The sequence below is a fragment of the Eucyclogobius newberryi genome, unplaced genomic scaffold (genome assembly GCF_026437365.1).
Source record: "Eucyclogobius newberryi isolate DKJ021-1_F unplaced genomic scaffold, fEucNew1.0.hap1 SCAF_7, whole genome shotgun sequence".
Classification (NCBI taxonomy): Eukaryota; Metazoa; Chordata; class Actinopteri; order Gobiiformes; family Gobiidae; genus Eucyclogobius; species Eucyclogobius newberryi.
The window spans coordinates 1,973,310-2,117,488 of NW_027316389.1; the positions used below are offsets into that span (position 1 = coordinate 1,973,310).

Sequence of the window (144,179 nt, forward strand, 5' to 3'; positions counted from 1 at the left end):
CTAAAACAGAGAAATGAAGCACGTTGAACAGAGGGTTAGATCTTCTGAAGCACAAAAGCATCAGGACTTTTCCAGTTCATCTCAACTGTGGAAGAAAAAACAACTTAGACCCAGTTTGGTCCTGGTCCTGTTCTAGTCCTGTTCTGTCAGAAGAACCGTGTCAGAAGAACGTGTCAGAAGAACCGTGTCAGAAGAACGTGTCAGAAGAACCGTGTTAGAAGAACGTGTCAGAAGAACGTGTCAGAAGAACGTGTCAGAAGAACCGTGTCAGAAGAACGTGTCAGAAGAACCGTGTCAGAAGAACCGTGTCACAAGAACCGTGTCACAAGAACCGTGTCACAAGAACCGTGTCAGAAGAACGTGTCAGAAGAACCGTGTCAGAAGAACGTGTCAGAAGAACCGTGTCAGAAGAACGTGTCAGAAGAACAGTGTCAGAAGAACCGTGTCAGAAGAACCGTGTCAGAAGAACGTGTCAGAAGAACCGTGTCACAAGAACCGTGTCACAAGAACCGTGTCACAAGAACCGTGTCAGAAGAACCGTGTCAGAAGACCCGTGTCAGAAGAACCGTGTCAGAAGAACCGTGTCAGAAGAACCGTGTCAGAAGAACCGTGTCAGAAGAACCGTGTCAGAAGAACCGTGTCAGAAGAACCGTGTACTGCTCAGGTCTGGACACAACAGTTAACAGTAAGCTCCGCTCCTAAGCTGCCATCGGGATCGAATTTGACGTCTGAACACTGAGGAGCGTCTGCTGAGGAGCGTCTGCTGAGGAGCATCTGCTGAGGAGTCTGCTGAGGAGCGTCTGCTGAGGAGCGTCTGCTGAGGAGCATCTGCTGAGGAGTCTGCTGAGGAGCGTCTGCTGAGGAGCGTCTGCTGAGGAGCGTCTGCTGAGGAGCGTCTGCTGAGGAGCATCTGCTGAGGAGCGTCTGCTGAGGAGCATCTGCTGAGGAGCATCTGCTGAGGAGCGTCTGCTGAGGAGCGTCTGCTGAGGAGCGTCTGCTGAGGAGCGTCTGCTGAGGAGCGTCTGCTGAGGAGCATCTGCTGAGGAGCGTCTGCTGAGGAGCATCTGCTGAGGAGTCTGCTGAGGAGCGTCTGCTGAGGAGCGTCTGCTGAGGAGCATCTGCTGAGGAGCGTCTGCTGAGGAGCATCTGCTGAGGAGTCTGCTGAGGAGCGTCTGCTGAGGAGCGTCTGCTGAGGAGCGTCTGCTGAGGAGCGTCTGCTGAGGAGCGTCTGCTGAGGAGCGTCTGCTGAGGAGCGTCTGCTGAGGAGTCTGCTGAGGAGCATCTGCTGAGGAGCGTCTGCTGAGGAGCGTCTGCTGAGGAGCGTCTGCTGAGGAGCATCTGCTGAGGAGCATCTGCTGAGGAGCATCTGCTGAGGAGCATCTGCTGAGGAGCATCTGCTGAGGAGTCTGCTGAGGAGCGTCTGCTGAGGAGCGTCTGCTGAGGAGCGTCTGCTGAGGAGCATCTGCTGAGGAGCGTCTGCTGAGGAGCATCTGCTGAGGAGCATCTGCTGAGGAGCATCTGCTGAGGAGCATCTGCTGAGGAGCATCTGCTGAGGAGTCTGCTGAGGAGCGTCTGCTGAGGAGCGTCTGCTGAGGAGCGTCTGCTGAGGAGCATCTGCTGAGGAGTCTGCTGAGGAGCGTCTGCTGAGGCACACGTTGTTCCCACCACCAACAGCAAATATCACCAATCCCAAAGCTGAAGAGTTCTAGTCCAGGTCCGGCTCAGACTCGGGCTCAGACTCGGGCTCAGACTCGGGCTCAGACTCGGGCTCAGACTCGGGCTCAGACTCGGGCTCAGACTCGTTTTGTGTCCGGTCAGCTCGTTTTACCCGCGTGTACTGGACGTCAGAGCGCAGAGGGTCTGAGCGGCAGGAGAGGAGGCGAGACGAGAAGAGCTGCTCCATCTCCTCCAGCTGCAGACCACGAGTCTCCGGAAGACAAACCAGGACGAAGACCAGGCCCAGGACCACCAGCCCCGCGTACATGAAGAAGGCTCCTGTGGGACGGGCATATGGACAGTTAAATGTCTCTGGGTCAGTCGTTGGAGGATTCTCTGCTCTGGATCCCGCTCAGGATCGCGGTCCTGCCGGAGCTGGAGCAGGTTCTTACCGTAGTATGTGAGGTACTCGGCCACGTGGAGGAAGGTCAGAGACACCAGGACGTTGAAGGTCCAGTTGACTCCAGCCGAGCAGGCGTTTCCAGTGCTGCGAGCCCAAAGAGGGAAGATCTCAGAGTTCACCGTCCACGGCATCGGACCCATGCCTACAGAAGAAAATCAGGTTTACAGAAGAACATCAGGTCCATGTCTACAGAAGAACATCAGGTTTAAACAGACCCATGTCTACAGAGGAACATCAGGTTTACAGAAGAACATCAGGTCCATGCCTACAGAAGAACATCAGGTTCAAACAGACCCATGTCAACAGAAGAACATCAGGTTCAAACAGACCCATGTCTACAGAAGAACATCAGGTTCAAACAGACCCATGTCAACAGAAGAACATCAGGTCCATGTCTACAGAAGACCATCATGTCTACAGAAGAACATCAGGTTTACAGAAGAACATCATGTCCACAGAAGAACATCACGTCTACAGAAGAACATCACGTCTACAGAAGAACATCATGTCTACAGAAGAACATCATGTCTACAGAAGAACATCATGTCCACAGAAGAACATCACGTCTACAGAAGAACATCATGTCCACAGAAGAACATCACGTCTACAGAAGAACATCACGTCTACAGAAGAACATCATGTCCACAGAAGAACATCATGTCTACAGAAGAACATCATGTCTACAGAAGAACATCATGTCTACAGAAGAACATCAGGTTTACAGAAGAACATCATGTCCACAGAAGAACATCACGTCTACAGAAGAACATCATGTCTACAGAAGAACATCATGTCTACAGAAGAACATCATGTCTACAGAAGAACATCATGTCTACAGAAGAACATCATGTCCACAGAAGAACATCATGTCTACAGAAGAACATCATGTCTACAGAAGAACATCATGTCTACAGAAGAACATCAGGTTTACAGAAGAACATCATGTCCACAGAAGAACATCACGTCTACAGAAGAACATCATGTCCACAGAAGAACATCATGTCTACAGAAGAACATCAATTCCACAGAAGAACATTATGTCTCATCATGTCCACAGAAGAACATCATGTCCACAGAAGAACATCATGTCTACAGAAGAACATCAATTCCACAGAAGAACATCATGTGAGTACTTTTACGGACTACGACAGAGTCTGAGGAATAAAGTCTGGCGGTAATGCAACACTTGGATGCCAACCGCCATAAAACAACAACAACAACAACAACAACAACAACATCATGTCCACAGAAGAACATCATGTCTACAGAAGAACATCAGGTTTACAGAAGAACATCATGTCCACAGAAGAACATCACGTCTACAGAAGAACATCACGTCTACAGAAGAACATCATGTCCACAGAAGAACATCATGTCTACAGAAGAACATCATGTCCACAGAAGAACATCATGTCTACAGAAGAACATCATGTCTACAGAAGAACATCATGTCTACAGAAGAACATCAATTCCACAGAAGAACATCATGTCTCATCATGTCCACAGAAGAACATCATGTCCACAGAAGAACATCATGTCTACAGAAGAACATCAATTCCACAGAAGAACATCATGTGAGTACTTTTACGGACTACGACAGAGTCTGAGGAATAAAGTCTGGCGGTAATGCAACACTTGGATGCCAACCGCCATAAAACAACAACAACAACAACAACAACAACATCATGTCCACAGAAGAACATCATGTCTACAGAAGAACATCATGTCTACAGAAGAACATCATGTCCACAGAAGAACATCATGTCTACAGAAGAACATCATGTCCACAGAAGAACATCATGTCCACAGAAGAACATCATGTCTACAGAAGAACATCATGTCCACAGAAGAACATCATGTCCACAGAAGAACATCATGTCTACAGAAGAACATCATGTCCACAGAAGAACATCATGTCCACAGAAGAACATCATGTCTACAGAAGAACATCATGTCCACAGAAGAACATCATGTCTACAGAAGAACATCATGTCTACAGAAGAACATCAGGGTTAAACGAGAGGGTCTGACCTGGAGCGAAGGCGGCGAGGTAAAGCACGAGCCCGAGGACGATGATCCAGGAGAAGGACGAGGGGCAGAAGTTATAGGCCCAGACCAGACCAGGGTCCAGGGTCCGGTTCACACAGCTGACCACAAACACAAACCACGAATGATGTCATTTTGATGGAATAATGTGGCCAATAGCAGACTAAAGAGGCGGAGCTTTATGTATAAATCTGTTTGTGCAGAAGTTTCATGTCCTCTCACCGTCCGTGTGCTGCGAGGTCTGTGGACTCAGGGCTCACGGCGACGCACGACGAGTTCAACGACGACCAGTTCAACGATGACGAGCTCCAGTTGTCTTGGTAACAGAAGCCACAGACTGGGTCCAACATGCAGCCTTCACACAAACTACACACAACACACAACAGGACGCACACGTTTACAGTCGTTTCTCCGGTGAAAAGACAAAGGAAAATCACTAAATGTTTTGTAGAGACCAAAAGGGCTGAATTTAACACATATTTTGGCAAACCTTATAAACATAAAGATAAGATAATCCTTTATTGTCCCACATGGGAAATGATAACTTACTGATATTACATACTTAGTAGTAAATATACTAAAATATATTCTAAGCAGAACAAAAGGCAAAACTTTGTTCAAAAAAGAAGAATCATCTTTAAATAGAAACGATGGTTTAAGTCGTTTAACAGTGTCTTGAAACCCTGGAGAGGTCGACGCCCAGAGCGTTCTGATGTCATCAGTCACACAGGAGGAGAGAGAGTGAGAGGGACAATAGGAGGCTGATGGCCCAGTAAAGGACTGATAGGAAACAAAGAGGGTTAGTTTCTGGTGAAACCAAAAACACCCTTTATCAGGAGGTCCCACCCGGTGGGCAGTCTAAACCCGGTCCAAACCCGGTCCAAACCCGGTCTAAACCCGGTCTAAACCCGGTCTAAACCCGGTCCAAACCCGGTCCAAACCCGGTCTAAACCCGGTCTAAACCCGGTCCAAACCCGGTCTAAACCCGGTCTAAACCCGGTCCAAACCCGGTCCAAACCCGGTCTAAACCCGGTCTAAACCCGGTCTAAACCCGGTCCAAACCCGGTCTAAACCCAGTCTAAACCCGGTCCAAACCCGGTCTAAACCTGGGTCTAAACCCGGTCTAAACCAAGTCTAAATTCGGCCTAAACCCAGTCTTAATCCGGTCTAAACCTGGGTCTAAACCCGGTCTAAACCCAGTTTTAATCCGGTCTAAACCCGGTCTAAACCTGGTCTCTCACCTGTACTTGCTGCAGGTGGAGTTGTCAGTGAAGTGTCGAGTGACCGGAGGAGAGTTCTGAGCCGAGAGGAGGAACCCCAGTGCCAGGACCAGCAGACTCACACACGTGCCTGAGAAGGACAAACAGAACTTTAGAACTTTAGAACTCGACAGAACAACAGACAAACTAAAGTGAGTAAGTTACACAGCTCCAGGTTTGGGGAAATATGTGTTTTCTGAACCCGATGAGCCACGACGCAGCCGTCTTTTACTCTTGTTTGTTACCGATGAGACTGGCGATGGTGAGGCTCCTCCTCCCGACACGGTCCACAAGCCACACCCCCACCAGCGTAAACAGGAAGTTAGTGAACGAGGTCACGGTCGAGAGCCAGATCGCCGACTGAACGTCTCGCACTCCCGACATCTGCAGGATGGTGGCGCTGTAGTACCTGCAGTGAGCGAGAGTTAGACTGACCCAGGACCAAACCTAAGGACCAAACCCAAGGATCAAACCCAAGAACCAAACCCAAAGACCAATCCCAAGAACTAAACCCAAGGACTAAACCCAAGAACCAAACCAAAGGACCTAACCCAAGAACCAACCCCAAAGACCAAACCCAAGAACCAAACCCAAAGACCAAATCCAAGAACCAAACCAAAGGACCTAACCCAAGAACCAACCCCAAAGACCAAACCCAAGAACCAAACCCAAAGACCAAATCCAAGAACCAAAACCAAGGACCAAACCCCAGGACCAAACCCAAGAACTAAACCCAAGAACTAAACCAAAGAACTAAACCCAAGAACCAAACCCAAAGATCAAACCCAAGAACCAAACCCAAAGACCAAACCCAAGAACCAAACCCAAGAACCAAACCCAAAGACCAAACCCAAGAACCAAACCCAAAGACCAAACCCACGAACCAAAGGCAAAGACCAAACCCAAGAACCAAACCCAAGGACTAAACCCCAGGACCAAACCCAAGAACCAAACCCAAGGACCAACCCCAAGAACCAAACCCAAGGACCAAACCCCAGGACCAAACCCAAGGACCTCACCCAAGAACTAAACCCAAGGACTAAACCCAAGAACCAAACCAAAGGACCTAACCCAAGAACCAAAACCAAGGACCAAACCCCAGGACCTAACCCAAGAACTAAACCCAAGAACTAAACCAAAGAACTAAACCCAAGAACCGAACCCAAGAACCAAACCCAAGAACTAAACCAAAGGACTAAACCCAAGAACCAAACCAAAGGACCTAACCCAAGAACCAAACCCAAAGACCAAACGCAAGAACCAAACCCAAAGACCAAACCCAAGAACCAAACCCAAGAACCAAACCCAAGAACTAAACCAAAGGACCAAACCCAAGAACTAAACCCAAGGACCTAACCCAACAGCTAAACCCAAGGACTAAACCCAAGAACCAAACCAAAGGATCTAACCCAAGAACCAAACCCAAAGACCAAACCCAAGAACCAAACCCAAAGACCGAACCAAACCCAAGAACCAAACCCAAGGACCTAACCCAAGAACCAAACCCAAAGACCAAACCCAAGAACCAAACCCAAGAACCAAACCCAAAGACCAAACCCAAGAACCAAACCCAAGAACAAAACCCAGGACCAAACCAAAGGACCTGACCCAAGAACCAAACCCAAAGACCAAACCCAAGAACCAAACCCAAAGACCAAACCCAAGAACCAAACCCAAGAACCAAACCCAAGAACTAGACCAAAGGACCAAACCCAAGAACCAAACCCAAGGACCTAACCCAACAACTAAACCCAAGGACTAAACCCAAGAACCAAACCAAAGGACCTAACCCAAGAACCAAACCCAAAGACCAAACCTAAGAACTAAACCAAAGGACCAAACCCAAGAACCAAACCCAAGGACCAAACCCAAGGACCTAACCCCAAGGACTAAACCCAAAGACCAAACCAAAGGACCTAACCCAAGAACCAAACCCAAAGACCAAACCCAAGAACCAAACCCAAGAACCAAACCCAAGGACCAAACCCAAGGACCAAACCCCAGGACCAAACCCAAGAACCAAACCCAAGAACTAGACCAAAGGACCTAACCCAAGAACCAAACCCAAAGACCAAACCCAAGAACCAAACCCAAGAACCAAACCCAAAGACCAAACCCAAGAACCAAACCCAAGGACAAAACCCAGGACCAAACCCAAGAACTAAACCCAAGAACTAAACCAAAGAACTAAACCAAAGAACCAAACCCAAGAACTAAACCCAAAGACCAAACCCAAGAACCAAACCAAAGGACCAAACCCAAGAACCAAACCCAAAGACCAAACCCAAGAACCAAACCCAAAGACCAAACCCAAGAACCAAACCCAAGGACCAAACCCCAGGACCAAACCCAAGAACTAAACCCAAGAACTAAACCAAAGAACTAAACCCAAGAACAAAACCCAAGAACTAAACCAAAGGACCAAACCCAAGAACTAAACCAAAGGACCAAACCCAAGAACCAAACCAAAGGACCAAACCCAAGGACCAAACCCAAGAACGTAACCCAAGAACTAGACCAAAGGACCTAACCCAAGAACCAAACCCAAAGACCAAACCCAAGAACCAAACCCAAGAACCAAACTTAAAGACCAAACCCAAGAACCAAACCCAGGACCAAACCCAAGAACTAAACCCAAGAACTAAACCAAAGAACTAAACCAAAGAACCAAACCCAAGAACCAAACCCAAAGACCAAACCCAAGAACCAAACCCAAAGACCAAACCCAAGAACCAAACCCAAGGACCAAACCCCAGGACCAAACCCAAGAACTAAACCCAAGAACTAAACCAAAGAACTAAACCCAAGAACCAAACCCAAGAACTAAACCAAAGGACAAAACCCAGGACCAAACCCAGGACCAAACCCAAGAACAAAACCAAAGAACTAAACCAAAGAACCAAACCCGAGAACTAAACCCAAAGACCAAACCCAAGAACCAAACCCAAAGACCAAACCCAAGAACCAAACCCAAGGACCAAACCCCAGGACCAAACCCAAGAACTAAACCAAAGAACTAAACCCAAGAACCAAACCCAAGAACTAAACCAAAGGACCAAACCCAAGAACCAAACCAAAGGACCAAACCCAAGGACCAAACCCAAGGACCAAACCCAAGGACCAAACCCAAGGACCTAACCCAACAACTAAACCCAAGGACTAAACCCAAGAACCAAACCCAAAGACCAAACCCAAGAACCAAACCCAAGGACCAAACCCCAGGACCAAACCCAAGAACTAAACCCAAGAACTAAACCCAAGAACTAAACCAAAGAACTAAACCCAAGAACCAAACCCAAGAACCAAACTAAAGGACCAAACCCAAGAACCAAACCAAAGGACCAAACCCAAGGACCAAACCCAAGGACCTAACCCAACAACTAAACCCAAGGACTAAACCCAAGAACCAAACCCAAGAACCAAACCCAAGAACCAAACCCAAGAACCAAACCCAAGAACCAAACCCAAGGACCTAACCCAAGGACCTAACCCAAGGACTTAACCCAAGAACTACCCAAGGACTAATCCCAAGAACCAAACCAAAGGACCAAACCCAAGAACCAAACCCAAGAACTAAACCCAAGAACCAAACCCAAGAACCAAACCCAAGAACCAAACCCAAGGACCTAACCCAAGGACCTAACCCAAGAACTAAACCCAAGGACTAATCCCAAGAACCAAACCAAAGGACCAAACCCAAGAACCTAACCCAAGAACCAAACCCAAGAACCAAACCCAAGAACCAAACCGAAGCCTAATCCAGGTCTACACGAGGACTTACATGACCGTGTTGATGCCGGACAGTTGCTGGAACATCTGGAGTCCACATCCCACGATCAGAGCGCGTCGAGTCGGAGCGTGACGCAGGATTCTGAAGAACACTACTCCCCCTGCAGGACACAACAAGGAACTGTGTGGAATTAAAACAGCATTAGGACCGTGCGGTGACGTCACTTTGGAGCAGAGGATTCACCGTCTCCTGTCCCGCGGCGCTCGTCCTGGATGCTGCTCCGGATTGACTGGAACTCCTCGTCCACGTCTGGAGCTCCTCTGATCCTCTGGAGAACACCAAGAGCCTCGGGGCCGCGCTCCTTCTGCAGGAGCCACCTCGGACTCTCCGGAAGGAACAAGAACCCCACGAACTGGAGCAGAGCCGGGACCACGGACAGACCCAGCATGAACCTGAGGAGAAAGACCAGAGGGAAGACCAGAAGAAAGACCAGAAGAAAGGCCAGAGGGAAAACAAGAGGGAAGACCAGAGGGAAGAGCAGAGGAAAGACAGGAAGAAAGACCAGAAGGAAGACCAGAGGGAAGACCAGAGGGAAGACCAGAGTGAAGACCAGAGGGAAGACCAGAGGGAAGAACAAAGGAAAGACCAGAGGGAAGACCAGAGGGAAGACCAGAGGGAAGACCAGAGAGAAGACCAGAGGGAAGACCAGAGGGAAGACCAGAGGGAAGACCAGAGGAAAGACCAGAGGGAAGACCAGAGGGAAGACCAGAGGGAAGACCAGAGGGAAGACCAGAGGGAAGACCAGAGGGAAGACCAGAGGGAAGACCAGAGGGAAGACCAGAGGAAAGACCAGAGTGAAGACCAGAGGGAAGACAAGAGGGAAGACCAGAGGAAAGACCAGAGAGAAGACCAGAGGGAAGACCAGAGGAAAGACCAGAGAGAAGACCAGAGGGAAGACCAGAGGAAAGACCAGAGTGAAGACCAGAGGGAAGACAAGAGGGAAGACAAGAAAAAAGACCAGAAGAAAGACCAGAGGGAAGAACAGAGGAGACCGTGTCAGGACCAGGGCTAAAGCAGGACTAAAGCTGGACTAAAGCAGGACTAAAGCAGGACTAAAGCAGGTATTAAAGCAGGAGTAAAAATAGGACTAAAACAGAATGTTTTTATTCACAAACTAAACCCTGTTGTAGAAAAAGGCAGTGATCTGGACCATCAAACACAGAAGGCACTAGGATTCTGGTTCACAGTCGGAGTGCATCTTCGGCGACGGGTCGCTCCAGACGAACGAAGGATCACACTGACCTTTTAAACCTTGATCGTTCTCTCTGTGCTGTATCTTATCCAGCCACACCTCCTGCGGGGCATCTGGCTTACCTCCAGCCGCCCTGGACGTAGCTGAAGGCTCCATCAATGACGGAGGCGACAAACTGCCCTCCAGTGATGAAGAGCGTGTTGACGGTGACGAGCTGCCCCCGGAGGAGCGGAGGAGACACTTCAGCGATGTAAACCGGGACCGTCATGGAGGCCACGCCTACACAGAACCACGCCTCATTTACCCGACTGAACAAAACACACACCTCCATAAACATCTCGCTGAGCACAAGGTCTCACCGATGCCCAGCCCAACGATGACCCTTCCAAGGAGCAGCACCTCTTTGTCGGGCGCGAAGCTCATCACGAAACCGCCGGCGCTGAAGGTGAAACTGGCCAAGAGAATGCACCGCCTCCTTCCCATCCTGTCGTTCAGCGCCGCGCCGAGCAGCGCCGACACCGCCGCCGCGCCCACCGTGCTCGACACCAGCAGCTCCTGCCACAGCGCGCTCAGGTTCATCTCCCGCTTGAGCAGCAGCATGGCCCCGCTCACCACGCCCGTGTCGTAACCGAAGAGGAAGCCGCCCAGAGCAGAGAAGAAGGAGAGAGTGAAGACGAAGGAATAGCGGGACGAAGAGGAGCAGACGGGAGAAGAGGAGCAGACGGGATCGGGAGAAGAGGAGCAGACGGGATCGGGAGAAGAGGAGCAGACGGGATCGGGAGAAGAGGAGCAGACGGGATTGGGAGAAGAGGACCAGACGGGATCAAGAGAAGAGGAGCAGACGGGAGCAGAGTTGGAGGAAGATGGCGTAATGAGACTCCGCCCTCCATCGTGAGGGCTGGGCGGTCGTCGCAGGTCACTCATCTGAGGCTGAGGTCATCGCTGAAGGATAAGAAACCAGATCAGGCTCTTTGGAAACGCTGCTGGTCCAGACGGCGTTTCCCCCTCCACCCTGAGACACTGTGCAGGCGAGCTGACTCCTGTCGTCGCTGAACACCTCCTGGAGTCATGCCCCACCCTGCTTCAAGTGAGTCTCACTCTTAGTTTTTTTGTTTTGCCAATAACAATATTATGAAAAGAGAAATGTAAAAACAAATGTGAAACGTCTGTCACAAAAGCACCTTAAACCTTAAAGTTACAGTGTCACTTTTTGATCAGTTGTATTTGTAGCATGTTGTGTATGTGAGATTATATATATATATATATCTCACGTACACAACATGCTACAAATACAACTGATCAAAAAGTGACACTGTAACTTTCATTCAATCAGGGTTCAGAATAAGCGGTATCGCATCGCAAAATGCGACGCAATTTCTCTCAAATGCGATGCATTCGTCAGAAAAAAGTGCTTTTGAATCGCAGCTTTTGCGATACAAAAATGTGTGTTCAATTGTATAACCAAAGCGCCTAAAATTTACTGATCACTCGTCAATCGATCGTCAATAACGGCAGGACACATGTAGGACGCTGTGTTGATATGACGAGTCCCGCTGCTGTCACAGAGCACGAGTCTGAAAGTGGGAGGAGCCACGTCCGAGCCACATCAGATGCGTATTTTGGGCGCAGCAAATTACACTGATCCGAATGTGCAGCAGGAGCCGAGACGAGTGCTTAGGGACCGTCATCAAATGTGCAGCGGGAGCGGTGACGAGAGTACTTAGGGACCATCATCAAGTAGAAAAACGAAAAATTGACTGGAACGTCAAATAGAGCGGTACAATTTGAATAACATATAAAATACACCATGATGGAAACACCACAGCAACATTTATTGTTCCGAGTGTAATGACAATTAATATGTAAATGAGACTCCTGCAAATAGTCATCTGATGATGATGATGATATGAAGAAAGTTGTAAATACGGCCATCTGACTTTGCTTTGATTCATTTGTTCAACAATTAATTTTATTTGCAAGTTTTATTTAAAGAAAAAATGTTTCAAAAGTGTTATTAAAGTTAATTTGTTAAGAGTTTTCTTTAATAGAATGTTTACAAATATAAATAAATGATCGTGTTATATCAATGGAACATATTGATTGTTAGTCACTTTCGTGTTTTGCTATGCAATTATGAAATTGCTATACCAATTTCGAAAAATTAACGGATTGTTTAGCAGCTGCTGCACAAGTGAAAATCCTTCATCTGAGCCCTGTGTATATATATATATATATATATATATATATATACATATATATATATATATATATATATATATATACATATATATATATATAAACTCTATATAATATACTTGATATTCAAGTGTTGTAAATCTTCAAAACAACATTCATGATTCGATATATAGAAAACTTCTAATTTATACTGAGTAAAAATGACAATTTTAAACTAAACTGGGACTAAAACAGGATTAAACCAGGACAAAACCAGGACTAAACTGGGACTAAACTGGACTAAAGAAGGACTAAACTGGGACTAAACTGGACTAAACTGGGACTAAAGCAGGACTAAACTGGGATTAAACTGGACTAAACTGGGACTAAACTGGACTAAAGCAGGACTAAACTGGGACTAAACTGGACTAAAGCAGGACTAAACTGGTACTAAACTGGACTAAAGCAGGACTAAACTGGACTAAAGCAGGACTAAACTGGACTAAAGCAGGACTAAACTGGACTAAAGCAGGACTAAACTGGACTAAAGCAGGACTAAACTGGTACTAAACTGGACTAAAGCAGGACTAAACTGAGATTAAACTGGGACTAAAGCAGGACTAAACTGGTACTAAAGCAGGACTAAACTGGACTAAAGCAGGACTAAACTGGACTAAAGCAGGACTAAACTGGGACTAAAGCAGGACTAAACTGGTACTAAACTGGACTAAAGCAGGACTAAACTGGTACTAAACTGGACTAAAGCAGGACTAAACTGGGACTAAACTGGGACTAAAGCAGGACTAAAGTGGGACTAAACGGGGACTGAAACAGGACTAAACTGGGTTTAAAACATGACTAGACCAGGACAAAACTGGGACTAAAACAGGACTAAACTGGGACTAAACTGGACTAAACTGGACTAAAGCAGGACTAAACTGGACTAAAGCAGGACTAAAGCAGGACTAAACTGGACTAAAGCAGGACTAAACTGGTACTAAACTGGGACTAAAGCAGGACTAAACTGGACTAAAGCAGGACTAAAGCAGGACTAAAGCAGGACTAAACTGGACTAAAGCAGGACTAAACTGGGACTAAACTGGGACTAAAGCAGGACTAAACTGGACTAAAGCAGGACTAAACTGGACTAAAGCAGGACTAAAGCAGGACTAAAGCAGGACTAAACTGGACTAAAGCAGGACTAAACTGGGACTAAACTGGGACTAAAGCAGGACTAAACTGGACTAAAGCAGGACTAAACTGGGACTAAAGCAGGACTAAAGTGGGACTAAACGGGGACTGAAACAGGACTAAACTGGGACTAAACTGGGTTTAAAATATGACTAAACCAGGACAAAACTGGGACTAAAACAGGACTAAACTGGGACTAAAGCAGGACTAAACTGGGACTAAATTGAGCTCTAATCTTTACATTTTAATGTTAATCCCGTACAAAAGAACAGCGCAGTTGATGCTTGATCTAAAAACGCATTTTAAGCCTTCAAACGCGTTTGTTTTGGACGCGCGTCGCCATTTTGTGTATGACGTCACCACCAGAGGCCTGACGTCACCACCAGAGGCCTGACGTGGACGTTTCGTTTAAACAGAAACACTTACGGTAGATTTATTATAATATACATTTTCACAGTTACTATTTTACGTGCGAGTATTTACACTGCATCACGTGTTTCCACGTGATGCATTAAAATCCTTCATTTAAAAAATACTTTTCTTTCAAAATGTTTATTAGTTACTGACTTATTACTAATCGTGACAAGTCGACAACAACTGGACATTTTAACTGTGGCATATTTTGTGACATTAAACATAAAGAATGTATTATTATTTACTTGACTAATAAAGGCTTTATATTTGAAACTGTTGTTGTCATGGTGATTCGGCCTCTTCATAATCAAAAGACCATTCTCAATATTTCAAGCCTATTTTGACTTTAGCGTCGTTTGGTCTGAAAAGTAAGAAGCAAAAACTGCACATCAGCAACAATCACGTGCTTTGTCCTCAAACTCAGAGTTTTAGAGCTTTAGAGTCTGGACTGTAGAGCTTTGTGCGTCTCACTCTTTTTATTCTACAAACTCTAGAAGGAATAAAAGAGATAAAACAGAGAAACGCGTGTTCACAGCCGTGTTTTACAGTGTACCTGATCCGCAGCAGCAGCAGCAGAACCGGAAAAGCGTGGTCACGTGACGAGGCCCGCGCGCACACACGTGCTCAAACTCTGCTGTCACTCACACTCTCCTGTCACTCACACTCTTCTGATCATTCTTGGTAAAATGTCCATAAATCATAATTCTTTCAGAGGAAACGTCTCTTCATTTTTATTAAGGAAATAAACCCCATCTGCTGAAATAATAAATCAAATAAAATGACAAGTGTAGACCCGCCCACAACAAGAATTCATTTTTTTATTTCATTTTATTTCATTTTATTTCATTTTATTTCATTTTATTTCATTTTATTTCATTAGGGTTTGTGGGGGTTTTTTGCCCAAACTTTCAAGTGCAAAATAAAACAAAAGAGAATCTTATACATGTGACACAATAAAACACACTCTGCGTCCTCCAGGGGGCGTATCACATGAGAGCGTCCTCCAGGGGGCGTGTCACATGAGAAAGCGTCCTCCAGGGGGCGTGTCACATGAGAGCGTCCTCCAGGGGGCGTGTCACATGAGAGAGCATCCTCCAGGGGGCGTGTCACATGAGAGAGCGTCCTCCAGGGGGCGTATCACATGAGAGCGTCCTCCAGGGGGCGTGTCACATGAGAGAGCGTCCTCCAGGGGGCGTGTCACATGAGAGAGCGTCCTCCAGGGGGCGTGTCACATGAGAGCGTCCTCCAGGGGGCGTGTCACATGAGAGAGCGTCCTCCAGGGGGCGTGTCACATGAGAGAGCGTCCTCCAGGGGGCGTGTCACATGAGAGCGTCCTCCAGGGGGCGTGTCACATGAAAGAGCGTCCTCCAGGGGGCGTGTCACATGAAAGAGCGTCCTCCAGGGGGCGTGTCACATGAGAGAGCGTCCTCCAGGGGGCGTGTCACATGAGAGAGCGTCCTCCAGGGGGCGTGTCACATGAGAGCGTCCTCCAGGGGGCGTGTCACATGAGAGAGCGTCCTCCAGGGGGCGTGTCACATGAAAGAGCGTCCTCCAGGGGGCGTGTCACATGAGAGAGCGTCCTCCAGGGGGCGTGTCACATGAGAGAGCGTCCTCCAGGGGGCGTGTCACATGTGAGAGTGTCCTCCAGGGGGCGTGTCACATGAGAGAGCGTCCTCCAGGGGGCGTGTCTCATGAGAGTGTCCTCCAGGGGGCGTGTCACATGAGAGTGTCCTCCAGGGGGCGTGTCACATGAGAGTGTCCTCCAGGGGGCGTGTCACATGAGAGCGTCCTCCAGGGGGCGTGTCACATGTGAGAGCGTCCTCCAGGGGGCGTGTCACATGAGAGAGCGTCCAGGGGGCGTGTCACATGAGAGCGTCCTCCAGGGGGCGTGTCACATGTGAGAGCGTCCTCCAGGGGGCGTGTCACATGAAAGAGCGTCCTCCAGGGGGCGTGTCACATGAGAGAGCGTCCTCCAGGGGGCGTGTCACATGAGAGCGTCCTCCAGGGGGCGTGTCACATGAGAGTGTCCTCCAGGGGGCGTGTCACATGAGAGTGTCCTCCAGGGGGCGTGTCACATGAGAGTGTCCTCCAGGGGGCGTGTCACATGAGAGCGTCCTCCAGGGGGCGTGTCTCATAAGAGTGTCCTCCAGGGGGCGTGTCACATGAGAGCGTCCTCCAGGGGGCGTGTCACATGAGAGTGTCCTCCAGGGGGCGTGTCACATGAGAGTGTCCTCCAGGGGGCGTGTCACATGAGAGTGTCCTCCAGGGGGCGTGTCACATGAGAGCGTCCTCCAGGGGGCGTGTCTCATAAGAGTGTCCTCCAGGGGGCGTGTCACATGAGAGCGTCCTCCAGGGGGCGTGTCACATGTGAGAGCATCCTCCAGGGGGCGTGTCACATGAGAGCGTCCTCCAGGGGGCGTGTCACATGAGAGCGTCCTCCAGGGGGCGTGTCACATGTGAGAGCGTCCTCCAGGGGGCGTGTCACATGTGAGAGTGTCCTCCAGGGGGCGTGTCACATGAGAGTGTCCTCCAGGGGGCGTGTCACATGAGAGCGTCCTCCAGGGGGCGTGTCACATGTGAGAGCGTCCTCCAGGGGGCGTGTCACATGAGAGAGCGTCCAGGGGGCGTGTCACATGAGAGCGTCCTCCAGGGGGCGTGTCACATGTGAGAGCGTCCAGGGGGCGTGTCACATGAAAGAGCGTCCTCCAGGGGGCGTGTCACATGAGAGAGCGTCCTCCAGGGGGCGTGTCACATGAGAGAGCGTCCTCCAGGGGGCGTGTCACATGAGAGAGCGTCCTCCAGGGGGCGTGTCTCATGAGAGTGTCCTCCAGGGGGCGTGTCACATGAGAGTGTCCTCCAGGGGGCGTGTCACATGAGAGCGTCCTCCAGGGGGCGTGTCTCATAAGAGTGTCCTCCAGGGGGCGTGTCACATGAGAGCGTCCTCCAGGGGGCGTGTAACATGAGGGAACGTCCTCCAGGGGGCGTGTCACATGTGAGAGCGTCCTCCAGGGGGCGTGTCACATGAGAGAGTGTCCTCCAGGGGGCGTGTCACATGAGAGAGCGTCCTCCAGGGGGCGTGTCACATGAGAGCATCCTCCAGGGGGCGTGTCACATGTGAGAGCGTCCTCCAGGGGGCGTGTCACATGTGAGAGCGTCCTCCAGGGGGCGTGTCACATGAGAGCGTCCTCCAGGGGTGTGTCACACGAGAGCGTCCTCCAGGGGGCGTGTCACACGAGAGCGTCCTCCAGGGGGCGTGTCACATGTGAGAGCGTCCTCCAGGGGGCGTGTCACATGAGAGAGCGTCCTCCAGGGGGCGTGTCACATGTGAGAGCGTCCTCCAGGGGGCGTGTCACATGAGAGCGTCCTCCAGGAGGCGTGTCACATGTGAGAGCGTCCTCCGGGGGGCGTGTCACATGAGAGCGTCCTCCAGGGGGCGTGTCACATGTGAGAGCGTCCTCCAGGGGGCGTGTCACATGTGAGAGCGTCCTCCAGGGGGCGTGTCACATGAGAGAGCGTCCTCCAGGGGGCGTGTCACATGAGAGCGTCCTCCAGGGGGCGTGTCACATGAGAGCGTCCTCCAGGGGGCGTGTCACATGTGAGAGCGTCCTCCAGGGGGCGTGTCACATGAGAGAGTGTCCTCCAGGGGGCGTGTCACATGAGAGCGTCCTCCAGGGGGCGTGTCACATGTGAGAACGTCCTCCAGGGGGCGTGTCACATGAGAAAGCGTCCTCCAGGGGGCGCGTCACATGAGAGAGCGTCCTCCAGGGGGCGCGTCACATGAGAGAGTGTCCTCCAGGGGGCGTGTCACATGAGAGAGCGTCCTCCAGGGGGCGTGTCACATGAGAGAGCGTCCTCCAGGGGGCGTGTCACATGAGAGAGTGTCCTCCAGGGGGCGTGTCACATGAGAGAGCGTCCTCCAGGGGGCGTGTCACATGAGAGAGCTTCCTTCAGGGGGCGTGTCACATGAGAGAGCGTCCTCCAGGGGGCGTGTCACATGAGAGCGTCCTCCAGGGGGCGTGTCACATGAGAGAGCGTCCTCCAGGGGGCGTGTCACATGAGAGCGTCCTCCAGGGGGCGTGTCACATGAGAGCGTCCTCCAGGGGGCGTGTCACATGAGAGCGTCCTCCAGGGGGCGTGTCACTTAATTATACATATTTTACTCTTCTTTGACGACTAAAACTAAATAAAAAGTAAAGTAAATGAAAGGAAAGAACAGATCCATGTTTTGTATTTGTTGTTTATTTGATCATAAACTCCAGTCCCGGTAGTTTGCTGTTCTGTGAAGAAAAAGGGTTTATAATGACTCAAATTTTGCATAATTTTGGCTCCAATTTAGTCCATATTCAACCTGGTTTAGTCCTGGTTTAGTCCTGGTTTAGTCCTGGTTTAGACCTGGTTTAGTCTAGTGGGGTCAGAGTTTAGATTATACCTGATTGAGTCCTGGTTTTAGCACAGTTTAGTCCTTGGCCTTTCCTTGGTCTTTCCTTGGACTTTCCTTAATCTTTCCTTGGTCTTTCCTTGGACTTTCCTTGATCTTTCCTTGGTCTTTCCTTGGCCTTTCTTTGGCCTTGTCCTAGTCTGTCCCTGGCCTGTCCTTGGCCTTTCCTTGGCTTTTCTTTGGCCTTTCCTCAGTCTTTCCCGCCTGGTCAGTCCTGGTTAAGACCTCGGTGCTGGTCTTTTCCCTGGTCTTTCCTTGGCCTTTCCTTGGCCTTTCTTTGGTCTTTCCTCGGTCTTTTCCCTGTTCCTCTTTGCTGGTCTCTCACCGGTCCTTATCCCCGTCCATCCCGGTCCAGATCTGGGTCCAGGTCTAGCACTTGAAGAGGCGGCTGACCCTCAGGATGTCGTTCTGGCTCATCTGTGTGGCTCGGCCGAAGTCCACGTTTGCGTTTGGAATGGGCTGCATGGTCGGCTGGTTGTTCCCACTGAATGCGTATCTAAAACGACAAAACATCTGTGACACTCGCATTAGCAGAGCACGCTTTGGGGCGGAACATCTGTGACACTCGCAGCAGCAGAGCACGCTTTGGGGCGGAACATCTGTGACACTCGCATTAGCAGAGCACGCTTTGGGGCGGAACATCTGTGACACTCGCAGCAGCAGAGCACGCTTTGGGGCGGAACATCTGTGACACTCGCAGCAGCAGAGCACGCTTTGGGGCGGAACATCTGTGACACTCGCATTAGCAGAGCACGCTTTGGGGCGGAACATCTGTGACACTCGCAGCAGCAGAGCACGCTTTGGGGCAGAACATCTGTGACACTCGCAGCAGCAGAGCACGCTTTGGGGCAGAACATCTGTGACACTCGCATTAGCAGAGCACGCTTTGGGGCGGAACATCTGTGACACTCGCAGCAGCAGAGCACGCTTTGGGGCGGAACATCTGTGACACTCGCAGCAGCAGAGCACGCTTTGGGGCGGAACATCTGTGACACTCGCATTAGCAGAGCACGCTTTGGGGCGGAACATCTGTGACACTCGCATTAGCAGAGCACGCTTTGGGGCGGAACATCTGTGACACTCGCAGCAGCAGAGCACGCTTTGGGGCGGAACATCTGTGACACTCGCATTAGCAGAGCACGCTTTGGGGCGGAACATCTGTGACACTCGCAGCAGCAGAGCACGCTTTGGGGCGGAACATCTGTGACACTCGCATTAGCAGAGCACGCTTTGGGGCGGAACATCTGTGACACTCGCATTAGCAGAGCACGCTTTGGGGCGGAACATCTGTGACACTCGCAGCAGCAGAGCACGCTTTGGGGCAGAACATCTGTGATGGTGATATTTTACTAGAGACACATGTCGTACTTCAAGATGTTCTATCGTGACACATGGTCCGTTTAAAATAAAATAATAATAATTTAGTAACAATCTCATACTTACAAACCTTTGGCAGTCTAACTATATGATCTCTGGATTGTGACTTAATGATGATCTAGATTTGTCACTAAAGTAAAAGTACTCACTTGTGATACTGCATGACGGAGTTGTAATCGTACGGCGTGTTCTGGTTCAGAGTTTGGATCTTATCGAACGCGTACGCCAAGCCTGAGAAATGAATGACAGGTTTAGACCTGGTTTAGACCTGGTTTAGACCTGGTTTAGACCTGGTTTAGTCCTGGTTTAGTCCTGGTTTAGTCCTGGTTTAGTCCTGGTTTAGTCCTGGGTGTTTTTTTACCTGACTGGGTGTGGTTTGTGTAGGTTTTACCTGGCTGGGTGTGGTTTTTACCTGAACTGGTGTGGTTTTGACCTGACTGGGTGTGGTTTTGACCTGACCTGGTGTGGTTTTGACCTGACTGGGTGTGGTTTATGTGGTTTTGACCTGACTGGGTGTGGTTTATGTGGTTTTTACCTGGCTGGGTGTGTTTTTTATCTGACTGGGTGTGGTTTATGTGGTTTTTACCTGGCTGGGTGTGGTTTTGACCTGACTGGGTGTGGTTTTGACCTGACTGGGTGTGGTTTATGTGGTTTTGACCTGACTGGGTGTGGTTTATGTGTTTTTTACCTGACTGGGTGTGGTTTATGTGGTTTTTACCTGGCTGGGTGTGTTTTTTTATCTGACTGGGTGTGGTTTATGTGGTTTTGACCTGACTGGGTGTGGTTTTGACCTGACCTGGTGTGGTTTTGACCTGACTGGGTGTGGTTTTTACCTGACCTGGTGTGGTTTTGACCTGGCTGGGTGTGGTTTTTAAGATAAGATAAGATATTCCTTTATTGTCCCACATGGGGAAATTTCATTGGTGCAACGCAGGTAGATCCAGAGGTAGATACAGAAGAACAGATCACTTATAGGAAGTCTGAAAAACACTCTCAGTAGAAGATCTCCTATAAATAAATAAAAACTCCCATAGACAAATAAATACATAAATAAATACCATTGCATGTGATCCCGACAGTAATTGCACATGAATATGTGTCACGACGGCACATAGATTGCACATGAATTTCACAGCAATTGCACATGAATTGCACATGAATTCCAACAGCAATTGCACATATGACAGAATTGCACATCAGTATTAGGTTAGGTCAGTATTGTGAGTGTTCAGAACTAACAGCAGGAAGGAAAGACCTACAGAACCTTTCCTTCACACAGCGAGGGTGGATCAGTCTCTCACTGAAGCTGCTCTCCAGAGCGGACAGAGTGTCCTGCAGGGGGCGACACTCATGGTCCAGCATAGATGTGAATCTAGCCAGGACCCTCGTGTCCCCCACCTCCTGCACCGAGTCCAGAGCACAGCCCAGGACGGAGCTGGACTTCTTGATGACTCTGTCCAGCCTCTCCCTCTCCCTCTCTGTGATGCTGCTGCTCCAGCAGGCCACACCATACAGGAGGGCCGATGCCACCACAGAGTCGTAGAAGGTCTTCAGGAGTGGCCCTGTCACTCCAAAAGACCTGAGTCTCCTCAGGAGGTAGAGCCGACTCTGGCTCTTCCTGTACAGTCTGTGTTATGAGTCCAGTCCAGTTTGTGGTTCAGATGAACACCAGGTACTTGTATGAGTCCACTCTCTCAATGTCCCGTCCCTGGATGTTCACTGGTGAGGGGGCAGTGGGGTGGCGTCTGCGGAAATCCACCACCATCTCCTTGGTCTTCCCCCGCGTTGATGAGGAGGTGGTTCCGCTGACACCAGTCCACAAAGTCCTGCGCCAGTCCTCTGTACTCCGCGTCATCGTCGTCCGTGATGAGTCCGATGATGGCAGAGTCGTCAGAGAACTTCTGCAGGACACAGCTGTCCGTGTCATGTCTGAAGTCTGCAGTGTAAAGGGTGAAGAGAAAGGGCGCGAGGACAGTGCCCTGGGGCGCCCCCACACTGCAGGTCCGAGTGTCAGACACACAGTTCCGGGCTCTCAGAAACTGGGGTCGGTCTGTGAGGTAGTCCAGGATCCACTCTGCCAGGTCATACTCCACACCAGCAGTCTCCAGCTTGTCCCTCAGGAGCTGATGGTGTTGAAGGCGCTGGAAAGATCGAAGAACAGAATCCTCACAGAGCTGCCAGGCTTTTCCAGGTGAGAGAGAGAGCGGTGCAGCAGGGAGATGACGGCGTCCTCCACTCCGATGCCAGACCGATATGCAAACTGCAGCTGAGCTCACGGTGGAGTGGAGGTGGTCCAGGACTAGCCGCTCCAGTGTCTTCATCAGGTGGGACGTGAGAGCCACTGGCCTGAAGCTGTTGAGGTCTTTGGGGCGCGGTGTCTTAGGCACAGGTACCAGACAGGAGGTCTTCCAGACCTGTGGTACCACCCTCAGCTTCAGGCTCATGTTGAAGACATGCTCCATAACTCCACACAGTTCATCTGCGCAGGACTTAAGGAGCCTGGGGCTGATGCCATCAGGTCCTGCTGCCTTCCTCACTTTAATCCTCTTCAGCTCACTCCTCACCTGTGCTGCTGTGACAGTCAGTGGTTGGCAGGGGGACCGTGTGCTGGGGGGATGGGTGAGTCCAGGCGAAGTGGGGAGCTGATGGTCCGGGGCAGATAAGCGAAGAGGAACAGATGCAGGGCATTGTCCAGCTGTGGAAGAGGGAGCATGCAGCTGTGTAGGGGGAGGGGCGGGTGACCGATCAAACCTCAAGAAGTGAGCATTTAAATCAATCACCCACTGTAGATCCCCCTCTGTCTGGGCAGGGGGGATTTTGAAGCCCGAGATGGTTTTCAGGCTCCTCCACACTCCCTGAATGTTCTTTTGCTGCAGCTGCTCCTCCATCCTCCTCTTGTAGCCGGCCTCAGCCTGCCTGATCTTCCTCCTCAGCTCCTTCTGCACAGTCCTCAGCTCCTCCTTGTTCCCTGACCTGAAGGCTCTCTTCTTCTCCTTCAGCAGAGCCTTCAGTTCACGGTTAATCCATGGCTTGTTGTTTGGAAAACACCGCACCGTCCGGGAGGGAACAATGTTCTCAAAACAGAAGTTGATGTAGTCCATGATGCACTCTGTGATGGTGTTGATGTCCTCCCCATGTGGGTCATAAAGCTCAGTCCAGACAGTGATGCTGAAGCAGTCCCTCAGAGCGTCCTCGCTCTCAGCAGACCACATCCTCACCTCACGGGACACCACAGGCTGCCTGCGCACGATGGGTTCATACACAGGCCTCAGATGTACAAGGTTGTGGTCCGAGCTGCCCAGGGGAGGGAGGGGGGAAGAAGAATAAGCCTCCTTGGTGTTGGCAAAAAACAAGTCCAATGTTCTATTCTCTCTGGTGGGGCAGGTAACATACTGGGTGTATGTTGGTAGAACAGAAGAGGGAGAAGTGTGGTTAAAGTCACCAGAGATGAGGAAGAGAGCCTGTGGATGCTGTGTTTGCAGCCTACAAGTGCAGGAAAGCAGTGCTTCACAAGCATCTTCAGCATTGGCAGACGGGGCCACATAGACTGCGATCAAAATCACATGTGAGAACTCCCGGGGCAGATAATATGGCCTCATGCCAATAGCCAATAGTTCAATATCCTTGTTACATAGCTGCTCCCTCACTGTGCAGTGTTCGGGTTTGGACCAGCTCGTGTTCACATACACCGCCAGACCTCCACCTCTTTTCTTCAAGCATTCTCTCGTTCTGTCCACCCGCAGCAGATGAAAATTGTCCAAACCTACAATAGCGTCTGGCATTTCTGCTGTTAACCAGGTCTCTGTGAAAATCAAGACGCTGCTGTCCCTATAAATCCTCTGGGACCGCATGAGGCTCGCTATTTCCGTCATTTTATTTTGAAGGGACCTCACGTTACCCATGACTACGGCGGGAACCGACTTCCAGTTTGTCCCTCTCTTCTCTCGGAGTTTACGTCCAGCCCGTCTGCTTCGTTGCGTTTTCCTTAGGATATCCGCCGGGATAACGTGACGATCTCCGGGTAAGACGACTGTTCTCCGCAGTTTCATGAGTTCCTCCTTTGTGTAAACGCGGTACGGCGCCGGCCGGGGGGCGGGGCCGGAGCCGGGGGACTCAGAGCCAAGACACATCGCAACGACACGACGAAAACACTCAATCCAGCCGAATAAAGTTAAAACAAGTTAATTTAAAGCGATTCCAGTGCGTGTCCCGATCGTTGGTGAAGTTCCTCTTTCATATAAACGTGTATATAAACGTGTATATAAACGTGTACCGACGACACGCCGTACTTTAGCGCGGCCGGAGGGCGCGGGGGGGGCTGGTGGGCTTGCTCAGAGCTAGCTCACGTCACAACAACACAACGAACGCAACGAAAAACGCTCAAATCCAGCCGAAAAAAGTCAAAAACAGTTGAATTAAAAAACTATTCCAGCGCGTGTCCCTATCGTACAGTAAAATAGAAAAAATATACTAACTATATTTACAAAATATAGGAGATAAAGCACAATAAGTGTGAGAAAGAAGAGAGAGCGTTTACACCGGGCTGCCAGCTGTACCAGCGCCTTATGACGTATGACCTTACCTGACTGGGTGTGGTTTTTACCTGACTGGGTGTGGTTTATGTGGTTTTTACCTGGCAGGGTATGGTTTTGACCTGACTGGGTGTGGTTTTGACCTGACTGGGTGTGGTTTTGACCTGACTGGGTGTGGTTTTGACCTGACTGGGTGTGGTTTTGACCTGACCTGGTGTGGTTTTGACCTGACTGGGTGTGGTTTTGACCTGACTGGGTGTGGTTTTGACCTGACCTGGTGTGGTTTTGACCTGACTGGGTGTGGTTTTGACCTGACCTGGTGTGGTTTTGACATGACCTGGTGTGGTTTTGACCTGACTGGGTGTGTTTTTTACCTGACTGGGTGTGGTTTATGTGTTTTTTACCTGGCAGGGTGTGGTTTTGACCTGACTGGGTGTGGTTTTGACCTGACTGGGTGTGGTTTTGACCTGACCTGGTGTGGTTTTGACCTGACTGGGTGTGGTTTTGACCTGACTGGGTGTGGTTTTGACCTGACTGGGTGTGGTTTTGACCTGACCTGGTGTGGTTTTGACCTGACCTGGTGTGGTTTTTACCTGACTGGATGTTGTGCCACAGGACCTTGATGTACTGGTCTCGGTCGGACCGGCACTGCTCGTGGTTGAAGCCGAGCGCGTGGAGCAGCTCGTGTTGGACTGTGCTGTGGTAGAGACAGCCCTGTTTGTCTAGAGAGACCGTCTGACCGTTACCACGGCGACCCACGTACGAGTAACATCTGTGAAGGAGAAGGAGCCGAGAGAGGGACCCGTTTTACATAATGAAGCATAATCTGTTTTGCTTTGTTTACAACGGAAATGGTTCTTGATTGTTTATTTTGAACATGATTAATATGTCATTTCCAATTTTAATTATTATCTATTTTACACCCAGCTATTTTATTTCGCCAAGAGTATCATATATTCATGTGTCTATTTTTCCATGATTGAGTTGTTTTGATCATAAATTATGATATGAATCATTTGGGCCCAATACCGACCCCTGGGGGACACCACCTGCTTCAATAAACCGTTTCCTGTCAGGATCTATAGACTAATCTTTAGTCCTGGTTTAGTCCTCGTTTAGTCCTGGTTTAGTCCTAGTTTAGTCCTGGTTTAGTCCTAGTTTAGACCTGGTTTAGTCCTAGTTTAGACCTGGTTTAGACCTGGTTTAGTCCTGGTTTAGACCTGGTTTAGTCCTGGTTTAGACCTGGTTTAGACCTGGTTTAGTCCTGGTTTAGTTCTGGTTTAGTCCTGGTTTAGTCCTGGTTTAGTCCTGGTTTAGACCTGATTTAGACCTGGTTTAGTCCTGGTTTAGACCTGGTTTAGACCTGGTTTAGTCCTGGTTTAGACCTGGTTTAGACCTGGTTTAGTCCTGGTTTAGACCTGGTTTAGTCCTGGTTTAGACCTGGTTTAGACCTGGTTTAGTCCTGGTTTAGACCTGGTTTAGTCCTGGTTTAGTCCTGGTTTAGTCCTGGTTTAGTCCTGGTTTAGACCTGGTTTAGTCCTGGTTTAGTCCTGGTTTAGACCTGGTTTAGTCCTGGTTTAGTCCTGGTTTAGTCCTGGTTTACCCGCTGTCAGACTGGATGCTGATGTAGTCTGGTTGGCTGCTTCTCGGGATGAAGCGGACACAGGTGGAGTCGGAGAAGGAGCTCAGGCCGCGCTCGATTAAAGAGCGCTCCCTGGAGGCTGCAGCAGGAACAGCATCAAACATGGACATGAGATGAAGGAAGGGTCCAACTGTGAAGAACATGGGAGCAGGAAGTAGAGCAGGAAGTGGAGCAGGGAGTGGAGCAGGAAGTGGAGCAGGGAGTGGAGCAGGGAGTGGAGCAGGAAGTGGAGCAGGAAGTGGAGCAGGAAATGAAGCAGGAAGTGGAGCAGAACATTTGCACTTATGAAGATTATGGAAAGCAGAAGATTTCAAATGTGACACACAAAGCGAGCACGTCTGCCAGAAGGTGCAGAAGCAACACAAACCTCTTCTTTTACTGAAAGGATCTACGTATACTCAGTCAAAACAGACACTGGAGGCACAAAAGCTGCCGCTGAAGAACCTGGCGACGCTGGAGCAAGTACAGCCTCTACATGTGACCGCACCCACCAATCAAAGCCAGAGCCAGAGCAAAACGAAGCGAGCGCCAACGCCAAAGATGAAAGAGCTTGAAGCAAACTGAAGCATTTGAGTGGGAAGAGCAGGTCAGGGTCTGAAGAGCAGGTCAAAGCGGACTGACTGTAGTGTCCGGCGATGGTGTAGGCCACGTAGACCCTCCTGTCCGCAGACTTGGGCCACATGCAGCCCCGGGACGTGCAGGCGTCCGCGTTCCTCTCAGAGTCGGGGTCGAAGGCGATGTCGTCGATCACCAGCGGCTCGCTCGCCGTACGCACTGGACACACAACTCTGACCGTCAGATCAAGAGTAGGAAGTGGAGCAGGAAGTGGAGCAGGAAGGGAGCAGGAAGTGAAGCAGGGCGTGGAGGAAGTGGAGCAGGAAGTGGAGCTAATTATTAGTTTAACTGATTGTTGTGGCGATCAGAGTTTGATGCTCGGTGTAAATGTACGCACACATATATGTTCAGTGTAAATGTACGCACACACATATATGTTCAGTGTAAATGTACGCACACACATATATGTTCAGTGTAAATGTACGCACACATATATGTTCAGTGTAAATGTACGCACACATATATGTTCAGTGTAAATGTACGCACACATATATGTTCAGTGTAAATGTACACACACACATATATGTTCAGTGTAAATGTATGCACACATATATGTTCAGTGTAAATGTATGCACACACATATATGTTCAGTGTAAATGTATGCACACACATATATGTTCAGTGTAAATGTACACACACACATATATGTTCAGTGTAAATGTACACACACTTATATGTTCAGTGTAAATGTATGCACACACATATATGTTCAGTGTAAATGTACACACACACATATATGTTGAGTGTAAATGTACACACACTTATATGTTCAGTGTAAATGTACACACACACATATATGTTCAGTGTAAATGTACACACACTTATATGTTCAGTGTAAATGTATGCACACACATATATGTTCAGTGTAAATGTATGCACACTTATATGTTCAGTGTAAATGTATGCACACACATATATGTTGAGTGTAAATGTACACACACTTATATGTTCAGTGTAAATGTACGCACACACATGTATGTTCAGTGTAAATGTATGCACACATATATGTTCAGTGTAAATGTACGCACACACATGTATGTTCAGTGTAAATGTACGCACACATGTATGTTCAGTGTAAATGTACGCACACATGTATGTTCAGTGTAAATGTACACACACACATATATGTTCAGTGTAAATGTATGCACACACATATGTTCAGTGTAAATGTATGCACACACATGTATGTTCAGTGTAAATGTACACACACACATATATGTTCAGTGTAAATGTATGCACACACATGTATGTTCAGTGTAAATGTACACACACATATATGTTCAGTGTAAATGTCTCACCCACGTCTTTGTTGGCCTTCCACAGCAGCTCAGACACCGACAGCTCCTGAAACCAGAAACAAGTCAGAGGTGAATCAACCTTAAAACACCAGTGTGTTCAGGTGTGTTCAGGGTGTGTTCAGGTGTGTTCAGGGAGTGTTCAGGTGTGTTCAGGGAGTGTTCAGGTGTGTTCAGTGTGTGTTCTGGTGTGTTCAAGGAGTGTTCAGGTGTGTTCAGGGTGTGTTCAGGGTGTGTTCAGGGTGTGTTCAGGGTGTGTTCAGTGTGTGTTCTGGTGTGTTCAAGGAGTTTTCAGGTGTGTTCAGGGTGTGCTCAGGTGTGTTCAGGGTGTGTTCAGGGAGTGTTCAGGGTGTGTTCAGGGTGTGTTCAGGTGTGTTCAGGGTGTGTTCAGCTGTGTTCAGGGACTCACCTGCTCGTCCTCGGCCCAGCAGCTCACGGCGAGCAGCAGCAGCACACACACACACCGGAGGGCAGACATTTTGGATCCAGTTTCCCAGATCTGCCTCTTCTCTTTATAAACTGTCTGATCTGGCCTTGGAAACATCCGGACTGTTCCCACCACAAACTCAACAAACTCAACAAACTCAACAAACTCAACAAACTGTGATAAAATGTGAATATATGATTATATTTCTGTCATGTATTTTATCTGCATAATAGTGATATTTTATCTGCATCATTAGTCTAAGAGAAGAACGAGGGTGTGACAAACTGCATTTGTGAAGGGGTCGTAAAGATGGGCCAAAGGATGTTTACCCTAGGGGGGGTGACAGCCCAGAGGAGTTTGGGTAATGTTTACCCAAGGCTTGATCTCTACGGAAAAATACCAAGTGCCTTGATGTAAAGCTGACCAATGAGAAATGTGACCCGCCTATTCCAGAATATCTAATAAAACCAACCAGCATGGGAAAAAACGGAGTGAGACGCAGGAGGATCACGCAGGCTGCGTACCACAGCTTGTGTGATCAGTCCCCGCGTTTTCTCCCATGCAGCCATACAAATGTCTTATATTTCTGTGTCGTTTCATATTCTAAGTTGAATTGTGTTCTCGATGTGTTAAGGAATAGCATCTGGTGTTAGTCTGATTCCATGACATTTTCTGGTCCTTCGAGCCGGACGACAAGCAGCCCCTTCGTGGAGATTGACGGGTGAATCGGTGAAGTCTGTGCACAGCTGAAAGAAGTCCACTTTTCCCCGTGGCCGCCCATCGCACCTCATTCTCCGCGAGGAGAGCACGTCGTTTCGAAGCAGCAGGAGAACACAGGCGACAAAGAAGGTCAGACAAAACTTTGTGTGTGAAAGAGTTAGCCATGAAACGTTTTATGCATAGGCTTTATGCAGGAGTTTAGTTACTCGCATAAAGAGGAGTTTAATATTTCTCAGTCAAAAAATACAGGAGTTTAATATTTATTCATTAAAAAAAATACAGGCTTTATGTAAGAGATAAGTTTCTCATATAAAGAGGAGTTTAATTACTCACAAGTTTAGTTACTCACAGGAATGAAAGTTAATGTATGCCTTATGTAAGAGTTGTTACTGACATAAAGATGAGTGAATGTAAGCGCTGTGCACGAGCGAAGTAAGTAAGAGAGAAGTGTGAATGTGTGAATGAGGATTAATAAGTGATTAACTAACAAGTGTGAATCACAATTAATCATACAAGGGTCATAAGGCGTTATTCTGAGAGATCTAAAATTTGCAGTCACGGGTGAATCATTAAACACCACGTTTATGTCCGGAGGAAAATCAATAAGGAATTTCACAAGAAGATTGGGATATGACGCGTCTGGAAAGCAAGTAGCATTTCTCTCAGACGACCGAGACCACATAATGCCAGAATTATAACCCCAAACTGTAAAAGGAAAAGTCATAGAGGATTTTGGAGGGAGACTTCCAGTGTGCTCAGATGACGTGGCAGAGAGGGGGACATAAGGGGGGTCAACAAGACAGGAGAATGAGGAGAAAGCAGCTCAGAGGACGCTCTGGGTGAATTAATTAATTAGGAACTAAACCCAGCTGGTTTTAATTTTAGTATTTTAACAAATTTAAGGGTTTTGTTTGATTGACAACAATCAATTATAAAGATTGTATTAAACTTGATAAGAGATAAAGATGAATTCAAATTTTTATAGATGGCCAATATTTTGGGGAATGTGATCACAGACAGGACACTTCCTGTCCCCGACATAGAATACAAAAGTTGTGTTTTTACGGTATCGTGTTTTTTGAGTGCACAGAACAAACCTACGTTTTGTTTTGTTTTATTTTTGGACTTGACGAAAATTATCTTCTTGGACTTATTATGTAACCTTAATGCATGACTAGATGAAATTACAGGACGAAAAGACAGAAATGTTTTTAAATTTAGAATCAAATACAGGCACAGGCCTGGGGAGTGATAATATGGGTAAATTAGTGACGACTGATGTTTTTGGACATAGGAGTAGATTGGGCAGTAAGTAAAGTAATAGTAAACGTTATATCAGTAACTTATTTATTTGTATTATCATGAGGAAACCTCGTATTGCATGTAGACGTAAGTGAGGGAATAAGTTAAATGGTGACGTCCAATGCCCTCCCAGGAAAGACATGAATGGGTCATTAACTAAGGCAATTGACGCAGAAGTGGGGGGACATGGGACATACATGTGTTTTATTAACTAAAGACAACAGGACACCAAGTCATAAAAGATAGTCAGAGATAAGGGGCTATTGACTGGCAAAAAATCTAGAGGACTCAGGATGGAAGAGATGTTGTTATCTTTGAGTATCAACGGCAACACCTCAGGGAGGGTTGAATGATGAGTAATAGGAAAAGTTAACATTAACAGGGAAAGAATTTGACATTCTAAAGGAATTACCTGAAGGATTGTTGAGATTCAATCAAGAATTGAATAGATTTAAATAAGACAATATCATCTAAATTTAGACGTTATAGAAGTTATGAAAACCAGTGATAACAGGACTTAAACATTATAGGACTCAGGTTGGAGGCAAGAGGGGTTAGAGTACAGGAAGGGCCTGGGGGGAGTAGAATAAATTTTACGAGACCCGCAGATTACCTGAAGATAGTGAAAACTATAACCAGGGGAAGGTTTAGAATCATTTTGATTGTTATACACATATAGACTTGTTAGAACAAACTAATACACAATGTTTGTAAAGCACCACATGAGCAGGTGAGAGATTGAGTTTCAAACTCACCTGAAGCACATATAGAAGATTAACACATATTACATTAGATGTGTGACTTTATTCAGGCCACACCCACAGAAGAGATGTGAAATTATTAATTATGTGAAGAATTCTAAGTTGTGAACTGACCCTTATGGCCAGCTCAACGGGGGAATTATTGAGATAATTATAATTGTTTGATGTATTTGACGCACCCACACACACACACACACACACACAGATACATACATACATACGCGCGCACACGTGGATTGAAACATTTGGAGTTTGAAACAAATGGTGGTAAAACGTTGTAAACTATCTGGATTATTGAATTTTGTTTAAATGTAGAAGTTTGAGAAATGGGCAAGGCCATATCTCAAAAAGGAGGGATATGTACTAGTAAACAAATATTCCGAATCAATAATTACAAAAAAAAAAAAAATTGTAAACAAGAAAACTGTTTGAAATACATTGAATTGTCGAAAAGACTTTGTTTATCACCGCAGCAAAACGTGTTGGAGATGTGGTGTTTACAGAAACGAGCCAAGTGGACGAGCAAAGTGGACGGAGCCACACCGTGTCGTCCTCACACCGACCATTGGAGGGACGAGATCATGGGTGCTCTCATGGGAAAGTGAGAGAAATGTCTGGACAACACAGCGGCAGATCCATAACATCGCAGACGCAGGACTTCGTTTGTATGAGTTTTGTCCGGAGTCTACGGTAGAGTACGATACTTTGCTACAATGGATGAGGAGACAGATTCTACAGTACGCAAAGTGATTATACTCTGCTACGATGAACGAGAGCCAGAGGCTACGGTGCGCAGAGTACCATACTCTGTGTGAAAAGAATCAACAGTTCTCATCATCACAGCGATGACGATAATATGGGTGCTGAACACCTGTATTATGCGCCGGACGATCGGGACAATTGGGACAATCGGGACAATTGATCAACATACAATGGTGTACACAACTGTGTATACCGGGAAATGAAACATACACAGACATGGAAAATAGAGGGAAGAAAATAAGTGATCAACATGAAAGGTTATGAAATGTATAATGTATAATATACAATGTATAATTGACATGACAGAGGCTGAAGAAACACAATGGCATATTATACAGCCGCAGTTGTTTGCACTAACTAAGAGAGTTTTTTTTTATCTGCTACAACATAACTACATGCAATGTTAATGAGATTATGAATTGAGATGGGAAATGTACCAGTTCATATGTGTCAAAGGTGTGACCGAAGCGAGCAGCGGAAGAAGGTCTCTGAAGAAACCAAGCGAGGACGTATGGTGGTGTGGGCACATAGTGCTGAGGGCACTTGGAAACAAAGGGACTAGGACGTTGTGCCTATGTGTCTCTTTTGTGATCAGCCATGGTCATAACAAAGACCAGCATCACCCAGAACTGTACCGCAGGGTCAAGGTTGAGAGGTTAGTGGACAATCTGGTCCCAGTAGCACCTGATACAACGTATTTGATGTTATTGGGGTGTCCAGAGAGGTCCCTGACGAGTCAAACTGACTGACCAGAGAGCAGCGGGTTTAAGGGCTTTCCGCTTGTACTTCTATAATTCCCATCACACCGCACAAAATATAGACAAGACAAATTGTCTGTCTGTCAAATTTCAGAGATTGACCAATCTGACTCAAAATTTAGGACAGTAATGCTGTAGACATGTTGTGGGCCGAGAGAAAAGGAGTGTGTTCAATGTTTGAGAACTGTGCATCACATCTGTCATTTTAACACCTATATGAAAGACATGTTGAAAACTGAAAAGAGTAATGTGTTTGGCATATGAGACAGTGACTAATGCTTTGATAAACAGGAGGGAAATGTGATAAAATGTGAATATATGATTATATTTCTGTCATGTATTTTATCTGCATAATAGTGATATTTAATCTGCATCATTAGTCTAAGAGAAGAACGAGGGTGTGACAAACTGCATTTGTGAAGGGGTTGTAAAGATGGGCCAAATAATGTTTACCCTAGGGGGGGGGTAACACCCCAGAGGAGTTTGGGTAATGTTTACCCAAGGCTTGATCTCTACGGAAAAATACCAAGTGCCTTGATGTAAAGCTGACCAATGAGAAATGTGACCCGCCTATTCCAGAATATCTAATAAAACCAACCAGCATGAGAAAAAACAGAGTGAGACGCAGGAGGATCACAGGCTGCTTACAACAGCTTGTGTGATCAGTCCCCGCGTTTTCTCCCATGCAGCCACACAAATGTCTTATATTTCTGTGTCGTTTCATATTCTAAGTTGAATTGTGTTCTCGATGTGTTAAGGAATAGCATCTGGTGTTAGTCTGATTCCATGACACAAACTCAACACCATCAGCACAATCCTGAACACGCTGACGGAGCAGAACATCCGACCTGAGAACCAGGACAGGTGTTTCACAAATACTGCTTATTTCAGGTCTTCAACAACATACTCATGGACCCGTGCCCGGGATCCGTGTTCCCCCGGGACCCGTGTTCCCCGGAACCCGTGTTCCCGGGACCCGTGTTCCCCCGGGACCCGTGTTCCCCGGAACCCGTGTTCCCGGGACCCGTGTTCCCCCTGGGACCCGTGTTCCCCCGGGACCCGTGTTCCCCCGGGACCCGTGTTCCCCGGAACCCGTGTTCCCGGGACCCGTGTTCCCCCTGGGACCCGTGTTCCCCCGGGACCCGTGTTCCCCGGGACCCGTGTTCCCGGAACCCATGTTCCCAGGACCCGTGTTTCCCTGGGACCCGTGTTCCCCCGGGACCCGTGTTTCCCTGGGACCCGTGTTCCCCCGGGACCCGTGTTCCCCGGGACCCGTGAAAAGGTGAAAAGGGCCCACGCTGAAAAGGGCCCATGGTGAAAAGGGCCCATGATGAAGAGGGCCCATGATGAAGAGGGCCCATGGTGTAAAGGGCCCAAAAGGAAAAGGGCCCATGGTGAACAGGGCCCATGCTGAAGAGGGCCCATGGTGAAAAGGGCCCATGCTGAAAAGGGCCCATGATGAAGAGGGCCCATGGTGTAAAGGGCCCAAAGGGAAAAGGGCCCATGGTGAACAGGGCCCATGGTGAACAGGGCCCAATGGGAAAAGGGCCCATGGTGAATTCTTTAGGCTTTATTCTGCAGACTTACCCTTGCATCAAACTTTAGACTTTATTCTTTAGTAGTGTGTCCACACGTCCATATTCATCCGGGACAGTCCCTGTGTCCCATGTCCCAGCAGATACGTCCAAAACAATGAATTTCTCCCACTTTTATACAAACTCTGTCCCATTTGTCCCGCTTTGAGCTCCACCAACAGTAAAAGAGGGGAATACATTATTGTTTCTTTGTCCAAAATAGAGAAAATATAGATTTATCATAACCAGAACTGCATAAACATGTCCCCCCCCCCCCAAAAGCTCACCCCAGCGCGCGCGCCTCTATGCACGCACGCCGTGACGTCACCACGCACTCGCACGGACGACAAGATGGCGGCGGCGCTGGAGCGGAGCTTCATCGAGATCTGCGGCTTTGAGAGAGAAACGCAGCGTCGCTTCAAGGACGTGACGGTGAACCTCGGTACGCGACGCGCTCCTTGGCGCTCGGACCGTCCAGCCGCGCCGGGAGCGGTCAGACAGGCGCGGGAACGAGGCGGTTAAGAGGCCGGAGTCGGTTTTGGCGGCTAACCGGGAGCTAACACGCTTTAGCCTCGCTCACTGTAAACTCTGAAGTGTCACTCAAAGCACGGCGTAAACAGAAGTATAAATACTGCTGAGTATTAGACTTCACACTGCTAATGTCGCGTCCTGTTAAGTACAGAAGTGCGTGAGTGTGAAAGTGCACGTTTAGCCTTAACCTTAATCATGCTTATTCAAATGGCTAAGTTCAAATTATAATGTAAACTAACTTCTAACCAGTGACGCGGCCTGAACTGTACATTCTCTATTATATTGTTGACACACATTTGCATTAAGTGTGTCATTTGCATAAAGTGTGCAAGAAAAGACAACAGTGCAGTATTTTTCAGCAGAATTCAGCATAATAATAAACTTGAAACTTGACCAGGATCTGTTGTCCCCCAGAGTCCCCATAACTGAGCTGTCATGTTTCATATCAGGGGCCCATGTTACCCGCCTTGTCCAGCGCCTCAAAAGTCTGTGATTATTAATGTACAGGACAAAACCGCCCTAAAGTCTGTGTTTGAGAGAGAGAAGGTGTTTTAAATGTGCAGAGTTATTGTGACGTTTGTGTGGAGCTTTTGAGTCTTTTGTCTTTGTCCAGGTCTGAACTCGCTTCCTGGAGGAAAGTTTCCAGACGGCGCCGGAGCTTTTCACTACGAAGAGAGCAGGAAACTGCTGTCGGTCACGAGCAACAGGTTCATCCACTGGTGAGCGGCTTCCACCTGCGTCTGCGCCGAAAACAGAGGCTCAGAATGAAACCTATGAACCATAAACTGCACTAAACGTCACAATCAAAATGGCAGTTTGAGTTTGCAGAGTTCTCAAAAGGAAAAGGCTGCAGTGAGTGAGATGAACTCTGGGTAGTTTGGACCAGAACGTTTGTAGAGAGCGATCTTCTGTCGAATACTAAAGCTCCTCCAGTTGTTTGAATTAATCCTACTTTTTAAACATTGCAATTCTAATAATAATACTAATAACAATATCATATTAGTCCTGGTTTAGACTTGGTTTAGTCTAATGCGGTAAGAGTTTAGATTAGACCTGATCAAGTCCTGGTTTTGGCACAGTTAAGTCCTTGGTCTTTCCTTGGCTTTTCCTTGGCCTTTCCTTGGTCTTGATTGTTGTAGATCATTCCAACATCTGTTCAAATGTAATCCCTGGCCCGGCCTTTGATCAAACGTGAGCGTGTTTGTCGTACCTGACTCCGCCCCCTCCGCAGGTCGACATGTGGCGACAGCGTCCAGTTCGTGGAGCTCTCTCTGGACATGAACCTGCTGAACAACGCGGTCAAGCTGAAGTTCAGTCAGTGCTCCGTGCTCCCAGGAGGCGTCGCCGTCCAGGAGACGCTCAACAACATCATCATCCTGGTCTGCACCAATCAGAGCGTCCACAGGCTGGTCCTGCCACACCCCACGCGCATGTACCGCAGCGTGAGTCCAGCTCTGCACGTGTACTAAACGTGTAGATGATGTTCTCACGACACTTGTGCTTCAGGAGCTGGTGACGGAGCTCCACATGCAGTCCATCTTCACTGACGTGGGGAAGCTCAGCCTGCAGGAAGGACCCCACAGCGCCCCCATCCCCAACGCAGGGAACTACACCTCCAGCCACAACAGCGCCACCTGCTGGATCAGCCACACGGGAGAGGCTCACTACGCCCTGGCCTCGCCACCGGGGGGCATCACAGTGGTCACTCTGCCACCGCACGACACGCAAGGTAACTCCTCCCCAGAGCGTGTGTCCTGTGTGTGTCCTGTAGGTTCTTTGTGTGTGTCCTGTAGGTTCTGTGTGTGTGTCCTGTAGGTTCTGTGTGTGTGTGTCCTGTAGGTTCTGTGTGTGTGTCCTGTAGATTCTGCGTGTGTGTCCTGTAGGTTCTGTGTGTGTGTGTCCTGTAGGTTCTGTGTGTGTGTCCTGTAGATTCTGCGTGTGTGTCCTGTAGGTTCTGCGTGTGTGTCCTGTAGGTTCTCTGCGTGTGTGTCCTGTAGGTTCTCTGCGTGTGTGTCCTGTAGGTTCTGCGTGTGTGTCCTGTAGGTTCTCTGCGTGTGTGTCCTGTAGGTTCTCTGCGTGTGTGTCCTGTAGGTTCTCTGCGTGTGTGTCCTGTAGGTTCTGTGTGTGTGTCCTGTAGGTTCTGCGTGTGTGTCCTGTAGGTTCTGCGTGTGTGTCCTGTAGGTTCTGCGTGTGTGTCCTGTAGGTTCTGTGTGTGTGTCCTGTAGGTTCTGTGTGTGTGTGTCCTGTAGGTTCTGTGTGTGTGTCCTGTAGATTCTGCGTGTGTGTCCTGTAGGTTCTGCGTGTGTGTCCTGTAGGTTCTGCGTGTGTGTCCTGTAGGTTCTCTGCGTGTGTCCTGTAGGTTCTCTGCGTGTGTGTCCTGTAGGTTCTCTGCGTGTGTGTCCTGTAGGTTCTGTGTGTGTGTCCTGTAGGTTCTGCGTGTGTGTCCTGTAGGTTCTGCGTGTGTGTCCTGTAGGTTCTGCGTGTGTGTCCTGTAGGTTCTGTGTGTGTGTGTCCTGTAGGTTCTGTGTGTGTGTCCTGTAGATTCTGCGTGTGTGTCCTGTAGGTTCTGCGTGTGTGTCCTGTAGGTTCTTTGTGTGTGTCCTGTAGGTTCTGCGTGTGTGTCCTGTAGGTTCTGCGTGTGTGTCCTGTAGGTTCTCTGCGTGTGTGTCCTGTAGGTTCTGTGTGTGTGTCCTGTAGGTTCTGCGTGTGTGTCCTGTAGGTTCTGCGTGTGTGTCCTGTAGGTTCTGCGTGTGTGTCCTGTAGGTTCTCTGCGTGTGTGTCCTGTAGGTTCTTTGTCTGTGTCCTGTAGGTTCTGCGTGTGTGTCCTGTAGGTTCTGCGTGTGTGTCCTGTAGGTTCTGCGTGTGTGTCCTGTAGGTTCTGCGTGTGTGTCCTGTAGGTTCTGCGTGTGTGTCCTGTAGGTTCTCTGCGTGTGTGTCCTGTAGGTTCTCTGCGTGTGTGTCCTGTAGGTTCTTTGTCTGTGTCCTGTAGGTTCTTTGTCTGTGTCCTGTAGGTTCTTTGTCTGTGTCCTGTAGGTTCTGCGTGTGTGTCCTGTAGGTTCTCTGCGTGTGTGTCCTGTAGGTTCTCTGCGTGTGTGTCCTGTAGGTTCTCTGCGTGTGTGTCCTGTAGGTTCTTTGTCTGTGTCCTGTAGGTTCTTTGTGTGTGTCCTGTAGGTTCTTTGTGTGTGTGTGTGTCCTATAGGTTTTCTGTCCGTGTCCTGTAGGTTCTCTGTCCGTGGTGCTGAACTGACCTCTGCGTGTGTCCTGTAGGTTCTCTGTCCGTGGTGCTGAACTGACCTCTGCGTGTGTCCTGTAGGTTCTCTGTCCGTGGTGCTGAACTGACCTCTGCGTGTGTCCTGTAGGTTCTCTGTCCGTGGTGGAGTTGAAGCGCTCGTCCATGATGCGTAGGATCTCCGGCTGGATGCCTACAGCGATCAGAGGAGAGCAGACGTCGGACCTGGTGCTGAGTTTGGCCGTGCGCGAGCTCGAGGACGACACCTTCATCTTCGCTCTGTGTCAGGACCATAAGCTGCGCATGTGGTCCTTCAGGGTGAGGAGACGCTTCTTCTGTAGGACGGGCTGTTGGAGGAGCTGTAGGGCGGGCTGTAGGGCGGGCTGTAGGGCGGGCTTGGAAAAGTGTTATGAGAAGGTGGACGAGGATAAAAGGGTCGCAAGTCATGAGAACGGTCAGACTGTCACTGATTTAGGCATTTTCTTTTGTCTGAGTTGTGTTGGTCAGGTTTCTAAACCAACTCTAAACCAACTCTACTCCAATTTTAATACAACTCTAAACCAACTCAACCTTCAGATGATCTTCAGTTTGGTCCCATGTCCAGGCTCGTTTATCGCTTCACATTGTCTCCGTTTGACCCGTGTCCCTCGTCTCCAGGACCAGCTGTGTCTTCTGGAGGCCGACATGTTGGAGTTCGTGCCGGCGCACAGAGGAGTGAGGCGTGTGTCGGGTCAAGGGCACAAGGTCAGGCTCGTGTTCTGCCCCAACGCCGGCCTCTGTCTCTGCGTTTACCTGGCCTTTCCCCAGAGCGCACAGTTCACCGTCCTGCAGCTGGTTGCCACTGACAACCACCGATACAGCCTGGAGCACCTCTCCAACGTGTTCTCAACGCAGGTAAACCCCCTGACACGGTCTCGAGCTCCTCTCCTCCCCAACGTGTTCTCCGCTCAGGTCTGGTGTGTAAATGTGGAGCTGCTTTTTAATGACAAATATCTTGCTTTTCAGGAGACTCTGGTGGACTTCACTCTGACCTCGACAGAAATCTGGGGTTTGTGGGTGGACGACACCAACTCCATCGTCATCAAATACATCCAGTTTGAACAGTGAGTGAGCGAGAAGGGCGTCGTCACGGGCGTCGCCAAGTGCGTCGTGAAGGTCAAACGCTCCTAACGCCGGCTCTTTTGTGTGGTGCGCAGGAACGTGTCGGGACAGTGGAACCAGGTCTTCACTCAGCCGCCTCCTGAGGACGAGGTCCACATCGGGATCGACCAGGACCCGAGGGTAAAGAGCACGAGACATCAGGCAGTCACATTCACACACTAACTCTAATCTGACTCTAAACGTGTGAGAAAAGCAGGGTTCTCACACGTCCTGGGAAATCTAGACATAGAAAAACGGAAAGAAAAGACGCCGTGATTACAAAACTTAAAGTGTGTCAGTGGCAATATTCACAGGGAAATGTTTTGTTAAAACATCTTTGGGGCTTTAATTTAATCCGAACTCGTAATGAAATGTTAAAGACGAGGTTCAAACGCAGTGGCAGGTTTAAAGTTACATTCTGGTGTTAAACCCTGAAAGAATCACACTTCCCTTTGACCCAAAACCTGTTTATGAAGTCAAAATGAGAGAGAATCGTGAGACGAGACGTGGACGATATCGCGACTGTTGCTTTAAGATGCGCAACGTTTAAATTGGAGCATAAGTGATATTTCAGAAACTTTTTTTTTGATGATTAAACCTCAACACAATTTCCCAGTTCATTTCCAGATCTCCATCAAACTCGCTCCATTCTCTCCATTCATCCTTTACAAATAAAAGTGCAGTTGGTCCTTGATGAGTTGCCACGTGCTCAGCGCCCGCAGCTGTCGTCTTCTGCTCTTCTGGACGTGAAATGCTCTTGTCTTCCTCAGGAGACGTACCTGGACGTGCTGTTTTCCCCGCTGTGTTTCACCGCCGACGCCATCGTCAAAGCGCTGCAGGTGAACGCCAATTACCCAGTCACGTCTGTGGATTCTGTGACCGTTCGCACAGGACCAGAAATGTCCGTGATTAGTGCGTTTTTACGGACTTGATTCTGGGAAAGGGCCGACTGTTTAACACGTTTTAAAAGTGACGAGAACAAGCTAAGCCACTCGCCCTGCGCTAAGCCACTCCCCCTGTGCTAAGCCACTCCCCCTGCGCTAAGCCACTCCCCCTGCGCTAAGACACACCCCCTGCGCTAAGACACACCCCCTGCGCTAAGACACTCCCCCTGCTCCTGCTTAACGAGCTTGTCTGAGACCCCAGTGCAGTCGTTTGATTGACGGCTAATTGTTTTGTACAGGAAGTGGGCGGGCCATCAGTGGAGAAAACGCTGTAATGAGAAAGTGAATACTGTATTTTCCGGACTATAAAACACACCTTTTTTCATCGTTTTGGCCGAGATGCGACTTATACTTATATTAATACTTTTATACTGTGATATTGTTTGTCATTTTCACACCGCAGCTTGTGAAGACATCTGTGGACGTCTGTGTTTCAGGTCTTCAGACGAGGCTCGGAGAGGATCACAGACCTGAGCTGGGCGTCTCTGAAGAAAGAAGTGACCGTCGCCGTGGAGACAGAGGTGGGCATCTCTTCTGTGACGGTCCTGTAGCTCCGCAGAAGGCCACACGCTGCAGAACAGGGAAGATCTTACACTGTGTTACCTTCTGGCAGCTCCAGAGCAGTGTGACGGAGTTCGAGTTCTACCAGGAGGAGTATCGGCAGCTGCAGGTGGAGTTCTGGTCCAAGTTCTACGCGTGTGTCCTGCAGTATCAGGAGGTGCTGTCCATGCCTCTGGCCCTGAGCGTGGACTCTCACACCGGGATGGCCTGTCTGCTCAAGAAGGTGCCTCCACTGTCACAAACACACTTGACTTTCATGACACGTTCGATACGGCTCCTGTTTGCTGTGAGTTAAACTGATTCGTTTTGTTTCAGGGGTTTGTGTCGTTCCTCTTGCCCTGTTTCGCCGTGGACCATCTGCACCTGTCCTACGATAAGTACTTGTCCGTGGAGGATGAGACGCCCATCGCTGACGGTGAGACGATCGAGCGGTGTTTGTCTCTAAGGAGAATGAGCCCCGGTCAAACGTGTGTGTCCCTCCTCAGACCCCGACGTGGCGCGGGACGTCCTCTCCATCGCTCAGTGCCTGCGCTTGGTCAGCGACATCGTTTCGGGGGAAATGTCGTACGAGATGGAGAAGGCTCTGGACCAGCTGGAGTCTCCAGAGCGAGCGGCCGAGCAGGTTCTGGACAACATGCTCTCCGAGGACAGGTGAGACCGGGACCAGACAGGGTTTAGATTCAGGTGCAGTCTGTAGAGCTTTTCCATCCCGCAGAGTTCTGGTTCAGAGGTTTAGTCTCTGTGTTCTAAACCTCAGAGTGTTTGTCTTCAGGGACGATGTGATCGGGGACATCCTGAACAAACTGCAGGACGTGAGGAGCCCAGTGTCCGCCATGAATGTGTTACTGCGAGAGATGGACCTGGAGACGGACGCCGAGACTCCAGAGCCTCACGGCACAAGTACTGCCCACGCTTATCACGCTTAGACCCACTGGACACGCTTAGACCCACTGGACACGCTTCTTAGACCCACTGGACACGCTTCTTAGACCCACTGGACACGCTTCTTAGACCCACTGGACACGCTTCTTAGACCCACTGGACACGCTTCTTAGACCCACTGGACACGCTTCGACCCACTGGACACGCTTAGACCCACTGGACACGCTTCTTAGACCCACTGGACACGCTTCTTAGACCCACTGGACACGCTTCGACCCACTGGACACGCTTAGACCCACTGGACACGCTTCTTAGACCCACTGGACACGCTTCTTAGACCCACTGGACACGCTTCTTAGACCCACTGGACACGCTTCGACCCACTGGACACGCTTAGACCCACTGGACACGCTTAGACCCACTGGACACGCTTAGACCCACTGGACACGCTTCTTAGACCCACTGGACACGCTTCTTAGACCCACTGGACACGCTTAAACCCACTGGACACGCTTAGACCCACTGGACACGCTTAGACCCACTGGACACGCTTAGACCCACTGGACACGCTTAGACCCACTGGACACGCTTAGACCCACTGCACACGCTTAGACCCACTGCACACGCTTAGACCCACTAAACACGCTTAGACCCACTGCACACGCTTAGACCCACTGCACACGCTTAGACCCACTAAACACGCTTAGACCCACTGGACACGCTTCTTAGACCCACTGGACACGCTTCTTAGACCCACTGGACACGCTTCTTAGACCCACTGGACACGCTTCTTAGACCCACTGGACACGCTTCTTAGACCCACTGGACACGCTTCTTAGACCCACTGGACACGCTTCTTAGACCCACTGGACACGCTTCTTAGACCCACTGGACACGCTTCTTAGACCCACTGGACACGCTTCGACCCACTGGACACGCTTAGACCCACTGGACACGCTTCTTAGACCCACTGGACACGCTTCTTAGACCCACTGGACACGCTTCGACCCACTGGACACGCTTAGACCCACTGGACACGCTTCTTAGACCCACTGGACACGCTTCTTAGACCCACTGGACACGCTTCTTAGACCCACTGGACACGCTTCGACCCACTGGACACGCTTAGACCCACTGGACACGCTTAGACCCACTGGACACGCTTAGACCCACTGGACACGCTTCTTAGACCCACTGGACACGCTTCTTAGACCCACTGGACACGCTTCTTAGACCCACTGGACACGCTTAAACCCACTGGACACGCTTAGACCCACTGGACACGCTTAGACCCACTGGACACGCTTAGACCCACTGGACACGCTTAGACCCACTGGACACGCTTAGACCCACTGCACACGCTTAGACCCACTGCACACGCTTAGACCCACTAAACACGCTTAGACCCACTGCACACGCTTAGACCCACTGCACACGCTTAGACCCACTAAACACGCTTAGACCCACTGGACACGCTTCTTAGACCCACTGGACACGCTTCTTAGACCCACTGGACACGCTTCTTAGACCCACTGGACACGCTTCTTAGACCCACTGGACACGCTTCTTAGACCCACTGGACACGCTTCTTAGACCCACTGGACACGCTTCTTAGACCCACTGGACACGCTTCGACCCACTGGACACGCTTCTTAGACCCACTGGACACGCTTCTTAGACCCACTGGACACGCTTCTTAGACCCACTGGACACGCTTCGACCCACTGGACACGCTTCTTAGACCCACTGGACACGCTTCTTAGACCCACTGGACACGCTTCTTAGACCCACTGGACACGCTTCTTAGACCCACTGGACACGCTTCTTAGACCCACTGGACACGCTTCTTAGACCCACTGGACACGCTTAGACCCACTGGACACGCTTAGACCCACTGGACACGCTTAGACCCACTGGACACGCTTCTTAGACCCACTGGACACGCTTCTTAGACCCACTGGACACGCTTAAACCCACTGGACACGCTTAGACCCACTGGACACGCTTAGACCCACTGGACACGCTTAGACCCACTGCACACGCTTAGACCCACTGCACACGCTTAGACCCACTAAACACGCTTAGACCCACTGCACACGCTTAGACCCACTGCACACGCTTAGACCCACTGCACACGCTTAGACCCACTGGACACGCTTAGACCCACTGCACACGCTTAGACCCACTGCACACGCTTAGACCCACTAGACACGCTTAGACCCACTGGACACGCTTAGACCCACTGGACACGCTTAGACCCACTGGACACGCTTAGACCCACTGGACACGCTTAGACCCACTGGACACGCTTAAACCCACTGGACACGCTTAGACCCACTAAACACGCTTAGACCCACTGCACACGCTTAGACCCACTGCACACGCTTAGACCCACTAGACACGCTTAGACCCACTGGACACGCTTAGACCCACTGGACACGCTTAGACCCACTGGACACGCTTAGACCCACTGGACACGCTTAGACCCACTGGACACGCTTAGACCCACTAAACACGCTTAGACCCACTGGACACGCTTAGACCCACTGGACACGCTTAGACCCACTGGACACGCTTAAACCCACTGGACACGCTTAGACCCACTAAACACGCTTAGACCCACTGGACACGCTTAGACCCACTGGACACGCTTATCACGCTCATGGCCGTTCCACACCGCCGCGGCCGAAGCGTCCAGTTTACATTCAAAGTCTACGGTAAACGCGTCGAGCACGTAGTGTGTTATCCGCGGCGCGATTTCTTCGTTTTTGCGGCACGATTGGTGCGTTTTTTTACGCTCGACGCTTTGAGCGAGCGTATGAGCCGGCCGAGGCCACAAAAGCGGCTTACGCGATGCGTTCAGATATGTTGAGGTCTCTGCAGCTGAAGCGTAGCAGCCGCCGCAGCAGCCAATCAGAGCTGACGCTCCAGTGACGTACGTATTGCCCCTCGCATTTCCGGTATTCCCCGTGGAATTCCCTTGCTCGTCAACAGTCCGCCATTTTACACAATGAAAGGCCACACCGTCATCAACTCCACTGCTCATGCGTCAACACCTCTACTGCGCATGTGCGCAGAGAGCTCAAGCGCGCCGTGTACAGTGGCTGGGGCGTCCAGAGCGTGCGTCCGGTGCGTAAACCTTTTAAATGTACACACGCTCACATTCTGCGTCGGTCGCGATTAGGCCGCGGCGGTCTGTTCGTAGCTTTAGACCCACTGGACACGCTTAGACCCACTGCACTTAGACCCACTGCACTTAGACCCACTGCACTTAGACCCACTGCACTTAGACCCACTGCACTTAGACCCACTGCACTTAGACCCACTGCACTTAGACCCACTGCACTTAGACCCACTGCACTTAGACCCACTGCACTTAGACCCACTGCACTTAGACCCACTGCACTTAGACCCACTGCACTTAGACCCACTGCACTTAGACCCACTGCACTTAGACCCACTGCACTTAGACCCACTGCACTTAGACCCACTGCACTTAGACCCACTGCACTTAGACCCACTGCACTTAGACCCACTGCACTTAGACCCACTGCACTTAGACCCACTGCACTTAGACCCACTGCACTTAGACCCACTGCACTTAGACCCACTGCACTTAGACCCACTGCACTTAGACCCACTGCACTTAGACCCGGGGCTAGGACCCGGTCTTACAGGTGTTAGAATAGGGTGAATGACTGTCTTCTTCTCCATGGCTCCAGCTCAGTCCCTTCAGACTCGCCTCAGCCTCTCGCAGCTTTTCGGCAGCTCCACAGCCGTTGCCATGGTTTCCCAGGCCCTGGTGACGGTCGCTATGACGAGGGCTCAGTTCTGTCGGGACCTGCTCATCCTCCAGAAGCTTTACCTGCGCTTCGGAGACAACGTGAGTAGAACTCGACCCAGATGGGGTTTTCAGAGGAAAGCTGATGGTCTGACTGACAGGTGTTTGGCCTTTCTCCTCCCCCTCTCTCTCTCCTCCCTCTCTCCTCCCCCTCTCTCTCCTCCCTCTCTCCTCCCCTTCCCTCTCTCCTCCCCCCCTCTCTCTCCTCCCTCTCTCCTCCCTGTCCTACCGCTCTCCTCCCCCTCTCTCTCTCCTCCCCTTCCCTCTCTCCTCCCCCCTCTCTCTCCTCCCTGTCCTATCTCTCCTCCCCCTCTCAGGTGCTCCTCGGAGGCGGAGCTTGGTTGTTGCAGTTGCAACAGGACTTGATTCCACGCAGTTCTCATCTGCTGTCCTCATATCACCTTCTGAAGAACATCTCCCAGACTCTGGCCTCCTCCGTCCCCCTCGACACCATGTACGTACTTTATTATCCCTGTTGAACACACAGATCCTGCTCTCACGTGTCGTGCAGTAACAGTTAAAAGGATCGCATGTAAAATTACTTCAAGGACAGTATTTTTACTTTTGTGCTTCGTTACTCTCACCTCTGGAAATGAGGGCGCTGCTTTTGTGGCGACTTGAGCAGAACCTGGGCTCGTTAGTGGATCGTCTCGATGTGAAGTCTGTTTGTTTGTTTGTTTGTTTCCTCAGCGATGCAAACCTGCAGCACCTCACTGTCCTGGAGCTGTCCGACTCCACCACGCTCTCCAACAGAACAGGTCTGAGCTCATCCTAACGCGCTCCTCATCCTAACGCGCGCCCCATCCTAACGCGCGCCTCATCCTAACGCGCGCCTCATCCTAACGCGCGCCTCATCCTAACGCGCGCCTCATCCTAACGCGCGCCTCATCCTAACGCGCTCCTCATCCTAACGCGCGCCTCATCCTAACGCGCGCTGCTTCATCCTAACGCGCGCCTCATCCTAACGCGCGCCTCATCCTAACGCGCGCCTCATCCTAACGCGCGCCTCATCCTAACGCGCTCCTCATCCTAACGCGCGCCTCATCCTAACGCGCGCCTCATCCTAACGCGCGCTGCTTCATCCTAACGCGCGCCTCATCCTAACGCGCGCCTCATCCTAACGCGCGCCTCATCCTAACGCGCGCCCCATCCTAACGCGCGCTGCTTCATCCTAACGCGCGCTGCTTCATCCTATCGCGCGCTGCTTCATCCTAACGCGCGCTGCTTCATCCTAACGCGCGCTGCTTCATCCTAACGCGCGCTGCTTCATCCTAACGCGCGCTGCTTCATCCTAACGCGCGCTGCTTCATCCTAACGCGCGCTTCATGCTTCATCCTAACGCGCGCTTCATGCTTCATCCTAACGCGCGCTTCATGCTTCATCCTAACGCGCGCTTCATGCTTCATCCTAACGCGCGCTTCATGCTTCATCCTAACGCGCGCTTCATGCTTCATCCTAACGCGCGCTGCTTCATCCTAACGCGCGCTTCATGCTTCATCCTAACGCGCGCTTCATGCTTCATCCTAACGCGCGCTTCATGCTTCATCCTAACGCGCGCTTCATGCTTCATCCTAACGCGCGCTTCATGCTTCATCCTAACGCGCGCTTCATGCTTCATCCTAACGCGCGCTTCATGCTTCATCCTAACGCGCGCTTCATGCTTCATCCTAACGCGCGCTTCATGCTTCATCCTAACGCGCGCTTCATGCTTCATCCTAACGCGCGCTTCATGCTTCATCCTAACGCGCGCTTCATGCTTCATCCTAACGCGCGCTTCATGCTTCATCCTAACGCGCGCTTCATGCTTCATCCTAACGCGCGCTGCTTCATCCTAACGCGCGCTTCATGCTTCATCCTAACACCCTAACGCGCTTCACGCTTCATCCTAACGCGCGCTTCATCCTAACACCCTTAACGCGCTTCACGCTTCATCCTAACGCGCGCTTCATCCTAACACCCTTAACGCGCTTCACGCTTCATCCTAACGCGCGCTTCATCCTAACACCCTTAACGCGCTTCACGCTTCATCCTAACGCGCGCTTCATCCTAACACCCTTAACGCGCTTCACGCTTCATTCTAACGCGCGCTTCATCCTAACACCCTTAACGCGCTTCACGCTTCATCCTAACGCGCGCTTCATCCTAACACCCTTAACGCGCTTCACGCTTCATCCTAACGCGCTTCATCCTAACACCCTAACGCGCTTCACCCTAACGCGCTTCATCCTAACGCGCTTCGCGCTTCACCCTAACGCGCTTCATCCTAACGCGCTTCATCCTAACACCCTAACACGCTTCACCCTAACGCGCTTCACCCTAACGCGCTTCACCCTAACGCGCTTCACCCTAACGCGCTTCACCCTAACGCGCTTCATCCTAACGCGCTTCGCGCTTCACCCTAACGCGCTTCATCCTAACGCGCTTCGCGCTTCATCCTAACGCGCTTCGCGCTTCATCCTAACGCGCTTCAACCTTAAATGATCTGTAGCTTTATCAGACCACATGGAAACATGAGGAAAGTGTTAGTGTTTTTAGTTTGAGAATGACCGTACTGTGTAAAGAAAGAGTTATCAAAGTGTGAACTCTAAAAATGTTTCTCCTCGTGTCCTCGATAGTGAAATGACTTTGTCCTCCAGTGCTGAGTCCTCAGACGGTGGTGGAGCTCTTCTATCAGACCGTGGCTCGTAAAACCATCATCGCTCAGATCTATTCTCAGAGGAACAGTGAAGCCGAGCTGCTGCAGTGGAGTCACATGGTCTCCAGCGTCGTGCTCCTGCTCGGACAGAGTCTGTATCCTTCAGAAAGTACACAAAGTACACAGTGTTTAGTCTGCATCCTTCAGAAAGTACACCGTGTTTAGTCTGCATCCTTCAGAAAGTACACCGTGTTTAGTCTGCATCCTTCATAAAGTACACCGTGTTTAGTCTGCATCCTTCATAAAGTACACCGTGTTTAGTCTGCATCCTTCATAAAGTACACACTGTTTAGTCTGCATCCTTCATAAAGTACACCATGTTTAATCTGCATCCTTCATAAAGTACACACTGTTTAGTCTGCATCCTTCATTAAGTACACACTGTTTAGTCTGCATCCTTCATTAAGTACACACTGTTTAGTCTGCATCCTTCATTAAGTACACACTGTTTAGTCTGCATCCTTCATTAAGTACACACTGTTTAGTCTGCATCCTTTAAGTACACACTGTTTAGTCTGCATCCTTCATTAAGTACACACTGTTTAGTCTGCATCCTTCATTAAGTACACACTGTTTAGTCTGCATCCTTCATTAAGTACACACTGTTTAGTCTGCATCCTTCATTAAGTACACACTGTTTAGTCTGCATCCTTTAAGTACACACTGTTTAGTCTGCATCCTTCATTAAGTACACACTGTTTAGTCTGCATCCTTCATTAAGTACACACTGTTTAGTCTGCATCCTTCATTAAGTACACACTGTTTAGTCTGCATCCTTTAAGTACACACTGTTTAGTCTGTATCCTTCATTAAGTACACACTGTTTAGTCTGCATCCTTCATAAAGTACACACTGTTTAGTCTGCATCCTTCATAAAGTACACCATGTTTAATCTGCATCCTTCATAAAGTACACCATGTTTAATCTGCATCCTTCATAAAGTACACACTGTTTAGTCTGCATCCTTCATTAAGTACACACTGTTTAGTCTGCATCCTTCATTAAGTACACACGGTTTAGTCTGCATCCTTCATTAAGTACACACTGTTTAGTCTGCATCCTTCATTAAGTACACACTGTTTAGTCTGCATCCTTTAAGTACACACTGTTTAGTCTGCATCCTTCATTAAGTACACACTGTTTAGTCTGCATCCTTCATTAAGTACACACTGTTTAGTCTGCATCCTTCATTAAGTACACACTGTTTAGTCTGCATCCTTTAAGTACACACTGTTTAGTCTGCATCCTTCATTAAGTACACACTGTTTAGTCTGCATCCTTCATTAAGTACACACTGTTTAGTCTGCATCCTTCATTAAGTACACACTGTTTAGTCCGCATCCTTTAAGTACACACTGTTTAGTCTGCATCCTTCATTAAGTACACACTGTTTAGTCTGCATCCTTCATAAAGTACACACTGTTTAGTCTGCATCCTTCATAAAGTACACACTGTTTAATCTGCATCCTTCATAAAGTACACACTGTTTAGTCTGCATCCTTCATTAAGTACACACTGTTTAGTCTGCATCCTTCATTAAGTACACACTGTTTAGTCTGCATCCTTCATTAAGTACACACTGTTTAGTCTGCATCCTTCATTAAGTACACACTGTTTAGTCTGCATCCTTCATAAAGTACACGTTTCACTTTTGGTCCGTGACGTTTCACATTTGGTCCGTGACGTTTCACATTTGGTCCGTGACGTTTCACATTTGGTCCGTGACGTTTCACATTTGGTCCGTGACGTTTCACATGTTTCTTGGAGAACTGTTCTTCCTTAACCCAGTTTCACAGTTGGCCCAGTAATCCTGGGTTCCAGTTCCCTGAGTGTCTGATGGCCAACTGTCAATACACTCAGCTGCAGGTGAGGCCTCTGCTCTTCACCCGCTTCATACAGGTTCATCTTGTACGGAGATGTCCCTGTTCTTCTGACCAGTCCCAGGGTGAAATGGTCTCGTTCTCAGATGTTCCTCCTCGTTCTCAGATGTTCCTCCTCGTTCTCAGATGTTCCTCCTTGTTCTCAGATGTTCCTCCTCGTTCTCAGATGTTCCTCCTTGTTCTCAGATGTTCCTCCTTGTTCTCAGATGTTCCTCCTCGTTCTCAGATGTTCCTCCTCGTTCTCAGATGTTCCTCCTCGTTCTCAGATGTTCCTCCTCGTTCTCAGATGTTCCTCCTCGTTCTCAGATGTTTCTCCTCGTTCTCAGATGTTCCTCCTCGTTCTCAGATGTTCCTCCTTGTTCTCAGATGTTCCTCCTTGTTCTCAGATGTTCCTCCTCGTTCTCAGATGTTCCTCCTCGTTCTCAGATGTTCCTCCTTGTTCTCAGATGTTCCTCCTTGTTCTCATCAGATGTTCCTCCTTGTTCTCAGATGTTCCTCCTTGTTCTCAGATGTTCCTCCTTGTTCTCATCAGATGTTCCTCCTTGTTCTCAGATGTTCCTCCTTGTTCTCAGATGTTCCTCCTTGTTCTCAGATGTTCCTCCTTGTTCTCAGATGTTCCTCCTCGTTCTCAGATGTTCCTCCTCGTTCTCAGATGTTCCTCCTCGTTCTCAGATGTTCCTCCTCGTTCTCAGATGTTCCTCCTCGTTCTCAGATGTTCCTCCTTGTTCTCATCAGATGTTCCTCCTTGTTCTCAGATGTTTCTCCTCGTTCTCAGATGTTCCTCCTTGTTCTCAGATGTTCCTCCTTGTTCTCATCAGATGTTCCTCCTTGTTCTCAGATGTTCCTCCTTGTTCTCAGATGTTCCTCCTTGTTCTCAGATGTTCCTCCTTGTTCTCAGATGTTCCTCCTTGTTCACAGGAGTACGTGCGTCTGGTTGGACCTTGGTGTCAGGTGAACATCGGCTCCTGCAGGTTCATGCTGGGACAGTGCTACCTCGCCACCGGAGAAGGACAGAAGGTACGGGAGGGCATCTGACACACACCCGGTGGACCACACCAAAGGGTCAGGACTCGACGCCAAAGGCAGAGATTTGGGTTGGGACCACCAGAAGGCTCTACCTCCTACTGTGCTTTTAGAGACTCTTGGAACCACCAGAAGGCTCTACCTCCTACTGTGCTTTTAGAGACTCTTGGAACCACCAGAAGGCTCTACCTCCTACTGTGCTTTTAGAGACTCTTGGCACCACCAGAAGGCTCTACCTCCTACTGTGCTTTTAGAGACTCTTGGGACCACCAGAAGGCTACACATCCTACTGTGCTTTTAGAGACTCTTGGGACCACCAGAAGGCCAGCATTTAGAGAGTGAAGAGCTCTGATTGGATGAGATGGTTCTATAGCATCTTTGAGGTGGGAGGGGCCATGTCATTTATGGCTTTGTAAGTCAGGAGGAGGAGTTTAAATGTGATTCTTAACTGGACAGGGGCCAGTGAAGAGACTCCAGCACCGGCGTAATGTGCTCTCTTCTTTTAGTTCCTCTGAGTAAACTTGCTGTTGCAGTCTAAGTTTATTTATGTGGATGGCACAGCATGTTGGGAGGGCATCTGACACGTTTCTCTGTTGCAGGCTCTGCGGTGTTTCCAGGAAGCGGCAAATGAAGCGGAGAAAGAGGAGTTTCTGATGAAGCTCACGGGAGCCGAGGACGAAGAGGCGGCTCCTACTGCCAGACTGCAGTACTACAACAAGGTATGAGTACTACTACTGCAGTACCAGAGGTGGCAGTACTCAACTATTTCAAGAATTTGTACTTGGGGCCTCAGCAGGGTTCAGAGTCTCTACAGTTCCACCGGGTGTAAGGTGACTGATTGTCTGTCTGGTGCAGGTGCTGCGTTTGCTGGAGGACGTCGGTCTCCCTGAACTTGTGATTCAGCTCTCGACTTTGGCCATCACTGAAGCGGCCGGCGACGCCTCCTCTCAGGTCCTAACATCTAATCACTGTTCTCACTTTGCTCTCGATCGTGGTAAACACTCTGATATGAAGACGTTCTGCAGCCTCTGCTCTGCTGTGCTCTCGTCATTTGTTTCCACCAACGAAAGTCTCTCTCGGCCAAACGCCTAATCTGCCCTAGTAGTAGTTCACGCGTGTTCCTGGCTGTAGTCCGCTCGTGTTCTGACTAGTCCGCTCGTGTTCTGACTGTAGTCTGCGCGTGTTCTGACTGTAGTCCGCTCGTGTTCTGACTAGTCCGCGCGTGTTCTGACTGTAGTCCGCGCGTGTTCTGACTGTAGTCCGCTCGTGTTCTGACTGTAGTCCGCTCGTGTTCTGACTGTAGTCCGCTCGTGTTCTGACTGTAGTCCGCTCGTGTTCTGACTGTAGTCCGCTCGTGTTGTGACTGTAGTCCGCGCGTGTTGTGACTGTAGTCCGCGCGTGTTGTGACTGTAGTCCGCGCGTGTTGTGACTGTAGTCCGCGCGTGTTGTGACTGTAGTCCGCGCGTGTTGTGACTGTAGTCCGCGCGTGTTCCTGACTGTAGTCCGCGCGTGTTCCTGACTGTAGTCCGCGCGTGTTCCTGACTGTAGTCCGCGCGTGTTCCTGACTGTAGTCCGCGCGTGTTCCTGACTGTAGTCCGCGCGTGTTCCTGACTGTAGTCCGCGCGTGTTCCTGACTGTAGTTCATGTGTGTTCCTGCAGGCAGCGCTGTGGACCCGGATCTTCAAACATCACTTGGATCTGGGCCACAACAGCGAAGCGTACGAAGCTCTGACGCAGAATCCAGACTCCAGCATGTACATACTTTTATACACGCTAGTATTTATGCTTTACTGCTTTAGTTCTGGTTTAATTCTAGATTAGTCCCTCGTTTATTCATGGTCCTGGTTTAGTTGTTAGTTCTGCTTTTACCCAGTGTCGGGGTGTTGGGGTGTCCGGTGTTGGGGTGTCCGGTGTTGGGGTGTCCGGTGTTGGGGTGTCGGGGTGTTAGGGTGTCCGGTGTTAGGGTGTCCGGTGTTGGGGTGTCCGGTGTTGGGGTGTCCGGTGTTGGGGTGTCCGGTGTTGGGGTGTCGGGGTGTTAGGGTGTCCGGTGTTGGGGTGTTTGTGTGTTAGGGTGTCCGGTGTTAGGGTGTCCGGTGTTGGGGTGTCGGGGTGTTAGGGTGTCCGGTGTTGGGGTGTTAGGGTGTCGGGTGTTAGGGTGTCCGGTGTTGGGGTGTTAGGGTGTCCGGTGTTGGGGTGTTAGGGTGTCGGGTGTTAGGGTGTCGGGTGTTAGGGTGTTGGGGTGTCGGGGTGTTAGGGTGTCCGGTGTTGGGGTGTTAGGGTGTCGGGTGTTAGGGTGTCGGGTGTTAGGGTGTCCGGTGTTGGGGTGTCGGGGTGTTAGGGTGTCCGGTGTTGGGGTGTCGGGGTGTTAGGGTGTCCGGTGTTGGGGTGTTTGTGTGTTAGGGTGTCCGGTGTTAGGGTGTCCGGTGTTGGGGTGTCGGGGTGTTAGGGTGTCCGGTGTTGGGGTGTTAGGGTGTCGGGTGTTAGGGTGTCCGGTGTTGGGGTGTTAGGGTGTCGGGTGTTAGGGTGTCGGGTGTTAGGGTGTTGGGGTGTCGGGGTGTTAGGGTGTCCGGTGTTGGGGTGTCGGGTGTTAGGGTGTCGGGTGTTAGGGTGTCCGGTGTTAGGGTGTCCGGTGTTGGGGTGTCGGGGTGTTAGGGTGTCCGGTGTTGGGGTGTCGGGGTGTTAGGGTGTCCGGTGTTGGGGTGTTTGTGTGTTAGGGTGTCCGGTGTTAGGGTGTCCGGTGTTAGGGTGTCCGGTGTTGGGGTGTCGGGGTGTTAGGGTGTCCGGTGTTGGGGTGTTAGGGTGTCGGGTGTTAGGGTGTCGGGTGTTAGGGTGTCCGGTGTTAGGGTGTCCGGTGTTGGGGTGTCGGGGTGTTAGGGTGTCCGGTGTTGGGGTGTTAGGGTGTCGGGTGTTAGGGTGTCCGGTGTTGGGGTGTTAGGGTGTCGGGTGTTAGGGTGTCGGGTGTTAGGGTGTCCGGTGTTGGGGTGTCGGGTGTTAGGGTGTCGGGTGTTAGGGTGTCCGGTGTTAGGGTGTCCGGTGTTGGGGTGTCGGGGTGTTAGGGTGTCGGGTGTTAGGGTGTCCGGTGTTGGGGTGTCGGGGTGTTAGGGTGTCGGGTGTTAGGGTGTCCGGTGTTGGGGTGTCGGGGTGTTAGGGTGTCGGGTGTTAGGGTGTCCGGTGTTAGGGTGTCCGGTGTTAGGGTGTCCGGTGTTAGGGTGTCCGGTGTTGGGGTGTCGGGGTGTTAGGGTGTCGGGTGTTAGGGTGTCCGGTGTTGGGGTGTTAGGGTGTCGGGTGTTAGGGTGTCCGGTGTTGGGGTGTCCGGTGTTGGGGTGTCGGGGTGTTAGGGTGTCGGGGTGTTAGGGTGTCGGGTGTTAGGGTGTCCGGTGTTGGGGTGTCGGGGTGTTAGGGTGTCGGGTGTTAGGGTGTCCGGTGTTGGGGTGTCGGGGTGTTAGGGTGTCGGGGTGTTAGGGTGTCGGGTGTTAGGGTGTCGGGTGTTAGGGTGTCCGGTGTTAGGGTGTCCGGTGTTGGGGTGTCGGGGTGTTAGGGTGTCGGGGTGTTAGGGTGTCGGGTGTTAGGGTGTCCGGTGTTGGGGTGTTAGGGTGTCGGGTGTTAGGGTGTCCGGTGTTGGGGTGTCGGGTGTTGGATCGCTCCCTGTTGCCGTTCACTTGTTGATGTGGTCTGTCGTCCCCTGCAGGCAGCTGGATTGCCTGCGTCAGCTGGTGGTAGTTCTGTGTGAGCGTTCTCAGCTCCAGGACCTGGTGCAGTTCTCCTACGTCAACCTTCACGACGAGGTGCAGTCACACTTTCCTCCTCTCGCTCTCTTGTGGAGCTGACGTTCCCCCTGGCGTTCCCCCTGACCCCTTCCCCCTGACCTTCCCCCTGACCCCTTCCCCCAGACGTTCCCCCTGACCTTCCTGTGTGTTTCAGGTGGTGAACATCATCGAGTCTCGCGCTCGGAGTCTGGACCTTCTGTCGCACAATTATTACGAGCTGCTTTACGCCTTTCACATCCAGAGACACAACTACAGGAAAGGTACGCACGATGAAGAGGGCGGGGCACCATCCATAAAGAGGGCGGGGCACCATCCATAAAGAGGGCGGGGCACCATAAAGAGGGCGGGCACAGTGATGTTCTCATGTCTCTCTCTCTCTCTCTCTCTCAGCGGGCACAGTGATGTTCTCATGTCTCTCTCTCTCAGCGGGCACAGTGATGTTCTCATGTCTCTCTCTCTCAGCGGGCACAGTGATGTTCTCATGTCTCTCTCTCACAGCGGGCACAGTGATGTTCTCATGTCTCTCTCTCACAGCGGGCACAGTGATGTTCTCATGTCTCTCTCTCTCAGCGGGCACAGTGATGTTCTCATGTCTCTCTCTCTCAGCGGGCACAGTGATGTTCTCATGTCTCTCTCTCTCACAGCGGGCACAGTGATGTTCTCATGTCTCTCTCTCTCAGCGGGCACAGTGATGTTCTCATGTCTCTCTCTCACAGCGGGCACAGTGATGTTCTCATGTCTCTCTCTCTCAGCGGGCACAGTGATGTTCTCATGTCTCTCTCTCTCAGCGGGCACAGTGATGTTCTCATGTCTCTCTCTCACAGCGGGCACAGTGATGTTCTCATGTCTCTCTCTCTCACAGCGGGCACAGTGATGTTCTCATGTCTCTCTCTCTCACAGCGGGCACAGTGATGTTCTCATGTCTCTCTCTCTCACAGCGGGCACAGTGATGTTCTCATGTCTCTCTCTCTCAGCGGGCACAGTGATGTTCTCATGTCTCTCTCTCTCAGCGGGCACAGTGATGTTCTCATGTCTCTCTCTCTCACAGCGGGCACAGTGATGTTCTCATGTCTCTCTCTCTCTCAGCGGGCACAGTGATGTTCTCATGTCTCTCTCTCTCTCAGCGGGCACAGTGATGTTCTCATGTCTCTCTCTCTCACAGCGGGCACAGTGATGTTCTCATGTCTCTCTCTCTCTCTCTCACAGCGGGCACAGTGATGTTCTCATGTCTCTCTCTCTCAGCGGGCACAGTGATGTTCTCATGTCTCTCTCTCTCACAGCGGGCACAGTGATGTTCTCATGTCTCTCTCTCACAGCGGGCACAGTGATGTTCTCATGTCTCTCTCTCTCAGCGGGCACAGTGATGTTCTCATGTCTCTCTCTCTCAGCGGGCACAGTGATGTTCTCATGTCTCTCTCTCTCACAGCGGGCACAGTGATGTTCTCATGTCTCTCTCTCTCTCAGCGGGCACAGTGATGTTCTCATGTCTCTCTCTCTCTCAGCGGGCACAGTGATGTTCTCATGTCTCTCTCTCTCACAGCGGGCACAGTGATGTTCTCATGTCTCTCTCTCTCTCTCTCACAGCGGGCACAGTGATGTTCTCATGTCTCTCTCTCACAGCGGGCACAGTGATGTTCTCATGTCTCTCTCTCTCTCAGCGGGCACAGTGATGTTCTCATGTCTCTCTCTCTCACAGCGGGCACAGTGATGTTCTCATGTCTCTCTCTCTCTCAGCGGGCACAGTGATGTTCTCATGTCTCTCTCTCTCTCAGCGGGCACAGTGATGTTCTCATGTCTCTCTCTCTCTCTCTCACAGCGGGCACAGTGATGTTCTCATGTCTCTCTCTCAGCGGGCACAGTGATGTTCTCATGTCTCTCTCTCTCACAGCGGGCACAGTGATGTTCTCATGTCTCTCTCTCTCTCTCTCACAGCGGGCACAGTGATGTTCTCATGTCTCTCTCTCACAGCGGGCACAGTGATGTTCTCATGTCTCTCTCTCTCTCAGCGGGCACAGTGATGTTCTCATGTCTCTCTCTCTCTCTCTCACAGCGGGCACAGTGATGTTCTCATGTCTCTCTCTCTCTCAGCGGGCACAGTGATGTTCTCATGTCTCTCTCTCTCACAGCGGGCACAGTGATGTTCTCATGTCTCTCTCTCACAGCGGGCACAGTGATGTTCTCATGTCTCTCTCTCTCTCTCTCTCAGCGGGCACAGTGATGTTCTCATGTCTCTCTCCCACAGCGGGCACAGTGATGTTCTCATGTCTCTCTCTCTCAGCGGGCACAGTGATGTTCTCATGTCTCTCTCTCTCAGCGGGCACAGTGATGTTCTCATGTCTCTCTCTCTCACAGCGGGCACAGTGATGTTCTCATGTCTCTCTCTCACAGCGGGCACAGTGATGTTCTCATGTCTCTCTCTCTCACAGCGGGCACAGTGATGTTCTCATGTCTCTCTCTCTCTCAGCGGGCACAGTGATGTTCTCATGTCTCTCTCTCTCTCAGCGGGCACAGTGATGTTCTCATGTCTCTCTCTCTCACAGCGGGCACAGTGATGTTCTCATGTCTCTCTCTCTCTCTCTCACAGCGGGCACAGTGATGTTCTCATGTCTCTCTCTCACAGCGGGCACAGTGATGTTCTCATGTCTCTCTCTCAGCGGGCACAGTGATGTTCTCATGTCTCTCTCTCTCACAGCGGGCACAGTGATGTTCTCATGTCTCTCTCTCTCTCAGCGGGCACAGTGATGTTCTCATGTCTCTCTCTCTCTCTCTCACAGCGGGCACAGTGATGTTCTCATGTCTCTCTCTCACAACGGGCACAGTGATGTTCTCATGTCTCTCTCTCTCACAGCGGGCACAGTGATGTTCTCATGTCTCTCTCTCTCTCAGCGGGCACAGTGATGTTCTCATGTCTCTCTCTCTCACAGCGGGCACAGTGATGTTCTCATGTCTCTCTCTCTCACAGCGGGCACAGTGATGTTCTCATGTCTCTCTCTCACAGCGGGCACAGTGATGTTCTCATGTCTCTCTCTCACAGCGGGCACAGTGATGTTCTCATGTCTCTCTCTCTCTCAGCGGGCACAGTGATGTTCTCATGTCTCTCTCTCACAGCGGGCACAGTGATGTTCTCATGTCTCTCTCTCTCTCAGCGGGCACAGTGATGTTCTCATGTCTCTCTCTCTCAGCGGGCACAGTGATGTTCTCATGTCTCTCTCCCACAGCGGGCACAGTGATGTTCTCATGTCTCTCTCTCTCAGCGGGCACAGTGATGTTCTCATGTCTCTCTCTCTCTCAGCGGGCACAGTGATGTTCTCATGTCTCTCTCTCTCTCAGCGGGCACAGTGATGTTCTCATGTCTCTCTCTCTCACAGCGGGCACAGTGATGTTCTCATGTCTCTCTCTCTCAGCGGGCACAGTGATGTTCTCATGTCTCTCTCTCTCTCAGCGGGCACAGTGATGTTCTCATGTCTCTCTCTCTCACAACGGGCACAGTGATGTTCTCATGTCTCTCTCTCTCACAGCGGGCACAGTGATGTTCTCATGTCTCTCTCTCACAGCGGGCACAGTGATGTTCTCATGTCTCTCTCTCTCAGCGGGCACAGTGATGTTCTCATGTCTCTCTCTCTCACAGCGGGCACAGTGATGTTCTCATGTCTCTCTCTCTCTCAGCGGGCACAGTGATGTTCTCATGTCTCTCTCTCTCAGCGGGCACAGTGATGTTCTCATGTCTCTCTCTCTCAGCGGGCACAGTGATGTTCTCATGTCTCTCTCTCTCAGCGGGCACAGTGATGTTCTCATGTCTCTCTCTCTCAGCGGGCACAGTGATGTTCTCATGTCTCTCTCTCACAGCGGGCACAGTGATGTTCTCATGTCTCTCTCTCACAGCGGGCACAGTGATGTTCTCATGTCTCTCTCTCTCAGCGGGCACAGTGATGTTCTCATGTCTCTCTCTCACAGCGGGCACAGTGATGTTCTCATGTCTCTCTCTCTCAGCGGGCACAGTGATGTTCTCATGTCTCTCTCTCTCTCAGCGGGCACAGTGATGTTCTCATGTCTCTCTCTCTCAGCGGGCACAGTGATGTTCTCATGTCTCTCTCTCACAGCGGGCACAGTGATGTTCTCATGTCTCTCTCTCTCACAGCGGGCACAGTGATGTTCTCATGTCTCTCTCTCTCTCAGCGGGCACAGTGATGTTCTCATGTCTCTCTCTCTCACAGCGGGCACAGTGATGTTCTCATGTCTCTCTCTCTCAGCGGGCACAGTGATGTTCTCATGTCTCTCTCTCTCAGCGGGCACAGTGATGTTCTCATGTCTCTCTCTCTCTCAGCGGGCACAGTGATGTTCTCATGTCTCTCTCTCAGCGGGCACAGTGATGTTCTCATGTCTCTCTCTCTCTCAGCGGGCACAGTGATGTTCGAACTTGGCATGCGTTTGGGGCGAGAGGTGCGTTCGAGGGCGGGGCTTCAGAGGCAGGTGAACTGTTACCTGTCGGCCCTGAACTGTCTGCGTCTCATCCGCCCTGAGTACGCCTGGATCGTGCAGCCGGCCTCCGGAGCCACGGTACGACTTGGTGTAGACCCGGTGTACACTCGGTGTAGACACTCGATGTAGACACTCGGTGTAGACACTCGGTGTAGACCCAGTGTAGACACTCGATGTAGACACTCGGTGTAGACCCCGTGTAGACACTCGGTGTAGACACGGTGTAGACCCGGTGTAGACCCGGTGTAGACTCGGTGTAGACCCAGTGTAGACACCCGGTGTAGACCCAGTGTAGACACTCGGTGTAGACCTGGTGTGTTCACATATCTCATGGTGTGTTTCAGTACGAGCGTCCAGGAGCTTCACCCAAGAGGAACTCAGATGGAGAGTTCAGCTCTGAACCAGGTCAGAACCATGTGCTCTGTCACACATGATCAATGACACTTGATGTTGCACCTGATACTTTAGAGTTTAGAGATGAATAAAGCTGTGCCAGGGAAGGACAGGCTAACGTTAGCCGCTAACTGAATGGTTTTCCATCCGAATCATGGCACATGAGCTCCATCTGGTGGAGCAATTGTGTAATTACACGTAATAGCTTAATTTACAAACAGGACCAGAGATAGCTCAGTGTATAACTATTTAATGTCTCAAACCAGATGCCCTTCCTCTAACATCTGGACCCATGGTATGTGTGACCAGTGGCGACGGTCATAACGTGTTGTTTGTTTCAGAGCATCGTCATGTTGACATCCTGGAGCTCAAAGACCTGGAGAAAGAGTACATTTTGTCCCGGAGTCGTCTGACTTTGGCTCAGCATCATCCTCCGTCTGCTGCCATCGCCGGTATAGCCTCGCCCTGTTACCACCGGCTCTGCAGACCTGGCCCCGGCTCACTTCCTGTTTGCTGTTTCCTGTGTAGGCAGCGCTGCGGCCGTGGAGATGGTGGCGCTGCTGGTTCAGACCGGGCTCTTCGACTCCGCCATTTCCCTGTGTCAGACGTTTGGTTTGACGCTCGCGCCGGTGTTCGAGGGACTGACCTTCAAGTGAGACCTTTGACCTTCACATTCTGCACCATCGTGTCTGTGCTGTGGCTCCAGGTGGCGCTGTGGTTTATAACATAAGTGACAGACACTTCAAAGTCTCTAAAGTGGTGTTGACTCGTTCAGCAGCAGTTTAAAGATGTGAACTCTGAAGATGCTAAGGATGTTCTTCTGCTGCTCCTCCGCCTCTTCCTCCTCTGCTCCTCTTCTTCCTGCTCCTCTTCATCCTCTGCTCCTCCTCCGCTCCTCTGCTCCTCCTCTTCCTCCTCGTCTGCTCCTCTTCCTCCTCTGCTCTTCCTCCTCCTCTGCTCCTCCTCCTCTGCTCCTCAGGTGTATACAGCTGCAGTTTGGTGGAGAGGAGGTTCAGAATGAAGCCTGGAGCTGGTTGGCAGTGAACCAACTCTCCACCGTCGTCAACACCAAAGAATCCAGGTAAAGTTCACTGTGGAGCCTGTAGGGGGCGTGGCCCTCAGTGGCCCGGCCTACTTTAACCTTGTATCTCTCCCTCAGTGGCCCGGCCCACTTTAAACCCATGTCTCTCCCTCAGTGCCACAGACGAGGCGTGGCGGCTCTTGGCTTCGTACTTGGACAGGTTTTCAAGTCGTGGTCAGCATCACCGACACGTCATCACCAAACTGCTGTCCCACGGCGTCCCACTGCCCGACTGGGTCACCTCGGCCTACAAGGTACTTCACCTCTCTGTACCCACAATGCCTCTGGACCAGTCCTGACCCATAATGCCTCTGGCCGGTCTTTACCCACAATGCCTCTGGTCCGGTCTTTACCCACAATGCCTCTGGTTGCAGCTGGTGGACGCGGCCTCGTTGCTCCGCCTCTACCTGAACTTTGACCTTCTGGAGCAGGCGGTGGAGCTGGTGCTGGAGTGGATGGAGGCGGTGCAGGGCAAAGGTCACCAGTACTTCGGGATCCAGGTATTTATTCAGTCGCACTGCTGCCCCCTGCTGACAAACTCTGCTGACACACACTGCTGACACACTCTGCTGACACACACTGCTGACACACTCTGCTGACACACACTCTGCTGACACACACACTGCTGACACACACTGCTGACACACACTGCTGACACACTCTGCTGACACACTCTGCTGACACACACTGCTGACACACACTGCTGACACACACTGCTGACACACACACTGCTGACACACACTGCTGACACACACTGCTGACACACACTGCTGACACACACACTGCTGACACACACACTGCTGACACACACACTGCTGACACACACTCTGCTGACACACACACTCTGCTGACACACACACTGCTGACACACACTCTGCTGACACACAGACTCTGCTGACACACACACTGCCGACACACACTCTGCCGACACACACTCTGCCGACACACACTCTGCCGACACACACTCTGCCGACACACACTCTGCCGACACACACTCTGCCGACACACACTCTGCTAACACACTCTGCTGACACACACACTGCTGACACACACTCTGCTGACACACACTCTGCTGACACACACTCTGCTGACACACACTCTGCTGACACACACTCTGCTGACACACACTGCTGACACACACACTGCTGACACACACACTGCTGACACACACACTGCTGACACACACTCTGCTGACACACACTCTGCTGACACACACACTGCTGACACACACACTGCCGACACACACACTGCCGACACACACACTGCCGACACACACACTGCCGACACACACTCTGCCGACACACACTCTGCCGACACACACTCTGCCGACACACACTCTGCCGACACACACTCTGCCGACACACAAACTGCTGACAGACACACTGCTGACACACACACTGCTGACACACACACTGCTGACACACACTCTGCCGACACACACACTGCCGACACACACACTGCCGACACACACACTGCCGACACACACACTGCCGACACACACTGCCGACACACACTCTGCCGACACACACTCTGCCGACACACACTCTGCCGACACACACTCTGCCGACACACAAACTGCTGACAGACACACTGCTGACACACACACTGCTGACACACACTCTGCTGACACACACTCTGCTGACACACACTGCTGACACACACTCTGCTGACACACACTCTGCTGACACACACACTGCTGACACACACTCTGCTGATACACACACTGCTGACACACACACTGCTGACACACACACTGCTGACACACACACTGCTGACACACACTCTGCTGACACACACTCTGCTGACACAAACTGCTGACACACACTCTGCTGACACACACTGCTGACACACTCTGCTGACACACACTCTGCTGACACACACACTGCTGACACACACTCTGCTGATACACACTCTGCTGACACACACTCTGCTGACACACACTGCTGACACACACTCTGCCGAATCACACTCTGCTGACACACACACACACTGCTGACACACACACTGCTGACACACACTCTGCTGACACACACACTGCTGACACACACTCTGCTGACACACACTGCTGACACGCACTCTGCCGACACACACACTGCTGACACACTCTGCTGACACACACTCTGCTGACACACACTCTGCTGACACACACTCTGCTGACACACACACTGCTGACACACACTCTGCTGACACACACTCTGCTGACAGACACACTGCTGACACACACTCTGCTGACACACACTGCTGACACACACTCTGCTGACACACACTCTGCTGACACACACTGCTGACACACACACTGCTGACACACACACTGCTGACACAAACTCTGCTGACACACACTCTGCTGACACACACACTGCTGACACACACACTGCTGACACACACTGCTGACACACACACTGCTGACACACACACTGCTGACACACACTCTGCTGACACACACTGCTGACACACACTGCTGACACACTCTGCTGACACACACTGCTGACACACACTGCTGACACACTCTGCTGACACACACTGCTGACACACACACACTGCTGACACACACACACTGCTGACACACACTGCTGACACACACACACTCTGCTGACACACACTGCTGACACACACACTGCTGACACACACTCTGCTGACACACACACTCTGCTGACACACACACTCTGCTGACACACACACTCTGCTGACACACACACTCTGCTGACACACACTGCTGACACACACTGCTGACACACACACTGCTGACACACACTGCTGACACACACTGCTGACACACACTGCTGACACACACTGCTGACACACACTGCTGACACACACACTGCCGACACACACTCTGCTGACACACACACTGCCGACACACACTCTGCTGACACACACACTCTGCTGACACATACACTGCTGACACACACTCTGCTGACACACACACTCTGCCGACACACACTCTGCCGACACACACTCTGCCGACACACACTCTGCCGACACACACTCTGCCGACACACACTCTGCCGACACACACACTGCCGACACACACTCTGCTGACACACACTCTGCTGACACACACTGCTGACACACACTCTGCTGACGAACACTCTGCTGACACACACACTGCTGACACACACACTGCTGACACACACACTGCTGACACACACTCTGCTGACACACACACTGCTGACACACACACTGCCGACACACACACTGCCGACACACACACTGCCGACACACACACTGCCGACACACACACTGCCGACACACACACTGCCGACACACACTCTGCCGACACACACTCTGCCGACACACACTCAAACTGCCGACACACTGCTGACACACACACTGCTGACACACACACTGCTGACAAACACTCTGCTGACACACACACTGCTGACACACACTCTGCCGACACACACACTGCCGACACACACACTGCCGACACACACTCTGCCGACACACACTCTGCCGACACACACTCTGCCGACACACACTCTGCCGACACACACTCTGCCGACACACACTCTGCCGACACACACTCTGCCGACACACACACTGCCGACACACAAACTGCCGACAGACACACTGCCGACAGACACACTGCCGACAGACACACTGCCGACACACACACTGCCGACACACACTCTGCCGACACACACTCTGCTGACACACACTGCTGACACACACTCTGCTGACACACACTCTGCTGACACACACACTGCTGACACACACTCTGCTGACACACACACTGCTGACACACACACTGCTGACACACACACTGCTGACACACACACTGCTGACACACACTCTGCTGACACACACTGCTGACACACACTCTGCTGACACACACTGCTGACACACACTCTGCCGACACACACTCTGCCGACACACACTCTGCTGACACACACTCTGCTGACACACACACTGCTGACACACACTGCTGACACGCACTCTGCCGACACGCACTCTGCCGACACACACTGCTGACACACTCTGCTGACACACACTCTGCTGACACACACTCTGCTGACACACACTCTGCTGACACACACACTGCTGACACACACTCTGCTGACACACACACTCTGCTGACAGACACACTGCTGACACACACTCTGCTGACACACACTGCTGACACACACTCTGCTGACATACACTGCTGACACACTCTGCTGACACACACTCTGCTGACACACACTGCTGACACACACTCTGCCGACACACACACTGCTGACACACACTCTGCTGACACACACACTGCTGACACACACTGCTGACACGCACTCTGCCGACACGCACTCTGCCGACACACACTGCTGACACACTCTGCTGACACACACTCTGCTGACACACACTCTGCTGACACACACTCTGCTGACACACACTCTGCTGACACACACACTGCTGACACACACACTGCTGACACACACTCTGCTGACACACACACTCTGCTGACAGACACACTGCTGACACACACTCTGCTGACACACACTGCTGACACACACTCTGCTGACACACACTCTGCTGACACACACTGCTGACACACACACTGCTGACACAAACTCTGCTGACAGACACACTCTGCTGACACACACACTGCTGACACACACACTGCTGACACACACTGCTGACAAACACTGCTGACACAAACTGCTGACACACACACTGCTGACACACACTGCTGACACACACACTGCTGACACACACACTGCTGACACAAACTCTGCTGACAGACACACTCTGCTGACACACACTGCTGACACACACTGCTGACACACACACACTCTGCTGACACACACTGCTGACACACTCTGCTGACACACACTGCTGACACACACACACTGCTGACACACACTCTGCTGACACACACTGCTGACACACACACACTCTGCTGACACACACTGCTGACACACACACTGCTGACACACACTCTGCTGACACACACACTCTGCTGACACACACACTCTGCTGACACACACTCTGCTGACACACACACTGCTGACACACACTGCTGACACACACACACTCTGCTGACACACACTCTGCTGACACACACTCTGCTGACACACACTGCTGACACAGACTGCTGACACACACTCTGCCGACACACACACTGCCGACACACACTCTGCCGACACACACTCTGCCGACACACACTCTGCCGACACACACTCTGCCGACACACACTCTGCCGACACACAAACTGCTGACAGACACACTGCTGACACACACACTGCTGACACACACTCTGCTGACACACACTGCTGACACACACTCTGCTGACACACACTGCTGACACACACACTGCTGACACACACACTGCTGACACACACTCTGCTGACACACACTCTGCCGACACACACTGCTGACACACACACACACTACTGACACACACACTGCTGACACACACTCTGCTGACACACACTCTGCTGACACACACTGCTGACACGCACACTGCTGACACGCACTCTGCCGACACACACTCTGCTGACACACACTGCTGACACACTCTGCTGACACACTCTGCTGACACACACTCTGCTGACACACACTCTGCTGACACACACTCTGCTGACACACACACTGCTGACACACACTCTGCTGACACACACACTCTGCTGACAGACACACTGCTGACACACACTCTGCTGACACACACACTGCTGACACACACACTGCTGACACACACTGCTGACACACACTCTGCTGACACACACTCTGCTGACACACACTGCTGACACACACACTACTGACACACACACTGCTGACACACACTGCTGACACACACTGCTGACACACACTGCTGACACACACTGCTGACACACACTGCTGACACACACACTGCTGACACACACTCTGCTGACACACACTCTGCTGACACACACTGCTGACACACACACACTCTGCTGACACACACACACTGCTGACACACACACACTGCTGACACACACTCTGCTGACACACACTGCTGACACACACACACTCTGCTGACACACACTGCTGACACACACACTGCTGACACACACTCTGCTGACACACACACACTGCTGACACACACTCTGCTGACACACACACACTCTGCTGACACACTCTGCTGACACACTCTACTGACACACACTGCTGACACACACTGCTGACACACACTCTGCTGACACACACTCTGCTGACACACACACACTCTGCTGACACACTCTGCTGACACACACTGCTGACACACACTACTGACACACACTCTGCTGACACACACACTGCTGACACACACTCTGCTGACACACACTGCTGACACACACTCTGCTGACACACACACTGCTGACACACACTCTGCTGACACACACTCTGCTGACACACACTCTGCTGACACACACTCTGCTGACACACACTCTGCTGACACACACACTGCTGACACACACACTGCTGACACACACTCTGCTGACACACACACTCTGCTGACACACACTCTGCTGACACACACTCTGCTGACACACACTCTGCTGACACACACACACTCTGCTGACACACACACACTCTGCTGACATACACACTGCTGACACACACTCTGCTAACACACACTGCTGACACACACACTGCTGACACACACACTGCTGACACACACACTGCTGACACACACTCTGCTGACACACACACTGCTGACACACACACTGCTGACACACACACTGCTGACACACACACTGCTGACACACACTCTGCCGACACACACACTGCCGACACACACTGCCGACACACACTCTGCCGACACACACTCTGCCGACACACAAACTGCTGACAGACACACTGCTGACTCACACACTGCTGACACACACACTGCTGACACACACTCTGCTGACACACACTCTGCTGACACACACTGCTGACACACACTCTGCTGACACACACTCTGCTGACACACACACTGCTGACACACACTCTGCTGATACACACACTGCTGACACACACTGCTGACACACACTGCTGACACACACACTGCTGACACACACACTGCTGACACACACACTGCTGACACACACTGCTGACACACACTGCTGACACACACTCTGCTGACACACACTCTGCTGACACACACTGCTGACACACACACTGCCGACACACACTCTGCCGACACACACTCTGCCGACACACACTCTGCCGACACACAAACTGCTGACAGACACACTGCTGACACACACACTGCTGACACACACACTGCTGACACACACACTGCTGACACACACTCTGCTGACACACACTCTGCTGACACACACACTGCTGACACACACTCTGCTGATACACACACTGCTGACACACACTGCTGACACACACACTGCTGACACACACACTGCTGACACACACACTGCTGACACACACACTGCTGACACACACTGCTGACACACACTCTGCTGACACACACTCTGCTGACACACACTGCTGACACACACACTGCTGACACACACTCTGCCGACACACACACTGCTGACACACACACACACTGCTGACACACACTCTGCTGACACACACACTGCTGACACACTCTGCTGACACACACTCTGCTGACACACACTCTGCTGACACACACTCTGCTGACACACACACTGCTGACACATACTCTGCTGACACACACACTCTGCTGACAGACACACTGCTGACACACACTCTGCTGACACACACTGCTGACACACACTCTGCTGACACACACTCTGCTGACACACACTGCTGACACACACACTGCTGACAGACACACTCTGCTGACAGACACACTCTGCTGACACACACACTGCTGACACACACACTGCTGACACACACACTGCTGACACAAACTCTGCTGACAGACACACTCTGCTGACACACACTGCTGACACACACTGCTGACACACACACACTCTGCTGACACACACTGCTGACACACACTGCTGACACACACTCTGCTGACACACACTGCTGACACACTCTGCTGACACACACTCTGCTGACACACACTGCTGACACACACTCTGCCGACACACACTCTGCTGACACACACACTGCTGACACACACTCTGCTGACACACACTCTGCTGACACACACACTGCTGACACACACTGCTGACACACACTGCTGACACGCACTCTGCCGACACGCACTCTGCCGACACACACTGCTGACACACACTCTGCTGACACACACTCTGCTGACACACACTCTGCTGACACACACTGCTGACACACACTCTGCTGACACACACTGCTGACACACACTCTGCCGACACACACTCTGCTGACACACACACTGCTGACACACACTCTGCTGACACACACACTGCTGACACACACTGCTGACACGCACTCTGCCGACACGCACTCTGCCGACACACACTGCTGACACACTCTGCTGACACACACTCTGCTGACACACACTCTGCTGACACACACTCTGCTGACACACACACTGCTGACACACACTCTGCTGACACACACACTCTGCTGACAGACACATTGCTGACACACACTCTGCTGACACACACTGCTGACACACACTCTGCTGACATACACTGCTGACACACTCTGCTGACACACACTCTGCTGACACACACTGCTGACACACACTCTGCCGACACACACACTGCTGACACACACTCTGCTGACACACACACTGCTGACACACACTGCTGACACGCACTCTGCCGACACGCACTCTGCCGACACACACTGCTGACACACTCTGCTGACACACACTCTGCTGACACACACTCTGCTGACACACACTCTGCTGACACACACACTGCTGACACACACTCTGCTGACACACACACTCTGCTGACACACACTGCTGACACACACTCTGCTGACACACACTGCTGACACACACACTGCTGACACAAACTCTGCTGACAGACACACTCTGCTGACACACACACTGCTGACACACACACTGCTGACACACACTGCTGACAAACACTCTGCTGACACAAACTGCTGACACACACACTGCTGACACACACACTGCTGACAAACACTCTGCTGACACACACACTGCTGACACACACTCTGCCGACACACACACTGCCGACACACACACTGCCGACACACACTCTGCCGACACACACTCTGCCGACACACACTCTGCCGACACACACTCTGCCGACACACACTCTGCCGACACACACTCTGCCGACACACACTCTGCCGACACACACACTGCCGACACACAAACTGCCGACAGACACACTGCCGACAGACACACTGCCGACAGACACACTGCCGACACACACACTGCCGACACACACTCTGCCGACACACACTCTGCTGACACACACTGCTGACACACACTCTGCTGACACACACTCTGCTGACACACACACTGCTGACACACACTCTGCTGACACACACACTGCTGACACACACACTGCTGACACACACACTGCTGACACACACACTGCTGACACACACTCTGCTGACACACACTGCTGACACACACTCTGCTGACACACACTGCTGACACACACTCTGCCGACACACACTCTGCCGACACACACTCTGCTGACACACACTCTGCTGACACACACACTGCTGACACACACTGCTGACACGCACTCTGCCGACACGCACTCTGCCGACACACACTGCTGACACACTCTGCTGACACACACTCTGCTGACACACACTCTGCTGACACACACTCTGCTGACACACACACTGCTGACACACACTCTGCTGACACACACACTCTGCTGACAGACACACTGCTGACACACACTCTGCTGACACACACTGCTGACACACACTCTGCTGACATACACTGCTGACACACTCTGCTGACACACACTCTGCTGACACACACTGCTGACACACACTCTGCCGACACACACACTGCTGACACACACTCTGCTGACACACACACTGCTGACACACACTGCTGACACGCACTCTGCCGACACGCACTCTGCCGACATACACTGCTGACACACTCTGCTGACACACACTCTGCTGACACACACTCTGCTGACACACACTCTGCTGACACACACACTGCTGACACACACACTGCTGACACACACTCTGCTGACACACACACTCTGCTGACAGACACACTGCTGACACACACTCTGCTGACACACACTGCTGACACACACTCTGCTGACACACACTCTGCTGACACACACTGCTGACACACACACTGCTGACACAAACTCTGCTGACAGACACACTCTGCTGACACACACACTGCTGACACACACACTGCTGACACACACTGCTGACAAACACTGCTGACACAAACTGCTGACACACACACTGCTGACACACACTGCTGACACACACACTGCTGACACACACACTGCTGACACAAACTCTGCTGACAGACACACTCTGCTGACACACACTGCTGACACACACTGCTGACACACACACACTCTGCTGACACACACTGCTGACACACTCTGCTGACACACACTGCTGACACACACACACTGCTGACACACACTCTGCTGACACACACTGCTGACACACACACACTCTGCTGACACACACTGCTGACACACACACTGCTGACACACACTCTGCTGACACACACACTCTGCTGACACACACACTCTGCTGACACACACTCTGCTGACACACACACTGCTGACACACACTGCTGACACACACACACTCTGCTGACACACACTCTGCTGACACACACTCTGCTGACACACACTGCTGACACAGACTGCTGACACACACTCTGCCGACACACACACTGCCGACACACACTCTGCCGACACACACTCTGCCGACACACACTCTGCCGACACACACTCTGCCGACACACACTCTGCCGACACACAAACTGCTGACAGACACACTGCTGACACACACACTGCTGACACACACTCTGCTGACACACACTGCTGACACACACTCTGCTGACACACACTGCTGACACACACACTGCTGACACACACACTGCTGACACACACTCTGCTGACACACACTCTGCCGACACACACTGCTGACACACACACACACTACTGACACACACACTGCTGACACACACTCTGCTGACACACACTCTGCTGACACACACTGCTGACACGCACACTGCTGACACGCACTCTGCCGACACACACTCTGCTGACACACACTGCTGACACACTCTGCTGACACACTCTGCTGACACACACTCTGCTGACACACACTCTGCTGACACACACTCTGCTGACACACACACTGCTGACACACACTCTGCTGACACACACACTCTGCTGACAGACACACTGCTGACACACACTCTGCTGACACACACACTGCTGACACACACACTGCTGACACACACTGCTGACACACACTCTGCTGACACACACTCTGCTGACACACACTGCTGACACACACACTACTGACACACACACTGCTGACACACACTGCTGACACACACTGCTGACACACACTGCTGACACACACTGCTGACACACACTGCTGACACACACACTGCTGACACACACTCTGCTGACACACACTCTGCTGACACACACTGCTGACACACACACACTCTGCTGACACACACACACTGCTGACACACACACACTGCTGACACACACTCTGCTGACACACACTGCTGACACACACACACTCTGCTGACACACACTGCTGACACACACACTGCTGACACACACTCTGCTGACACACACACACTGCTGACACACACTCTGCTGACACACACACACTCTGCTGACACACTCTGCTGACACACTCTACTGACACACACTGCTGACACACACTGCTGACACACACTCTGCTGACACACACTCTGCTGACACACACACACTCTGCTGACACACTCTGCTGACACACACTGCTGACACACACTACTGACACACACTCTGCTGACACACACACTGCTGACACACACTCTGCTGACACACACTGCTGACACACACTCTGCTGACACACACACTGCTGACACACACTCTGCTGACACACACTCTGCTGACACACACTCTGCTGACACACACTCTGCTGACACACACTCTGCTGACACACACACTGCTGACACACACACTGCTGACACACACTCTGCTGACACACACACTCTGCTGACACACACTCTGCTGACACACACTCTGCTGACACACACTCTGCTGACACACACACACTCTGCTGACACACACACACTCTGCTGACATACACACTGCTGACATACACTCTGCTAACACACACTGCTGACACACACACTGCTGACACACACACTGCTGACACACACACTGCTGACACACACTCTGCTGACACACACACTGCTGACACACACACTGCTGACACACACACTGCTGACACACACACTGCTGACACACACTCTGCCGACACACACACTGCCGACACACACTGCCGACACACACTCTGCCGACACACACTCTGCCGACACACAAACTGCTGACAGACACACTGCTGACTCACACACTGCTGACACACACACTGCTGACACACTCTGCTGACACACACTCTGCTGACACACACTGCTGACACACACTCTGCTGACACACACTCTGCTGACACACACACTGCTGACACACACTCTGCTGATACACACACTGCTGACACACACTGCTGACACACACTGCTGACACACACACTGCTGACACACACACTGCTGACACACACACTGCTGACACACACTGCTGACACACACTGCTGACACACACTCTGCTGACACACACTCTGCTGACACACACTGCTGACACACACACTGCCGACACACACTCTGCCGACACACACTCTGCCGACACACACTCTGCCGACACACAAACTGCTGACAGACACACTGCTGACACACACACTGCTGACACACACACTGCTGACACACACACTGCTGACACACACTCTGCTGACACACACTCTGCTGACACACACACTGCTGACACACACTCTGCTGATACACACACTGCTGACACACACTGCTGACACACACACTGCTGACACACACACTGCTGACACACACACTGCTGACACACACACTGCTGACACACACTGCTGACACACACTCTGCTGACACACACTCTGCTGACACACACTGCTGACACACACACTGCTGACACACACTCTGCCGACACACACACTGCTGACACACACACACACTGCTGACACACACTCTGCTGACACACACACTGCTGACACACTCTGCTGACACACACTCTGCTGACACACACTCTGCTGACACACACTCTGCTGACACACACACTGCTGACACATACTCTGCTGACACACACACTCTGCTGACAGACACACTGCTGACACACACTCTGCTGACACACACTGCTGACACACACTCTGCTGACACACACTCTGCTGACACACACTGCTGACACACACACTGCTGACAGACACACTCTGCTGACAGACACACTCTGCTGACACACACACTGCTGACACACACACTGCTGACACACACACTGCTGACACAAACTCTGCTGACAGACACACTCTGCTGACACACACTGCTGACACACACTGCTGACACACACACACTCTGCTGACACACACTGCTGACACACACTGCTGACACACACTCTGCTGACACACACTGCTGACACACTCTGCTGACACACACTCTGCTGACACACACTGCTGACACACACTCTGCCGACACACACTCTGCTGACACACACACTGCTGACACACACTCTGCTGACACACACTCTGCTGACACACACACTGCTGACACACACTGCTGACACACACTGCTGACACGCACTCTGCCGACACGCACTCTGCCGACACACACTGCTGACACACACTCTGCTGACACACACTCTGCTGACACACACTCTGCTGACACACACTGCTGACACACACTCTGCTGACACACACTGCTGACACACACTCTGCCGACACACACTCTGCTGACACACACACTGCTGACACACACTCTGCTGACACACACACTGCTGACACACACTGCTGACACGCACTCTGCCGACACGCACTCTGCCGACACACACTGCTGACACACTCTGCTGACACACACTCTGCTGACACACACTCTGCTGACACACACTCTGCTGACACACACACTGCTGACACACACTCTGCTGACACACACACTCTGCTGACAGACACATTGCTGACACACACTCTGCTGACACACACTGCTGACACACACTCTGCTGACATACACTGCTGACACACACTCTGCTGACACACACTGCTGACACACACTCTGCCGACACACACACTGCTGACACACACTCTGCTGACACACACACTGCTGACACACACTGCTGACACGCACTCTGCCGACACGCACTCTGCCGACACACACTGCTGACACACTCTGCTGACACACACTCTGCTGACACACACTCTGCTGACACACACTCTGCTGACACACACACTGCTGACACACACTCTGCTGACACACACACTCTGCTGACACACACTGCTGACACACACTCTGCTGACACACACTGCTGACACACACACTGCTGACACAAACTCTGCTGACAGACACACTCTGCTGACACACACACTGCTGACACACACACTGCTGACACACACTGCTGACAAACACTCTGCTGACACAAACTGCTGACACACACACTGCTGACACACACTGCTGACACACACACTGCTGACACACACACTGCTGACACAAACTCTGCTGACAGACACACTCTGCTGACACACACTGCTGACACACACTGCTGACACACACACACTCTGCTGACACACACTGCTGACACACACTGCTGACACACACTGCTGACACACTCTGCTGACACACACTGCTGACACACACACACTGCTGACACACACTCTGCTGACACACACTGCTGACACACACACACTCTGCTGACACACACTGCTGACACACACACTGCTGACACACACTCTGCTGACACACACACTCTGCTGACACACACACTCTGCTGACACACACTCTGCTGACACACACACTGCTGACACACACTGCTGACACACACACACTCTGCTGACACACACTCTGCTGACACACACTGCTGACACAGACTGCTGACACACACTCTGCTGACACACACTCTGCTGACACACACTCTGCTGACACACACTCTGCCGACACACACACTGCCGACACACACTCTGCCGACACACACTCTGCCGACACACACTCTGCCGACACACACTCTGCCGACACACACTCTGCCGACACACAAACTGCCGACACACACACTGCTGACACACACACTGCTGACACACACTCTGCTGACACACACTGCTGACACACACTCTGCTGACACACACTGCTGACACACACACTGCTGACACACACACTGCTGACACACACTCTGCTGACACACACTGCTGACACACACACACACTACTGACACACACACTGCTGACACACACTCTGCTGACACACACTCTGCTGACACACACTGCTGACACGCACTGCTGACACACTCTGCTGACACACACTCTGCTGACACACACTCTGCTGACACACACACTCTGCTGACAGACACACTGCTGACACACACTCTGCTGACACACACACTCTGCTGACAGACACACTGCTGACACACACTCTGCTGACACACACTGCTGACACACACTCTGCTGACATACACTGCTGACACACTCTGCTGACACACACTCTGCTGACACACACTGCTGACACACACTCTGCCGACACACACACTGCTGACACACACTCTGCTGACACACACACTGCTGACACACACTGCTGACACGCACTCTGCCGACACGCACTCTGCCGACACACACTGCTGACACACTCTGCTGACACACACTCTGCTGACACACACTCTGCTGACACACACTCTGCTGACACACACACTGCTGACACACACTCTGCTGACACACACACTCTGCTGACACACACTGCTGACACACACTCTGCTGACACACACTGCTGACACACACACTGCTGACACAAACTCTGCTGACAGACACACTCTGCTGACACACACACTGCTGACACACACACTGCTGACACACACTGCTGACAAACACTCTGCTGACACAAACTGCTGACACACACACTGCTGACACACACTGCTGACACACACACTGCTGACACACACACTGCTGACACAAACTCTGCTGACAGACACACTCTGCTGACACACACTGCTGACACACACTGCTGACACACACACACTCTGCTGACACACACTGCTGACACACACTGCTGACACACTCTGCTGACACACACTGCTGACACACACACACTGCTGACACACACTCTGCTGACACACACTGCTGACACACACACACTCTGCTGACACACACTGCTGACACACACACTGCTGACACACACTCTGCTGACACACACACTCTGCTGACACACACACTCTGCTGACACACACTCTGCTGACACACACACTGCTGACACACACTGCTGACACACACACACTCTGCTGACACACACTCTGCTGACACACACTCTGCTGACACACACTGCTGACACAGACTGCTGACACACACTCTGCTGACACACACTCTGCTGACACACACACTGCCGACACACACACTGCCGACACACACTCTGCCGACACACACTCTGCCGACACACACTCTGCCGACACACACTCTGCCGACACACAAACTGCCGACACACACACTGCTGACACACACACTGCTGACACACACTCTGCTGACACACACTGCTGACACACACTCTGCTGACACACACACTGCTGACACACACTCTGCTGACACACACTCTGCCGACACACACTCTGCCGACACACAAACTGCTGACACACACACTGCTGACACACACACTGCTGACACACACTCTGCTGACACACACTGCTGACACACACTCTGCTGACACACACTGCTGACACACACACTGCTGACACACACACTGCTGACACACACTCTGCTGACACACACTCTGCCGACACACACTGCTGACACACACACACACTACTGACACACACACTGCTGACACACACTCTGCTGACACACACTCTGCTGACACACACTCTGCTGACACACACTCTGCTGACACGCACACTGCTGACACGCACTGCTGACACACACTCTGCTGACACACACTCTGCTGACACACACTCTGCTGACAGACACACTGCTGACACACACTCTGCTGACACACACACTGCTGACACACACACTGCTGACACACACTGCTGACACACACTCTGCTGACACACACTCTGCTGACACACACTGCTGACACACACACTGCTGACACACACACTGCTGACACACACTGCTGACACACACTGCTGACACACACTGCTGACACACACACACTCTGCTGACACACACTGCTGACACACACTGCTGACACACACTGCTGACACACACACTGCTGACACACACTCTGCTGACACACACTCTGCTGACACACACTGCTGACACACACACTGCTGACACACACACTGCTGACACACACTGCTGACACACACTGCTGACACACACTGCTGACACACACACTCTGCTGACACACACTGCTGACACACACTGCTGACACACACTGCTGACACACACACTGCTGACACACACTCTGCTGACACACACTCTGCTGACACACACTGCTGACACACACACTCTGCTGACACACACACACTCTGCTGACACACACACACTGCTGACACACACACACTGCTGACACACACTCTGCTGACACACACTGCTGACACACACACACTCTGCTGACACACACTGCTGACACACACACTGCTGACACACACTCTGCTGACACACACACACTGCTGACACACACTCTGCTGACACACACACACTCTGCTGACACACTCTGCTGACACACTCTACTGACACACACTGCTGACACACACTGCTGACACACACTCTGCTGACACACACTCTGCTGACACACACACACTCTGCTGACACACTCTGCTGACACACACTGCTGACACACACTACTGACACACACTCTGCTGACACACACACTGCTGACACACACTCTGCTGACACACACTCTGCTGACACACACACTGCTGACACACACACTGCTGACACACACACTCTGCTGACACACACACTGCTGACACACACACACTCTGCTGACACACACTGCTGACACACACACTGCTGACACACACACTGCTGACACACACTCTGCTGACACACACTCTGCTGACACACACTCTGCTGACACACACTCTGCTGACACACACTCTGCTGACACACACACTGCTGACACACACACTGCTGACACACACTCTGCTGACACACACACTGCTGACACAAACTCTGCTGACAGACACACTCTGCTGACACACACTGCTGACACACACTGCTGACACACACTGCTGACACACACACTGCTGACACACACTCTGCTGACACACACTGCTGACACACACACTCTGCTGACACACACACACTCTGCTGACACACACACACTGCTGACACACACACACTGCTGACACACACTCTGCTGACACACACTGCTGACACACACACACTCTGCTGACACACACACTGCTGACACACACACTGCTGACACACACACACTGCTGACACACACACACTGCTGACACACACTCTGCTGACACACACACACTCTGCTGACACACTCTGCTGACACACTCTACTGACACACACTGCTGACACACACTGCTGACACACACTCTGCTGACACACACACACTCTGCTGACACACTCTGCTGACACACACTGCTGACACACACTACTGACACACACTCTGCTGACACACACACTGCTGACACACACTCTGCTGACACACACTCTGCTGACACACACTGCTGACACACACACTGCTGACACACACACACTCTGCTGACACACACTGCTGACACACACACTGCTGACACACACACTGCTGACACACACTCTGCTGACACACACTCTGCTGACACACACTCTGCTGACACACACTCTGCTGACACACACTCTGCTGACACACACACTGCTGACACACACACACTCTGCTGACACACACTCTGCTGACACACACTCTGCTGACACACACTCTGCTGACACACACTCTGCTGACACACACACTCTGCTGACACACACTGCTGACACACACACTCTGCTGACACACACACACTCTGCTGACACACACTGCTGACACACACACTGCTGACACACACTCTGCTGACACACACACACTGCTGACACACACTCTGCTGACACACACACACTCTGCTGACACACTCTGCTGACACACTCTGCTGACACACACTGCTGACACACACTGCTGACACACACTCTGCTGACACACACTCTGCTGACACACACACACTCTGCTGACACACTCTGCTGACACACACTGCTGACACACACTGCTGACACACACTCTGCTGACACACACACTGCTGACACACACTCTGCTGACACACACTCTGCTGACACACACTGCTGACACACACACTGCTGACACACACACACTCTGCTGACACACACACTGCTGACACACACACACTCTGCTGACACACACTGCTGACACACACACTGCTGACACACACTCTGCTGACACACACTCTGCTGACACACACTCTGCTGACACACACTCTGCTGACACACACTCTGCTGACACACACACTGCTGACACACACACTGCTGACACACACTCTGCTGACACACACTCTGCTGACAGACACACACTGCTGACAGACACACTCTGCTGACACACACTGCTGACACACACTGCTGACACACACACTGCTGACACACACTCTGCTGACACACACTGCTGACACACACACTCTGCTGACACACACACACTGCTGACACACACTCTGCTGACACACACTGCTGACACACACACACTCTGCTGACACACACTGCTGACACACACACTGCTGACACACACTCTGCTGACACACACACACTGCTGACAAACACTCTGCTGACACACACACACTCTGCTGACACACTCTGCTGACACACTCTACTGACACACTCTGCTGACACACACACACTGTGCTGACACACACTCTGCTGACACACACACACTCTGCTGACACACTCTGCTGACACACACTGCTGACACACACTACTGACACACACTCTGCTGACACACACTCTGCTGACACACACTCTGCTGACACACACACTGCTGACACACACACTGCTGACACACTCTGCTGACACACACTCTGCTGACACACACACTGCTGACAGACACACTCTGCTGACACACACTGCTGACACACACTGCTGACACACACTGCTGACACACACACTGCTGACACACACTCTGCTGACACACACTGCTGACACACACACTCTGCTGACACACACACACTCTGCTGACACACACACACTGCTGACACACACTCTGCTGACACACACTGCTGACACACACACACTCTGCTGACACACACTGCTGACACACACACTGCTGACACACACTCTGCTGACACACACACACTGCTGACAAACACTCTGCTGACACACACACACTCTGCTGACACACTCTGCTGACACACTCTACTGACACACTCTGCTGACACACACTCTGCTGACACACACACACTCTGCTGACACACTCTGCTGACACACACTGCTGACACACACTACTGACACACACTCTGCTGACACACACACTGCTGACACACACTCTGCTGACACACACTCTGCTGACACACACTCTGCTGACACAATGAGTGAGATGTTGAGTCCAGAAGGTTCTCACTTTGTCATGACAAAATGTGTGAAAGGTGAAAACCTTCTGGAGGCTTTTTGTTTGTTTGTTTACATGAGTGTGTTGTGCACATGTGCAGAAGCCGCTCTCTGCGACAGGCCCTTTGGTTTGGCTCCCGTTCAACGCCATCGACCAACTCCTGCAGGCGCTCAGCAGCACCAGCAGCACCAGCAGCACCGCGGTGAGCGCTTGTCACAGTTCAGACTCTATTATACTCTGACCTGTGGTTTTACCTGCTCTGTCCAGCTTTGCTCTGGTCTTTGTTCTCCTCTCACAGAAGTTTTCTTGTTAGCTCTACATTAGCACAGCTTTAAAGTTCACAAACCGTCTTGTTTCTTTCACGTGTTTGGAGCTCTTCCCTTGCTCAAACCTCTGAGGACACTTCTCTGCACTCGCTGCTGCAAAGGATTGTGGGACATGTAGTTGTAGCGATTATATCTTTATATCAGAAATGATAGAATATAAATTAGAAATGTTCCGCCGGCCAGATTAAAACATTTGGGGTCGAGATTTGGCCCGCGGGCCACCAGTTTGACCCCAGTGTGTTCAAAGTCGTTCAGTTCAAACTTTGATCAAACTTTGCAAATATTGACTTGACTCCCGAGGGTCATTACTAAAGAGAGTACATTCTGTTAGATTGCTCGGGGGTCAGGGGGGTGGGGAGGGGCCCACACTCGCACTAAAATCATTTTTCTTTTTGCAGATTTATAACAAACTCCGGGACAAACTGGACGAGTATCAGAAAACTGTGGAACAAACAACGAAACAAAGACTTTTGATGAGAACGAACACTTTTTAAAATCTGCTCATGGACACCAGCAGGAGGCGCTGTGCTGGCGTGTAAATACTTAATGACTTGACATTGAAGTAAATGTAATATTTTTTGTACTTTGCGTTTTGTATCATGTTTGTGTCCGGAAAATAAAGTTTAATTAAATGAAAGTGTTTTTGTGGCGTCTCTTGTAAACGCCTGGAGCGGCCACACGGCGGCGCTGTTTGTCGTCACGTGTGAAGCTTTAAGCCACAGAAAATGTGCATTTAATATAAATCTTTAAAAATGAAATGCTTTGATATTTAGTTCATGGTAAAGTTTTTTAATTCAGTGTCAAAGTTTCAGTTTAACTTTGGGTTAAATCCTGAAGGGCCTCAGGGTGCTCTGAGTAGAGCCACTGCTCCTCCAGCTGAGCTTCCCCTGAAGTGTCTGGGGAGGGGGAAGTCTGGTGTAAAGGTTTGTTTACATTTCTTTCTGAAAGTACTGTGAGAACAACATGTCTCGCCGTCTATTTTGATACAAGGGGAAATAAACCATCCTTAAAACCTGGAGCGAGAGTCGCCGCGGCAACGAGAGCAGAGAAGGTGGAACATTTTTTCAGCAGACATGGCAAAACGGCCAATCAGATGACGCTCTACTGACCCACAAAAGGCCCAAAACACACCCCGCCATAATAAAATATATATATACATAAATATATATGTGTATATATACATATATATACACATATGTATATATATATACATATGTGTATGTAATTATATATACATTTATGTTTATATGTATATATATATATATATATGTGTGTGTATGTATATATATATATATATACATATATATATACATTTGTTTATATGTGTGTATATATACACATATATACACCATAGTGTACATAGGGTTTAGACTTATACACCATGTAATAGTGTGTTTAGACTTATACACCATGTAATAATATGTTTAGACTTATACACATGTAATAATATGTTTAGACTTATACACCATGTAATAGTGTGTTTAGACTTATACACCATGTAATAGTGTGTTTAGACTTATACACATGTAATAATATGTTTAGACTTATACACCATGTAATAGTGTGTTTAGGCTTATACACATGTAATAGTGTGCGATCCCGTGACATTTATCGTCCTTTAAAAAGGCAAAACATTGTTTTTCACAAATAAAAGACAAAAACTCATGCTTTTTTCCGAAGTACAAATAAAAATGAGACATTTATTGTGGCGAGTCTTGTACCGTGATACAGCAGCGTGAGTATAAAAGATATAATTGGAATGATCACTATTAATACTGTCGAGTACCTTTAACCACATCGAGAAGGACACGCCCTTGGACACGCCCCCGGACACGCCCTTGGACACTTCACCGACAGAACGAGACGCTCCCATTACATTTCCACTGTCAGGTTTTAGTACCAGAACTCTTACTTTCCTCATGTGCTTGGTTTGGTGTTTAACTCCAGCGCTCTGCCCCCTGGAGGTGAAGTGTAAAAACTGCAGCTCCCATCTCAAGTTATTAGACCACGCCCCGGCCCAGACCTGCTTCAATGGTCTTTGCTCTGGCTGTAGTCCCGGTCCAGGGTCCGGGTTCAAGCCACGGCCCCGGGCCGTGGTCCAGGTCCGGGCCGCGGCCCCGGGTTCAGGCCGTGGTCTTGGTGGGCAGCTCGGTGCTGTTGTGGCGAGTCTTTCGGGCTGTCCCGTCGTCTTTGGGCCGTGCTTTCTGCAGAGACGACATGGCGGCCGTGCGCTCGATGTCGATGAGTGCGTACAGCTCGGTTCTGCGCGTGCCGGGCGCGGGCGAGGTGGGCGTGCGCGGCGAGGCCGGGCTGTGGTTCAGGTCTGTCTCCACCTCCACGTAGTTCAGCGTCTGGCCCTCCAGGGGGCGCCTGAAGTCAAAGTTAAAGACAGTGGGCGTGTCAATGGGACGCCGCGAGCGCAGAGCCACGTGAGCGCTCAGCGGCGCCGTCACGTTCTCAGTGTTCACGTAGTAGTGCCCGTGCCCGCTGTGCGAGAGCGCGCTGAGCGGCGCTGCGCTGTAGAGAGCGCTGTGCGGCGCGCAGCTGAAGCCGTTCAGAGCGCTTGGCGTCGGCGGCTCGTCGGCGACTTGACTTCGCACTTCCCAAACCGGCGGCAGGTTCCCGTAGTCCAGCAGCACCGGGCGCCGCAGAGCGGAGTTATTTATGTTGGGGTCGGGGGTCAGGGGCGGCGGTCTCTGACGGCATGGGGTGCAGGAGGTGGAACCGTTGGGCTGAGGCCCCGCCTCCTCTGTCTTAGTGCTCTCTGATTGGTCCTTGTCCTGTTTGACAGTCTCTGTTTGGTCCTTGTGTTTCTGCTGCTGCATCTGCTGTCGCTGCACCGGCGTCGGCCCCAGGACGAAGCGCACGGCAGAGCCCTCCACCTGCACCGAGGGCTCCGGGGCCGGCGCAGCGGGCTCCGCGGGCACAGCAGGGGGTGTGGAGGCCACGGGAGGGGCCCGGGGAGGAGGAGGGGGTGTGGGAGGACAGGGGGGAGATGTGGGACTGTCCAGGGGAGTGACGACTGTGGGAGAACTGGACTGTCCCTCCAGACCAGTCGTGTTCACATACGTGTGCACCTGAAGAGAGGGGCGGGGTTACTGAAGGTACATACAACATACTACACATTATACTGCATACTATACTGCACACTACTGCAAACACTACTGTAAACACTACACATTATACTTTGATTCAATATTAGAACTGTAATACTCAGTATACACAGTTCAAATTATGAGGATAAAGTTTGTCTGTCCCTGACCCTCTGTCTGGGCCCCTAGGGCGCGTGTTTGTGCACATGCCTGTGACATGTAGTGTACATTAGACACATGCCTGTGACATGTAGTGTACATTAGACACATGCGTGTGACATGTAGTGTACATTAGACACATGCGTGTGACATGTAGTGTACATTAGACACATGCGTGTGACATGTAGTGTACATTAGACACATGTGTGTGACATGTAGTGTACATTAGACACGTGTGTGACATGTAGTGTACATTAGACACATGCGTGTGACATGTAGTGTACATTAGACACATGTGTGTGACATGTAGTGTACATTAGACACATGCGTGTGACATGTAGTGTACATTAGACACATGCGTGTGACATGTAGTGTACATTAGACACATGCGTGTGACATGTAGTGTACATTAGACACATGTGTGTGACATGTAGTGTACATTAGACACATGTGTGTGACATGTAGTGTACATTAGACACATGCGTGTGACATGTGTACATTAGACACATGCGTGTGACATGTAGTGTACATTAGACACATGTGTGTGACATGTAGTGTACATTAGACACATGCGTGTGACATGTAGTGTACATTAGACACATGTGTGTGACATGTAGTGTACATTAGACACATGCGTGTGACATGTAGTGTACATTAGACACATGCGTGTGACATGTAGTGTACATTAGACACATGTGTGTGACATGTAGTGTACATTAGACACATGTGTGTGACATGTAGTGTACATTAGACACATGTGTGTGACATGTAGTGTACATTAGACACATGCGTGTGACATGTAGTGTACATTAGACACATGTGTGTGACATGTAGTGTACATTAGACACATGCGTGTGACATGTAGTGTACATTAGACACATGCGTGTGACATGTAGTGTACATTAGACACATGCCTGTGACATGTAGTGTACATTAGACACATGCGTGTGACATGTGTACATTAGACACATGCGTGTGACATGTAGTGTACATTAGACACATACGTGTGACATGTAGTGTACATTAGACACATGCGTGTGACATGTAGTGTACATTAGACACATGCCTGTGACATGTGTACATTAGACACATGCGTGTGACATGTAGTGTACATTAGACACATGCCTGTGACATGTGTACATTAGACACATGCGTGTGACGTGTAGTGTACATTAGACACATGCGTGTGACATGTAGTGTACATTAGACACATGCGTGTGACATGTAGTGTACATTAGACACATGCGTGTGACATGTAGTGTACATTAGACACATGCGTGTGACATGTAGTGTACATTAGACACATGCGTGTGACATGTAGTGTACATTAGACACATGCGTGTGACATGTAGTGTACATTAGACACATGCGTGTGACATGTAGTGTACATTAGACACATGTGTGTGACATGTAGTGTACATTAGACACATGTGTGTGACATGTAGTGTACATTAGACACATGCGTGTGACATGTAGTGTACATTAGACACATGTGTGTGACATGTAGTGTACATTAGACACATACGTGTGACATGTAGTGTACATTAGACACATGCGTGTGACATGTAGTGTACATTAGACACATACGTGTGACATGTAGTGTACATTAGACACATGTGTGTGACATGTAGTGTACATTAGACACATGTGTGTGACATGTAGTGTACATTAGACACATGTGTGTGACATGTAGTGTACATTAGACACATGTGTGTGACATGTAGTGTACATTAGACACATGTGTGTGACATGTAGTGTACATTAGACACATGTGTGTGACATGTAGTGTACATTAGACACATGCGTGTGACATGTAGTGTACATTAGACACATGCGTGTGACATGTAGTGTACATTAGACACATGCGTGTGACATGTAGTGTACATTAGACACATGTGTGTGACATGTAGTGTACATTAGACACATGTGTGTGACATGTAGTGTACATTAGACACATGTGTGTGACATGTAGTGTACATTAGACACATGTGTGACATGTAGTGTACATTAGACACATGCGTGTGACATGTAGTGTACATTAGACACATGTGTGTGACATGTAGTGTACATTAGACACATGTGTGTGACATGTAGTGTACATTAGACACATGTGTGTGACATGTAGTGTACATTAGACACATGTGTGTGACATGTAGTGTACATTAGACACATGTGTGTGACATGTAGTGTACATTAGACACATGTGTGTGACATGTAGTGTACATTAGACACATGTGTGTGACATGTACATTACAGTCGGACACTGACCTGGTCGTCGGACACCAGCAGAGGGTGCGTGGACTCTTCTCCCACAGACGGCAGGCGGGTGCTGGCCACAGACGGGTGCCGTGTGGAGGGGTGAGACGTGTCACCCAGCGAGGGCAGACGGGTGACGCCGTTGGGCACCGAGTATCCCGGAGCTGAGAGGAACCAGAGTCAGACCAGTCAAGACTTGATCTACCTTATTCTGCCACGCCCATATAAGGCTCTTTGCCACAGGGGGCGACGCTGCTGTACCTGGAGTGTGGGTGATGGGCGCCCCCTGGTGGATGGGCGCACCCGGGTGCACGTCCTCCTCCACCACACTGATGCTGTGGCTGTGCATCACCTCCTGCAGGAGGTTAAAGATCTCCTCTGCTCGAGCGCATTTGAACGCAAAGATCCCTGAGGAGCAAACACAGAGTCAGACGGACGCTCCACCTGACCGCTCCACCTGACCCCTCCACCTGGACGCTTCACCTGACCCCTGGACGCTTCACCTGGACGCTCCACCTGACCGCTCCACCTGACCCCTCCACCTGGACGCTTCACCTGACCCCTCCACCTGGACGCTTCACCTGACCCCTGGACGCTTCACCTGACCCCTCCACCTGGACGCTTCACCTGACCCCTCCACCTGGACGCTTCACCTGACCCCTCCACCTGGACGCTTCACCTGACCCCTCCACCTGGACGCTTCACCTGACCCCTCCACCTGGACGCTTCACCTGACCCCTGGACGCTTCACCTGACCCCTCCACCTGGACGCTTCACCTGACCCCTCCCCCTGGACGCTTCACCTGACCCCTCCACCTGGACGCTTCACCTGACCCCTGGACGCTTCACCTGACCCCTCCACCTGACCCCTCCACCTGACCCCTCCACCTGACCCCTCCACCTGGACGCTTCACCTGACCCCTCCCCCTGGACGCTTCACCTGACCCCTCCACCTGACCCCTCCACCTGGACGCTTCACCTGACCCCTGGACGCTTCACCTGGACGCTCCACCTGACCGCTCCACCTGACCCCTCCACCTGGACGCTTCACCTGACCCCTCCACCTGGACGCTTCACCTGACCCCTGGACGCTTCACCTGACCCCTCCACCTGGACGCTTCACCTGACCCCTCCACCTGGACGCTTCACCTGACCCCTCCACCTGGACGCTTCACCTGACCCCTCCACCTGGACGCTTCACCTGACCCCTCCACCTGGACGCTTCACCTGACCCCTGGACGCTTCACCTGACCCCTCCACCTGGACGCTTCACCTGACCCCTCCCCCTGGACGCTTCACCTGACCCCTCCACCTGGACGCTTCACCTGACCCCTGGACGCTTCACCTGACCCCTCCACCTGACCCCTCCACCTGACCCCTCCACCTGACCCCTCCACCTGGACGCTTCACCTGACCCCTCCCCCTGGACGCTTCACCTGACCCCTCCACCTGGACGCTTCACCTGACCCCTGGACGCTTCACCTGACCGCTTCACCTGACCGCTCCACCTGACCCCTCCACCTGACCCCTCCACCTGGACGCTTCACCTGACCCCTGGACGCTTCACCTGGACGCTTCACCTGACCCCTCCACCTGGACGCTTCACCTGACCCCTGGACGCTTCACCTGGACGCTTCACCTGACCCCTCCACCTGGACGCTTCACCTGACCCCTGGACGCTTCACCTGACCCCTCCACCTGGACGCTTCACCTGACCCCTGGACGCTTCACCTGACCCCTCCACCTGGACGCTTCACCTGACCCCTGGACGCTTCACCTGACCCCTCCACCTGGACGCTTCACCTGACCCCTCCACCTGACCCCCACCCGCCCAGACGCTTCATCTTCATCACAGGACTACTGAGTGCTCTAAAGAGTGAATAAGAGTTAAAAAGAGTGAATAAGAGTGCTAAAGAGTGAATAAGTGTTATAAAGAGTGAATAAGAGTGCTAAAGAGTGAATAAGTGTTATAAAGAGTGAATAAGAGTGCTAAAGAGTGAATAAGTGTTATAAAGAGTGAATAAGTGTTATAAAGAGTGAATAAGAGTGCTAAAGAGTGAATAAGTGTTATAAAGAGTGAATAAGAGTTCTAAAGAGTGAATAAGTGTTATAAAGAGTGAATAAGAGTGCTAAAGAGTGAATAAGTGTTATAAAGAGTGAATAAGAGTGCTAAAGAGTGAATAAGTGTTATAAAGAGTGAATAAGAGTGCTAAAGAGTGAATAAGTGTTATAAAGAGTGAATAAGAGTGCTAAAGAGTGAATAAGTGTTATAAAGAGTGAATAAGAGTGCTAAAGAGTGAATAAGTGTTATAAAGAGTGAATAAGTGTTATAAAGAGTGAATAAGAGTGCTAAAGAGTGAATAAGTGTTATAAAGAGTGAATAAGAGTGCTAAAGAGTGAATAAGTGTTATAAAGAGTGAATAAGAGTGCTAAAGAGTGAATAAGTGTTATAAAGAGTGAATAAGAGTGCTAAAGAGTGAATAAGTGTTATAAAGAGTGAATAAGAGTGCTAAAGAGTGAATAAGTGTTATAAAGAGTGAATAAGAGTTCTAAAGAGTGAATAAGAGTGCTAAAGAGTGAATAAGAGTGCTAAAGAGTGAATAAGTGTTATAAAGAGTGAATAAGTGTTATAAAGAGTGAATAAGTGTTATAAAGAGTGAATAAGAGTGCTAAAGAGTGAATAAGAGTTCTAAAGAGTGAATAAGAGTTCTAAAGAGTGAATAAGAGTGCTAAAGAGTGAATAAGAGTGCTAAAGAGTGAATAAGAGTTCTAAAGAGTGAATAAGAGTTCTAAAGAGTGAATAAGAGTGCTAAAGAGTGAATAAGAGTGCTAAAGAGTGAATAAGTGTTATAAAGAGTGAATAAGAGTTCTAAAGAGTGAATAAGAGTGCTAAAGAGTGAATAAGAGTGCTAAAGAGTGAATAAGAGTGCTAAAGAGTGAATAAGTGTTATAAAGAGTGAATAAGAGTGCTAAAGAGTGAATAAGAGTGCTAAAGAGTGAATAAGTGTTATAAAGAGTGAATAAGTGTTATAAAGAGTGAATAAGAGGTAAGAGGGAGTAAGAGTGATCTAAAGAGGCGGCGTGTTTCACCTTGTCCGGTTTGGCAGCGCCGGCCCGACTCGAAGCTGAACAGGTTGGAGTCGTATCCATAGCGACGCAAACACAGGTACGGCCACCGCACGTCGTCACGGCGATGAGTGTGCAGCACAAGCTCCGCCTCCGTCAGCTCCATCACGCCACAGCCGAGCTCGTTCCCATCGTCGTCCACGTTTATCACCTGAAAACCCAGAGCACAAACATGAGGCGTTTCCACAGCTCCTGCTCCGCCTCCAGCTCCGCCTCCAAGAATCCCCCTCCCTCTCGGCCCTCGTGCTTCTGACCTCAGCAGGACTAAAGCCCCTCCCTCTCGGGCCTCATGCTTCTGACCGCTCCCTCTCGGGCCTCGTGCTTCTGACCGCTCCCTCTCGGGCCTCGTGCTTCTGACCGCTCCCTCTCGGGCCTCATGCTTCTGACCGCTCCCTCTCGGGCCTCGTGCTTCTGACCGCTCCCTCTCGGGCCTCGTGCTTCTGACCGCTTCCTCTCGGGCCTCGTGCTTCTGACCGCTTCCTCTCGGGCCTCGTGCTTCTGACCGCTCCCTCTCGGGCCTCGTGCTTCTGACCGCTCCCTCTCGGGCCTCATGCTTCTGACCGCTCCCTCTCGGGCCTCGTGCTTCTGACCGCTCCCTCTCGGGCCTCGTGCTTCTGACCGCTCCCTCTCGGGCCTCATGCTTCTGACCGCTTCCTCTCGGGCCTCGTGCTTCTGACCGCTTCCTCTCGGGCCTCATGCTTCTGACCGCTCCCTCTCGGGCCTCATGCTTCTGACCGCTTCCTCTCGGGCCTCTTGCTTCTGACCGCTCCCTCTCGGGCCTCATGCTTCTGACCGCTTCCTCTCGGGCCTCGTGCTTCTGACCGCTTCCTCTCGGGCCTCATGCTTCTGACCGCTCCCTCTCGGGCCTCATGCTTCTGACCGCTCCCTCTCGGGCCTCGTGCTTCTGACCGCTCCCTCTCGGGCCTCATGCTTCTGACCGCTCCCTCTCGGGCCTCATGCTTCTGACCGCTCCCTCTCGGGCCTCATGCTTCTGACCGCTTCCTCTCGGGCCTCGTACTTCTGACCGCTCCCTCTCGGGCCTCATGCTTCTGACCGCTCCCTCTCGGGCCTCGTGCTTCTGACCGCTCCCTCTCGGGCCTCATGCTTCTGACCGCTTCCTCTCGGGCCTCGTGCTTCTGACCGCTCCCTCTCGGGCCTCATGCTTCTGACCGCTTCCTCTTGGGCCTCGTACTTCTGACCGCTCCCTCTCGGGCCTCATGCTTCTGACCGCTTCCTCTCGGGCCTCGTACTTCTGACCGCTCCCTCTCGGGCCTCATGCTTCTGACCGCTCCCTCTCGGGCCTCGTGCTTCTGACCGCTTCCTCTCGGGCCTCGTACTTCTGACCGCTCCCTCTCGGGCCTCGTGCTTCTGACCGCTTCCTCTCGGGCCTCGTGCTTCTGACCGCTTCCTCTCGGGCCTCATGCTTCTGACCGCTTCCTCTCGGGCCTCATGCTTCTGACCGCTCCCTCTCGGGCCTCATGCTTCTGACCGCTTCCTCTCGGGCCTCGTGCTTCTGACCGCTTCCTCTCGGGCCTCATGCTTCTGACCGCTCCCTCTCGGGCCTCATGCTTCTGACCGCTTCCTCTTGGGCCTCGTACTTCTGACCGCTCCCTCTCGGGCCTCATGCTTCTGACCGCTTCCTCTCGGGCCTCGTACTTCTGACCGCTCCCTCTCGGGCCTCATGCTTCTGACCGCTCCCTCTCGGGCCTCGTGCTTCTGACCGCTCCCTCTCGGGCCTCGTGCTTCTGACCGCTTCCTCTCGGGCCTCGTGCTTCTGACCGCTCCCTCTCGGGCCTCGTGCTTCTGACCGCTTCCTCTCGGGCCTCGTGCTTCTGACCGCTTCCTCTCGGGCCTCATGCTTCTGACCGCTTCCTCTCGGGCCTCATGCTTCTGACCGCTTCCTCTCGGGCCTCGTACTTCTGACCGCTCCCTCTCGGGCCTCATGCTTCTGACCGCTCCCTCTCGGGCCTCATGCTTCTGACCGCTTCCTCTCGGGCCTCATGCTTCTGACCGCTTCCTCTCGGGCCTCATGCTTCTGACCGCAGCAGGAGTAAAGTCTGGACTCACCTTGAACTTGCTCTGATGAGTATCTGGGATGGACTCTTTCTGTGGACAGCTTAAACAGCCACCCATGATTCTTCACAGCACCATCTGATGTCTGCAACACACAACCACACACGGTTACAAGACAAACACACACAGCTACAACACACAACCACACACGGTTACAACACACAACCACACACGGTTACAAGACAAACACACACAGCTACAACACACAACCACACACGGTTACAACACACAACCACACACGGTTACAAGACAAACACACACGGCTACAACACACAACCACACACGGTTACAACACACAACCACACACGGTTACAACACACAACCACACACGGTTACAACACACAAACGGCTACAACACACAACCACACACGGCTACAACACACAACCACAACACGGCTACAACATGGCTACAACACACAACTACAACACACGGCTACAACACACGGCTACAACACACGGCTACAACACACGGCTACAACAAGGCTACAACACACGGCTACAACAAGGCTACAACACACGGCTACAACACAAGGCTACAACACACGGCTACAACACACAACCACAACACGGCTACAACACACAACACACGGCTACAACACACAACACACGGCTACAACACACAACACACGGCTACAACACACAACACACGGCTACAACACACAACTACAACACACAACTACAAAACACGGCTACAACACACGGCTACAACACACGGCTACAACACACGGCTACAACACACGGCTACAACACACGGCTACAACACACGGCTACAACACACGGCTACAACACACGGCTACAACACACGGCTACAACACAAGGCTACAACACACAACCACAACACGGCTACAACACACAACACACGGCTACAACACACAACACACAACTACAACACACGGCTACAACACACAACACACGGCTACAACACACGGCTACAACACACGGCTACAACACACGGCTACAACACACGGCTACAACACACGGCTACAACACACGGCTACAACACACGGCTACAACACACGGCTACAACACACGGCTACAACACAAGGCTACAACACACGGCTACAACACAAGGCTACAACACAAGGCTACAACACACGGCTACAACACAAGGCTACAACACAAGGCTACAACACAAGGCTACAACACAAGGCTACAACACACAACCACAACACGGCTACAACACACAACACACGGCTACAACACACAACACACGGCTACAACACACAACACACGGCTACAACACACAACTACAACACACAACTACAACACACGGCTACAACACACAACACACGGCTACAACACACAACACACGGCTACAACACACAACTACAACACACGGCTACAACACACGGCTACAACACACGGCTACAACACACGGCTACAACACACGGCTACAACACAAGGCTACAACACACGGCTACAACACAAGGCTACAACACACGGCTACAACACAAGGCTACAACAAGGCTACAACACACAACACAAGGCTACAACACACGGCTACAACACACGGCTACAACACACGGCTACAACACACGGCTACAACACACGGCTACAACACAAGGCTACAACACAAGGCTACAACACAAGGCTACAACACACGGCTACAACACACGGCTACAACACAAGGCTACAACACACAGCTACAACACAAGGCTACAACACACGGCTACAACACACAACACACGGCTACAACACAAGGCTACAACACAAGGCTACAACACACAGCTACAACACAAGGCTACAACACAAGGCTACAACTAGGGATGCAGACCTAAACCCACGTTCAGGTTCAAGTCCGGATTCGAATCCAGAGGTTTAGGTTCAGGTCTGGACCTAATGAGTCCGGCTGAACTCAGGCCATATTTGCATAATGTTATAACAGCATAACACAAGCTACTTGGCTCAATTAAGTTGAAGACACTTGAACAAGGACTTCTATCAAACACAAGGCTTAACTGCAGACTGAAATAAACTCAATTTATCTGGTTTATTCACTGTTTTTAACAGAAGTTACAACTTACAAATCACAAGCTACGAGCTAACACACATTCATGTGTTTTACTAGAGGAACAAGAGCATGTTGAGTATTGGTATTGGGGCAGCTGTTTCAGCTGATACTGTGTTTGTCAAGTGTGTTACTGGTTTGACTGGGCTGTTCCCCACACCTGAAGTTTAATGCTTTAGATACATTTACATTCTTTAATTTTGCAGATCCATTGGTATCAAAGTCATGTAAAAACCTTCAAAAACTAGCATAACAGTCAACTAGAACCACTATAAATCAATCAACTTAGCACTATCAAAAAATAGAATATGAAAATATTTTACACAATACATCATATTAACAGCATTAAACACAAGACCATATTTAACAACTGTAGAATACAAATACTATTACAAAATATAAGCTCCAATTAATGAATCCAGCAATTAAACAATATTAGTTTGACTTAGTATTTACTTAGATGTATAAATATGTATATTGCACATTAACCCACTGAAATAAATGCTACATCACAACATAACAGTTATTTCATTCATATTGTAGCGACCCTAGTCTCTAGTGTGTGTGTGTGTGTGCGGTTTCTGGGGCGGAGCTAAGAGCGGGCTCAGGAGACGAGGTGGTTTCTGATGTTCCTGTTCCATCACCATGGTTACGGCCAACAGTAACCAACTCTGTTCAAGAAATAAAGTGACAACTTGTGAGCACTAAACCAGCATTACTGACTGAGCGAGAAGTTACAATATTTACACCCAAACCAACCACCGGCTCCTTTAACGTCTTAAAGTAACTCACGGAGCTGCACAAGCGGCGACGCACGCGCGATCTTCCCGAATGTTCGGTCTCTGGCGTCTTTAAACTCATTGCGCCGGCTTCAACTTCTGCCCCGGGGAAAACGCGTGCGTCGCTGATGCTCCGGGTGCGCCATTGACAGCGATGTCAGTGTTTACGTCTTTTCTAGCGTGAATTTCGCGATCTATGGAAGGTTTAGGATGGTTTAGATTCTAGAACGTAAAGGATATAGAATGTGAGTGGTAGATTTTTAATGAGTCCATCGTAGTCGAGTCCAACCGAATCGTCCATCGTAGCGGTACATATTCCTAGCTACAACACACAACACACAGTTACAATACACAACACACGGCTACAACACACGGCTACAACACACGGCTACAACACACGGCTACAACACACAACACACAGTTACAATACACAACACACGGCTACAACACACAATACACGGCTACAACACACAATACACGGCTACAACACACGGCTACAACACACAACACACGGCTACAACACACAATACACGGCTACAACACACAATACACGGCTACAACACACAACACACGGCTACAACACACGGCTACAACACACGGCTACAACACACAACACACGGCTACAACACACAACACACAGCTACAACACACGGCTACAACACACGGCTACAACACACAACACACGGCTACAACACACGGCTACAACACACAATACACGGCTACAACACACAACACACGGCTACAACACACGGCTACAACACACAACACACGGCTACAACACACAACACACAGCTACAACACACGGCTACAACACACGGCTACAACACACGGCTACAACACACAACACACGGCTACAACACACGGCTACAACACACAATACACGGCTACAACACACAACACACGGCTACAACACACGGCTACAACACACAACACACGGCTACAACACACAACACACAGCTACAACACACGGCTACAACACACGGCTACAACACACAACATACGGCTACAACACACAACACACAGCTACAACACACGGCTACAACACACGGCTACAACACACAACACACGGCTACAACACACAACACACGGCTACAACACACGGCTACAACACACAATACACGGCTACAACACACAACACACGGCTACAACACACGGCTACAACACACAACACACGGCTACAACACACAACACACAGCTACAACACACGGCTACAACACACGGCTACAACACACAATACACGGCTACAACACACAACACACGGCTACAACACACAATACACGGCTACAACACACAACACACGGCTACAACACACGGCTACAACACACAACACACGGCTACAACACACAACACACAGCTACAACACACGGCTACAACACACGGCTACAACACACGGCTACAACACACGGCTACAACACACAATACACGGCTACAACACACAACACACGGCTACAACACACGGCTACAACACACAACACACGGCTACAACACACAACACACAGCTACAACACACAACACACGGCTACAACACACAACACACGGCTACAACACACGGCTACAACACACAACACACGGCTACAACACACGGCTACAACACACGGCTACAACACACAGCTACAATACACAACACACGGCTACAACACACGGCTACAACACACAACACACGGCTACAACACACAACACACAGCTACAACACGGTTCCAACACAGTTGTTACAACAACAACACCACACGGTCACAGTCTGATGTTCTCGTTTTCATTGAGACAACTTAAAGTGACGTGTCTAAGAAATATAAAGCATATTACATGAAGTGTTTATGAAATATAAAGCATATTACATGAAGTGTTTATGAAATATAAAGCATATTACATGAAGTGTTTATGAAATATAAAGCATATTACATGAAGTGTTTATGAAATATAAAGCATATTACATGTGTTTATGAAATATAAAGCATATTACATGTGTTTATGAAATATAAAGCATATTACATGAAGTGTTTATGAAATATAAAGCATATTACATGTGTTTATGAAATATAAAGCATATTACATGAAGTGTTTATGAAATATAAAGCATATTACATGAAGTGTTTATGAAATATAACGCATATTACATGTGTTTATGAAATATAAAGCATATTACATGTGTTTATGAAATATAACGCATATTACATGTGTTTATGAAATATAAAGCATATTACATGTGTTTATGAAATATAAAGCATATTACATGAAGTGTTTATGAAATATAAAGCATATTACATGTGTTTATGAAATATAAAGCATATTACATGAAGTGTTTATGAAATATAAAGCATATTACATGAAGTGTTTATGAAATATAACGCATATTACATGTGTTTATGAAATATAAAGCATATTACATGAAGTGTTTATGAAATATAACGCATATTACATGTGTTTATGAAATATAACGCAAATTACACTTTGACACTTTTCGCTCTCAAAAATGTAAACGTTTCAGGATGTTTTACTTTCAGTGAAGTTCCTGAATGTGGCTTTAAAGCTTCAGTTTATGACTCAACATCAGCCTCAACTTTATCAAACGACACCAAATGTGTAAAAGTAGGATTTATACTGCGTTAGTGATGACAATAATACTGTTAATGACCCTTTCCACGTCACGAGGTTTAAAAACGCACCACATCTTCATCACGCGTTGAGCTACAGTCACATTTTCCACGCACGTTTGAGTCTTTGTCACACTAAAGTCCTGAATGTCTGACCTGAATCGCGCCTCCAGTTGCTCCGGATCCATCTTCAACCACATCGTTTTGGTCCAAACTTGTCTGAGAAAAGCAGAAACATCAAGCGTTAGAAACCAGACGCTGTCACCCGGCAACCTCGCTTCAACTCAAATAATAACACATTTAACCAAATAAGAGTTGTTTAGTCCAGAGAACGACTGTGATTATAAAAAAGTAATTGTTTTAATAGACAATTAGTTAATTATTCGGATTCATCGTTAAAGTAAAGCCCATAAAGAGTTTTAAATCGACCAAAGGATAAATTCAGTCAGTATTTCACTCATTTAAATCATAATCTTCAATAAAAAAACATAAAAATGATAAACTACAAACGTGATATAAAAGCAAAGATCAGACTCAAACTGTTCTATTATTATTACTTTAAATGTTTTATTTAATGTGTATGAGATTGTGCAAGCGCTAAATACATTACTATTCAAACTACTTTTATTACAACTGCAGATCAACTTTATCTTTTAGAGTAATTATAAATGTTGATGCTGTAAAACTTGATACAAATGCTTAAAAGTGACATTTTTATAGACATTTCACATTTGAAAGCTCAAAGAACTCGTTTAAAGACATATTTCTGTCACATAAAATATTATACAAACTGTTCATGTTTGTCATTATCAAAAGTGTAATTATATCACATTTGTCTTGTTTTAATGCAACTTTTTGTCGTTTTGTAAAGCAATTTCACCCTAAACTTTAACTTTTGACTCAACAATTAAATCATAGAAGTTTAAGTCGCACAAAAACAACAAATAACATTGTTTATGTGGATTACACGAGATAAAACTCTAAAGCCTCTGAAGGACGCGACTCTCCAAAAGCCCACGGGCTCACGCGGGACATACGGGACACTTCCCCGTTGCTCCCACGCGCTGGTTCCGCGTCGAGGCCGTGGAAAGTCTCGCGCGCGCGGTGATTGGCTGAGAGTGTAATGGCAGCTGACCTCTCGCTAACTTCAATAAGCTAACCGTGATTTGGGGCTCCGTGATTAGCTCCCACGGCGCTCCCGCAGGTCCCACGCCTCCCCGCGCGCCCCGCACGCGCCCGCGGCTGTACTCACGCGTCCGCGCCGTTGTCCCCGATCCGAAGGTGCGAATATCCGCGCATGAAGACACTTTTCCTGCCCGTTCTGCGTGAAAGAGCCGAGGCGACCCACAGCTAGCCGCGGTTAGCTCACAGCAGCAGCCGAGACTCCACCATCTTTCCGCGGCGCCAAAAAAAACAAGTCTTTCAAAGGTGCTCGCGGCTCATTTTCCCACGGACAAAGCCAAAAGTGGCGGTCAAAGTCCACGCCGTGTCATTTCGGCGTCCGCGTGGGCTCAACCGCGGCGGCCGCGCGCGTCCTTGAGGCGGAAAATCAAAGTTTGAAGCGCTTTACTGCCGCAAGTCACCGAGAGTTACGATCAGCGCTTTGCCACTGCCCGATTTGCGTCAAAAGTTGTGCGCGCATGCGCAGATCCGGCTGCCATCTTGAGTAAGGAAGCTCCACACGGACAAACGCGTTGATTTTTGTTTCACATTTCTCTATTTTATGAATAATAATGGGTCAGTTTGTCGTATATTGCCTTTATTTAATGTGTAAACAAGATTATTTATTATTAAGACCATAACTTGGATGCAAAACATTAGAAAACATAAAGAAGAGCCTCATAGAAAGCTGTATGTGTCGGAATCTATGTGTTTTTGCGCAAAGCGTCGCGGTTTAAATCAGAAAAAAAAGGTAAAAGTAACGACTCAAAGTTAAGTCTCGGGTTTGTGTGCGTCGTTTGTCTGGGAAAAGCCGCAGAAACAGATCGTGCGTGACTTTTTCTCTCCGACGCGGTGAGAGCTGGTGAAAGGCTGCGGGGAAGCAGGGCGCATGCGCAGGACGTGCGGTTTGGGAGGGGCGTGACACACACGTATGTCAGTCATTCTAACAGTCACGTGACACAACTCAACCCGAAACTCATCTTCATCATCACTAATATTACAACTACTAGTAGTAGTTGTAGTATTAGTGATTACGTTACTGCGTAGAGGATGCAGTAGTAGTACGACTACTACTGCATCCTCTACGCAGTAACACAGTACAAGTATAGTCTTACTGTACTTTTACTGCTTTGAGCAAATACTAATATATGGAAAATAAAATGACTGATCAATAAAATTCTATATTAAAGTATTTGTTTCTGTGTGAAATACGTATATTTTGAATGGGGTATTTCAGTACTTTTACTTGAGTACTTCCATTGTCACTTGTTGAAGTTTCAGCAGGCTGTGTGTTTCCTTGTATATTCCTTGATGGTTGCCCCGGTGATGAAGTATAAGCCTCGCTGCTGATCTGGTGCTGACTCAGTGTCTTTTCCTCTTGTGAAATAACAGTCAAACTCCCACACACATGACTCAGGAGCAGGGCACGTCCCACGCCTGTTTACACCTGAAACACCACCTAAAAGGACCATAAAAGGACCATAAAATGACCATAAACGGGTCTAAAAGAACCCTCGATACTTCAGGGTTTCCTCAGGAGCAAATGCAGAAATGTTACTTTGTATTTCTCTTTCAAAATAAATGAAAAGCTGTTGTTTTACTGTCACATTCTGAGCACAGCGCCCCCTGGAGGACGCTCACTTCGTGTTACACTCGGGCTTTAGAAACGGGGAGGTTCAGTCATTCTCAAGCGGTGGTGTGGGGCCCCCTGGTGGTGCGAGCCAGTCCCAGCAGGACCAGTCTTTATGTGACAAACCACCGGCCCTCTGCTGGTGATCAGGGGTGGTGCAGGAGATTTGGACTTGGTCTTAGGGTCTTAGTTCTTAGGGTCTTAGTTCCTAGGGTCTTACGTCTTAGGTTCAGTCTTAGGGTCTTAGTTCTTAGGGTCTTACGTCTTAGGTTCAGTCTTGGGGTCTTAGTTCTTAGTGTCTTACGTCTTAGGTTCAGTCTTAGGGTCTTAGTTCCTAGGGTCTTACGTCTTAGGTTCAGTCTTGGGGTCTTAGTTCTTAGGGTCTTACGTCTTAGGTTCAGTCTTGGGGTCTTAGTTCTTAGTGTCTTGGGTCTAAGGGTCTTAGTTCTTAGGGTCTTAGGTCTTAGTTCCTAGGGTCTTACGTCTTAGGTTCTTAGTTCTTAGTGGCTTGGGTCTTAGGTCTTAATTCTTAGGGTCTTAGTTCCTAGGGTCTCACGTCTTAGGTTGAGTCTTAAGGTCTTAGGTCTTAGTTCTTAAGGTCTTAGTTCCTAGGGTCTTACGTCTTAGGTTCAGCCTTAAGGTCTTAGTTCCTAGGGTCTTACGTCTTAGGTTCAGCCTTAAGGTCTTAGTTCCTAGGGTCTTACGTCTTAGGTTCAGTCTTAGGGTCTTAGTTCCTAGGGTCTTACGTCTTAGGTTCAGTCTTAGGGTCTTAGGTCTTAGTTCCTAGGGTCTTACGTCTTAGGTTCAGTCTTAAGGTCTTAGTTCCTAGGGTCTTACGTCTTAGGTTCAGCCTTAAGGTCTTAGTTCCTAGGGTCTTACGTCTTAGGTTCAGTCTTAGGGTCTTAGGTCTTAGTTCCTAGGGTCTTACGTCTTAGGTTCAGTCTTAAGGTCTTAGTTCCTAGGGTCTTACGTCTTAGGTTCAGTCTTAGTTCCTAGGGTCTTACGTCTTAGGTTCAGTCTTAGTTCCTAGGGTCTTACGTCTTAGGTTCAGTCTTAGTTCCTAGGGTCTTACGTCTTAGGTTCAGTCTTAGTTCCTAGGGTCTTACGTCTTAGGTTCAGTCTTAGTTCCTAGGGTCTTACGTCTTAGGTTCAGTCTTAGTTCCTAGGGTCTTACGTCTTAGGTTCAGTCTTAGGGTCTTAGGTTTAGAACTGGTTTAGTCTTGATTCATGAACACAAAGTCAGTTTATCAATAATGTATTTGTGCAATGTACAAAAGTATACTTTTCATATATAAATAGATATAGATATAGATATATAGTACAGATTATATACAAAACATGTAATACTTTGGGTTTATGTACAATTCTGTTGAAACATTCAGTAACATAAATATCATATTTTGTTTTTGAAATAAAATATAGAAAAATGTGTTTCCACATGTTTCCAGCAGGAAGCGACAGTGAGTCTTCAGCGTCTGGTACAAAGCACTTCTGTGAGAAAAGAGAAGAAGATGAGACCTGGTTTAGACCTGGTTTAGTCCTGGTTTAGTCCTGGTTTAGACCTGGTTTAGTCCTGGTTTAGTCCTGGTTTAGTCCTGGTTTAGTCCTGGTTTAGTCCTGGTTTAGACCTAGTTCAGTCCTGGTTTAGTCCTGGTTCAGTCCTGGTTTAGTCCTGGTTTAGTTCTGGTTTAGACCTGGTTTAGTCCTGGTTTAGTCCTGGTTTAGTTCTGGTTTAGACCTGGTTTAGTCCTGGTTTAGTCCTGGTTCAGTCCTGGTTTAGTCCTGGTTTAGTTCTGGTTTAGACCTGGTTTAGTCCTGGTTTAGTCCTGGTTTAGTTCTGGTTTAGACCTGGTTTAGTCCTGGTTTAGTCCTGGTTCAGTCCGGGTTTAGTCCTGGTTTAGTCCTGGTTTAGACCTGGTTTAGTCCTGGTTTAGTCCTGGTTTAGTCCTGGTTTAGTGCTGGTTTAGTCCTGGTTTAGTCCTGGTTTAGTTCTGGTTTAGACCTGGTTTAGTCCTGGTTTAGTCCTGGTTCAGTCCGGGTTTAGTCCTGGTTTAGTCCTGGTTTAGACCTGGTTTAGTCCTGGTTTAGTCCTGGTTTAGTCCTGGTTTAGACCTGGTTTAGTCCTGGTTTAGACCTAGTTCAGTCCTGGTTTAGTCCTGGTTCAGTCCTGGTTTAGTCCTGGTTTAGTTCTGGTTTAGACCTGGTTTAGTCCTGGTTTAGTCCTGGTTTAGTTCTGGTTTAGACCTGGTTTAGTCCTGGTTTAGTCCTGGTTCAGTCCGGGTTTAGTCCTGGTTTAGTCCTGGTTTAGACCTGGTTTAGTCCTGGTTTAGTCCTGGTTTAGTCCTGGTTTAGTGCTGGTTTAGTCCTGGTTTAGTCCTGGTTTAGTTCTGGTTTAGACCTGGTTTAGTCCTGGTTTAGTCCTGGTTCAGTCCGGGTTTAGTCCTGGTTTAGTCCTTGCCTCGTTGTGGACTGTAGTGAACGTTCTCGTAGATCGGACACAGAACGTTTTCTTGTTCTCTGAGTTTTCGAGCTCGAAGAACGTCTCTCACGCACTGATGGAGGTACGAGTACTGGACCTGGAACAGAACATCGGGTTAGTCTGAGTCCTGGTCCTGGTCCTGGTCCTGGTCCTGGTCCTGGTCCTGATCCTGGCTCTGGTCCTGGTCCTGGTCCTGGTCCTGGTCCTGGTCCTGGTCCTGGTCCTGGTCCTGATCCTGATCCTGGTCCTGATCCTGGCTCTTGTCCTGGTCCTGGTCCTGGTCTTGGTCTTGGTCTTGGTCTTGGTCTTGGTCTTGGTCTTGGTCTTGGTCTTGGTCTTGGTCTTGGTCTTGGTCTTGGTCTTGGTCTTGGTCTTGGTCCTGGTCCTGGTCCTGGTCCTGGTCCTGGCCTCAGTCCTGGTCCTGGTCCTGGTCCTGGTCTTGGCTCTGGTCCTGGTCCTGGTCCTGGTCCTGGTCCTGGTCCTGGCCTCAGTCCTGGTCCTGGTCCTGGTCCTGGTCCTGGTCTTGGTCCTGGTCCTGGTCTTGGTCCTGGTCCTGGCTCTGGTCCTGGTCCTGGCCTCAGTCCTGGTCCTGGTCCTGGTCCTGGTCCTGGTCCTGGTCCTGGTCCTGGTCCTGGTCCTGGTCCTGGCCTCAGTCCTGGTCCTGGCTCTGGTCCTGGTCCTGGTCCTGGTCCTGGTCCTGGTCCTGGTCCTGGCCTCAGTCCTGGTCCTGGCTCTGGTCCTGGTCCTGGCCTCAGTCCTGGTGCTGGTCCTGGTCCTGGCCTCAGTCCTGGTCCTGGCTCTGGTCCTGGTCCTGGTCCTGGTCCTGGCCTCAGTCCTGGTGCTGGTCCTGGTCCTGGCCTCAGTCCTGGTCCTGGCCTCAGTCCTGGTCCTGGTCCTGGTCCTGGCCTCAGTCCTGGTCCTGGCTCTGGCTCTGGTCCTGGTCCTGGTCCTGGTCCTGGTCCTGGTCTTGGCTCTGGTCCTGGTCCTGGTCCTGGTCCTGGTCCTGGTCCTGGTCCTGGTCCTGGTCCTGGTCCTGGTCCTGATCCTGATCCTGATCCTGGTCCTGATCCTGATCCTGATCCTGGTCCTGGTCCTGATCCTGGCTCTGGTCCTGGTCCTGGTCTTGGTCTTGGTCTTGGTCTTGGTCTTGGTCTTGGTCTTGGTCTTGGTCTTGGTCTTGGTCTTGGTCTTGGTCTTGGTCCTGGTCCTGGCTCTGGTCCTGGTCCTGGTCCTGGCCTCAGTCCTGGTCCTGGTCCTGGTCCTGGTCCTGGCTCTGGTCCTGGTCCTGGTCTTGGTCCTGGTCCTGGCTCTGGTCCTGGTCCTGGCCTCAGTCCTGGTCCTGGTCCTGGTCCTGGCCTCAGTCCTGGTCCTGGTCCTGGTCCTGGTCCTGGTCCTGGTCCTGGTCCTGGCCTCAGTCCTGGTCCTGGTCCTGGTCCTGGTCCTGGTCCTGGTCCTGGTCCTGGTCCTGGTCCTGGTCCTGGTCCTGGCCTCAGTCCTGGTCCTGGCTCTGGTCCTGGTCCTGGCCTCAGTCCTGGTCCTGGTCCTGGTCCTGGCCTCAGTCCTGGTCCTGGCTCTGGTCCTGGTCCTGGTCCTGGTCCTGGTCCTGGCCTCAGTCCTGGTCCTGGTCCTGGTCCTGGCCTCAGTCCTGGTGCTGGTCCTGGTCCTGGCCTCAGTCCTGGTCCTGGTCCTGGTCCTGGTCCTGGTCCTGGTCCTGGTCCTGGCCTCAGTCCTGGTCCTGGTCCTGGTCCTGGTCCTGGCCTCAGTCCTGGTCCTGGTCCTGCTCTGACCTCAGTCTGGACCATGTGACTCCGGTGCTGTCTCAGGTCCTGAACACATCCGTAAATGTCGACAGCGTCTGAGTCGAGCTCCTGAAGAACTCTGTCCAGAACCACGAAGGTCCCAGTGCGTCCCACACCAGCACTGCAAATACACAAGTACTTATACTGCAAATACACAAGTACTTATACTGCAAATACACAAGTACTTATACTGCAAATACACAAGTACTTATACTGCAAATACACAAGTACTTATACTGCAAATACACATGTACTTATACTGCAAATACACAAGTACTTATACTGCAAATACACAAGTACTTATACTGCAAATACACAAGTACTTATACTGCAAATACACATGTACTTATACTGCAAATACACAAGTACTTATACTGCAAATACACAAGTACTTATACTGCAAATACACATGTACTTATACTGCAAATACACAAGTACTTATACTGCAAATACACAAGTACTTATACTGCAAATACACATGTACTTATACTGCAAATACACAAGTACTTATACTGCAAATACACATGTACTTATACTGCAAATACACAAGTACTTATACTGCAAATACACAAGTACTTATACTGCAAATACACAAGTACTTATACTGCAAATACACATGTACTTATACTGCAAATACACAAGTACTTATACTGCAAATACACATGTACTTATACTGCAAATACACATGTACTTATACTGCAAATACACATGTTCTTATACTGCAAATACACAAGTACTTACACTGCAAATACACAAGTACTTATACTGCAAATACACATGTACTTATACTGCAAATACACAAGTACTTATACTGCAAATACACAAGTACTTATACTGCAAATACACATGTACTTATACTGCAAATACACAAGTACTTATACTGCAAATACACATGTACTTATACTGCAAATACACAAGTACTTATACTGCAAATACACATGTACTTATACTGCAAATACACATGTACTTATACTGCAAATACACAAGTACTTACACTGCAAATACACAAGTACTTATACTGCAAATACACATGTACTTATACTGCAAATACACAAGTACTTATACTGCAAATACACAAGTACTTATACTGCAAATACACATGTACTTATACTGCAAATACACAAGTACTTATACTGCAAATACACATGTACTTATACTGCAAATACACATGTACTTATACTGCAAATACACAAGTACTTATACTGCAAATACACATGTACTTATACTGCAAATACACAAGTACTTATACTGCAAATACACAAGTACTTATACTGCAAATACACAAGTACTTATACTGCAAATACACATGTACTTATACTGCAAATACACATGTACTTATACTGCAAATACACAAGTACTTACACTGCAAATACACAAGTACTTATACTGCAAATACACAAGTACTTATACTGCAAATACACATGTACTTATACTGCAAATACACAAGTACTTATACTGCAAATACACAAGTACTTATACTGCAAATACACATGTACTTATACTGCAAATACACAAGTACTTATACTGCAAATACACAAGTACTTATACTGCAAATACACATGCACTTATACTGCAAATACACAAGTACTTATACTGCAAATACACATGTACTTATACTGCAAACACACATGTACTTATACTGCAAACACACATGTACTTATACTGCAAATACACAAGTACTTATACTGCAAATACACATGTACTTATACTGCAAATACACAAGTACTTATACTGCAAAAACACATGTACTTATACTGCAAATACACATGTACTTATACTGCAAACACACATGTACTTATACTGCAAGTACAAAAGTACTTATACTGCACATACACATGTACTTATACTGCAAATACACATGTACTTATACTGCAAACACACATGTACTTATACTACTACTGCAAATACACATGTACTTATACTACAACTGCAAATACACAAGTACTTATACTACTACTGCAAATACACAAGTACTTATACTACTACTGCAAATACACATGTACTTATACTACTACTGCAAATACACATGTACTTAAACTACTACTGCAAATACACATGTACTTATACTACTACTGCAAATACACATGTACTTATACTACTGCAAATACACAAGTACTTATACTACTACTGCAAATACACAAGTACTTATACTGCAAAAACACATGTACTTATACTGCAAATACATATGTACTTATACTGCAAATACACAAGTAATTATACTGCAAATACACATGTACTTATACTGCTACTGCAAATACACATGTACTTATACTGCAAATACACAAGTACTTATACTGCAAATACACAAGTACTTATACTGCAAATACACATGTACTTATACTACTACTGCAAATACACATGTACTTATACTACTACTGCAAATACACACGTACTTATACTACTACTGCAAATACACAAGTACTTATACTGCAAATACACATGTACATATACTGCAAATACACATGTACTTATACTGCAAATACACATGTACTTATACTGCAAATACACAAGTACTTATACTGCAAATACACATGTACTTATACTACTACTGCAAATACACATGTACTTATACTACTACTGCAAATACACACGTACTTATACTACTACTGCAAATACACAAGTACTTATACTGCAAATACACATGTACTTATACTGCAAATACACATGTACTTATACTGCAAATACACATGTACTTATACTGCAAATACACATGTACTTATATTGCAAATACACATATACTTATACTACTACTGCAAATACACATGTACTTATACTGCAAATACACATGTACTTATACTGCAAATACACATGTACTTATACTGCAAATACACATGTACTTATACTGCAAATACACATGTACTTATACTACTACTGTAAATACACACGTACTTATACTACTGCAAATACACATGTACTTATACTACTACTGCAAATACACATGTACTTATACTACTACTGCAAATACACATGTACTTATACTACTGCAAATACACAAGTACTTATACTACTACTGCAAATACACAAGTACTTATACTGCAAAAACACATGTACTTATGCTGCAAATACACATGTACTTATACTGCTACTGCAAATACACATGTACTTATACTGCAAATACACATGTACTTATACTGCAAATACACAAGTACTTATACTGCAAATACACATGTACTTATACTGCAAATACACAAGTACTTATACTGCAAATACACATGTACTTACACTGCAAATAGACAAGTACTTATACTGCAAATACACATGTACTTATACTACTACTGCAAATACACATGTACTTATACTACTACTGCAAATACACACGTACTTATACTACTACTGCAAATACACAAGTACTTATACTGCAAATACACATGTACTTATACTGCAAATACACATGTACTTATACTGCAAATACACATGTACTTATACTGCAAATACACAAGTACTTATACTGCAAATACACATGTACTTATACTGCAAATACACATGTACTTATACTGCAAACACACATGTACATATACTGCAAACACACATGTACTTATACTGCAAATACACAAGTACTTATACTGCACATACACATGTACTTATACTGCAAATACACATGTACTTATACTGCAAACACACATATACTTATACTGCAAATACACATGTACTTATACTACTACTGCAAATACGCAAGTACTTATACTACTACTGCAAATACACATGTACTTATACTACTACTGCAAATACACATGTACTTATACTACTACTGCAAATACACATGTACTTATACTACTACTGCAAATACACATGTACTTATACTACTACTGCAAATACACATGTACTTATACTACTACTGCAAATACACATGTACTTATACTACTACTGCAAATACACATGTACTTATACTGCAAATACACAAGTACTTATACTGCAAATACACATGTACTTATACTGCAAATACACATGTACTTATACTGCAAACACACATGTACATATACTGCAAACACACATGTACTTATACTGCAAATACACAAGTACTTATACTGCACATACACATGTACTTATACTGCAAATACACATGTACTTATACTGCAAACACACATATACTTATACTGCAAATACACATGTACTTATACTACTACTGCAAATACGCAAGTACTTATACTACTACTGCAAATACACATGTACTTATACTACTACTGCAAATACACATGTACTTATACTACTACTGCAAATACACATGTACTTATACTACTACTGCAAATACACATGTACTTATACTACTACTGCAAATACACATGTACTTATACTACTACTGCAAATACACATGTACTTATACTACTACTGCAAATACACATGTACTTATACTACTACTGCAAATACACATGTACTTATACTACTGCAAATACACAAGTACTTATACTACTACTGCAAATACACAAGTACTTATACTGCACATACACATGTACTTATACTGCAAATACACATGTACTTATACTGCAAACACACATGTACTTATACTACTACTGCAAATACACATGTACTTATACTACTACTGCAAATACACAAGTACTTATACTACTACTGCAAATACACATGTACTTATACTACTACTGCAAATACACATGTACTTATCCTACTGCAAATACACATGTACTTATACTACTACTGCAAATACACATGTACTTATACTACTACTGCAAATACACATGTACTTATACTACTGCAAATACACAAGTACTTATACTACTACTGCAAACACACAAGTACTTATACTACTACTGCAAATACACAAGTACTTATACTGCAAAAACACATGTACTTATACTGCAAATACACAAGTAATTATACTGCAAATACACATGTACTTATACTGCTACTGCAAATACACATGTACTTATACTGCAAATACACAAGTACTTATACTGCAAATACACATGTACTTATACTGCAAATACACAAGTACTTATACTGCAAATACACATGTACTTATACTACTACTGCAAATACACATGTACTTATACTACTAATGCAAATACACACGTACTTATACTACTACTATACACAAGTACTTATACTGCAAATACACATGTACTTATACTGCAAATACACATGTACTTATACTGCAAATACACATGTACATTTATACTGCAAATACACAAGTACTTATACTGCAAATACACATGTACTTATACTGCAAATACACAAGTACTTATACTGCAAATACACATGTTCTTATACTGCAAATACACATATACTTATATTGCAAACACACATGTACTTATACTGCAAATACACAAGTACTTATACTGCACATACACATGTACTTATACTGCAAATACACATGTACTTATACTGCAAACACACATGTACTTATACTACTACTGCAAATACACATGTACTTATACTACACCTGCAAATACACATGTACTTATACTACTACTGCAAATACACATGTACTTATACTACTACTGCAAATACACATGTACTTATACTACTACTGCAAATACACAAGTACTTAAACTACTACTACTGCAAATACACATGTACTTATACTACTACTGCAAATACACATGTACTTATACTACTACTGCAAATACACATGTACTTATACTACTACTGCAAATACACATGACTTATACTACTACTGCAAATACACATGTACTTATACTACTACTGCAAATACACAAGTACTTATACTACTACTGCCCACGCCAACACTGCAAATATTATATTTGCAGTGTTGGCGTGGGACTTGCAGTAGTACTTGCAGCAGTACTTGCAGTAGTACTTGCAGTAGTATTTGCAGTACTATTTGCAGCAGTACTTGCAGTAGTACTTGCAGCAGTACTTGCAGTAGTACTTGCAGTAGTATTTGCAGTAGTACTTGCAGTAGTACTTGCAGTAGTATAAGTACATGTGTATATTTGAAATATACACATGTACTTATACTACTGCAAGTACTACTGCAAGTACTACTGCAAGTACTGCTGCAAGTACTACTGCAAGTACTACTGCAAGTACTACTGCAAGTACTACTGCAAGTACCACATCATATACTACTGCAAGTACTACTGCAAGTACTGCGGCAAATACTACTGCAAGTACTATTGCAAGTACTACTGCAAGTACTACAGCAAATACTACTGCAAGTCCCACTCCAGCATTGCACAGTACACATATTTATACTACTGCAAGTACTACTGCAAATACTACTGCAAGTCCCACTCCAGCACTGCACAGTACACATACTTATACTACTGCAAGTACTACTGCAAATACTACTGCAAATACTACCGCAAATACTACTACAAATACTGCTACAAATACAACTACAAATACTACTACAAATAAAACTGCAAATACTACTATAAATACTACTACAAATACTACTACAAATACTACTACAAATACAACTGCAAATACTACTGCAAATTCTACAACAAATACTGCTGCAAATACTACCGCAAATACTACTACAAATACTGCTACAAATACAACTACAACTACTACTACAAATACTACTACAAATACAACTGCAAATACTACTCCTTCAGAACCTTGGGGGCCCCGGTCTCACCTGCAGTGGACGACAGTGGGTCCAGACCCCGGGCTCCGGTTCACATAGTCCCTCACAGTCCGGACGAACTGGACCAGGCTCTGGGTCGTCTCTGGGACTCCATGATCCGGCCAAACAGTGTAATGGAACTGTCTGAGGGCCCTCGAGGGCCCCAACTGGTCCTCCTGAAACCAGAGCAGGACTGAACCAGGACTAAACCAGGTCTAAACCAGGACTAAACCAGGACTAAACCAGGACTAAACCAGGTCTAAACCAGGACTAAACCAGGACTAAACCAGGACTAAACCAGGACTATACCAGGACCAAACTAGGACTAAACCAGGTCTAAACCAGGTCTAAACCAGGACTAAACCAGGACTAAACCAGGTCTAAACCAGGACTAAACCAGGTCTAAACCAGGACTAAACCAGGACTAAACCAGGACTAAACCAGGTCAAAAACCAGGTCTAAACCAGGACTAAACCAGGTCTAAACCAGGTCTAAACCAGGACTAAACCAGGACTAAACCAGGTCTTGTGTGGCTCTTACGCTGCAGATCCTGAACTCTCGGATGGTCCACTCCGGCAGCACAGACTCAGAGTTCATCTGGACGATCAAGTCTCCGTAGTAAAGCGGCTCCTGGTCCCGCGGCCAGTAGAGGTCACACTTCACCTGGAAACACAACATGATGAAGTCCTCCAGGGGGCGTGTCACATGTGAGAGCGTCCTCCAGGGGGCGTGTCACATGTGAGAGCGTCCTCCAGGGGGCGTGTCACATGTGAGAGCGTCCTCCAGGGGGCGTGTCACATGTGAGAGTGTCCTCCAGGGGGCGTGTCACATGTGAGAGCGTCCTCCAGGGGGCGTGTCACAGGTGAGAGCGTCCTCCAGGGGGCGTGTCACATGTGAGAGCGTCCTCCAGGGGGCGTGTCACATGTGAGAGCGTCCTCCAGGGGGCGTGTCACAGGTGAGAGCGTCCTCCAGGGGGCGTGTCACATGTGAGAGCGTCCTCCAGGGGGCGTGTCACATGTGAGAGCGTCCTCCAGGGGGCGTGTCACATGTGAGAGCGTCCTCCAGGGGGCGTGTCACATGAGAGAGCGTCCTCCAGGGGGCGTGTCACATGTGAGAGCGTCCTCCAGGGAGCGTGTCACATGAGAGAGCGTCCTCCAGGGGGCGTGTCACATGTGAGAGCGTCCTCCAGGGGGCGTGTCACATGAGAGCGTCCTCCAGGGGGCGTGTCACATGAGAGAGCGTCCTCCAGGGGGCGTGTCACATGTGAGACTGCCTCCAGGGGGCGTGTCACATGAGAGAGCGTCCTCCAGGGGGCGTGTCACATGTGAGAGCGTCCTCCAGGGGGCGTGTCACATGAGAGCGTCCTCCAGGGGGCGTGTCACATGAGAACGTCCTCCAGGGGGCGTGTCCTCCGGGGCGCCCAGAGGACTTTAATATGAGGTGATCCAAACTGACCCGCCCCTTCTCCACACACTGCGTCACCATGACGACGTTGTGCACGTTCTGCTCCCAGACCATCCTCCAGAAGTCGTCTTTGGTCCCAGGCAGAGGCCCCTGAGTCGCGATGTACTCTCGACGGAAGTTATAGCCCTGGAGTGCGACGAGCAGAGGGACATTAGCCGCAAACACATTCAGACACTTCGTGCGCCGCAGAGACTCACGGGGATGTAACTGGCGTTTATGTAGTCAGAGCTGGGGTCATCGTCCGTGTACGACAGTTTGACACGCGTCGAGTCGTCTGGAAACACATGAACAGTCAAGACAGGTGAAGGCTCAAGACAGGTGAGAGCACAAGACAGGTGAAAGCACAAGCTCTCATATGGGGTGTGGTCTCATGTGGGGTGTGGTCTCAAGTGGGGTGTGGTCTCAAGTGGCGTGTGGTCACATGTGGGGTGTGGTCTCATGTGGGGTGTGGTCACATGTGGGGTGTGGTTACATGTGGGGTGTGGTCTCAAGTGGCGTGTGGTCACATGTGGGGTGTGGTCACGTGTGGGGTGTGGTCTCATGTGGGGTGTGGTCACATGTGGCATGTGGTCACATGTGGGGTGTGGTCTCATGTGGGGTGTGGTCACATGTGGGGTGTGGTCTCATGTGGGGTGTGGTCTCAAGTGGCGTGTGGTCACATGTGGGGTGTGGTCTCAAGTGGCGTGTGGTCACATGTGGGGTGTGGTTACATGTGGGGTGTGGTCACATGTGGGGTGTGGTCACGTGTGGGGTGTGGTCACGTGTGGGGTGTGGTCTCATGTGGGGTGTGGTCACATGTGGGGTGTGGCCTCAAGTGGCGTGTGGTCACATGTGGGTGTGGTCACATGTGGGGTGTGGTCACATGTGGCGTGTGGTCACATGTGGGGTGTGGTCTCATGTGGGGTGTGGTCACATGTGGGGTGTGGTCTCATGTGGGGTGTGGTCACATGTGGGCGTGTGGGGTGTGGTCTCATGTGGGGTGTGGTCACATGTGGGGTGTGGTCACATGTGGGGTGTGGTCTCATGTCGGGTGTGGTCACATGTGGGGTGTGGTCACATGATGGGTGTGGTCACATGTGGGGTGTGGTCACATGTGGGGTGTGGTCACATGATGGGTGTGGTCACATGTGGGGTGTGGTCACATGTGGGGTGTGGTCTCATGTCGGGTGTGGTCACATGTGGGGTGTGGTCACATGATGGGTGTGGTCACATGTGGGGTGTGGTCACATCTGGGGTGTGGTCACATGATGGGTGTGGTCACATGATGGGTGTGGTCACATGATGGGTGTGGTCTCATGATGGGTGTGGTCACATGATGGGTGTGTGGGGTGTGGTCACATGTGGGGTGTGGTCACATGATGGGTGTGGTCTCATGATGGGTGTGGTCTCATGATGGGTGTGGTCACATGATGGGTGTGGTCACACAATGGGTATGGTCACATGAAGGGTGTGGTCACATGATGGGTGTGGTCACACAATGGGTGTGGTCACATGATGGGTGTGGTCACACAATGGGTGTGGTCTCATGATGGGTGTGGTCTCATGATGGGTGTGGTCTCATGATGGGTGTGGTCTCATGATGGGTGTGGTCACATGATGGGTGTGGTCACACAATGGGTGTGGTCACATGAAGGGTGTGGTCACATGATGGGTGTGGTCACATGATGGGTGTGGTCACACAATGGGTGTGGTCACTGACAGGGCAGGATGTTGTTGTAGCGGTTCTTCCCTCGGTTCTCCGGCAGCAGAGCCGTGTCCAGCGGCTGGTTCCGACCCACGTCCTTCAGGCCCTGCACCACAAGAGGGCAGTGTGGTCACATGAGGGCAGTGTGGTCACAAGAAGGCAGTGTGGTCACATGAGGGCAGTGTGGTCACAAGAGGGCAGTGTGGTCACATGAGGGCAGTGTGGTCACAAGAAGGCAGTGTGGTCACATGAGGGCAGTGTGGTCACAAGAGGGCAGTGTGGTCACATGAGGGCAGTGTGGTCACATGAAGGCAGTGTGGTCACATGAGGGCAGTGTGGTCACAAGAGGGCAGTGTGGTCACATGAGGGCAGTGTGGTCACATGAAGGCAGTGTGGTCACATGAGGGCAGTGTGGTCACATGAGGGCAGTGTGGTCACAAGAGGGCGGTGTGGTCACATGAGGACAGTGTGGTCACATGAGGGCAGTGTGGTCACATGAGGGCAGTGTGGTCACATGAGGGCGGTGTGGTCACAAGAGGGCAGTGTGGTCACATGAGGGCAGTGTGGTCACATGAGGGCAGTGTGGTCACATGAGGGCAGTGTGGTCACAAGAGGGCGGTGTGGTCACATGAGGGCAGTGTGGTCACATGAAGGCAGTGTGGTCACATGAGGGCAGTGTGGTCACAAGAGGGCAGTGTGGTCACATGAAGGCAGTGTGGTCACAAGAGGGCAGTGTGGTCACAAGAGGGCAGTGTGGTCACATGAGGGCAGTGTGGTCACAAGAGGGCAGTGTGGTCACAAGAGGGCAGTGTGGTCACATGAAGGCAGTGTGGTCACATGAGGGCAGTGTGGTCACAAGAGGGCAGTGTGGTCACATGAGGGCAGTGTGGTCACATGAGGGCAGTGTGGTCACAAGAGGGCAGTGTGGTCACATGAGGGCAGTGTGGTCACATGAGGGCAGTGTGGTCACAAGAGGGCAGTGTGGTCACATGAGGGCAGTGTGGTCACATGAGGGCAGTGTGGTCACATGAGGGCAGTGTGGTCACATGAAGGCAGTGTGGTCAAAAGAGGGCAGTGTGGTCACATGAAGGCAGTGTGGTCAGAAGAGGGCAGTGTGGTCACATGAGGGCAGTGTGGTCACATGAGGGCAGTGTGGTCACAAGAGGGCGGTGTGGTCACATGAGGGCAGTGTGGTCACATGAAGGCAGTGTGGTCACATGAAGGCAGTGTGGTCACATGAGGGCAGTGTGGTCACAAGAGGGCAGTGTGGTCACATGAGGGCAGTGTGGTCACATGAGGGCAGTGTGGTCACATGAGGGCAGTGTGGTCACATGAGGGCAGTGTGGTCACAAGAGGGCGGTGTGGTCACATGAGGGCAGTGTGGTCACATGAAGGCAGTGTGGTCACATGAGGGCAGTGTGGTCACAAGAGGGCAGTGTGGTCACATGAAGGCAGTGTGGTCACAAGAGGGCAGTGTGGTCACATGAGGGCAGTGTGGTCACATGAGGGCAGTGTGGTCACATGAGGGCAGTGTGGTCACAAGAGGGCAGTGTGGTCACATGAGGGCAGTGTGGTCACATGAAGGCAGTGTGGTCACATGAGGGCAGTGTGGTCACATGAGGGCAGTGTGGTCACATGAGGGCAGTGTGGTCACATGAGGGCAGTGTGGTCACAAGAGGGCGGTGTGGTCACATGAGGGCGGTGTGGTCACATGAGGGCGGTGTGGTCACATGAAGGCAGTGTGGTCACAAGAGGGCAGTGTGGTCACATGAGGGCAGTGTGGTCACATGAGGGCAGTGTGGTCACATGAAGGCAGTGTGGTCACAAGAGGGCAGTGTGGTCACATGAGGGCAGTGTGGTCACATGAAGGCAGTGTGGTCACATGAGGGCAGTGTGGTCACATGAGGGCAGTGTGGTCACAAGAGGGCAGTGTGGTCACATGAAGGCAGTGTGGTCACAAGAGGGCGGTGTGGTCACATGAGGGCAGTGTGGTCACATGAGGGCAGTGTGGTCACATGAGGGCAGTGTGGTCACATGAGGGCAGTGTGGTCACAAGAGGGCGGTGTGGTCACATGAGGGCAGTGTGGTCACATGAGGGCAGTGTGGTCACATGAAGGCAGTGTGGTCACAAGAGGGCAGTGTGGTCACATGAGGGCAGTGTGGTCACATGAGGGCAGTGTGGTCACATGAGGGCAGTGTGGTCACATGAGGGCAGTGTGGTCACAAGAGGGCAGTGTGGTCACATGAGGGCAGTGTGGTCACATGAAGGCAGTGTGGTCACATGAGGGCAGTGTGGTCACATGAGGGCAGTGTGGTCACATGAGGGCGGTGTGGTCACATGAGGGCAGTGTGGTCACATGAGGGCGGTGTGGTCACATGAGGGCAGTGTGGTCACAAGAGGGCAGTGTGGTCACATGAAGGCAGTGTGGTCACAAGAGGGCAGTGTGGTCACATGAAGGCAGTGTGGTCACAAGAGGGCAGTGTGGTCACAAGAGGGCAGTGTGGTCACATGAGGGCAGTGTGGTCACATGAGGGCAGTGTGGTCACATGAAGGCAGTGTGGTCACAAGAGGGCAGTGTGGTCACATGAGGGCAGTGTGGTCACATGAGGGCAGTGTGGTCACATGAGGGCAGTGTGGTCACATGAGGGCGGTGTGGTCACAAGAGGGCGGTGTGGTCACATGAGGGCAGTGTGGTCACATGAGGGCAGTGTGGTCACATGAAGGCAGTGTGGTCACATGAGGGCAGTGTGGTCACAAGAGGGCAGTGTGGTCACAAGAGGGCAGTGTGGTCACATGAAGGCAGTGTGGTCACAAGAGGGCAGTGTGGTCACATGAGGGCAGTGTGGTCACATGAGGGCAGTGTGGTCACATGAGGGCAGTGTGGTCACAAGAGGGCAGTGTGGTCACATGAGGGCAGTGTGGTCACATGAGGGCAGTGTGGTCACATGAGGGCAGTGTGGTCACATGAGGGCAGTGTGGTCACAAGAGGGCGGTGTGGTCACATGAGGGCGGTGTGGTCACATGAGGGCAGTGTGGTCACATGAAGGCAGTGTGGTCACAAGAGGGCAGTGTGGTCACATGAGGGCAGTGTGGTCACATGAGGGCAGTGTGGTCACATGAAGGCAGTGTGGTCACAAGAGGGCAGTGTGGTCACATGAGGGCAGTGTGGTCACATGAAGGCAGTGTGGTCACATGAGGGCAGTGTGGTCACATGAGGGCAGTGTGGTCACAAGAGGGCAGTGTGGTCACATGAGGGCAGTGTGGTCACATGAAGGCAGTGTGGTCACATGAGGGCAGTGTGGTCACATGAGGGCAGTGTGGTCACATGAGGGCGGTGTGGTCACAAGAGGGCGGTGTGGTCACATGAGGGCAGTGTGGTCACATGAGGGCAGTGTGGTCACATGAGGGCAGTGTGGTCACATGAGGGCAGTGTGGTCACATGAGGGCAGTGTGGTCACATGAGGGCAGTGTGGTCACATGAGGGCAGTGTGGTCACATGAAGGCAGTGTGGTCACAAGAGGGCAGTGTGGTCACATGAGGGCAGTGTGGTCACATGAGGGCAGTGTGGTCACAAGAGGGCAGTGTGGTCACAAGAGGGCAGTGTGGTCACAAGAGGGCAGTGTGGTCACATGAAGGCAGTGTGGTCACATGAGGGCAGTGTGGTCACAAGAGGGCAGTGTGGTCACATGAGGGCAGTGTGGTCACATGAGGGCAGTGTGGTCACATGAGGGCAGTGTGGTCACATGAGGGCAGTGTGGTCACAAGAGGGCGGTGTGGTCACATGAGGGCAGTGTGGTCACATGAAGGCAGTGTGGTCACATGAGGGCAGTGTGGTCACAAGAGGGCAGTGTGGTCACATGAAGGCAGTGTGGTCACAAGAGGGCAGTGTGGTCACATGAGGGCAGTGTGGTCACATGAGGGCAGTGTGGTCACATGAGGGCAGTGTGGTCACAAGAGGGCAGTGTGGTCACATGAGGGCAGTGTGGTCACATGAAGGCAGTGTGGTCACATGAGGGCAGTGTGGTCACATGAGGGCAGTGTGGTCACATGAGGGCAGTGTGGTCACATGAGGGCAGTGTGGTCACAAGAGGGCGGTGTGGTCACATGAGGGCAGTGTGGTCACATGAGGGCAGTGTGGTCACATGAAGGCAGTGTGGTCACAAGAGGGCAGTGTGGTCACATGAGGGCAGTGTGGTCACATGAGGGCAGTGTGGTCACATGAAGGCAGTGTGGTCACAAGAGGGCAGTGTGGTCACATGAGGGCAGTGTGGTCACATGAAGGCAGTGTGGTCACATGAGGGCAGTGTGGTCACAAGAGGGCAGTGTGGTCACATGAAGGCAGTGTGGTCACAAGAGGGCAGTGTGGTCACATGAAGGCAGTGTGGTCACAAGAGGGCAGTGTGGTCACAAGAGGGCAGTCTGGTCACATGAGGGCAGTGTGGTCACATGAGGGCAGTGTGGTCACATGAGGGCAGTGTGGTCACATGAGGGCAGTGTGGTCACAAGAGGGCAGTGTGGTCACATGAGGGCAGTGTGGTCACATGAAGGCAGTGTGGTCACATGAGGGCAGTGTGGTCACATGAGGGCAGTGTGGTCACATGAGGGCAGTGTGGTCACATGAGGGCGGTGTGGTCACATGAGGGCAGTGTGGTCACATGAGGGCGGTGTGGTCACATGAGGGCAGTGTGGTCACAAGAGGGCAGTGTGGTCACATGAGGGCAGTGTGGTCACATGAAGGCAGTGTGGTCACATGAGGGCAGTGTGGTCACATGAGGGCAGTGTGGTCACATGAGGGCAGTGTGGTCACATGAGGGCGGTGTGGTCACATGAGGGCAGTGTGGTCACATGAGGGCGGTGTGGTCACATGAGGGCAGTGTGGTCACAAGAGGGCAGTGTGGTCACATGAGGGCGGTGTGGTCACATGAGGGCAGTGTGGTCACATGAGGGCGGTGTGGTCACATGAGGGCAGTGTGGTCACAAGAGGGCAGTGTGGTCACATGAAGGCAGTGTGGTCACAAGAGGGCAGTGTGGTCACATGAAGGCAGTGTGGTCACAAGAGGGCAGTGTGGTCACAAGAGGGCAGTGTGGTCACATGAGGGCAGTGTGGTCACAAGAGGGCAGTGTGGTCACAAGAGGGCAGTGTGGTCACATGAAGGCAGTGTGGTCACATGAGGGCAGTGTGGTCACATGAAGGCAGTGTGGTCACATGAGGGCAGTGTGGTCACATGAGGGCAGTGTGGTCACATGAGGGCAGTGTGGTCACAAGAGGGCAGTGTGGTCACATGAGGGCAGTGTGGTCACATGAGGGCAGTGTGGTCACATGAAGGCAGTGTGGTCACATGAGGGCAGTGTGGTCACAAGAGGGCAGTGTGGTCACATGAAGGCAGTGTGGTCACAAGAGGGCAGTGTGGTCACATGAGGGCAGTGTGGTCACATGAGGGCAGTGTGGTCACAAGAGGGCAGTGTGGTCACATGAGGGCAGTGTGGTCACATGAAGGCAGTGTGGTCACATGAGGGCAGTGTGGTCACATGAGGGCAGTGTGGTCACATGAGGGCAGTGTGGTCACATGAGGGCAGTGTGGTCACAAGAGGGCGGTGTGGTCACATGAGGGCAGTGTGGTCACATGAGGGCAGTGTGGTCACATGAAGGCAGTGTGGTCACAAGAGGGCAGTGTGGTCACATGAGGGCAGTGTGGTCACATGAGGGCAGTGTGGTCACATGAAGGCAGTGTGGTCACAAGAGGGCAGTGTGGTCACATGAGGGCAGTGTGGTCACATGAAGGCAGTGTGGTCACATGAGGGCAGTGTGGTCACAAGAGGGCAGTGTGGTCACATGAGGGCAGTGTGGTCACATGAGGGCGGTGTGGTCACAAGAGGGCGGTGTGGTCACAAGAGGGCGGTGTGGTCACATGAGGGCAGTGTGGTCACATGAGGGCAGTGTGGTCACATGAGGGCAGTGTGGTCACATGAAGGCAGTGTGGTCACAAGAGGGCAGTGTGGTCACATGAGGGCAGTGTGGTCACAAGAGGGCAGTGTGGTCACATGAGGGCAGTGTGGTCACATGAGGGCAGTGTGGTCACATGAGGGCAGTGTGGTCACATGAGGGCAGTGTGGTCACATGAGGGCAGTGTGGTCACATGAGGGCTGTGCTCCTGGACCAACCCCCCAGGACGAGGAGGAGGAGGTCTTTTACCTCGTACTCCTCTGAGAGGAGGTAGTGGGAGTCGGCCTGAAGCTTCAGTAAATGAGCCTCGAAGTTGCTGCTCTTTATTGGTCTGAGGAGAATTTAAATAAATATAAAATAAACACATTATATTTGAACATGTCACAGCTCAACGTCAGTTATCTCTATAGCTCCTCCCACAGCGACATGCTCCTCCCACAGCGACATGCTCCTCCCACAGCGACATGCTCCTCCCACAGCGACATGCTCCTCCCACAGCGACATGCTCCTCCCACAGCTCCTCCCAAAGCGACATGCTCCTCCCACAGCTCCTCCCACAGAGACATGCTCCTCCCACAGAGACATGCTCCTCCCACAGCGACACGCTCCTCCCACAGCGACATGCTCCTCCCACAGCGACATGCTCCTCCCACAGCGACATGCTCCTCCCACAGCTCCTCCCACAGCTCCTCCCACAGCGACATGCTCCTCCCACAGCTCCTCCCACAGCGACATGCTCCTCCCACAGCTCCTCCCACAGAGACATGCTCCTCCCACAGCGACATGCTCCTCCCACAGCGACATGCTCCTCCCACAGCTCCTCCCACAGAGACATGCTCCTCCCACAGTGACACGCTCCTCCCACAGAGACAAGCTCCTCCCACAGAGACATGCTCCTCCCACAGCGACACGCTCCTCCCACAGAGACAAGCTCCTCCCACAGAGACAAGCTCCTCCCACAGAGACATGCTCCTCCCACAGCGACACGCTCCTCCCACAGAGACAAGCTCCTCCCACAGAGACAAGCTCCTCCCACAGAGACACGCTCCTCCCACAGAGACATGCTCCTCCCACAGAGACACGCTCCTCCCACAGCTCCTCCCACAGAGACACGCTCCTCCCACAGCTCCTCCCACAGAGACATGCTCCTCCCACAGAGACATGCTCCTCCCACAGAGACACGCTCCTCCCACAGCTCCTCCCACAGAGACATGCTCCTCCCACAGAGACACGCTCCTCCCACAGCGACATGCTCCTCCCACAGAGACACGCTCCTCCCACAGAGACATGCTCCTCCCACAGAGACATGCTCCTCCCACAGAGACATGCTCCTCCCACAGAGACACGCTCCTCCCACAGCGACATGCTCCTCCCACAGAGACATGCTCCTCCCACAGAGACACGCTCCTCCCACAGAGACACGCTCCTCCCACAGAGACATGCTCCTCCCACAGCGACACGCTCCTCCCACAGAGACACGCTCCTCCCACAGCGACATGCTCCTCCCACAGAGACATGCTCCTCCCACAGAGACACGCTCCTCCCACAGAGACATGCTCCTCCCACAGCGACACGCTCCTCCCACAGAGACACGCTCCTCCCACAGCGACACGCTCCTCCCACAGAGACATGCTCCTCCCACAGAGACACGCTCCTCCCACAGAGACATGCTCCTCCCACAGCGACACGCTCCTCCCACAGAGACATGCTCCTCCCACAGCGACACGCTCCTCCCACAGCGACATGCTCCTCCCACAGCTCCTCCCACAGCGACATGCTCCTCCCACAGCTCCTCCCACAGAGACATGCTCCTCCCATCATAAATCCAAAATCCTCTGTAAATGTGTTTGTGTCTAAAATGTAGACAAAATGAGGACATTTAAACTGCTTTGTCCATTTTACACATTAAACGTCCCAAACGAGACATTTTGACCCATAAATGTTCATATTTCTGAATGAACTGGAGAAAAGGACAGAAGTTCCACACTGAAGCTTTAGAGAGCAGAGGGGGCGTTACCTGGAGACGCGCCGGTGTCTGTGGAGAGAGAGAGACATGTGTTATGCTCACAGCCAATCAGAGTGCGGGCTTTGGTCACATGACACAGGTGAGAACACGGGGACACGCCCAGCTCCAGTGACACAACAGGAAGTGACATCATATAGTTCAGAACTCAAAGTATTCACCAAATCTGATTATGAAGGGATTTCTGGACCTCCAAGACCAACTGAGTAATCTGATTAGAGTAATCTGATTAGAGTAATCTGATTAGAGTAATGTGATTAGAGTAATCTGATTACACTCAATAATCAGATAATAATCATATTTAAATCTCATGTAACTGCAGTGTTTCTCCACCAGAGGCACAACATCTGACCTCCAGAACATCTGACCTCCAGAACATCTGACCTCCAGAACATCTGACCTCCAGAACATCTGACCTCCTGAACATCTGACCTCCTGAACATCTGACCTCCTGAACATCTGACCTCCTGAACATCTGACCTCCTGAACATCTGACCCTCTGAACATCTGACCCTCTGAACATCTGACCTCCAGAACATCTGACCTCCTGAACATCTGACCTCCAGAACATCTGACCTCCTGAACATCTGACCCTCTGAACATCTGACCCTCTGAACATCTGACCTCCAGAACATCTGACCTCCTGAACATCTGACCTCTAGAACATCTGACCTCTAGAACATCTGAACATCTGACCTCCTGAACATCTGACCTCTAGAACATCTGAACATCTGACCTCCTGAACATCTGACCTCCAGAACATCTGACCTCCAGAACATCTGACCTCCAGAACATCTGACCCCCTGAACATCTGACCCTCTGAACATCTGACCTCCTGAACATCTGACCTCTAGAACATCTGACCTCTAGAACATCTGAACATCTGACCTCCAGAACATCTGACCTCCAGAACATCTGACCTCCTGAACATCTGACCCTCTGAACATCTGACCTCCTGAACATCTGACCTCCAGAACATCTGACCTCCAGAACATCTGACCTCCTGAACATCTGACCTCCTGAACATCTGACCTCTAGAACATCTGACCTCTAGAACATCTGAACATCTGACCTCCTGAACATCTGACCTCTAGAACATCTGACCTCTAGAACATCTGAACATCTGACCTCCAGAACATCTGACCTCCAGAACATCTGACCTCTAGAACATCTGAACATCTGACCTCCAGAACATCTGACCCCCTGAACATCTGACCCTCTGAACATCTGACCTCCTGAACATCTGACCTCCAGAACATCTGACCTCCAGAACATCTGACCTCCAGAACATCTGACCTCCTGAACATCTGACCTCCTGAACATCTGACCTCCTGAACATCTGACCTCCTGAACATCTGACCCTCTGAACATCTGACCCTCTGAACATCTGACCTCCAGAACATCTGACCTCCTGAACATCTGACCCTCTGAACATCTGACCCTCTGAACATCTGACCTCCAGAACATCTGACCTCCTGAACATCTGACCTCTAGAACATCTGACCTCTAGAACATCTGAACTTCTGACCTCCTGAACATCTGACCTCTAGAACATCTGACCTCTAGAACATCTGAACATCTGACCTCCAGAACATCTGACCTCCAGAACATCTGACCTCCTGAACATCTGACCCTCTGAACATCTGACCTCCAGAACATCTGACCTCCAGAACATCTGACCTCCTTAACATCTGACCTCCTGAACATCTGACCCTCTGAACATCTGACCTCCAGAACATCTGACCTCCTGAACATCTGACCTCTAGAACATCTGACCTCTAGAACATCTGAACATCTGACCTCCTGAACATCTGACCTCTAGAACATCTGACCTCTAGAACATCTGAACATCTGACCTCCAGAACATCTGACCTCCAGAACATCTGACCTCCTGAACATCTGACCCTCTGAACATCTGACCTCCTGAACATCTGACCTCCAGAACATCTGACCTCCAGAACATCTGACCTCCTGAACATCTGACCTCCTGAACATCTGACCTCCTGAACATCTGACCCTCTGAACATCTGACCCTCTGAACATCTGACCTCCAGAACATCTGACCTCCTGAACATCTGACCCTCTGAACATCTGACCCTCTGAACATCTGACCTCCAGAACATCTGACCTCCTGAACATCTGACCTCTAGAACATCTGACCTCTAGAACATCTGAACATCTGACCTCCAGAACATCTGACCTCCAGAACATCTGACCTCCTGAACATCTGACCCTCTGAACATCTGACCTCCTGAACATCTGACCTCCAGAACATCTGACCTCCAGAACATCTGACCTCCTGAACATCTGACCTCCTGAACATCTGACCTCTAGAACATCTGACCTCTAGAACATCTGAACATCTGACCTCCTGAACATCTGACCTCTAGAACATCTGACCTCTAGAACATCTGAACATCTGACCTCCAGAACATCTGACCTCCAGAACATCTGACCTCTAGAACATCTGAACATCTGACCTCCAGAACATCTGACCCCCTGAACATCTGACCCTCTGAACATCTGACCTCCAGAACATCTGACCTCCAGAACATCTGACCTCCAGAACATCTGACCTCCTGAACATCTGACCTCCTGAACATCTGACCTCCTGAACATCTGACCTCCTGAACATCTGACCCTCTGAACATCTGACCCTCTGAACATCTGACCTCCAGAACATCTGACCTCCTGAACATCTGACCCTCTGAACATCTGACCCTCTGAACATCTGACCTCCAGAACATCTGACCTCCTGAACATCTGACCTCTAGAACATCTGACCTCTAGAACATCTGAACTTCTGACCTCCTGAACATCTGACCTCTAGAACATCTGACCTCTAGAACATCTGAACATCTGACCTCCAGAACATCTGACCTCCAGAACATCTGACCTCCTGAACATCTGACCCTCTGAACATCTGACCTCCTGAACATCTGACCTCCAGAACATCTGACCTCCAGAACATCTGACCTCCTGAACATCTGACCTCCTGAACATCTGACCCTCTGAACATCTGACCTCCAGAACATCTGACCTCCTGAACATCTGACCTCTAGAACATCTGACCTCCTGAACATCTGACCTCCAGAACATCTGACCTCCTGAACATCTGACCTCCTGAACATCTGACCTCCTGAACATCTGACCTCCTGAACATCTGACCCTCTGAACATCTGACCCTCTGAACATCTGACCTCCAGAACATCTGACCTCCTGAACATCTGACCCTCTGAACATCTGACCCTCTGAACATCTGACCTCCAGAACATCTGACCTCCTGAACATCTGACCTCTAGAACATCTGACCTCCTGAACATCTGACCTCTAGAACATCTGACCTCTAGAACATCTGAACATCTGACCTCCAGAACATCTGACCTCCAGAACATCTGACCTCCTGAACATCTGACCTCTAGAACATCTGACCTCTAGAACATCTGAACATCTGACCTCCTGAACATCTGACCTCTAGAACATCTGACCTCTAGAACATCTGAACATCTGACCTCCAGAACATCTGACCTCCAGAACATCTGACCTCCTGAACATCTGACCCTCTGAACATCTGACCTCCTGAACATCTGACCTCCAGAACATCTGACCTCCTGAACATCTGACCTCCTGAACATCTGACCTCCTGAACATCTGACCTCCAGAACATCTCTGACCCCGGGGTGAAGCACCCTTACCCTCTGACCCCGAGGTCAAGCGCAGACGTGGGCCTCTCTCTCCTCGAGTTCCTTTGGACGATCGGCGTCTCCTCCATCCTGGACAAACAAAAACACCGTCACAAACGAAGCTCCAGACTGTGGAGCAAAAAGAACTAAAAAGAACCAAAAATAATCCAAAATAACAAAAAAGAATAAAAAAGAACCAAGAAGAATCAAACTAAATGAAAAATGAACCAAAAAATGAACCAAAAACATAACCAAAAAGAACCAAGAAGAATAAAAAAGAACAAAAAACCCCCAAAAGAATAAAAACTAACCAAAAAGAATCAAAAAGAACAAAAAAGAATAAAGAAGAATTAAAAAGAACAAAAAAAAAACAAAGAGAATAAAAACCAAGCAAAAAGAACCAAAAAGAACCAAAAAGAATCAAAAAGAATCAAGAAGAATCAAACTAAATCAAACTGGCCCAAATAATAAATATCACAGACTCATAAACTTACACTTTTCGAGATTTCTGTCGCCGCACGATCAGAGCCGTGACTCCGCCCAGAACGGCCACGAGGAACAACCCGGCGCCGACGCCTTCCACCAGCCCACTGCGCGGCTCTGAACACACGGAAACATGTGACCGTCACGTGACCGTCATATGACCTCAGCGTGACGGTCACGGGACCTCAGCGTGACCGTCACATGATCGTCACGTGACGGTCACGTGACGATCATGTGACCGTCATGTGACCGTCATGTGATGGTCACGTGTTGGAGCAGAACCTCACCGGCCTCAGTCAGAACAGGCAAAGACAGGAACGTGTCGGAGAACAAAGGAGAAGCTTCTGAGTCGAGCTGCGACAGCTGCGTGAACGCTCGGACACTGATCCTGAAACACACGCCAAGAACATGAGAAGAACACGGACCTCCACATGTGTACACGCCTGAGAAGAACACGGACCTCCACATGTGTACACGCCCGAGAAGAACACGGACCTCCACATGTGTACACGCCCGAGAAGAACACGGACCTCCACATGTGTACACGCCTGAGAAGAACACGGACCTCCACATGTGTACACGCCTGAGAAGAACACGGACCTCCACATGTGTACACGCCTGAGAAGAACACGGACCTCCACATGTGTACACGCCTGAGAAGAACACGGACCTCCACATGTGTACACGCACGAGAAGAACACGGACCTCCACATGTGTACACGCCTGAGAAGAACACGGACCTCCACATGTGTACACGCCTGAGAAGAACACGGACCTCCACATGTGTACACGCCCGAGAAGAACACGGACCTCCACATGTGTACACGCCCGAGAAGAACACGGACCTCCACATGTGTACACGCCTGAGAAGAACACGGACCTCCACATGTGTACACGCCTGAGAAGAACACGGACCTCCACATGTGTACACGCCTGAGAAGAACACGGACCTCCACATGTGTACACGCCTGAGAAGAACACGGACCTCCACATGTGTACACGCCTGAGAAGAACACGGACCTCCACATGTGTACACGCCCGAGAAGAACACGGACCTCCACATGTGTACACGCCCGAGAAGAACACGGACCTCCACATGTGTACACGCCCGAGAAGAACACGGACCTCCACATGTGTACACGCCTGAGAAGAACACGGACCTCCACATGTGTACACGCCTGAGAAGAACACGGACCTCCACATGTGTACACGCCTGAGAAGAACACGGACCTCCGCCTGAGAAGAACACGGACCTCCACATGTGTACACGCCTGAGAAGAACACGGACCTCCACATGTGTACACGCCTGAGAAGAACACGGACCTCCACATGTGTACACGCCTGAGAAGAACACGGACCTCCACATGTGTACACGCCTGAGAAGAACACGGACCTCCACATGTGTACACGCCTGAGAAGAACACGGACCTCCACATGTGTACACGCCTGAGAAGAACACGGACCTCCACATGTGTACACGCCTGAGAAGAACACGGACCTCCGCCTGAGAAGAACACGGACCTCCACATGTGTACACGCCTGAGAAGAACACGGACCTCCACATGTGTACACGCCTGAGAAGAACACGGACCTCCACATGTGTACACGCCTGAGAAGAACACGGACCTCCGCCTGAGAAGAACACGGACCTCCACATGTGTACACGCCTGAGAAGAACACGGACCTCCACATGTGTACACGCCCGAGAAGAACACGGACCTCCACATGTGTACACGCCTGAGAAGAACACGGACCTCCACATGTGTACACGCCTGAGAAGAACACGGACCTCCACATGTGTACACGCCTGAGAAGAACACGGACCTCCACATGTGTACACGCCTGAGAAGAACACGGACCTCCGCCTGAGAAGAACACGGACCTCCACATGTGTACACGCCTGAGAAGAACACGGACCTCCACATGTGTACACGCCTGAGAAGAACACGGACCTCCACATGTGTACACGCCTGAGAAGAACACGGACCTCCGCCTGAGAAGAACACGGACCTCCACATGTGTACACGCCTGAGAAGAACACGGACCTCCACATGTGTACACGCCCGAGAAGAACACGGACCTCCACATGTGTACACGCCCGAGAAGAACACGGACCTCCACATGTGTACACGCCTGAGAAGAACACGGACCTCCACATGTGTACACGCCCGAGAAGAACACGGACCTCCACATGTGTACACGCCCGAGAAGAACACGGACCTCCACATGTGTACACGCCCGAGAAGAACACGGACCTCCACATGTGTACACGCCCGAGAAGAACACGGACCTCCACATGTGTACACGCCCGAGAAGAACACGGACCTCCACATGTGTACACGCCCGAGAAGAACACGGACCTCCACATGTGTACACGCCCGAGAAGAACACGGACCTCCACATGTGTACACGCCCGAGAAGAACACGGACCTCCACATGTGTACACGCCTGAGAAGAACACGGACCTCCACATGTGTACACGCCTGAGAAGAACACGGACCTCCGCCTGAGAAGAACACGGACCTCCACATGTGTACACGCCTGAGAAGAACACGGACCTCCACATGTGTACACGCCTGAGAAGAACACGGACCTCCACATGTGTACACGCCTGAGAAGAACACGGACCTCCACATGTGTACACGCCCGAGAAGAACACAGACCTCCACATGTGTACACGCCCGAGAAGAACACGGACCTCCACATGTGTACACGCCTGAGAAGAACACGGACCTCCACATGTGTACACGCCTGAGAAGAACACGGACCTCCACATGTGTACACGCCTGAGAAGAACACGGACCTCCACATGTGTACACGCCCGAGAAGAACACGGACCTCCACATGTGTACACGCCCGAGAAGAACACGGACCTCCACATGTGTACACGCCCGAGAAGAACACGGACCTCCACATGTGTACACGCCTGAGAAGAACACGGACCTCCACATGTGTACACGCCTGAGAAGAACACGGACCTCCACATGTGTACACGCCTGAGAAGAACACGGACCTCCACATGTGTACACGCCTGAGAAGAACACGGACCTCCACATGTGTACACGCACGAGAAGAACACGGACCTCCACATGTGTACACGCCTGAGAAGAACACGGACCTCCACATGTGTACACGCCTGAGAAGAACACGGACCTCCACATGTGTACACGCCCGAGAAGAACACGGACCTCCACATGTGTACACGCCCGAGAAGAACACGGACCTCCACATGTGTACACGCCTGAGAAGAACACGGACCTCCACATGTGTACACGCCTGAGAAGAACACGGACCTCCACATGTGTACACGCCTGAGAAGAACACGGACCTCCACATGTGTACACGCCTGAGAAGAACACGGACCTCCACATGTGTACACGCCTGAGAAGAACACGGACCTCCACATGTGTACACGCCCGAGAAGAACACGGACCTCCACATGTGTACACGCCCGAGAAGAACACGGACCTCCACATGTGTACACGCCCGAGAAGAACACGGACCTCCACATGTGTACACGCCTGAGAAGAACACGGACCTCCACATGTGTACACGCCTGAGAAGAACACGGACCTCCACATGTGTACACGCCTGAGAAGAACACGGACCTCCGCCTGAGAAGAACACGGACCTCCACATGTGTACACGCCTGAGAAGAACACGGACCTCCACATGTGTACACGCCTGAGAAGAACACGGACCTCCACATGTGTACACGCCTGAGAAGAACACGGACCTCCACATGTGTACACGCCTGAGAAGAACACGGACCTCCACATGTGTACACGCCTGAGAAGAACACGGACCTCCACATGTGTACACGCCTGAGAAGAACACGGACCTCCACATGTGTACACGCCTGAGAAGAACACGGACCTCCGCCTGAGAAGAACACGGACCTCCACATGTGTACACGCCTGAGAAGAACACGGACCTCCACATGTGTACACGCCTGAGAAGAACACGGACCTCCACATGTGTACACGCCTGAGAAGAACACGGACCTCCGCCTGAGAAGAACACGGACCTCCACATGTGTACACGCCTGAGAAGAACACGGACCTCCACATGTGTACACGCCTGAGAAGAACACGGACCTCCACATGTGTACACGCCTGAGAAGAACACGGACCTCCACATGTGTACACGCCCGAGAAGAACACGGACCTCCGCCTGAGAAGAACACGGACCTCCACATGTGTTACCTGTAGGCCGTCTTTGGTCTGAGTGGCCCGTCACAGTAGATCTCTGGACTTCCTGAACATGGTCCTCCGAGCAGAGCCATCCCAGTCCCCAGGCTAATGTTGAACCCCTGTCCAGAGCGGTCCAAAACCTGGTCCTGGTGCTGGTCCTTATCCTGGTCCTGACCCCGGTCCTGACCTGGCCCTCGGTCCGGGCCCTCGGGACACACGCTGGAGAAGTATCCGGTCTGGTAGGAGCGCACAGAGCTGTTGGAACTGTAGTCCCTGTAGGAGGCCAGAGGGTGGCGCTGCTCCGGCTGCAAACTGGACATGTCTGAGGGAAAGAGTGAAGGTTCTGAACTGTGTGTGCAGAACGCAGCCGGAACCATGGTCCAGGGTCACGGCCAGTTTGAAACGTACCATCAGACTCTGTGACCACCACCGTGAAGAACCTCACGGCTCCGTTCACGTCACTGAACCAGCTGCAGTTGAACCGGAACAAAACAGACGACTGCGAAACCTGAGAGTTCTCACTGACACGAGTCGAGAACGGAGGAACAGGCGGACCTGAGGAGAGAACACAGAAGAACCTGAGAACACAGAAGAACCTGAGGAGAGAACACAGAAGAACCTGAGAACACAGAAGAACCTGAGGAGAGAACCTGAGGAGAGAACACAGAAGAACCTGAGAACACAGAAGAACCTGAGGAGAGAACCTGAGGAGAGAACACAGAAGAACCTGAGAAGAGAACACAGAAGAACCTGAGGAGAGAACCTGAGGAACCTGAGGAGAGAACACAGAAGAACCTGAGAACACAGAAGAACCTGAGGAGAGAACCTGAGGAACCTGAGGAGAGAACACAGAAGAACCTGAGGAGAGAACACAGAAGAACCTGAGGAGGGAACACAGAAGAACCTGAGGAGAGAACCTGAGGAACCTGAGGAGAGAACACAGAAGAACCTGAGAACACAGAAGAACCTGAGGAGAGAACACAGAAGAACCTGAGAACACAGAAGAACCTGAGGAGAGAACACAGAAGAACCTGAGAACACAGAAGAACCTGAGGAGAGAACCTGAGGAGAGAACACAGAAGAACCTGAGAACACAGAAGAACCTGAGGAGAGAACCTGAGGAGAGAACACAGAAGAACCTGAGAAGAGAACACAGAAGAACCTGAGGAGAGAACCTGAGGAACCTGAGGAGAGAACACAGAAGAACCTGAGAACACAGAAGAACCTGAGGAGAGAACCTGAGGAACCTGAGGAGAGAACACAGAAGAACCTGAGGAGGGAACACAGAAGAACCTGAGGAGAGAACCTGAGGAACCTGAGGAGAGAACGCAGAAGAACCTGAGGAGAGAACACAGAACCTGGTTTAGTCCTGGTTTAGACCTGGTTTAGCCCTGGTTTAGTCCTGGTTTAGACCTGGTTTAGTCCTGGTTTAGTCCTGGTTTAGCCCTGGTTTAGTCCTGGTTTAGTCCTGGTTTAGTCCTGGTTTAGTCCTGGTTTAGTCCTGGTTTATACCTGGTTTAGACCTGGTTTAGCCCTGGTTTAGCCCTGGTTTAGACCTGGTTTAGCCCTGGTTTAGACCTGGTTTAGTCCTGGTTTAGTCCTGGTTTAGACCTGGTTTAGCCCTGGTTTAGTCCTGGTTTAGTCCTGGTTTAGACCTGGTTTAGTCCTGGTTTAGCCCTGGTTTAGACCTGGTTTAGACCTGGTTTAGACCTGGTTTTGTCCTGGTTTAGACCTGGTTTAGACCTGGTTTAGCCCTGGTTTAGTCCTGGTTTAGTCCTGGTTTAGCCCTGGTTTAGTCCTGGTTTAGTCCTGGTTTAGACCTGATTTAGTCCTGGTTTAGTCCTGGTTTAGCCCTGGTTTAGTCCTGGTTTAGCCCTGGTTTAGCCCTGGTTTAGACCTGGTTTAGCCCTGGTTTAGACCTGGTTTAGCCCTGGTTTAGACCTGGTTTAGACCTGGTTTTGTCCTGGTTTAGCCCTGGTTTAGACCTGGTTTAGTCCTGTACTCACGGTCGATCATGGTGATGACACTGTCCTGGGCGGGCTCGCTGGTCATGCGGTCAGAAATGACCTTCACAGTGACCGTGTAGCGTCGGTGGGGTTCCAGACCGGTGATCAGGTAAAAGCTGGACTCTCGGCCGGTCCTTCTGGAGTAGACCAGGACCTGCGCCTCCTGGAGGACCTGCGCCTCCTGGAGGACCTGCGCCTCCTGGAGGACCTGCGCCTCCTGGAGGACCTGCGCCTCCTGGAGGACACACTCCACGGTGTAGGAGTCGTAGTCGGCCTCCGGAGGCGTCCACGAGCAGGAGATGGAGGTGGAGCTCTGAGGACGGCAGTGCAGGCTGTGGACTGGACCAGGCTCTGAGAGAGGACAACCAGAGAGGACAATCAGAGAGGACAACCAGAGAGGACAATCAGAGAGGACAACCAGAGAGGACAATCAGAGAGGACAACCAGAGAGGACAACCAGAGAGGACAATCAGAGAGGACAACCAGAGAGGACAATCAGAGAGGACAATCAGAGAGGACAACCAGAGAGGACAACCAGAGAGGACAATCAGAGAGGACAACCAGAGAGGACAACCAGAGAGGACAACCAGAGAGGACAATCAAAGAGGACAACCAGAGAGGACAACCATAGAGGACAATCAGAGAGGACAACCAGAGAGGACAATCAGAGAGGACAATCAGAGAGGACAACCAGAGAGGACAATCAAAGAGGACAATCAGAGAGGACAACCAGAGAGGACAACCATAGAGGACAATCAGAGAGGACAACCAGAGAGGACAATCAGAGAGGACAATCAGAGAGGACAATCAGAGAGGACAACCAGAGAGGACAATCAGAGAGGACAATCAGAGAGGACAAGGACAATCAGAGAGGACAACCAGAGAGGACAACCAGAGAGGACAATCAGAGAGGACAATCAGAGAGGACAACCAAAGAGGACAATCAAAGAGGACAATCAGAGAGGACAATCAGAGAGGACAATCAGAGAGGAAAATCAGAGAGGACAAGGACAATCAGAGAGGACAACCAGAGAGGACAACCAGAGAGGACAATCAGAGAGGACAACCAGAGAGGACAATCAGAGAGGACAATCAGAGAGGACAACCAAAGAGGACAATCAGAGAGGACAATCAGAGAGGACAATCAGAGAGGACAATCAGAGAGGACAAGGACAATCAGAGAGGACAACCAGAGAGGACAACCAGAGAGGACAACCAGAGAGGACAACCAGAGAGGACAATCAGAGAGGACAATCAGAGAGGACAATCAGAGAGGACAACCAAAGAGGACAATCAGAGAGGACAACCAGAGAGGACAACCATAGAGGACAATCAGAGAGGACAACCAGAGAGGACAATCAGAGAGGACAATCAGAGAGGACAATCAGAGAGGACAACCAGAGAGGACAATCAAAGAGGACAATCAGAGAGGACAATCAGAGAGGACAACCAGAGAGGACAATCAGAGAGGACAATCAGAGAGGACAAGGACAATCAGAGAGGACAACCAGAGAGGACAACCAGAGAGGACAATCAGAGAGGACAATCAGAGAGGACAACCAAAGAGGACAATCAAAGAGGACAATCAGAGAGGACAATCAGAGAGGACAAGGACAATCAGAGAGGACAACCAGAGAGGACAACCAGAGAGGACAATCAGAGAGGACAATCAGAGAGGACAACCAGAGAGGACAACCAGAGAGGACAATCAGAGAGGACAATCAGAGAGGACAAGGACAATCAGAGAGGACAATCAGAGAGGACAAGGACAATCAGAGAGGACAATCAACCATGGTGACATATGACATAATCATATATCATATCACAATATGACATCATCATCACCAGACCAGTCCTGCTCCTGGTTTGGACCAGAGACGGACCAGGACCAGGACCAGGACCAGAGACGGACCAGGACCAGGACCAGGACCAGGACCAGGACCAGGACCAGGACCAGGACCAGGACCAGCTGCAGCGGTCACTCACTGGTGCGGATGCTGCGGCTGATGGTCAAGCTGTAGCTGGGCTCGGGCGCTCGGTCCAGGGCGCCGCTGACCGTCCTCAGCCTGAACTGGTAGCGTCGCCCTGGAAACATGCCCCTGACGATCCTGCTGCCCGCCGTCCGGCTGTGGTACGGGTCAATGACGGAGAGCGAGTCCTGCGGCGCCCACTGCAGGTCGAAGTCGTCATAGTCCGAGTGAGCGGGCGCGGTCCAGGTGAGCTCCAGAGACGTGTTCGTGATCCCACCGAAGAGCAGGGACGAGGGAGGCAGAGGGGCTGAGACACGAGAGACATTCAGCATTTCACTCACCCACAGGAGAGACATTCAGCATTTCACACACCGACAGGAGAGACATTCAGCATTTCACTCACAGACAGGAGAGACATTCAGCATTTCACAAACCCTCAGGAGAGACATTCAGCATTTCACTCACAGACAGGAGACATTCAGCATTTCACAAACCCTCAGGAGAGACATTCAGCATTTCACTCACAGACAGGAGAGACATTCAGCATTTCACTCACAGACAGGAGAGACATTCAGCATTTCACACACCGACAGGAGAGACATTCAGCATTTCACTCACAGACAGGAGACATTCAGCATTTCACAAACCCTCAGGAGAGACATTCAGCATTTCACTCACAGACAGGAGAGACATTCAGCATTTCACTCACAGACAGGAGAGACATTCAGCATTTCACACACCGACAGGAGAGACATTCAGCATTTCACAAACCCTCAGGAGAGACATTCAGCATTTCACACACCGACAGGAGAGACATTCAGCATTTCACACACCGACAGGAGAGACATTCAGCATTTCACTCACAGACAGGAGAGACATTCAGCATTTCACAAACCCTCAGGAGAGACATTCAGCATTTCACACACCGACAGGAGAGACATTCAGCATTTCACTCACAGACAGGAGAGACATTCAGCATTTCACACACCGACAGGAGAGACATTCAGCATTTCACTCACAGACAGGAGAGACATTCAGCATTTCACACACAGACAGGAGAGACATTCAGCATTTCACTCACAGACAGGAGAGACATTCAGCATTTCACAAACCCTCAGGAGAGACATTCAGCATTTCACTCACCGACAGGAACAGGAAGTATAATAAGTCCATATATATCTGGTGCAGGTGTCATACCAGTCCTGGCCTGCGTGGTGGCGCTGTTGCTGAGCGGTCCACTCTGGCTGCTGACCACGGCCGTGTACTTCCTCCCGGGCACGAGCTCGGTGAAGGTGAAGCTGGTCAGTTCTGGGCCGGTCTCGTCCTCCGACCTCACGGACCCGTTTGGGTTGAGCAGAACCAGGCGGAACCCGCTCAGATCCCCCTCGGGCGTGGTCCAGGTGAGGTTCAGAGAGTCCGACAGGTTCCTACTGTGGGCCGCGAGGGCGAGCACTGGAGCCGGGACTGAGGGAAGAACGAGGGTGAATGTGGGCCGGCAGCTGTGTATGTGGGCCGGCAGCTGTGGATGTGGGCCGGCAGCTGTGAATGTGGGCCGACAGCTGTGGATGTGGCCCGACAAGTGTTAATGTGGGCCGACAGCTGTGAATGTGGGCCGACAGCTGTGAATGTGGGCCGACAGCTGTGAATGTGGGCTGGCAGCTGTGAATGTGGGCCGACAAGTGTTAATGTGGGCCGACAAGTGTGAATGTGTGAATGTGGGCCGACAGCTGTGAATGTGGGCCGACAGCTGTGAATGTGGGCCGACAGCTGTGGATGTGGGCCGAACAAGTGTGAATGTGTGAATGTGGGCCAACAGCTGTGAATGTGGGCCGACAGCTGTGAATGTGGGCCGACAGCTGTGAATGTGGGCCGACAGCTGTGAATGTGGGCCGACAGCTGTGGATGTGGGCCGACAAGTGTGAATGTGGGCCGACAGCTGTGAATGTGGGCCGACAGCTGTGAATGTGTGAATGTGGGCCGACAGCTGTGAATGTGGGCCGACAGCTGTGAATGTGGGCCGACAGCTGTGAATGTGGGCCGACAGCTGTGAATGTGGGCCGGCAGCTGTGGATGTGGGCCGGCAGCTGTGAATGTGGGCCGACAGCTGTGGATGTGGCCCGACAAGTGTTAATGTGGGCCGACAGCTGTGAATGTGGGCCGACAGCTGTGAATGTGGGCCGACAGCTGTGAATGTGGGCTGGCAGCTGTGAATGTGGGCCGACAAGTGTTAATGTGGGCCGACAAGTGTGAATGTGTGAATGTGGGCCGACAGCTGTGAATGTGGGCCGACTGCTGTGAATGTGGGCCGACAGCTGTGGATGTGGGCCGAACAAGTGTGAATGTGTGAATGTGGGCCAACAGCTGTGAATGTGGGCCGACAGCTGTGAATGTGGGCCGACAGCTGTGGATGTGGGCCAACAAGTGTGAATGTGTGAATGTGGGCCGACAGCTGTGAATGTGGGCCGACAGCTGTGAATGTGGGCCGACAGCTGTGAATGTGTGAATGTGGGCCGACAGCTGTGAATGTGGGCCGACAGCTGTGAATGTGGGCCGACAGCTGTGAATGTGTGAATGTGGGCCGACAGCTGTGAATGTGGGCCAACAGCTGTGAATGTGGGCCGACAGCTGTGAATGTGGGCCGACAGCTGTGGATGTGGGCCAACAAGTGTGAATGTGTGAATGTGGGCCGACAGCTGTGAATGTGGGCCGACAGCTGTGAATGTGGGCCGACAGCTGTGAATGTGTGAATGTGGGCCGACAGCTGTGAATGTGGGCCGACAGCTGTGAATGTGGGCCGACAGCTGTGAATGTGTGAATGTGGGCCGACAGCTGTGAATGTGGGCTGGCAGCTGTGAATGTGGGCCGACAAGTGTTAATGTGGGCCGACAAGTGTGAATGTGTGAATGTGGGCCGACAGCTGTGAATGTGGGCCGACTGCTGTGAATGTGGGCCGACAGCTGTGGATGTGGGCCGAACAAGTGTGAATGTGTGAATGTGGGCCAACAGCTGTGAATGTGGGCCGACAGCTGTGAATGTGGGCCGACAGCTGTGGATGTGGGCCAACAAGTGTGAATGTGTGAATGTGGGCCGACAGCTGTGAATGTGGGCCGACAGCTGTGAATGTGGGCCGACAGCTGTGAATGTGTGAATGTGGGCCGACAGCTGTGAATGTGGGCCGACAGCTGTGAATGTGGGCCGACAGCTGTGAATGTGTGAATGTGGGCCGACAGCTGTTTAGCAAGAATTTCAGAAATGTCCCAAATTTTACATTTGCTGCTGTTTGCGCAAAGTCCGAATTGCATCAAATTTAAATCAGTTGTTAAACGTTAAACCTTTTGCCCTAAACCTACTCCAAGTGAAAGAAATTACTTTGGCGTGACAGCGCCCCCTACAGAGTTAAATTAAACTTTATATGGAGAGTAAAATATTCAGTTTTTTTAAATTTTGAGAAATTTGGCACAAAATTCACACATTTTGCAAAGATTTTTTAAAAAAAATGCCTTTTGAATGGGGACTAAAAAATGTAGTTCTTCCAAAATGTATGAAATTTGGCACAAAATTCAATTTTGTCATCCCGATCAAAAAAGTCAATGAGACCCATGTCATATTTGTTACGCCGTAGCCGTAGCGATGACAGAAACGCCCATGTTATTCCAATGGTGACTCTAAAATGGGGTGAGACTCATCTTCAGGACCTTCAGGACCCAAAGTGTTCTCACCGGTTCGGGCCTGGAGCGCCGTGTGGTTCCTCTGCTCGCCGCTCTGCGTCACCAGCACCAGGCGGTAAACGGCGCCCGGCCTCAGGTCGCTGAAGGTGCAGAGGAAGACGCCGCTGCTCGCGCTGCGTCGCTCCTGCACCGACTCGTCCCATCGATACAAGACCATGTCAAACCCATCGAAGACTCCGTCAGGCTCCGCCCACGAGAAGGAGAGACTGGAGGAGGACGAGGAGCGAAGGGAGAGGTCTGAGGCTGCAGCCGGGCCTGAGGCAGAGGGAGGAGCACATGTGCACCAAGGAAAGCTTTCCATGTCGTTCTCTTTTGTATCTGGTGAAAAACCTTTAGACCTTTTGTCCTCCAGACCTTGAGTCTCAGCTCAGTTCTATTTGGTACAAAACCTTTGGTCATAAAGTTTTAAAAGTTTGAGATTGTGACATGTGTGTTTGGTTTAGTTCTGATCAGCTCCTTCCATGTCGTAAGAACAGATTTGAGCCAGGGATTCTCATACAAACGGTTCTCATACAAACAGTTCTTATATAAACAGTTCTTACATAAAAGGTTCTCATACAAAGGGTTCTTACGTGTGCGTCCCTCTGCACTGGCCGCCGCACTCCGCTCGGCGCCGCTCTGGCTCTGGACCAGAACCCTGTACTTCTTGCCTGGACTCAGTTCCTGGAAGGCGTGGTGCGTCCGAGCGCTCGGTGCAGAGGCGTTCATCAGGGCGTGGCCTCGCTCGTCCTGCAGAGTCACGATGTATCCGTCTGCCACGCCCAGCGCTCGCTCCCAGCTCAGCTCCAGGCACCGCCACGACGCCATGTTGGACACGCGCAGGCCCGAGACGCTGGAGGGAACTGAGCACAGCAAGAACCAGGAACTGAAGGAGCTGAACACCAACCTGAACACCAGCCTGAACACCAGCCTGAACACCAGCCTGAACATGAGCCTGAACACGAACTGAAAATAAGCTTGAACATGAGCCTGAACACAAACTGAACACAAGCTTGAACATGAGCCTGAACATGAGCCTGAACATGAGCCTGAACACGAACTGAACACAAGCCTGAACATGAGCCTGAACATGAACTGAACACAAGCTTGAACATGAGCCTGAACACGAACTGAACACAAGCCTGAACATGAGCCTGAACACGAACTGAACACAAGCCTGAACATGAGCCTGAACATGAGCCTGAACACGAACTGAACACAAGCTTGAACATGAGCCTGAACATGAGCCTGAACATGAGCCTGAACACGAACTGAACACAAGCCTGAACATGAGCCTGAACATGAACTGAACACAAGCTTGAACATGAGCCTGAACACGAACTGAACACAAGCCTGAACATGAGCCTGAACATGAGCCTGAACACAAGCTTGAACATGAGCCTGAACATGAGCCTGAACACGAACTGAACACAAGCTTGAACATGAGCCTGAACACGAACTGAACACAAGCCTGAACATGAGCCTGAACACAAACTGAACACAAGCTTGAACATGAGCCTGAACACGAACTGAACACAAGCCTGAACATGAGCCTGAATACAAACTGAACACAAGCTTGAACATGAGCCTGAACATGAGCCTGAACACGAACTGAACACAAGCCTGAACATGAGCCTGAACATGAGCCTGAACACAAACTGAACACAAGCTTGAACATGAGCCTGAACATGAGCCTGAACACGAACTGAACACAAGCCTGAACATGAGCCTGAACATGAGCCTGAACACGAACTGAACACAAGCCTGAACATGAGCCTGAACACGAACTGAACACAAGCCTGAACATGAGCCTGAACATGAGCCTGAACACAAGCTTGAACATGAGCCTGAACATGAGCCTGAACACGAACTGAACACAAGCTTGAACATGAGCCTGAACACGAACTGAACACAAGCTTGAACATGAGCCTGAACACGAACTGAACACAAGCCTGAACATGAGCCTGAATACAAACTGAACACAAGCTTGAACATGAGCCTGAACACGAACTGAACACAAGCCTGAACATGAGCCTGAATACAAACTGAACACAAGCCTGAACATGAGCCTGAACATGAGCCTGAACACGAACTGACCACAAGCCTGAACATGAGCCTGAACACGAACTGAACACAAGCCTGAACATGAGCCTGAACATGAGCCTGAACACAAGCTTGAACATGAGCCTGAACATGAGCCTGAACACGAACTGAACACAAGCTTGAACATGAGCCTGAACACGAACTGAACACAAGCCTGAACATGAGCCTGAACACAAACTGAACACAAGCTTGAACATGAGCCTGAACACGAACTGAACACAAGCCTGAACATGAGCCTGAATACAAACTGAACACAAGCTTGAACATGAGCCTGAACATGAGCCTGAACACGAACTGAACACAAGCTTGAACATGAGCCTGAACATGAGCCTGAACACGAACTGAACACAAGCTTGAACATGAGCCTGAACATGAGCCTGAACACGAACTGAACACAAGCCTGAACATGAGCCTGAACACAAACTGAACACAAGCCTGAACACAAGCCTGAACATGAGCCTGAACACGAACTGAACACAAGCTTGAACATGAGCCTGAACACAAACTGAACACAAGCTTGAACATGAGCCTGAACATGAGCCTGAACACGAACTGAACACAAGCTTGAACATGAGCCTGAACATGAGCCTGAACACGAACACGAACTGAACACAAGCTTGAACATGAGCCTGAACACGAACTGAACACAAGCCTGAACATGAGCCTGAACATGAGCCTGAACACGAACTGAACACAAGCTTGAACATGAGCCTGAACACAAACTGAACACAAGCCTGAACATGAGCCTGAACACGAACTGAACACAAGCCTGAACATGAGCCTGAACATGAGCCTGAACACGAACTGAACACAAGCTTGTACATGAGCCTGAACACGAACTGAACACAAGCCTGAACATGAGCCTGAACATGAGCCTGAACACAAACTGAACACAAGCCTGAACATGAGCCTGAACATGAGCCTGAACACAAACTGAACACAAGCTTGAACATGAGCCTGAACACGAACTGAACACAAGCTTGAACATGAGCCTGAACATGAGCCTGAACACGCACTGAACACAAGCCTGAACATGAGCCTGAACATGAGCCTGAACACGAACTGAACATAAGCCTGAACATGAGCCTGAACATGAGCCTTAACACGAACTGAACACAAGCCTGAACATGAGCCTGAACATGAGCCTGAACATGAGCCTGAACACAAACTGAACACAAGCTTGAACATGAGCCTGAACACGAACTGAACACAAGCCTGAACATGAGCCTGAACACGAACTGAACACAAGCTTGAACATGAGCCTGAACACAAACTGAACACAAGCCTGAACATGAGCCTGAACACGAACTGAACACAAGCCTGAACATGAGCCTGAACATGAGCCTGAACACGAACTGAACTCAAGCTTGAACATGAGCCTGAACATGAGCCTGAACACAAACTGAACACAAGCTTGAACATGAGCCTGAACATGAGCCTGAACACGAACTGAACACAAGCTTGAACATGAGCCTGACCACGAACTGAACACAAGCCTGAACATGAGCCTGAACACGAACTGAACACAAGCCTGAACATGAGCCTGAACATGAGCCTGAACACAAACTGAACACAAGCCTGAACACGAACTGAACAAAAGCCTGAACATGAGCCTGAACATGAGCCTGAACACAAACTGAACACAAGCTTGAACATGAGCCTGAACACGAACTGAACACAAGCCTGAACATGAGCCTGAACACGAACTGAACACAAGCCTGAACACAAGCTTGAACATGAGCCTGACCACGAACTGAACACAAGCCTGAACATGAGCCTGAACACGAACTGAACACAAGCCTGAACATGAGCCTGAACATGAGCCTGAACACAAACTGAACACAAGCCTGAACATGAGCCTGAACACGAACTGAACACAAGCCTGAACATGAGCCTGAACATGAGCCTGAACACAAACTGAACACAAGCTTGAACATGAGCCTGAACACGAACTGAACACAAGCCTGAACATGAGCCTGAACACGAACTGAACACAAGCCTGAACATGAGCCTGAACACGAACTGAACACAAGCTTGAACATGAGCCTGAACACGAACTGAACACAAGCTTGAACATGAGCCTGAACATGAGCCTGAACATGAGCCTGAACACAAGCTTGAACATGAGCCTGAACACAAACTGAACACAAGCTTGAACATGAGCCTGAACATGAGCCTGAACACGAACTGAACACAAGCTTGAACATGAGCCTGAACACAAACTGAACACAAGCTTGAACATGAGCCTGAACATGAGCCTGAACACGAACTGAACACAGGCCTGAACATGAGCCTGAACATGAGCCTGAACATGAGCCTGAACACAAACTGAACACAAGCTTGAACATGAGCCTGAATATGAGCCTGAACACGAACTGAACACAAGCTTGAACATGAGCCTGAACATGAGCCTGAACACTAACTGAACACAAGCTTGAACATGAGCCTGAACATGAGCCTGAACACGAACTGAACACAAGCTTGAACATGAGCCTGAACACGAACTGAACACAAGCCTGAACATGAGCCTGAACATGAGCCTGAACACAAACTGAACAATAGCTTGAACATGAGCCTGAACATGAGCCTGAACACGAACTGAACACAAGCCTGAACATGAGCCTGAACATGAGCCTGAACACAAACTGAACACAAGTTTGAACATGAGCCTGAACACGAACTGAACACAAGCCTGAACATGAGCCTGAACACAAACTGAACACAAGCTTGAACATGAGCCTGAACATGAGCCTGAACACAAACTGAACACAAGCTTGAACATGAGCCTGAACACGAACTGAACACAAGCCTGAACATGAGCCTGAACACGAACTGAACACAAGCCTGAACATGAGCCTGAACACGAACTGAACACAAGCTTGAACATGAGCCTGAACATGAGCTTGAACACGAACTGAACACAAGCTTGAACATGAGCCTGAACACGAACTGAACACAAGCCTGAACATGAGCCTGAACATGAGCCTGAACACAAACTGAACACAAGCCTGAACATGAGCCTGAACATGAGCCTGAACACGAACTGAACACAAGCTTGAACATGAGCCTGAACATGAGCCTGAACACGCACTGAACACAAGCCTGAACATGAGCCTGAACATGAGCCTGAACACGAACTGAACACAAGCCTGAACATGAGCCTGAACACAAACTGAACACAAGCTTGAACATGAGCCTGAACACGAACTGAACACAAGCCTGAACATGAGCCTGAACACGAACTGAACACAAGCTTGAACATGAGCCTGAACACGAACTGAACACAAGCCTGAACATGAGCCTGAACATGAACTGAACACAAGCTTGAACATGAGCCTGAACATGAGCCTGAACACAAACTGAACACAAGCCTGAACATGAGCCTGAACATGAGCCTGAACACGAACTGAACTCAAGCTTGAACATGAGCCTGAACATGAGCCTGAACACAAACTGAACACAAGCTTGAACATGAG

At 50.3% G+C, this 144,179-nt stretch overlaps 5 protein-coding genes across 6 annotated transcripts in view; 1 reads left to right on the plus strand and 4 right to left on the minus strand.

Annotated features, from left to right (window-relative positions):
• Positions 1-1,558: 1,558 nt before the first annotated feature.
• LOC140349355 (proton myo-inositol cotransporter-like) lies at positions 1,559-11,361 on the minus strand. Its single transcript, XM_072435658.1, has 10 exons — positions 10,766-11,361; positions 10,529-10,685; positions 9,398-9,606; positions 9,206-9,314; positions 5,670-5,833; positions 5,407-5,515; positions 4,388-4,531; positions 4,151-4,266; positions 2,109-2,261; positions 1,559-1,995 (listed from the first exon to the last, which is right to left on the minus strand). The coding sequence occupies exons 1-10, from the start codon at positions 11,328-11,330 to the stop codon at positions 1,706-1,708; spliced, it is 2,016 nt and encodes a 671-aa protein (XP_072291759.1). The 5' UTR covers positions 11,331-11,361; the 3' UTR covers positions 1,559-1,705.
• A 7,602-nt stretch (positions 11,362-18,963) lies between these two features.
• On the minus strand, positions 18,964-28,621 carry LOC140349021 (hatching enzyme 1.2-like). 2 transcript variants are annotated; one of them, XM_072435216.1, is made up of 7 exons: positions 28,495-28,619; positions 28,089-28,134; positions 26,797-26,949; positions 26,137-26,254; positions 25,127-25,305; positions 20,151-20,232; positions 18,964-19,120 (listed from the first exon to the last, which is right to left on the minus strand). In XM_072435216.1, the coding sequence occupies exons 1-7, from the start codon at positions 28,561-28,563 to the stop codon at positions 18,994-18,996; spliced, it is 774 nt and encodes a 257-aa protein (XP_072291317.1). In that variant the 5' UTR covers positions 28,564-28,619; the 3' UTR covers positions 18,964-18,993. The 2 variants fall into 2 exon arrangements, with proteins under 2 accessions (XP_072291317.1, XP_072291316.1); XM_072435215.1 differs by lacking the exons at positions 18,964-19,120; positions 20,151-20,232 and adding exons at positions 20,660-20,693; positions 24,589-24,937 and having other exon boundaries at positions 25,106-25,305; positions 28,495-28,621.
• Positions 28,622-34,727: 6,106 nt separating this feature from the next.
• Positions 34,728-82,289, plus strand: nup160 (nucleoporin 160). Its single transcript, XM_072434654.1, has 34 exons — positions 34,728-34,831; positions 35,534-35,639; positions 36,152-36,362; positions 36,427-36,649; positions 38,280-38,467; positions 38,807-39,043; positions 39,155-39,252; positions 39,346-39,430; positions 40,060-40,128; positions 40,671-40,754; positions 40,847-41,017; positions 41,110-41,209; positions 41,280-41,445; positions 41,567-41,694; positions 45,399-45,559; positions 45,835-45,971; positions 46,208-46,275; positions 48,154-48,307; positions 50,009-50,078; positions 51,011-51,109; positions 51,715-51,834; positions 51,971-52,066; positions 52,775-52,869; positions 54,804-54,900; positions 55,037-55,142; positions 59,279-59,439; positions 59,706-59,766; positions 60,096-60,206; positions 60,283-60,406; positions 60,734-60,835; positions 60,951-61,089; positions 61,210-61,335; positions 81,514-81,615; positions 82,138-82,289. The coding sequence occupies exons 1-34, from the start codon at positions 34,741-34,743 to the stop codon at positions 82,231-82,233; spliced, it is 4,182 nt and encodes a 1,393-aa protein (XP_072290755.1). The 5' UTR covers positions 34,728-34,740; the 3' UTR covers positions 82,234-82,289.
• Positions 82,290-83,440: 1,151 nt separating this feature from the next.
• LOC140349060 (fibroblast growth factor receptor substrate 2-like) lies at positions 83,441-99,449 on the minus strand. Its single transcript, XM_072435271.1, has 7 exons — positions 99,076-99,449; positions 97,980-98,042; positions 92,440-92,530; positions 90,337-90,523; positions 87,508-87,654; positions 87,259-87,410; positions 83,441-84,816 (listed from the first exon to the last, which is right to left on the minus strand). The coding sequence occupies exons 3-7, from the start codon at positions 92,503-92,505 to the stop codon at positions 83,863-83,865; spliced, it is 1,506 nt and encodes a 501-aa protein (XP_072291372.1). The 5' UTR covers positions 92,506-92,530; positions 97,980-98,042; positions 99,076-99,449; the 3' UTR covers positions 83,441-83,862.
• A 3,612-nt stretch (positions 99,450-103,061) lies between these two features.
• The window catches only part of LOC140349284 (receptor-type tyrosine-protein phosphatase beta-like), a 140,920-nt gene continuing 99,802 nt past the window's right edge, over positions 103,062-144,179 (minus strand). Inside the window, exons 13-32 of the mRNA XM_072435560.1 lie at positions 139,194-139,463; positions 138,613-138,876; positions 136,091-136,357; positions 134,910-135,200; positions 133,150-133,274; positions 132,924-133,077; positions 131,326-131,472; positions 130,930-131,239; positions 127,012-127,112; positions 126,736-126,841; positions 126,254-126,331; positions 122,553-122,570; positions 120,785-120,866; positions 114,606-114,696; positions 113,104-113,180; positions 112,898-113,032; positions 111,983-112,105; positions 111,455-111,618; positions 104,881-105,013; positions 103,062-103,190 (exon numbers count right to left, since the gene is read on the minus strand). Coding sequence (XP_072291661.1) covers positions 103,062-103,190; positions 104,881-105,013; positions 111,455-111,618; positions 111,983-112,105; positions 112,898-113,032; positions 113,104-113,180; positions 114,606-114,696; positions 120,785-120,866; positions 122,553-122,570; positions 126,254-126,331; positions 126,736-126,841; positions 127,012-127,112; positions 130,930-131,239; positions 131,326-131,472; positions 132,924-133,077; positions 133,150-133,274; positions 134,910-135,200; positions 136,091-136,357; positions 138,613-138,876; positions 139,194-139,463 — 3,065 coding nt within the window. The remainder of the gene's footprint in view (positions 103,191-104,880; positions 105,014-111,454; positions 111,619-111,982; positions 112,106-112,897; positions 113,033-113,103; positions 113,181-114,605; positions 114,697-120,784; positions 120,867-122,552; positions 122,571-126,253; positions 126,332-126,735; positions 126,842-127,011; positions 127,113-130,929; positions 131,240-131,325; positions 131,473-132,923; positions 133,078-133,149; positions 133,275-134,909; positions 135,201-136,090; positions 136,358-138,612; positions 138,877-139,193; positions 139,464-144,179) is intronic.

Excerpts from the sequence above, each read along its gene's own strand:
- LOC140349060 (XM_072435271.1), bottom strand. The coding sequence starts at position 92,505 with ATGGGTGGCTGTTTAAGCTGTCCACAGAAAGAGTCCATCCCAGATACT. Across the intron at positions 90,524-92,439 it reads CTCATCAGAGCAAGTTCAAG|GTGATAAACGTGGACGACGA; the intron begins GTGAGTCCAGAC and ends CTGGGTTTTCAG. Across the intron at positions 87,655-90,336 it reads GCGCTGCCAAACCGGACAAG|GGATCTTTGCGTTCAAATGC; the intron begins GTGAAACACGCC and ends TTTGCTCCTCAG.
- LOC140349021 (XM_072435215.1), bottom strand. The coding sequence starts at position 28,563 with ATGTCTGCCCTCCGGTGTGTGTGTGTGCTGCTGCTGCTCGCCGTGAGC. Across the intron at positions 26,255-26,796 it reads CACCATCGCCGGACACTACA|CCTCCAGGGAGCGCTCTTTA; the intron begins GTCAGTCCGCTT and ends TTCCTGCTGCAG. Across the intron at positions 24,938-25,105 it reads TAAAAACCACACCAGGTCAG|GTAAAAAACACATAAACCAC; the intron begins GTCAAAACCACA and ends ACACCCTGCCAG.
- LOC140349355 (XM_072435658.1), bottom strand. The coding sequence starts at position 11,330 with ATGAGTGACCTGCGACGACCGCCCAGCCCTCACGATGGAGGGCGGAGT. Across the intron at positions 4,267-4,387 it reads GACCTCGCAGCACACGGACG|CTGTGTGAACCGGACCCTGG; the intron begins GTGAGAGGACAT and ends GTTTGTGGTCAG. Across the intron at positions 2,262-4,150 it reads CCTCGCCGCCTTCGCTCCAG|GCATGGGTCCGATGCCGTGG; the intron begins GTCAGACCCTCT and ends TTTCTTCTGTAG.
- nup160 (XM_072434654.1), top strand. The coding sequence starts at position 34,741 with ATGGCGGCGGCGCTGGAGCGGAGCTTCATCGAGATCTGCGGCTTTGAG. Across the intron at positions 40,129-40,670 it reads CCATCGTCAAAGCGCTGCAG|GTCTTCAGACGAGGCTCGGA; the intron begins GTGAACGCCAAT and ends TCTGTGTTTCAG. Across the intron at positions 61,336-81,513 it reads ACCAGTACTTCGGGATCCAG|AAGCCGCTCTCTGCGACAGG; the intron begins GTATTTATTCAG and ends GCACATGTGCAG.